This window comes from Gracilinanus agilis, chromosome 1 (assembly GCF_016433145.1).
Source record: "Gracilinanus agilis isolate LMUSP501 chromosome 1, AgileGrace, whole genome shotgun sequence".
Taxonomy (NCBI): domain Eukaryota; kingdom Metazoa; phylum Chordata; class Mammalia; order Didelphimorphia; family Didelphidae; genus Gracilinanus; species Gracilinanus agilis.
The window spans coordinates 270862456-270977974 of record NC_058130.1 but is presented as its reverse complement, the minus strand read 5'-3'; the positions used below and the strand labels follow the sequence as shown (position 1 = coordinate 270977974).

At 45.4% G+C, this 115519-nt stretch overlaps 3 protein-coding genes across 3 annotated transcripts; 2 read left to right on the top strand and 1 right to left on the bottom strand.

Moving 5' to 3' along the window:
• Window positions 1-32999: 32999 nt before the first annotated feature.
• Window positions 33000-42447, top strand: LOC123250696 (sterol regulatory element-binding protein 1-like; the record flags this gene model as incomplete). The annotated part of the gene is made up of 3 exons (XM_044679908.1): window positions 33000-33018; window positions 42018-42398; window positions 42440-42447. Coding segments are annotated over exons 1-3 (408 nt in total), but the record flags the coding sequence as incomplete, so codon positions are not given.
• Window positions 42448-42468: 21 nt separating this feature from the next.
• Window positions 42469-73474, top strand: SREBF1 (sterol regulatory element binding transcription factor 1). Its single transcript, XM_044661730.1, has 18 exons — window positions 42469-42632; window positions 43424-43584; window positions 49007-49144; window positions 49788-50006; window positions 50702-50816; window positions 51547-51755; window positions 56211-56406; window positions 59381-59562; window positions 62491-62752; window positions 63364-63530; window positions 63879-64047; window positions 65588-65696; window positions 66343-66452; window positions 66703-66835; window positions 67261-67429; window positions 67898-68083; window positions 69527-69644; window positions 70235-73474. The coding sequence occupies exons 1-18, from the start codon at window positions 42542-42544 to the stop codon at window positions 70456-70458; spliced, it is 2958 nt and encodes a 985-aa protein (XP_044517665.1). The 5' UTR covers window positions 42469-42541; the 3' UTR covers window positions 70459-73474.
• Window positions 73475-74680: 1206 nt separating this feature from the next.
• Window positions 74681-96957, bottom strand: RAI1 (retinoic acid induced 1). The gene is made up of 6 exons (XM_044657576.1): window positions 96415-96957; window positions 92375-96228; window positions 90976-92314; window positions 85635-85728; window positions 76396-76445; window positions 74681-75437 (listed from the first exon to the last, which is right to left on the bottom strand). Exons 1-6 carry the CDS (start codon window positions 96955-96957, stop codon window positions 75423-75425), a joined length of 5895 nt encoding a protein of 1964 aa, XP_044513511.1. The 3' UTR covers window positions 74681-75422.
• Between the last annotated feature and the right edge of the window lie 18562 nt (window positions 96958-115519).

Genomic DNA, 115519 nt, shown 5'->3' with positions numbered 1-115519 from the left:
CTCTCTCTCTCTCTCTCTCTCTCTCTCTCTCTCTCTCTCTCTCTCTCTCTCTCTCTCTTCCTTCACCCCTCCCCCCTTCCCAACTTCTGACTTGCAGGAAAGCTTGAAAACCAATTTTCTGTTGGCCCTTCCTTAGGTAGCCTGATGCCATTCACCATTTTTCTGGGGTTTTGCTAAACTTACTAATATGATCACCCCCATAACAGACTTTAGAACTAGAGCAGAATTCCCAAACTCATCAGTTTTGACAGGCCCCAGATTCTCCAGTAGTAGAGATTAGAGGCATGAGCCACCAAACCTAAGACCTGAAATGAAGTGATTAGCTTAATGCCACACAGGTAGTGAACAGTAAAATTATATTTCAAACCAAGGTCCTCTGACTCCAAATCCAGCACTACTATGGACAGAACCTAGTCCACCTCTTCTGCCCTTCTCTCAGTAATTAATTCTCTCCTTGGGCCTCCTTTTACTGAGGAAATTGATTTGAGCAGCTCTTCTCAAACTTTTTGGTCTCAGGATCTTTTTTGACATCCTTAGAAATGATTGAGGACCTGGAGGCAGTTAGGTGGCTCAGTGGATAGAGAATCAGGTCAGGAGATAGGAAGTCTTGTGTTCATATCTGACCTTGTTATGACCTTGGACAAGTCACATTGCCTAGCCCTTTACCACTCTTCCATCTTCGAACCAGTACACATTATTGATTCTAAGAAGGTAAGGTAAAGGTTTAAAAAAAAATTATTGAGGACCCCAAAGAGCTTTTATTTATGTGAACTATACCTGTTGGTATTTCACTGGTTTAAGAATTAAAGCTGAGATTTTTTAAATATACTTATTTATTCACTAAAATAAATAAACAAGCCCCCTTAATATAAATAATATTTGTTTTATGACAAATAACTGTATTTTCCAAAACAAAAAAATTCTGAGAAGACTGGCATTGTTTTACATATTTTTGCATATCTCTTTAACTTCTGGCTTAATAGAAGACAGCTGGATTCTCATCTGCTTTGACATAAATGAGGTATGTTGGCTTGTTAATATATGAAGAAAATATGTAGGAGCTGGGAGCGAGGTGGGGCAGGGATGTGGACAATGTCTCGATTTGCAACTCGGTTCCTTTCAGCCAGGTTCCAAGTGACCTGCCCTACCTGGACTGGCATAGGGAAAGCTGGACGTTCTGGTCCCTGAACCAAATGATAATCTTCACATCTGAGGAGTGGAGGGCAGGAGTGGGGGTCTCAAGTGTCCTGGAAGCTGTAAATACAGGGCAGTCGGCCCTGAGATCTCCACAAACTAGAGGGCTGGAGGACAACAGTGTTTGAAGTGGGGGGGGGGGCGGGGATAGGGGGGTTCGGAGAATGCCGGCTGGATAAGGCTGCTCTACTCCTCCAGGGCTCCCTCAAATCCTACAGCTCAATTCGGCCCTGAACCCTCCAGAAATGCAACGCACTTGGCAAAGCTCCGTGCGCCCTGAACTGGCCGCAGCTCAGAGAGCCCCTTACCCAAAGCAACAAATACTATCGCCGGGGTGTCCTATAGGGTCAGGCCTCCTAGCTCCACGTGGTCCTCACCGGAAAACTAGCCCGACCCGCACCTAGGGTAGCCCAGCTCCTCTACTCCTTCCACCGCTTCCCAACGTCCCCAGAGGCTCAGAGTTCGGGATGGGGCTGTCACTCAAGCTGGAGGGCGGGGGTGGGGGGGGCAGGATGGGGTGGGGTGGAGACACCCGGACCCAAGCCCCGCCCCGCGCCCTCTCTCTCCCTTCCCCCTTCTTGGGGCAGTTAATCGACCAACTTTTAGCGGGCATGGCGCTGGGGGCGGGTGGGTGGCGACCCTGGCACTAACTTTGTTTCAGGAACTGGGCGAAGCCACTGGACTCCAGCGGTCCCGGGGAGAGTTTGGGGCGTGCACCGTTTCTCCTCCGGGAAGAGCACGGTCCATGGAGCAGAGCTGAAGGAAGGCACAGGGAGAGGCGTGGTGTGGGAAGAAAAACGCCACCCAGCCCGGAGGAGGCGTCCCGGGTCCAGCGGACAGGCGGCTGGCGGCGGCGGCAGCAGGGAGAGACTGACTCCCTCCAGCCGCTAAGATGAATGGTCTGTCGTTCGATGAGACGGCCTTGGATCCCTCCCTGGCCCTGGGCGAGTCCAGTGACATCGACTCGGCCCTGCTCAGTGACATCGAAGGTGGGTCCCGTAGAGGGAGGAGTGCAGGGGATCGTCTCCTTGGCCCCGGGCGCACGAGAGCCGGGCCAGGAGAGGATGCATAGCTGGGGTTGCGGCGAGGAGGGGGACCGGGCTGGCCTGCGGCCCCTGGGGCTGGAAGCTGCCCTCTAGGATCCTCTGCTAGTCCCCGGCGTCGAAAGCGTGTGGGTATTCGTGCTTCTGCTCGTGTCTATGGCTCGGGACTCTGTATGGCTGTGGATTGTGTTTGCGTGTATTTGTGCATCTCTGCAGGCACCAAGGCCCCCTCCTCGGGATGCGCGCACAGCTGGGGACTCGCAGTCTGAGGGGGACCATTTGGAGACTGGTACCTCCCCCCCCCCCTTTCCGATCGGATGTCCAGACTGTGGGGAACTCATTTCTCCTCCGAGAAGCGGTCACGCCTCCCGGGGCGGCCGGGGAGCAGGAGGCTACTTAATTGTGCCTTACCCAAGCCCCGCCCCCTCGAGAGCCCTCGAGCTCGTGACGTCAGCGTCAGCTTGGGAGGTTACTCTCGGTCATTCCCTCCGGCCCGCCAGAGTTCACTGAGCCCCGCTGGCTGCCTGCTGCTGCGAGGGGCAGGCGGAAGGGGGGCGGGGGGGGGGAGAAGGAGACTGGGTAGGAAGTAGGCGTGGAGAGAAAGAAGAAGAGAAGAGACCAGACGGGACTGCCCTGGACTGGAGGGGTTGTAGGCTTGAAGCTTGAGACGTACATAGACGCCCTCCACCTCTTCTCTTAGGAGACTGCCCATCCTACGTCCCAGAGTCTAGATCGGGGGTTTTTGAGCGAAAGCTAACCCAGTGTTCCTAGTCCCAACCACGTGGAACTTAATGATAAGGAGAAGGAATTGGCCTTGAATTATACATTCTTGTAGCTCTTTACAACTTTGCGAAAAAGCACATTACCCTCTCTTTTGGTCCTGATTTCCACCCCGTAAGGTTGGTACCTTGGGTGTTGTGCTCCTAGGAGGAAACAGCTTCGGAGACAGATTTGCCCGTGGTCACAGGAGAGACTAGCAAAGAGGAGTCTCAAAGTCAGGTCTCCCTACACGGAGTGCAGCAATTGTCTCAGCTCTCTGCCAGCCCCTTCTGAAGAGAAACCTTCCTGCTCTAAAGGAGGGAGATTTTGCCCCTAGAACCTTTCCTGACAGAAAACTGGTCTTTTTCCCTCTCAGAGCCAGATTATTTTTCTTTCGTAAATTGGGGAGTTGAGGCCACTGTTTAGTGAAACAGAATGACATAGATTAGGGTGTGGTATTAGTGAGAGATAGCTTTCTGTTCTTTCAACAATAACTTTAACATTTAAAAAAAATTATTTTGAAACACTTGCTTTCTGCTTTAGAATCAATATTGTGTATTAGTTCCAAGGCTGAAGAGTGGTAAGGGCTAGGCAGTGGGGGTTAAGTGACTTACCCAGGGTTACCCACTTAGGAAGTGTCCAAGGTCACATTTGAACCCAGGACCTTCTGATTCTAGGGCCAATTCCCAATCCACTGAGTCACCTAGCTGCCTTCTTAAACTTTTTTCTTTTAACTTTTACTCTTTGTCTTAGTATAAATTCTAAGACAGAAGAGTGGCATTAGAGTTAAGTGACTTGCCCATGGTCATATAGCTAGGAAGTGTTTATTTTAAAATCCTTACCTTCTGTCTTAGAATTAATATTGTGTATTAGTTCCATTTGAACCTAGGACCTCCCAACTCCAGGCCTGGTGCTCAATCCCTTGTGCTACCTAATTGCCCCAACAATAAATTTTTTATGAAGGCTTACTGCCTATTGGATAATATTGGGTGCAGAGCATTCCAATGGGGGAGAGGGAAGAGATAGAAATTTTAAATGAACAGTAATAGCTAGCATTTATATAGCCTTTAAGGTTTGCAAAGCCTTTTGCAGATATTTCATTTTGTCCTCACAATCCAGGGAAGTAGGTACTGTCAGTATCATAATTTTATAAATGAGGAAACTGAGGCAGAGAGGTTAAGTGACTTGCCCATGGTTACCCAGCTGGTAAATGTTTAAGGCTGGATTTAAAGTCAAGTCTTCTTGCCTTAGGACCAGAAATCTATCCATTCTACCCCCTAGGTGCCTCTTAATTAATTAGATGAGAGGTCTCCATTCTCTTGGAGTTTATAGCCAGGTAAGGGAATATACATACACAGATAAGGACAATATTGACACTCTGCCCGCCAATCTGTTATAATAATAGCTAGGAATAATAATAGTTAGCATGATATAGCATTTATATAGATTTTACTATGTACTATATAATATAGAATTTACTATGTACTAGACAGTTTGCTAAATTTTTTTTTTTATTTTAAACCCTTAACTTCTGTGTTATAGGTGACTTATAGGTGGAAGATTGGTAAGGGTAGGCAATGGGGGTCAAGTGACTTGCCCAGGGTCACACAGCTGGGAAGTGTCTGAGGCTGGATTTGAATCTAGGATCTCCTGTCTCTAGGCCTGGCTCTCAATCCACTGAGCTACCCAGCTGCCCCCTAAATGTTTTTTATTAATATCTTATTGGATTCTCACAGCAAGCCTTCCAGAGAGGGTATTATTATCCTCATTTTACAGATGGGGAAACTGAGACAAATAGGTTAAGTGACTTGCCCAAAAGACAGCTACTAATTTCTGTGGCTAAAATTGAAGTCCAGGTCCATTCTTCCTGACTCCAGGATCCATTTCTTCCACTCTAGTTCTCTGTCCTCTTGTGAACTCCTTGGTGGGTCCTCCCAACATGCTGGAGACCTTCCTGACATTACATGGATACTGATGGAACAAGCAGATTGTAAAATGGTTATTAGGTTAATAATGACAAATTATTACAGTTAATAATTAATCCAGTTAATAATTTAGTTAATAATAGCCAATATTACAGTCTTTCCCCATTCTAGCTTATACACCACACAGCTTACCTAGGTCTGACCATGCCCCTACTCCTTACATTCCAGTGGCTCCCTATCACCTCTAGAATAAAATAAAAACTTTTCCATTTAAAACTCTTCTCAACCTTGTCCTTTCCTATATTTTTTACATATCATTCCTTTCCACGAACTATATTTTCCAGCTTCCTCACACATGCTCCATTTAGCATCATGATGCTTTTATACTGTCTGTCCTCCAGGCCTGAAATGCATTTCCTCCTTCCCTTCACTTCTTTGCATCCTTGGCTTCAAAATTAAGACTTGGCTCAAATGTTACCCTAGTACAGTGATGGTGAACCTGTGGCACAAGTGCCAAAGATGGCACGAAATCATCATCCCATCCCACTTCCCCACCCCCAGAGTTCATTAGTAGAAAGGCAGAGGGAATCTTGGGCAGAGCTGCTCCCCTCCCCCTCTTCACTACACCCAATGACATTTTTTCCCATCTCCCCACCCTCTGCCCAGCAGCCCCATGGGAGTGCACTGGGGGTAAGGTGGGTGGCTCACAGGTGGCAGAGCTAGAGGGGAGCAGAGTGCTTGGGCCACTCCCCTCCCCCTTTCTACACTTACTGAGGACATTCCTCACTTCTCCCAGCAGCCCAATGGGAGCACTTCCTCCCTCCCCTGTGTGGGGTGGGGAGGGGAGTGGGCACCGCACTTTTATCTGGGAGGTGGAGTGGAGGGCAGGGCCTGGCACTCTTGTTTCTAAAAGGTTCTGGTATGTAGGAAGCGCAGCCCCAATGCATTTCCCTCTAACCCTTCATCTACTCTGTATGTGTCTTGTTTCTCCCTATGTATAAACAAATTGTTTCAAATGTAACCTCCTTGAGAGCAAAGACTGCCTTTGCATTTTTTGTATCACTGGATTAATATGTGTAAAGTGCTTAGCAGGGTGACTGGTACATAGTAAAGGTTTAATAAAGAGTTGCTGATTGATGGATTGATTGATGAATACAAAAGAAAAGTCTAGACAAGTGCTTTGAGAACTAGAAGGACATTCACTTTCACTTGGAATTTTAGAAGATTGCATAGAAGAGCTGAGTTGAATTTTGAAAGTAAAGAGGAATTTAAGTAGAAAGTTTGGGGTAGAGAAAAATTCCATTTCATGCATGGGGTGTAGCTTGAGCAAAGGAGATCAAGGGCAGGCTAAGAAGGAAGGAAGCAAGCAAGCATTTATTAAGTGCCTACTATGTGCCAGGCACTGTGCAAAGAATTTTACAAATAGTAGTTCATTTGATTGTCACAAAAACCTATTCTGATTCCCATTTTACAGTTGAAGAAACTTGAGGCAGTTAAGTGACTTGCCCAAGATTATACAGCTAATTGTAAAGAGGACAGATTTGAACTTGAGTTTTCTTGACTCCAAGACCATTGCTCTGGGTCCACCATACCACAGAAAGTAGGCTTGGCAGGAACCTGGAGCAAGTTAATAGGAGTTAAGTGAATTAAAACTAGAAAAGAAAGGTTGGATAAAAACTGTTAAGGTCCTTGAATGCTGGTATAAAATGGATCTGACAGACTTCTTGAGGCAGTGAAGATTTTGGAGTAAAGGTATGATGTAATCATGGTGGTGTATTGTCAAGAATGTGGCAGCACTTGTGTGAAGGATAGTTTAAAGAGGGAATAGACTGAAAACATGGGTAATTTTGAAATTATTACAGTTAATCTAGGTGAGAGGGGGTGACAGCTTGGTTTGGGGTTGGCAGCTGTAGAAATGGAGAGGTGCAGACAGATATGAGAAGGGTTTCTGGGAAGTGGAATGGACCAACTGGATCTTCCGGAGTCTGAGAGATCATCTGGTCAAGTCCCATATCAAAGGAGGAAATCAAGGTTCAGAGGTGTTGGGACTTGTCCAGAGTAGTAAGTTATCAGAGTCATGATTTGAATAAGAATTTTCTTAAAAATTTTTTTCATTTAAAATTTTTTTTCCATGTTTCCATGATTCATTTTCTTTCCTTCCCCTCTTCCTTCCCCTCCTCCCCGAGCTGACAAGCAATTCCACTGGGTTGTACAAATGTTATCACTTGATACCTATTTCCATATTACTCATTTTTGGTAGAGTGATTTTTTAAAGCCTAAACCCCAAATCACATACCTATATATACATGTGATAAGTGATGTCATATGTTTTACTTTTGCATTTCTACTGCCATAGTTCTTTCTCTCAATGTGGATAGCATTCTTTCACTTAAGTCCTTTAGGAGTGTCCTGACTTGTTGCATTGCTGCTAGTAGCAAAGTCCATTACATTGAATTTTTCCACAATGTTTTTCTTTCTGAATGCAGGATTTTCAACTCCAAGTATGGTGCTTTTCCTGCTACCCCAAAATGTAGGAGAGTGAGGGAGAAGAGACCAATATGGCTCTGAGGTTATGAGGCCAGATGGCAGGAAAGCAATGTCATGGATAGAAACAGAACAGTTAGAGGAGGAGCAGGTTTGAAGAGAAGGATGAGTTCAGTTGGGGACATGTTCAGGCCTAAATACCAGTACTAGAAGGTCAGTGACATAGTTGGTGCTTAATAAATTGGTACTGTTTACTTCCTTGATTGATTGATTTGAGAGTCATCTGCACAGAGTTTAAAGTTGAAACCATGGCAACAAATAAATGCAAATAGGGAGAGAGATTAGAGAGGGAAGGGCTGAAGGCCAAAGGCTGCACTTTTAAAGGAAAAGGTGGAGAAAGAACTAGCAAAAGGTTAGAAGGTTAGTTTGGGAAGAACCATGAGAATCCAAGTGGGAGAAGGAGGAAGGAGTGATCCACAGAGGTCAATGCTATGATGTAAGATGCTAAGAGCGGAGAAATGCCTTTGGATTTATCTATAAGGAGAATGTTAAGATGACTTTGGAGGTTTTGGTCAAATGGTGGGAGTAAAGCTAGTTTGAAAAGGGATTGAAGAATGAGTGGGTGGAAGGGAAGGGAATGCAGGTGAATAGATAAATCCTTAAGAAGCTTGGCCTTGGAGGAGGCTGGAGATCTGAAGATAACTTGAGTAGGTGGCACCAGGGGTAGACCTAAGTCTAAGGCTCCGGGTAAACAGAATGGAGAAGAAATGAGTGTGACTTGGAAGTGATGGTGGCAGAACTCTTATTTCATTTGCTAGATAACATATGAATGGAATTTTTATAAATTAGTCTTCCTGGATGTATAGAGGACAGTTGAGCTTTGAAAGAATCCTAGGTTGAGATAATGTGATGGAAAAAAAGGGGAAAAAAAGAGAAAGGAGAAGAAAGGAGAAAGAAGAGAAAAGAAGGGAGGAGACAAGTTCTAGGGGTTCTCTACATACTTTTTCTGGGACCTCCTCTGCTCCCATGAGAGCCATAATTATCCCTATGTCAGTGATTCCCAATCTATATATTTGGGTCCAGTCTCTGCTGAGCTTCAGGACATTACCAACTGCCTATGGGATATTTCCATCTGGATATTGGGGAGATATGTCAAACTCAACCTGTTCAAAACAGATCTCACTATTTTTTCTCTGCAAACCTATGTCACTTCTAGACTTCTCTATTTCTTTGAAAGGATTTGCCCCTTATATCCATTCAATTGCCAGATTTTGACTTTTCTATATCTACACAATGTCTTGGATATATCCACTTTTACTTTCTGTCTTAGTATCAGTTCTAAGACAGAAGAGCAGCAAAGGCTAGGTAGGTCATTAGGATTAAGTGACTTGCCCAGGGTCACACAACTAAGAAGTGTCAGAATCCAGATTTGAACCCAGGTTCTCTTGACTCCAGGTCTGATGTTCCATCCACTGTGCTACCTAGCTGCTTTTCTACTTCTCTATGGTCACATGGACAATATCTTATTTCAGACCCCTAGCCAGTGATAATGAAAACCGATTGGAAAATTTTCACTGTGAGCATTTACAGTTTGTAATGCTATCAATTAATAAATAAATGCTATAAATATAATAAAGAATATACATATATATAACTAAATGCTGTAAATCAGGTCGTGATTATTCTGCCAGTTTTCTGGGCTGAAGAAAGTGGTGGAGAAAGCATTAAAAATGCTGCTTAAACTTTTTTTTTGTTGTTGTTGTTGTTTTGTTTTTAATTTTAAACCCTTAACTTCTGTGTATTGACTTATAGGTGGAAGATTGGCAAGGGTAGGCAATGGGGGTCAAGTGACTTGCCCAGGGTCACACAGCTGGGAAGTGTCTGAGGCCGGATTTGAACCTAGGACCTCCTGTCTCTAGGCCTGGCTCTCAATCCACTGAGCTTCCCAGCTGCCCCTATGCTGATTAAACTTTAAAATGTGTTCATTTGTAACATTTATCAGCACTCCTCTTATTTCTTGGGCTATTGAAATTATTTCCCTAATTGGTCTCTTTCACAAAGGACCTAGATTTGGAGTGAGGAAGACCTGAGTTCGGATCTGGACTCAAACATTTTATGTGATCTTGGGCAAATAACTTAAAACTCTCTTGACCCATGGGCAGCTGGGTAGCTCAGTGGAGTGAGAGTCAGGCCTAGAGACAGGAGGTCCTAGGTTCAAACCCGGCCTCAGCCACTTCCCAGCTGTGTGACCCTGGGCAAGTCACTTGACCCCCATTGCCCACCCTTACCAATCTTCCACCTATGAGACAATGCATCGAAGTACAAGGGTTAAAAAAAAAAAAAAACTCTCTTGACCCTTCTGTAAAATAGGAATAATAATAGCCCTTACTAATTAATAATAGCATTCCTAACTCCCAAAGTCGTGGTAAATATTAAATAAGTTAATATTTGTAAAGCATTTTGCAAACTTTAGTGCTGTGTAAATGCTAGCTTAAATGCTAGTATTAAATCTCTCCCCTTTCTGACTCATCTTCCACATAGCTGTCAAAGGGATTTTTCTTAAGCACAGGTCTGAATCATGTCATTTTTCTTCTCTGTTAAGTTCCAGGGACTTCCAATTGCCTTGAGGATATAATATTGACTCCTCCTTTTGACTTTTAAAGCCTTTTCCTACCTGGCTCCATTATTTTTTTTTCCTAAATTCTCTAGTCCTGCCAAATTGGCCTCTCCCTTTCTTCTTCCCACAGTACTCCTTTTCCTGAGCCTTTCCACTGGGCACCCTCTATTCCTGAAATTTCCTCTCTCCTCACCCTCCACTTGTTACAATCCCTTCCTTTAAGACACCACTCAAGCAATACTTTCTAAATTAATTGCCTTCCTTCAATAATTATCTTGTATTTTATTCTTTGTATTTTTCCATATGTACTTATTGTTACCCTTTCCCTCTGTCAAATGTCTAGTCCCTAGCATAGTACCTGGCACATAGTAAGATGCTTGTCAATCGATTGATAGTATGATTGGTTGCTTTAAAGGATGTCCTTAAGTAAGTCACTATCCTTCCCTGGCTCTGTTTCATCATCTTTTGCAGTAAGAGGGGATGGATTATCTTTCTAAATCTAACATCCTATGAGTCTCTGAATCCATTGATAACAAGAATAACTTGATGAGATTATTATCACTTTCTAATTTATGCCCTTATAAATATATCTGGATTTTCTTCCTTCTGTCCTTCTTTCCTTCTCTCTTTCTTTTTAAAACCCTTATCTTCCATCTCAGAATCCATACTGTGTATTGGTTCCGAGGCAGAAGAGCAGTAAGGACTAGACAATAGGAGTTAAGTGATTTGTTTGGAGTCACTAAGCTAGGAAGTATCTGTGGCCACATTTGGACCTAGGGCCTCTCATCTCTAGACCTGGCTCTCAATCCACTACATATCTGAATTTTCAACCCTGTTTGTAGAAAACAAGGGACAACTGTAGTTGAGGTTTTAAAAGTTGGGTGCAGAACTTGTGGGATTTGATTTAAAGAGAGGCAGTGTTGACCTTAAACTATTTCCAATATGAGTTTGAAACACAGCACCCAGGAACCATAAGAATAAGGAATTGTCCTATTCATACTTGAGTGGGTAGTGAGTGTGATTAGGTAGAAAGAAGGTATGGCAGTAACCTTTTGCCCACAAGTCACGTTTACCTATTGTGACAGATCACACATTGTTTTCAGCTGCTTAGCTTGGCTTGCCACTTTGGGCAAACAACCCAGTGGGTTGTTCTAAGGTGAGGGGGAAAAATCAGTAGCACTAAGAAAGGAAATTTAACCTCAGGGTGAATGACATGGGTGTCCCAACTTCAGAAGCCTTACCATCCTATCAGGCCAAAGGCCCATCTGACTATTGAGAGTTTTTTCTAGGTCAAAGGATCTTTATATAGTTCAGGGAGATATCTCTCGCTCCTCCCTTGGCTCTTTTTGGTGTTCAGAGGAAACTTTGAATTATTTCCCTTACCTTTGCTCCCAAGTTAACTGGATCTTGGAGGTCAGGATACTTCCACGTTGCAATCCTGAAATAACTGCATGGCCACATCAGGTGGCAACGAGGAGGAGCTTGAAACCCTCTCCACAGCTGTCCATTCCCAAACTAGGCTTCTACCCTTGCTCACCTGGCTGAGGCAATTTTATCATTTAATTCTATAGTACTATATTCTATTGTTATCAAGTCAGAAAATAATCCTATTAAAATCTAAGTTATGGACTCCATCTTTTAGATCAGGGGTCAGCAACATATGGCTCTCTAGCCATATCTGGCTCCACCTCCCGACCTGACCTGTCAGTCTGGGCTGAGCCCCAGGATGTGCCCCGGGGCCCATTCAGCCCCCGCCCCATATTCCAGCTCCTTCCTCTATCCTCCTCCTTCCCCAGGGGTTTATGGCTCTCAAGGCCAAAAAGGTTGCCAACCGTTTTTTTAGAGCCTCTGACTGAGTCCTTGAGCCTGGCTGACCACAGTCTGAAAAATATAGGCCATGTGTCACAAACTATCCAAAGTAGTAGTCCTCAAAGTTATTTGGTGTTATGACAGTTCCAAAGGACTCATGATGAAAAATGTTATTCAACTCTAAAGACAGAACTGATGAACTTTGAGTACAGATTGAAGCATATTTTTTCATGTTATTTTTATTACCTTTTTTTGGGCAGCATGGCTATTGTGGAAAAAATTTTGCTTGACTTCAGATACATAATGAATATTGTATTTATTCACATCCAAACAGATGAGATTTTTGAAAATCCAAAACAGATTTTGTACTGAGAATAAAAATAATAAGATTAAATTTGATTATTTAATGCTAAACCTGAAAAGTAGATCAATAGAAAAAACTAGAGAAGCATGAAAAAGAAATCATTGAAAATGGTAATATAATATTTGATAAATCCCAAAACATAAACTTTCTTTTTCATAAGAACTGCTGGGAAAAATTGGAAAGCAGTTTGCCAGAAACTAAGTTCAGATCAATGCCTATATCCTATATATATATCCTATATCCTATAATAATTTTAAAATGGATGCCTAACCTGAATAAACAAGATGAGAGGGGGCAACTGGCTGGCTGGCTCAGTGGATTGAGAGCCAGGCCTAGAGATGGGTAGTCCTCAGACACTTCCTATCTGTGTAATCCTGGGCAAGTCACTTCACCTCCATTGCCTAGTCCTTATCACTCTTCTGCCTTGAAACCAATACATAGTACTGATTCTTTTTTTCTGCTTTATCTTATTTATATTCTAAACTTAAATACAAAAAAGAGCATTTCCATATACATAGCAGAACACAAAAATTAGATTTTATATGGAACCATGAATCTTCATTTCATGCTACAATTCTTGTTTCTTCTGTTTTTTTTTTTAAGATTTAAAAATTTTATTTTTTTAGAAAAATTTTTCATGGTTACATGATTCATGTTTTTACTTTCCCCTTAACTCTCCCTTCACCCCCCCCCCATATCCAACGAACATTTCCCACAGTATTGATTCTAAGACAGAAGGTAAGGGTTTTAAAGAAGAAAGAAAAAAGATGAGAATAAAATCCAATATCTTTCATAATTGTAATATGGTGATTAAGAGAAAGTCTTAACAATAATCTCTTACCTGAACAAAGACTAGATGAGATCATAAAAGAGAAAATAAACAATTTTGGCTCTATATAGTTAATAAACTTTTGTATTAATAAAATAAATGAATATGTAACTAGAACAAAAACCAGTAGACAAGGGAAAATATTTGCATAATATATCACCAGTGAAAGTCTGATAGCCAGCATACACAAGGAATTGCCATTCCCCAGCAGAAAACGAATCAAAGGTTATGAACAATTTTCAGAAGGTTCATGAACTATAAATAACCACTCGAAAACATATTTTGAATCACTAAATAGTAAGATAAATAGTAATTTAAACAAATCTGAAGCTTTATTTAATTCCATGCATGTTGATAGAGATAAAATACAGGAAAAGGCAATGTTGGAAGGACCATAAGAAATAAGGACATTGCTGCCCTCTTGGAGCTATGAAGTAGTTCAATAATTCTGGATTTCAGTCTGGAATTTCCAAAGAATAGTAACTAAACTGACTAAATCAGTGATTCCCAAAGTGGGCGCTACCGCCCCCTGGTGGGTGCTGCAGCGATCCAGGGAGTGGTGATGGCCACAGGTGCATTTATTTTTCCTATTAATTGCTATTAAAATTAAAAAAAAAAATAATTTTCAGGGGGCTAAGTAATATTTTTTTCTGGAAAGGGGCCGGTAGGCCAAAAAAGTTTGGGAACCACTGGTCTAGATCTTTGGACTCATTGATCCCACTGTTAAGGATATATCCCAGGGATGTCAAAGATAGAAATAAAGACCTGATATATATCAAAATATCCACAGGGACATTCTTTGGTAGCAAAGGCATGGAGACAAAGTGAGTACCCATTGACTTGGAAATGTCAGGAAAATTTATGATACAAATGTAATGCAATATTATTGTGCAGCAAGAAATGTACAATTCAGAGAGATGTGGGAAGATTTGTATGAACTGATGCAGAAAGAAATACATAGACTCAAGAAATTAATAAATTCAATGGCTACCCAACATACATGAAAAGATTGTTAAAAGGAAATTGAAATCTGAATGATGGGAAAACCAGTGGAAGTCCCATAGCTGATAAAATAATAGAGCATACGTCTTTCCTTGTGGTAGAGAAATAGATGATATATTAAACGTTGTATATATGATCTCTATACTTGATGTTCTTATGTTATTGTTCTGTAACAAGGGGAAATTCAGACTGGGGTGAGGAAAGCTTGTGATAAAAAAGAAAAAGGGCGTCCATAAAACTTGAAAAAACTAGCACCAACATAAATGTAGGTTGTGTTTATAAGAGATAACAAAATATGTACAGCTAAGGGTTAACCCATCCTTGAAAATTAGAAACAGAAGTCAGAGCAGAAAAGGTAACCTTCAATTATTCCCTTCCCCCTTCCCGTTCCTCCCCCAGGTTTTGGGATCAATTAAGGAAAGGAGATTATAGCTTTAGACTCCTAAAAGCAATGGTTTCATATGGTAACTTCCTGATAACAAATCTGCTTCCGGACATATTGTTACTTTGTATTAAATTTAACTTATCAGGGTCTGTGTCCAATAACATGTTAAGTTCCTTGGGGGCTAGAACTTTAAAAAAACTTTGTCTTTGTGTCCTTAGCACTCAGAACAGTTCCTAATAAGCAGCAGACGCTAAATGCTGGTGGCATTAAAGACTTTTGAGATGGATTGGGCCTTCATCTGCTGACATAACAATTGGAATATTTTTAGTATTTTCTATAAACAGAGTATATGAAGGAGGCTGAGAAAGTTGCAGAAGAGGATGATGACCATATTCGGCAGTTCTTTTTTAGGCAGATTTGTGACAGTAGATCCCAGCTTATGGGCTTGGAATCTTCAATTCAATCTCACAAATTTTAAGTACTTGCTATGTATGAGGTATAGTGCCAAGTGCTAAGACTTGCTATATATAATTTATAATGTTAAAAACTAGTAGAACCAAATAATTCCTGTCCTCAAAGACCTCACATTCTGCTGGGAGGATAGAGCCTGTATACAAGTAGTTATAGAGACTGGATCTCTGATACCATTGCTCTAGAGGAAAGTCACTCTACTAATGCATGTCAGCTCATTCTTTGCAACTTAGTCATAGAGGTTAAGTAACTTGCCCAGGTCAGATAATCAGTGTTTATCAGAATTGAACATCTTTCTGGATTCACGGTCTCTTCTCTAGCCACTGGGGCATGTTACTTCTCATATATACATACATTTAAAAAAAAGTAATTTCAAGCTGACTTCTTGAAAAGTGTCTTCTCTGGGGATCTGGAGCCCAAGGAAGGATCAGAAAAAGAACAAAATCCAAGTGTTGGCTCCTCCGAGATGGAATTTCCTTTGTTTTTTAATTTTTTATCTCTCTTTTTTTCCCCCTTGCTACCTAGCTGTGTCTCATGAAACTCTTGGAACTGAATTTTGCCCTCATCATTGAGCTTTATTGGGACCCAGAGGCCCCAGGGCTCAGGCTTATGATAGTCAATTCTCTCAAAGGTCATAACCAGCGTCATTAGGCATTGCCAGGGACTTTCTACTGCTTCTTTGCCCCAGATTCTGCAGGGCAAAGGGCTTTTTAATCCTTGGTCAAGAGAGGATGGGCTCTTACCTAAAGCAGATTAATTTCTACCAGCTACACTTAGTGGTTTCTCACTCTGTGTTCATTTCTATAATAGCTGACCACCATCTGGATTGGGAGTTGAGGTGGGACTGGTCCCTTGGAGCCTAGGGATTCCGGATCTCCTGTTAGTTCCTTAATTTTCCTCTTTCAGGAAATGAGAGAACAGAGCAAAGCTGGTGATCCCTGTTTATGGTGCTGTTTTGAAAAACCATTTCTTTTGGTCATCTTTGATACCCACATTCTGTCTCAGTTCAACTCAGCAAGGACATATTGAGTGCCTACTTTGTGCACATTGTTTTTATCTCCCTATCTTTCTCACATGTAGAAGGTGTCATTCCCTTCTCCTGTTTCACTGTCCTCTCCTTCTCTCTTAGTCATATACATGTTCTTTCTGTCTTTCTAATGTACATGTGAATTTTCTATCACTTTATATCATCATCATTATCATCATCATCATCATCATCATCATCATCATGATAGCTAGAACTTACATAGTACTTCAAGATTTGCAAAGGCTTTAAATATTATCACATTTAATTCTCACAATAACCTGGGAGGTTTGGTGGCATTATTTTCCCCATTTTATAGATTAATAATATTAATAGTGATAGCTAACGCTACAAGTCAACACATTGGCCATTTCTGAGAATGCATATTCTATATTCCATAACTATAGTACATTATCTCTCTACCCCAAGGGAATGGGTGATATATTTTAGTCACTAGTTTTTTGTTTGTTTGTTTGTTTTTTTCACTAGTTTTTTTGAAGTTATGTTTGATTGCCTTTTTTTTGGTTAGAGTTCTGAGATCTTTCAGAAAAATTTCCCCTCATGTTGTTACAATGGTCAGATCTTCTATACATATAAGTCTTTCCCTATTTCTCTGAATTGATATTACTTATCATTTTTTATGGTGCAATCAAATTCCATCTCATTCATATATTATGTTTTGTTCAGCCATTTTGCCATTGCAAAAAGTGCTACTATAAATATTCTTATATATATGATTCTTTCCTGCTTTTTTTGAGTTCTTTCGCTTATGTGAGTCAGAGTTTATACAATTTAATTACCTTGGGGTATAGATCCAAATTGTTTCCAAAACAGTCAGCTGATTTATAGCTTCACTAACAGTACTAGTGTACCTGTCTTTCCTTAATTTGAACAACAATTGCTGTTTTTTTCTTTTGTCATGTTTTCAAATATGATGACTGTGAGGTGGAGTCTCAGGGTTGTTTTAATTTTTATTTCCTTTATTATTGGTGGATTAGGCCATTTTTTTACATAGTTGCTGTTGATAGGTTATAATTGTTTGACAATTTCCTGTTCATAGACTTTGATCAGTTACGCATTGGGAGATTGCTCTTATTCTTATGTTATTCTTATTATTGTTTCCATTTTTCTATTTTTTCTATCTCCCTTACTAGAGAAATTTGAACATTTTTTTTCCACAAATTAATTGTTTCCCTCCTGATTTTAACTGCTTTTATTTTTGGTTGGGCAGAAGCCTTTCAAATTTATATAATCAAAATTCTTTATTTCCTTTTTTATGATAAAATATTTATCATATCATATTATTTATGATAAAATAATAGTTATCTATCTTTGTTTCTGTAGCCTCTTTTCCTAATGTTTTATTCAGTATTTTTGAATCAATATTGGAGATTTGGGACCATAGTTTTCTTTCATTGCTTTATCTCTCTCATTTTGGGTTCCAAGATCATATTTGTTGTATTAAAAATTTGGGGGGGGATTCGATCAGAAGAACAGGAAAGGCTTCTTGTTGAAGATGGGATTTGCCTATTAGAGATTTATAACTATAATTATTAGTCCTGGAGCAGTTTGACTTTGAACCATGCTGGTTTCAAGCAGGGCTTTCAGGCATTTTGCAGTTGGTATACTGATCTCTGTTTCCTTATGCTATCACCTGCCCAGAAGTCGGAACTTCAGGCTTCAGCCCTGGGATGTCACTGCCTTTAGACTGGTCTCCTAAGATAGTCTCTTAAGATATCCCCACTTCCCTTGATATACTGGCTTTGTCCTGGTTCCCATGCTGTCACCTAGCAAGAGTCCTAAGCCCCTAGACTGGCTTTAGATCCTCTCTCCTAGTGCTGTTTTTGGGAGTAAGAGGACTTTGGTTCTTTCCTTTGGTTTCTTTTACATATGATCCTCTTCATTGCCAATTGGTGTTCAGAGAAGCTGAGTTTACCTAGAAGTTTTCATATAACTATCTTAACTGAAGTCTATCATTTCCTTTTCTGGTCATCCCTTCCTATCCACATAGTAATCCTTGCCCTTGAAATAGAACAGCTCTTAGGACAATAGGGAAGATATCTTGGCAAGAGCAGAGCTGGGAGATAGAGGGAAGAAGAAAGTTGAAGTAATGACCCAGCAAAAGCACAAGGAAGTGAATCAGATCTGATCTTTAGCATCCCAGTCTGAAGAAAAGCCTCAGCCACTTCTTTCCATATACTTAGAACGGTAATCATAGAATGACCCAGGCAGGGATGGGATCCAGAACTATCTAGTCCCATCCTTTCATTTTGCAGAGAACACTGAGAACCAGAGAGAAGAAAGAAGTCTCTTGCCCAGAATTAAACGAGTTAGTTGAAAAGCCAGAACTACAATCCAGGTCTGCCAGATCACCATCAGCATTTTGGACACTGGTCCATGCTACCTGTGAGCCATGCCATATTGCCTCATAAACTAAATTGTTAGAAAGAAAAGATACCAGGTAGAGGTGGCAAGGTGATACAGTGGATAGAGCATTGGTTTTACAGTCAGAAAGCCTCTCTTCCCGAGTTCAAATACCGCCTCAGACACTAGCTGTGTAACCCTGTTCACCTCAGTTTCCTCATCTGTAAAATGAGCTGGAGAAGGAAATAGCAAAATACTCTATTATCTTTGCCAAGAAACCCCCCAAAAGGACACGAAGAGTCAGACACAACTGAAACCACAAACAACAAAGAGGATCAAATAAAGAGAACAAGAAAAGATTGAAACAGAGCAAAGCTCAGGACACCAGGGCTCTAATAGTTACAGTCAAGTTAAAGGTTTCCCTTTGCAGGGTAGGGTCTTTAGAGAACATTTTTGTATTTACTGGCACAAGGCCTGAAATTCTGGTAACTACTGCTCTAGAAAAAGGGTGGATGGCTTAAGGTATAGTAGTAATTAATTAATTAAATGCTTTAAAAATTATTTTCCCTTTATAACAGCCCTGAACTATCTCCATTTTACAAGTGTAGAAACAGGCCCAGAGAGATTAAGAAACATGACCGCAGTCACATTGGGAAGTATCAGTCAGGATTTGAACTGAACCCTGTTTTTTCTCTTTAAAAAAAAAAAAAGTTTCAGTGTAGTTAGATGGTTCAGTTGATAGAGAGCCAGGCCTCAAATTGGAAGGTCCTGGGTTCAAATGTGACCTCAGACATTTTCTAGTTGTGTGATCCTGGGGGAGTTACTTAACTCCAGTTGGCTAGCCCTTGCCCTTCTGCCTTAAAAACAATACTAAGTATCAATTCTAAGACAGAAGTCATGTTTAAAAAAAAAAAGGTTTTGCAGCTATGCTTAAAAAAAACCCCAAAAACATTATTTCCTAGTTAATATTCTATGACCAAAAAGAATTTTCCATTATAATGAATGATTATTTTCACTCAAGGAAAACAAATCACGTCCATAGCTATTGTCTATAACTTCCCTGGATTCTTTCTACTGTCACCTGTGGGACAGCTAGCTTGGCTTTCTGGTTGGATAAATAGTAAAATCTAGGCAATTAGGGTTAAGCTACTTGCTTAGGGTCATACAACTAGAAGTGTCTGAGGACATATTTGAACCCAGGACCTCCTGCCTCTAGGCTTGACTCAATTCACTGAGCCACCTACCTGCATGAAGTAGGCTTAGAACCCACAGCTTTGATTTCCACTCTGATTATATATAATGATTTCCATTATGTTGAAGAAGAGACCTCAGAGGTCTCATTTTACAGATATGAAAACAGAGGTTGCCTTACTTGAGCTTCTTTTACACTGCTGCAAATAGATGGCAGCATACATGACTAGGTCTGCCAGTAGGAACTGGTGAAAGGGACAGAAAGGTCAAGACTGTAGCAGACTGGGTAGCAAAAAAGGAAGGCTAAAGACCATTCAAGCATAGCAAAAAAAGGAGGGATGATTACCTGGACTGCTTAGATAAGAGAATTGTTATTATTATTTTTTTTAAGGACAAGGTATGACTTTGTTAGACAGTAGAAGCTTATTGATTACTGTCCAAGTTCATTAGCTTAGAATCATAGCATTTGTGAGCTGGAAGGGAAAGGGAACAAACATTTTTAAGGGCCTACTTAAAAAAATTACTTTTAAGTGCCTTCTTTGTGACAGGCAACCCTAGGAGGTAGGTGCTTTTAGATTCCCCTTTTATATTTGGGGAAACTGAGGCAGATAGAGGTTATGTGACTTGCTCAGGGCCACTTAGCTAGCAAGTGTCTGAGATTAGATTTGAACTCAGATCTTTGACTCCTGACTTCTGCACTCAATCTAGCTTAGCTTCAAAGGAAACTTAGAAATCATTTATTTTGTCCTCCCTTCCTTACCATATGGGAAACTGTGTCTCAGAGCAGAGGTCAGGTAGTGGCAGAAGTAGGCTTAGAACTTAAGACTACTTGATTTATACTTTGCTAATGTTTCCATTATTTTGAAGAAACCTCAAAGGTCTCATTTTACAGACAGGAAAACTGAGACTCGAGAGGTTCTGTGACTTGTCCAAGGCCACAAAGATAGTAAATGACAGAAGCACTGTGCCACTCTTCACCCACAGCTGGAAGAATGTTTGATACCATGACCATGGCTTAAGTTTTGACTCTTTTCCTTATATACCCTCTTGGTGGATGGAGACTACTGAATTTTATCATGGTGGGAGATGGAGTTGCTCTCTCCATCCGTTGGCTGTTGGCCAAATATTACAAATGATACGTAGTGAGTCCCAATGTTGCCATCATAGGCACGTGCCATTAAAAATGACCTGTCTGCAATTTTATTGTGTGGTCAACTAAGCATGCCCTGTGTTGCCAACCCTCCACTTTACCAACAAAGTCAGAAATGCAGTGATCATTGGGAATGAGGTTAGCAAGTGCCTATGGTCAGAGTTTGATGCTGATCCTGAGGTCTTAGGTTCAAATTTCCTTAGTTCCACTATATTTTATCCTATCCACTATATTCCAATGAGTGTGTGCTGGACACTATTGACCATAGCTGGTGAGAGTGTAGAGCAGTGGTTCCCAAACTTTTTTTGCCTACCTCCCCCTTTCCAGAAAAAATATTACTTACCCCCTGGAAATTAATTTTTTTTTAAATTTTAATAGCAATTAATAGGAAAGATAAATGTACCTGTGGCCATCACTGCCTCTCTGGATCGCTGCAGCACCCACCAGGGGGCGGTAGCACCCACTTTGGGAATCATTGGTGTAGAGGAATCAATGTGAACATATCCACATTCCTGGAAGAATGACTTAAAATGAACAGTGAGGGGTCCATAAATAATGACCAGAGTGATGAACTTGTTCCATAGACTCCTAATGACCTGCCTCACCCCACGTTATCTGTATAGCGTAATAAAAGCATATAGTGGGAAGGGAAGAAATTACACATGGAAGCTCAGTTCTGGCTCCTTGGGTAATGTTATGGGACTGTTGACAGAAAGGTAGATGGATGGACCTTTGTCGGATATTTAGTAACAATTCATTCGCCTCAAAATCCAGGGGTAATAAAGTTCTTCCGTTACCTAAATGGGCCATTCTGTAAACCTAAAGTAAAGCCATCTTTCAGCAGTGAGAATTTGCCAGAATAAGTGGGGAAGGGAGGGAAGAAAGGAGCTTCATGGCTGTGGAGGGAGGGAGCTGAAGACAAAGGAGGGAGAGCAGGAGGAAGAACAGTTGGGGCCAGCTACTTGGGGGTGTGGCCAGAACCAAGAGAAAGAATTCAAGAGGAGCAAACGGTGGGTACAAACACAATCAAGATAGGATGGACACGGTACCAGTTGAAGAGGTAGGGAAGACAGACACATGGAGGATAGACATAGAGGGTAGGCAGAGTAGCACAAAGATATCCTCTGTGGCACCAGAGGTCTCAAGCCAAGCCTCTATCCAGTAGTGGCAGTGGTCTTATAGGTATTTCTTATTTTTTAATATAATTTTTATTTTATTTTTTAAAAATATTTTTCCATGGTTACATTATTTTTGTTATCTCCCTCCCCCTTTCCCTCCCCCTGTCTGCTAACAAGCAATTCCACTGGGTTATGCATGTATCATCACTCAAAACCTTATAGGCACTTCTGCTTTCATTTAAAGAATTTTCTTTTTAAGGTTTTTCTTTTTCCTTCTTTCTTTCTTTCTTTCTCTTTTTTTTTTTTTTTTTTTTTTTTTTTTTTTTTTGGTGTTGGAGGTAGAAGGCTGCAGAGTACCCAGCCAAGGGGCAGGAACAAAGAAAGAGAGCACAGTACTGTGCAGTAAGGTTAACATAGGGTTTTTTTGGAATGTGGAAAGTTGAATTTATGTAATATGAATTTATATAAAGCAAGAACTGTCTTTAAATACTGAGGGATCAGGATATAGAACAGAAGAAGCTAAAAGAAGAAGAGTATAATTATGTGAATTATAATCTTCCCTTCCCTCTCCACTGCTCAAAAAGGTTAATTATGTTTGGGGTAGGAGAATAATATAAACCAGGATTGGAAGAAAGTTGGATATGTCTAGATTTCCCTTGCTAGATCAGAAAACAGATTGGAAAAGTATTTAGAATAGGAGTTGGTGACTTGGATTCAAATCCTGATTCTGCTACTTATTAGCTATATGACTTTGAGTTAGTTAAACCTCAGTTTCTGCAACTATAAAATGGGAATGATCATAATAATAATATTGTGAAACCTATCATACTTTACCCAGAAGGTTGTCAACTTTTTGTTAATGGCAAGTAAATGTAAGCTATTACTTTAAATTTTATTTATTTTGTATTTTTTCCATATTGTTCATTTTTGTGAGTAATTTACAAAACAAAACCCCAAATAAACTAAAGTGAAAAATTGTATGCTTTCATTTGCATTCTGGCTCCAACAGTTCTTTCTCTGGAGGTGGAGAGCATTCTTTGTCCTAAGTCCCTCAGAATTATTCTGGATCATTGCATTGCTATTAGTGGTAAGCTATTACTTTAATAATTTTCTCACAGATATATCACATTTTGTTCTTTTCCAAGTGGTTTTGCACCTACCATCTATGTGGGTATGGGACTTTGAGTTGGGAAGCTTGGGATGGAGTCTAACTGCCCTAAAATGACTTGCTGTGATGTGACCTTGAGCCAAGTCCCTTAATTCAGTTTCCTTAGCAACAGTAATACTTGAATATCTTCCAGGTATATTGTGAAGATACAGGAGAAAATGTATTTAAAATGTTTTGTAACTTTAAAGGGCCACTTAAGTGTTAGTACTTAGAGATGGGTGAACATCATGATGTGGATAGGGAATTTATTCCTTCCTATTTCATTAAATGGTCACAACACTCCTGAACAGAAAGCAGGCCAGAAGTAACTGTGCCCTTTTGACAGATGAGGAAACTGAGACCTAGAGACTTACTCACAGTGCCTTTTTTTTTCTACTCTGGACTGTATGTGTCTGGAGACCTTTTTCATTGTCTCATAGAACTAAGACCAAGGGAAGTGTTTCTTAAATGAATTAAAAATAAAGAGTTTTACTTTCAGAGAGATATTTTTTAAGCCTTTTGTTTTACTAAGGAGGGGGAGGGATACTCTTTAGAAAAGGAGGAAGTAGTTTGCCAATAACAAAAGCCCAAGACCCAGAAGTTGGAAAGGAAGAGGATGGAGGAGGGTAAAAGATATCTCTTTATATTAAAATGGACATTAGGGCCAAAATGAGTTCAGCTAATCCAAATAAGTTTCTAAAACCCTTCCCTAGAGTACCTATGTGACTTCTAAGAATCCCTTCTGATCCTGAAACTTAATGATCTTATAGAAGTAAGACTTGGAAAGATATAAGAAAAACATTTTAGGAATAGAAAAATAAAACCCATGCCTTTTTGCAAGAGGTCCCCTTTCCTGCTCATCCAACAAAGCCCAGCTCAGGGCCACCTCCTACAGGATTTCCTACTTGTATGCATATTATAGCTACTCAGTAGAACACGTAGGCTCCTTAAAGACAGGACTTTTTAATTATTATTTTTATATCTGTAGTCCTCCTAAACATAGCAGGTGCTTAATGAAGCATGTATTAAAACTGTGCTAAGTACTTTAGAAATATTTAGAAAGAAGTTTAGAAAAAAGGCATTTGATCCTTATAACAACATTGGTAGGTAGGTGCTATTATGATCACTATTTTGCAATTGAGGAAACCGAGGTAGATAAAAGGTTAAGTGTCTTGTTCAGGACCACACAGTTAGGAAATATCTGAGGCTTGACTTGAACTTGGGTCTTTCTGATCCCAGGCCCAGCACTCTACTCACTGTGCCACTTAGCTGCCTAGCTTAATAATGTGTTGAACTGAATTGTTTATCTAGAAACCAAATCAGTAGAAGGCTTAAATTGTTCATGGTTCTGGGCAATGTTTAAGTGATGTTCAGCATGATGACCTTTAAGCCCCAAAGGAAATGCTTTCTGAGTCATCAAAAGATTAGTGCCCCTCCAAAAACTGTTTGATTTCTTAGTTTGTGAGGACCAAAGTGGAGACATTGGGAAAGAAGGTTTTGCAAGAAAGAATATTTTCGAAACATGGCATTTGGTACCCAGCAAGTCAGAAAGGACTAAATATTGAATTGAAATCATTCAGAAAAAAAGAGAAGTGAACTTTCAACCAGAGAAAATGGAAATTAAAACAAAAAAAAACAAAAACAAATAAGGAATTGAAGAAGTGAATTGAGGGCAGGAAAATTTGTCTTCACTGTTCTTAGATTAGGGTACCACTATAAGACTTCGTTCTTTTGAAAACACAAAACCAGCAGATAATCCTTTGAAACAGAATAGTGTTCCTGGGAGAAAAAGTAGTTTTAATGACTTTTCTAAATGTATTTATGGATGACAAAGTGCCCTGAGCTCCTTGGCAAGTAGGTGATGGATAAAATGCTGAGAGCATCCATTTAGTCCAGGTTGAAGAGCCCCTATTATACTTCATGAGTGGGTGGCTATGTGATTTCAGAGCTTCCCTTTTCTCAAAGCCCTTTCCCACAGGTTTGCTGATGCTAGATATTTCCCATGAGAAATCTATGTTAGACTCAAGATTGCTCCTGTATCAAGTGAGGTGGAAGACCACAGCCTTGGGGGTCTTTAGAGGGGCTTTACACACATAGTCTTATGACTAGTCAGGTCACTTTCACCTGCTTTTGGTTTCTCTGTTCTTGAAAGTGGCATCATGATGATAATGATGACAAAAATATAGAAGTTGCTGTCTTGTATTGTCCTGATTTTAATTCCAGTGTTCAAATTGTTTCTTTCTTGTTGCCTGTAGTATTTTCTCCTTAACTCAGGACTTACAAAACTTGGCTATACTGTATCTGTGTGTTTTCCTGCTGGGAAATTTTAATGTAACAAATAAACAATAATAATGATAATTTGTATACTCTATGTCAACAAAGTTGTGTATTTCAAATGAAATAATTGAGAAGGAAGCTTTTTAATTATAAAAAAGATGAGCTATTCTTAATTTTTTTGGTCCAGTCTTGTTATTTTATTGATATATACTGCTGTGGACTCCTTTGAAGATTAGTGGCTTTCTTCAAGTTAGCATTAAAGAAGGACCTGGGGGCATTGAGAAGTTAAGTGACTTCCTCAGAGTCATACATCTATCATGTGTCTGGTGGAGGCAGGTCTTGAACTCCAATATTCCACATTGCCTCTTTTATTTTTATTTCCTTTTATTTCTTTTCCTTTTTTTTCTTTCCACATTGCCTCTTATTATTATCAGCAGTTATTTATTTCTCAGTGAGTGGATCTGATTCTTTATCAAGGGAGTGTTTGGATTGGGAGAGGAGGTCCTGAGAGCACTTGTGGTGCCTGAGGTGATAGAAAGTGGCTTGTGTTAGAAAGTGACTTGGGAAAGGTAAAGACAAATTTCATACTTGATGCAGGAGAAATGGGGTGGGGGTGGGGTGTTAATGCAAGGGCTAACCACAGAAAGGGACCTTTCTCTATCTTCCAAATAGAGGGTGACAAGAGACAGCAAAACAGATTCTTAGGAGAAACAAGTTTTCTCTCCCTTGAACTTCCTGGTAATCCTCCCCACAGTTGAGAAAGGTGGTTTTTCTAGTTTTTCAGGACCAGTATAGGATTAAAGGGGAGCAGTTGGAATAGGGTTGATTAAAGGAATTATAGGATTATAGATTTAGAGCTGGAAGGGGCCCGAGGTCACCTAGTCCAATCCCTTCATTTTATAAATAAGGATACCCAGTGACTCACCGAAAATCCCACCAGTAGTAATGGGAGAGACGTTGAACCCAGGCCCCCTGACTCCAAATCTAGCACTTTTAACGTTCATTTTCTAGAAATAAAGCTTTTTACACTTCCCTGGTTATCAAGTTGAGATTCTCCATCTCCCCAGTCCAATTTCTCACCTCCAGGCCAACTAGGGAACTAAATTCCTTCTCTTGCTATCAGAATCAGAGGTTAGAATTGGAATGAAACTCAGAAATGGTCTACTCCAAGGATCCTTAAACCAGTTTTTGGTGGTGATGTAGTGAGTATCGTGGCATTTTGGTGAAGCCAATGAAACCTTTCTCAGAATAATGTCTTTAAATAACTGAAGGAAATGTTAGATGTTAGTGAAAATAATTTCTTCCCAATTCAAGTTCAAGGATCCAATAAAATCTATTAGTTTCATTAATTATTTGAAGATCTTTGTACCCCAAGGCCTCAGGGAAAGGAACCAGCATTTATCAAGCACCTACCAAGCACTATGCTAACTGCTTTACAAATATCTCATTTTATTTATATGATAAAAAATTTTATTATCTGCATATAATTAAAAAAAAAAATATATATATATATATAAATCTACACCTTCCATCTTAGAATCAATACTAGTTATCAATTCCAAGGCAGAAGAGCTGTAAGGGCTAGACCACTGGGATTAAGTGACTTGCCCAGAGTAACACAGCTAGGAAGTATTTGAGGCCAGACTCATTTGATATTAACTGTAACTCTTTAAGGTAGGTGCTGTTATGATCCTCATTTTATTTTATTTTGTTTATCTATTAATTCATTCATCCATTTATTTATTTATTTGCTTGTCCATTTATTTATTTGCTTGTTTTTTTGTGGGGGTCTTACCTTCCATCTTAGAATCAATACACGTACTGGTTCTAAGGCAGAAGAGTGGTAAGGGCTAGGCAATGGGGGTTAAGTGGCTTGCCCAGGGTCACACAGGTAGAAGTGTCTGAGGCTAGATTTGGACCCAGGACCTCCCATCTCTGGACCTGGATCAGTCCACTGAGCCACCCACCCCCTATGATCCTCATTTTATTTTTATTTTCATTTTTAAAAGCTAATTAATTAAGGGTCTTTTTCCATGGTTACATGAATCATGATCTTTCTCCCCTTCTTCCACCCCACTCCTGTAGCCAATAAGCAATTCCATTTGGTTTTACATGTGTTATTTATGATCCTCATTTTAAAGTTGAGGAAACCAATGCATTTAGAGGTGATTTGCCTAGGGTTATACCACTCATGTCTGAGGCTAGTTTATTTATTTATTTATTTTAAAGCCCTTCCATCTTAGAATCAATACTGGGTATAGGTTCGAAGACAGAAGAATGGTAAGGGTTAGTTAATGGAGGTTAAGTGACTTGTCCAAGGTCACACCTCTAGAAAGTATCTGAAGTTAGATTTGAACCCATGACCTCCCAACTCTGGATCTGGTTGTCTTTCCACTGAGCCACCTAGGGGCTAGTTTTGAATTCAGATCTTCCTGTCTCCGGGCCCAGTACTCTGTACCACCAGTGGTCTCTAGACCCCACTGAGTGAAAAATGCCTTATCTAGACCAATCCTCTCATTTTACAGAATAGGAAACTGAGTCCTACAGAAAGCTCTAACCATGTCATTCCTCTGCTGGAGGAGCTCCAGTGGCTTCCTTGTGATGCTAAGATAAATTAGGATCTTAGTTTGGGATCTTAATTCCACAAGGTGGCCCCAACCTATCTTTCCAGGTGGATTACACATTACTCCCACTGACATTCTCCATTCTAGCCAAACCAGCTTGTTTGTTTCTCAGCCACTCCACATGCCATCTCCTCACTTTCAGAATTAGTGCCTTCAAGCCTTTGCAAAGGCTGTCCTTCTCCCTTTGCCCCCCCCCTCCCCTGGCCTCCCCTATGCCGGGAACGCTATCATTTCTACCTCCTGAAACCTTTAGCTCTTCAAGGCTCTGATAAGGAGCCAGCCACCTCCCACAAAAGGCCTCTTCTAATTCCTCCAGTGGTTCATCTCCCCCTCCTCCCCTATCCTGGTGTTTTTACTTAACTGTGTACTTGTAGCTGTCCCCTCAGTAGAATGTAAAACCACTAGCATTTATGTAGTGATTTAAAAGTTTACAAAGGGTTTTACTTAGGTTATTGCAGTTGATTCTCATAACCACTCGGTCTGGTAAGTGCTTTAATTATCCCCATTTTATAGATAAGAAAAGGGAAGCTGGTGGTAGGCGTGAAGGTGGGGGAGGGAGGGACTTGCCTAGGGCCACTTACTAGCTGGTAAGTGTGTGAGGGCAGGAGTGGAAATGGTCTTCCCGATTCCCAAGTTCAGTGTTCTATATACCGTGCCACCAACCCATCCAAATCTATCATGGACTGTTTGTCTTTGTATCTCCGGAGCCCAGCGCTAGATCTTAATAAATAATGCTGCTTGGAGGGAAATGCATTGAGGACGAGGGGCTTGTCTCATGTCTCACACAACTAGGAAGAGGAAAGATTCCTGACTCCTAAACTCGCTATCTTCCCCCTGGACTAGACACTTTAGTAGACGATTTCTTTTTAGAATGAGATATGAGAGAGTGGGTGGGTGAAGTAAGGAACTGGAACTGAGGAATGAATGACCAGCTCCAAAAAATATTTTCTACTTCCCCTCCCAACTTGTCTTCTGATAACTGAAATTCCAGTACTTAAAGGCTTATTCCTTCTGTTTAAACATTTGCTTTCTTCTAAAATGTGGGCTACCCTAGGACAGGCTAATTCACTAGGACCCTCTAAACTTTAATTCTTCATTGGATCGTGGATATGGAAACCCCTTCCAACTGTACAATTCAATTCAGGTCAACAAACATTTATGATGGGGTTATACAACCCCATACAGTCCCAACCTAGAGGAGCTAAAGTCATCCTAGGGTGATGTGCATAGATATGCATATGGTTAGAAGGCAACTTCTGAAAGGAGAGAGAATAAACAACTAACTGGTGGGGGCAGGGAGGAATAGATGAGGTCTAGGAAGAAGAAATACCTGGAGCTGAAGGACTAGAAGGGTTCTGGAGGCATCTAGATATACTCTTTAGAGCACTGGGCCTAGAGACTGGAAGATCTGAGTTCAAATGTGGTCTCAGACACTGTGCCTGCTTCGGTTTTCTCAGCTGTAAAATGGGGACCACAAAAGCACCTATTTGTTGTAAAGACCTAACCGAGTATCTGGCACAGAGAAGGTGCTTAATAAGTGCTTGTTTCCTCTCTTTATGAAAAGCAGAGATAAGAAGATGTATCCCCAGGGGTGGAGAGGGCTTGCTTAGAGGCAGGAGAAAAGCTTAGGGAAAACTAAACATTTACTATTTTTAAATTCTGAATTTAAACCCCAAGAAGAGAACATCTCCATACAATAGCAGAACACAAAAAAGAGAATTCTATAAGAAACTGAGTCTCCATTTCATTCCACTTACTTTTTAAGGGTATACAATAAATCTTACTCATAACTTTCAAAACTGTTCTTATCATCTGTGGAATATTCTAGAGAATAGCTAGTATTCTTTTTTATTAGGGTGTGGGGAATAATGTCAACTAAGACCGGGAAAGGTCTTTTGAGGTCATTTAAATGCTAGGCTGTAGTTTGTAGATTATTTTAGAGATTAGGAAGTTGCAGAAAGTTTTGGTGGGAATGGGAGAGAGAGAGAGCAATTCATTCATTCCTTTGCATCCTGTTGTGCAGTTCTTGGTAGGACATGGATGTCCTCCAAAGATTATCAACCCAGCGTGCTAGAGTCCAGGAGATCTTTTGACATTAAATGGGTATCAATATAACCTTCAGTCTGTCCATCTGTTTTCCCTTATGGTAGCTTCGTGATTGGCCTCACTTCCGTTCCCATTTTAGTTTTCCTGCATAATGCCTTTCTTGAGCAATGCCATCAGGTAAAAGTTTGAATCCTTAAATTAAGATAGGCCTTTAAAGGAAGTCAACCCTAATTGGTTCTTTGCTTCTTTTCTGTGTTGTTTGGGGCAGACTCCCAGAAGCACTCTCCGGACTTGCTCTTACTTTTACAAAGTTAGCTCTCCAGAGGGCTCAAGGGTGTTTGTAGACCAGGCAGAAGTTGGGGGTAGAGAGGGAAGAAAAAACTTCCTGGAGTTTTCTAGGGTGGAGGAGAGGAGAACAATTACATTCTGAAGGCCAAAACACCCTACCGTGTAATTTTGCCTTGGAGGAATTTACTGAGGTACCCATGCCAAGTATTATTCCACCTCTTGCTGCCAGATTTGCTCTAGGGTCCTTAGGAAGGCAAGTAGTCTTTGATGGGTAAAGTCCTGATCCAGTCTGTCTTGAAAAGTCTTTTGTCTATAGTCTCTTTACCTTCTCTCCGTGTCTGGGTTTACGCAGTTGGAAAGTGGAAGCGACTATATGAGAATTTTTTTTCCATCCTACCTTGTAGTTAGAATAATACTTGCTGAAGTAGCCTCAAAAAGGTTTCTAAAGCACTTTTCATACAGTGTTTCATTTGCTCAAGGCAATTCTATAAAGTCAGCTTCTTGGTGATGTTTTACCTATGAGGAAAACAGACAGATTTTTATTATAAAAGAGTCCAAGGGATTTGGCAGGTTCTGAACTCAGATCAGCAGTATTTCAGCTACTCTTTGGTGCCCTCCAATTCAGATCAATTCAACAGTAATTTATTATGTGCTAGACAAGACAATGATTTAGATAATAGTATGTAAAGTTCAGGATGTAAAAACTCAGGATAAATGCCTACTTTATTATTTCTTCAGCTGCCTGGAATGTAATCAATCAGTCAACATTTATTAAACACCTACTATGTGCCAGGAAGTGTACTAAAATATAAGGCTACAAAAAGAAGGGAAAGACAGTCTCTGCTCCCCTGGAGCTTACATTCTAATGAGGGAGAGGACAATGCAAACAAAGCAAGTTACTTACAGACTAAATATCAATATTAAAAAATAAAATAAATCTCAGGAGTTAATTAACAGAGGGAAGTCACTGGAAGTAAAAGGGTTTGGAGAAGGCTTCCTATAGAAAGTGGGGTTTTAGTTGGCACTTAAGGGAAGCCAGATAGGTCTGAAGTCCAGAAGTAAGAGGAGGGAGCCCAATTCAAGCCTGAGGGATTGTCGACATGGAATCTAGAGTCCCCAAACTTGTGGCTTAGTGAGATCTGATGAACCCCAAGTTTTAGAAATAGTTTGTAGGTTGGAGACCCCAAAGCTTGTGATTGTTCCCTGTTCCCGTGAGAATCCACCCTGAAGGGAATTTCAGACTACCTGTTGCAGACTGAATGATGAACCCCAGGGTAAAAGCTAAGTGACTTTTTTGCCTTAGAAGCTTCTCCCATTGTACCATATCCCCCTTCCAGGGATCAAACTCAGGACCTTCAGCTTACAAGACTGACACTCTACCAACTGCGCCAAAGTGTCACTTAGTTTTTACCCTGGGGTCCATTATTCAGTCTGCAACTGCTCGTCTGTGATTCCCTTCAGGGTGGATTCTGACGGGAACAGGGAACAAGCACAAGCTTTGGGGTCTCCAACCTACAAGCTATTTCTAAAACTTGGGGTTCATCAGATCTCACTAAGCCACAAGTTTGGGGACTCTAGATTCCATGTCGACAGGATAGCCAGAGAAAGTGTTGCAATTTAGGCATCTGTGACTTCATCTCCCTTGGCCTCAGTTTCTTCACCCCAGGGATCAAGAGAGATAGTCAGACAAGATCCCTTCTATGGAAACTGCAGTTTATACCTGTATGATTTCAGCTCTCTTGGCCTGTTTCTTCATCTGTAAAATGAACCATAAACCCCCTTCCAAAATTAGATTAAATGAGCTAATATTGGAAAAGCACTGGGCATGTATTAGGCATCGTGGCAATGCCCCATCAAAACACTGCCCCGCCCCAATTATTCTTTGTTTTCTAATTACTCGAGTGTTCTCTGGGATCCAAGTTGGGCTTGAGGGCCTCTGCATGGCGCTCATAATTTGGAGTCATTACCGGCCAATCACAACCTCCCGGACCTGTTTTCTCAACTTTAAAATGAAGTAGGTTAGACTGTGGTTTAAAAACGGACCCCTTATCTAGGCAACGCGCTTAAGCTAGTAGAACCTCTGTTTCCTCTTCTGCAAAACGGGAACTTTCCCAGTCCCTAAAAATGTATGTAAAGCACTTTGCAAATTTAAAAGAAGGGCTTCTTTATGACAATAATAATAATGCTATTGTTATCTTTCGTTTGGGGCTCTGCGGCATGCTGGGTATACAGTAAGTGGCTACTAATGCGTGCAGCACGTGGAAGCTCGGAGCACCGTCACGTCGGTGACCGAGAGTAACCTGGCCCCGCCCCCTTCCGCCTGGGCGGAGGACGAAGACTGAATGCCCGCGAGTAACCCCACACCATTCACCTTTGCTGGGGAAGTAGGGGGGGAGGCGGGGAGTGCTTGGCGGCCTGGGGGCGGGGCGGGGCGGAGGCGGGGCCGGTAGCCTGGCGGGCGGGGCGTCCGCTGATTGGCGGAGGAGAATCACCTCATGTACTAGTCGCGATTCACAATTCCAGGACTCTTTTCCTCCCGGAGGGAGCTTGAGAGGGGAGGAGGGAGAGGAGGAGAGGCTAGAAGGAGGCGGGGCCACCGGTAGAGGCGGAGCGATCTAGGGGTGGAGCCACAGGAGAGGGGAGGGATGGAGGAGGAGAGAGGAAAAAAAATTGCCTTAAAAAAACCCGACCCAGATGACAGCTCCACTTTATGTCTTATCTTTTTAGGGGTGTTGTTGTATGTGTGCACGCGCTCAGTCGGAGCTGGGGACACCGCGGGCGCGCATCGGGGTACCTGGGCCAGGGACCCTGCGAGGGACCTGGGGGCACGCGGGCAGGCGGGAGGCACGCGCTCGCACGTGTGTGCGGGGGTGGGGGGGGACGCCGCGATGGACTGCACTTTTGAAGGTATCTCTTCTCTCCCTATCTCTCCTTCCTCCATCCGCTCTCTGCAGCTTGCTAGGGGACTGGGCTCTGCATCCCGGGAGCAAGGGATCCTGTGCCCCGTGAGATCCCCATTTTCTTTGCAAGCTGGGGCGGGGGGAGGGAGGAGTGACCGAGCATGCACCTTCTTACCTCCCACCCCCACCCCCTGCTCCAGTAAAATCAAACTGGAGATAGGGAGTAACTGCTCCTTTCTTCTCTCCTCTCCTTGGAGCAGTTATTTGGGAATGATTGTCGGTTTAGTGATTTGGTGATAGGGGTCTCATGGTAGGATTTCCTGGACAGTTGCTTTACAGACTGTTCCCATCCTACCCCTCCCCTCCTTACCCTTATCACTCTCCTCCTTCTACCCAATGCAGTGGGGTCGTTTTGGTTGTTCCCTCTCCTCCAAGTCGGGGTCATACAGGAGTACTGCTTTTACATCCCTTTGGCTAGGAATAAGCACCCACAGGGATCAGGGGTTGCCCCAAGGAACACTGGCTGCTTTATTCTGTTGTCAGGTTCCCTGGTGGGGAGAGGGGTCTGCTGGGCTTGGTTCTTCCCAGGGCGTATCTGCTTCGTGTGTTTTGGGAATAGGGAGATGTGCAGGTATTATTTCCCCTAGTTTTTTTGGGGGGGGGGCGCAAGTAGCTAGGTAGCACAGTGGATAAAGTGCCAGACCTGGAGTCCAGAGGTGGTGATAGTCTTAGTGAAACCTTAGGGTTTACTCCCTTAGAATTTCATCCAATACCAGAAGATGATGTCTATAAAGATCAGGGCCATCCAAAAGTGCCACTAAGCATTTCTAGGTTGTGGGACTTTTTGACCAACCATTTTCCAGACCCCCAGACTAGGGTAAAAAAAATTCTTTTACAAGCTTCAAATAAGTATTTTATTCGACAGCATTTATTAGATGTCTGTACAAGGCACTGGTGTTTCCTGTACCAGGTGAACTATGGGGACTCTGGATAGGTTGCTGGGAGGAACTAGGGAAGTGTTCTGGGGACTTGCAAGATACTTTTTGCCTAGTTAAGAGGATTCTCCACAGAGAATTATGGTAGAATCTTGGCCCAGCTGGCAAAAACTGGTCTTCAGACTCAGTAGGTAAGAGTTTTGCCAGAGGCTCCCTGTTGCACAAATAGAGAACTCTGAGCCAGCTGGGAGAGATGTCCTTTTCATCCTGGTCATACATAGTGAGGAAAAGAAAGCAAAGAGGCAAGTGAGCAATTGAGTCTTGGATTTATGAAGCAACTGTGGGGAGAGAGTACAATTAATATGTTAGGAAGAGGAATAAGGAGGATTTAGGTCTCTCAGTCCCTAAGCTAAAGAAAGCTAGATGACCTTCAGAAGAACACTTAAGACAGACTTCCATCTTGGAAATCTCTCCTTTGTGTTAACTTACATTCCTCCTTGGGCTGAGAGCCTGGAGACCTGGATTCTGATTCTGCCATTCATTTATTGGTTTTGTGATCTTAACCAAATCACTCATCATTATCTGTTTTCTTATTTGTAAAGTGGCAATATTGATTTCTGGCCCACATTTCTCATGGAACTATTGTGAGAATCAGATGAGATAATAAATGCAAAAATGCATCGGAAATACTAAGGTACAGTATAGTTGCAGTGTTGCTTTTCAGCTCAAGCTGAAAAGGCTTTCAGATCAGGCTACAACTAGAAAACCAGCCTAGCTAAATGGAGGCCCACACCTAATAGGTTGGACACTAATTGGGCCTTTAGACAATGGCAGCCCATTGGTCTTCATGAAAGCTATACTTGGTTTGGCTAGACCTTAAAAATGTCTTTCTCTCACTCTCCCTTTTTCTCTCTCCCCTCTCTCTTCCTGTGTTTTTGTCTCCCTCCCTCTCTGTCTCTCTCTCTGTCCCCCTTTCTCTCTTCTTCCTCTCTCTCTGTATGATCTTTTCTCCCTCCCTCCTTCTTTCTCTCTCCCCCCTCTATCTTTCTCTTTTCTTCTCCCTCTCTCTTTGTCTCTCCCTCTCTGTCTCTGTTCCCTGCCCCCCCTTCCTCCCTTTGTCCCTCTTAGTAAGGAATAGGGAGAAACTTACAGTGAATTCAACACTCATTTTGAAGTCAGGACTTTTGGATCTAACCCTTGGCCCTGACAAATGACTTTGGCCAAATTATTTTCTCTCCCACTTTTCCCATGAGTCAGGAGCGGCATAGTGGGGGAAAAAAACACCAGATAGAATCAGAAGAACCTAGATTCTAGTACAGACTTTGTTGCTAACCATCTGTATGATATTTGGGCAACTTACTTTTTAGAACTTCATTTTCCTTACCCATAAATTAAGAATGTCAGACCAAGTGATCCTTAAGTGTTCTTCTGGCTCTAACTTGTAACTTTTAGAACCTATTGGTGTTAGAGACTAATTATACATATACCAGCCATGGGTCTTTTTTAGACCCAATGTGTGTGTCTGTCCATGTACATGCATGCTTTCATAAGGGAGGGTTCCCCAATGGTCAACTCTTTGAAGGGACACCTGCTTAAGAGACTCTTCAGTCCAGAGCCCACTAATTCTTGCCCCCTCCTCCCCCTGAAAACTCCCTTTACTGTTTCCTGTTGGTGCTACTGATTTTTGTTTCTAGAAGAAACTGTTCTTGGCCTGGGCTAAAAGCTCCACCCACAAAGATAGGGTGCATAAATTAGCTGAGTAAGAAGGGATTGGAGAAGGCCTACACCTTCGCTTTTGGGTTAACATAGTTTTCTAAGTCTCTGAGACTTTTTCCTCCAGGCAAGGTATCTCCTTCCTCTTGGTTCCCTCCCAAGTCCTTTGAATAATAAAAACGCTATTTTACTTGTATGTATGCTTTGGAAACTAAACAAGCTTTTGCTGCATTTTATTCTTCTTGAGGCAGTTGGGAGCTAGACCAGAAAAGTACAACTTTTCCCATTTTACAGATGAAATAAATAAGGATCCTGGAGATTTAAGTATTGTGCCTAAGGTCACACAGCAAGAAAGTGGCAGAACTGGGATTGAAGACCATTTTGGTTTCACCACTTCACCTACACCAGAAATAGTATCCTGATGTATATTCCTTTTAGGTTAAACATAAAGTGCTTTGTTTCTGCCGAGTTTTGGATAAAGTTAAAATTAGCAGGGAAGTACACCTAAGTAAGAATCAGAAGATGTATCTTTTCTGCTTGAGGACACAGCATATCTGCATTAAAAGACTGGGGATGAGGAATAGCTAGGTGGCTCCGTGGATAGAGAGCCAGGCCTGGAGTTGGGAGGACCTGAGTTCAAATCTAGCCTCAGGCACTTTTTTGCTGTGTGACCTGGAGAAATCACTAAACCCCAGTGTCTAGTCATTACCCCTCTTCTGCCATAGAATTAATATGAAGACTGAGGGTAAGAGTTTAAAAAAAAATCTCAGTGACAGCTTCAGAGAGTTGTCCTAGGCAGCTCAGAGCCCTTAAGTGTTTAGGGGACTCCAAAGAACCACGAGAGCTCACAGTGACTTCCCTCTGCACCTAACTACTTGAGAGCCACCAGAGTTTTGCTCTGGGCCTTTTAGGGGACAAGAGTTACCCAGATTGCCAGGAAAAAGGAAGGGAATATCAGGAAGATGAAAATGTCACATTATGACAATAGTGGAAAATGTCCACTAGCCTAACCCAGTGATTTTTCTTCCTTGCAAATATGAAATTATACTTCTGGAACATGTTGTATGCTAAATAAGCAAATAATTTGGTGGCATTTAAAGCAAGGTCTAAGTTGCATCACCAAAGGGCATTCAGAGCAGCCTGGCTTGTTGCTGGGCTGACAACATTCAAATGATGAGATCATTACCTAATTCATTGGATATGATTTCTTCTCTGCCACTTAAGTAAAACTTGTCTTGGACAGGCTATCCAACTTCTCTCTGCCTCAATTTCTTCTTCTGTTAAATTAGGGATCTGAACTAACCTCTTACTTTGTGATTCTATGAGTAAACATATAAATGAATCTATACTAGGAGTATTTCTAGAATGGGGAAAACTGACCGTGCCTTGTAACCAAAAGGAAAGATAGTTGCAGAGATAGAATTTGAAGCCATATAGGAAGGTTTTTAAGTGGGGGGAGAGGAAGAGGGGTGTTTCAGGGAGAGCTGTCCTGATTCTTGAAGATTTTCTCACCTTATAAATTACAAAGGCACCCAACAAAGTTTAAAGGTTTATTTGGGGAATTGATGGCTAGTGGGAGTCTTCCTGTCTAAAGTGACAAAAAGTGGGATTTTTATTGGTTTTATGAGAGAGCTGAATACATGATAAACAGGGGGATAGGAGACATGTGACTTACAGGTGACTTGAGGGGGCTTGAGGTTGATATGTGCCCTCAAGGATGTAAGTTTGAAGAGGAGGCTGAGGCTGACATTGTGACTGATAAGGGCAAGTGACTGGAGGGAAGATTTGAGGTTGAATAAGTTGTTTATTAGGAGATACTCAATCTCTGAAGGGTGGAACACAACAACCTTCTTTATTCGTTTATTGGTGGTCATCAGGGATGGTCTTCTCTGGCCAGACCTGTTTAGGGGAATCCTTCATTCCTCCTTTGAAACTTCTTGATTTTCTGCGTCCGCCAATATTCCTTCCTCTCTTTATTTCTGGGTTCCAATACAGGGGAAGAGAACAAGCATTTATTGATCATTTGCTGTCTCTTAGATACCCTGCAAATATTATGTCATCAGAAATTTTTATAACATCCCTAGGAGCTAGGTTTTATTATGATTCTCCATTTTACAGAGGGGGAAACTGAGGTAGACAGCTGCTAAATGACTTGCTTAGCATCTTATAGCTAATAAGTGTCTGAGGCAGTATTTGATCTCAGGTCTACCTGTCTCCAGGCTCAGCACTCTATCCTTTGTGCCATTTAGCTGCCTGGGAGTGGGGAGGAGACCAAGACAAAGAGGGAGGGAGGGAGAGAGACAGAAAGTCATTTGGGCATGTGCTTTCATTGGTATATGGAAATCCTGATGAGGAAATGAAATGTAAATCTTTATTGTACTCTGCATTTTTTTTAACTTTTTCCTAATGTTTTAGTATCAGTTCTAAGACAGAATAGTGGCGTGGGCTTGGCAATTGGGGTTAAGTGACTTGTCCATGGTCACACAGCTAGTAGTAAGTATCTGAGGTCAAGTTTGAACCCAGGTCCTTCTATCTCCAGGCCTGGTGCTCTATCTGCTGTGCTACCTGACTGCTCCTTGTTTCTGCACTAGACCTTGAGGGTTGTCCTAGTCCTTGAGGGGTTAATTAGTTGATTTGTCATGGGATTACATAGCCACAAGTGAGACTTGAACTTAGGTCTGCCTGATTCTAAAATGTTTCTCAGGGGTATAAAAAGACCTACTTAAATTGTCTTAAAATGAATGCCCCTGGGATGCAGCAACATATTTGTGATTGAGGGAGATAAATGAGGCTTTCCATGAGATTAAGGGTTTGGCTTTTAAGGAGGTGATATTTCAATCCTGCTTTAAAGAAAGGAGGGCTGGAGATTGGTGATCAGTAGAAGTGATGGGTCAAGGAGGGAGATTTGTGGAAAGGGGTATCCAAATGGAGGTTGGTGAGGGCAAGACTAGTAGTTTTGACCAGAATCCCTGAGGCTTACCCTCTAGGCTCTTCCTCTCCAGTATGATGAAGAAGGAAGTATCAGAATTTTCCTAGGCTCTGCAATTAGTAGCTCCTACCCCTTTCTCTTTCCCTGAAGAAGGAAGCCTCCTAAGGGAGGCAATAGAAAAAAAGTTTGAAAGGAAAGTAAGAAATTAACATTTAGTCCCAATACAGTCTCTGAGATTTGTAATTTTATATAAGTCTCTATGGACTTGACTTCTCTTGTCTGTAAAATGGGTGGATGGGATTGGGTGATTTCTAAGGCCCCTTCCAGCCATTCTCAAATTGTGTTTAGGTCTAGAAGAACTACAGTTGACTCTTTTGTTGTTTAGTGCCTTCCCATATACTCTATCAACCTATTTATGTTTCTCTTCTCTCCTTTTTCTCCCTTCTCTTTCTTTCTTTCCTTCTCTTTCTCTTCTCTGTCTTTGCCTCTCTAACTCTCCCCTTCTCTGTCCCCTGTCCTTTCTCTAACTCCCCTCTTTCCCTCTCTGTGTCTATTATTTGTCTCCAGTTTTCTGTCTTCTCTGTTTCTTCCTCTCTCTAACTCTTGTCTTTCTCCCCCCCCAAATTAGTCCCTGTCTCTTCTCCCTGCACTGTCTCTTCCCTCCTTCCCTCTGTGTCTCTTTCTGTGTTTTTTGTTTGTTGCTATTTCTATATATGCCTCTTTGCTATTTTTCTCTTCCTCTCTGCATCTTTTATTATTTCTGTCTCCAATTTTCTTCCTCTCTTCTCTCTGTTTCTTTCTCCTGTTCTTCCCTTTCTTCCTATATCTTTCCTTTTTTTTCTGTCTCCCTCCCTTTTTCTCCTTCTCCCTTTCTCTCTTTATTTGTAATAAAAATTAAATAGACTTGAAGTCTGGCCCTGGTTCTGTCACTAAGCTCATCTGTGACCTTGGGCAAATCACTTAGCTTATTTCCTCCTCAGTCCAAAGGAGAGATTCTGCTAAACTGTATTGTTCCTTCCTGCTCTGTGAATTCCCATAAAGGATCACTTTTTCTGTCCCAACTTCCTCTTTCCTTTCTCTTTTCCTCTTCCCTCTCTTCATCTCTTTTCTCCTCTTTCCCCCATCCACCTTTCCTCCTTTTCTTTTTCTTCTTGGCTTTTCTCTCATTCTCTGTCTTTACTGCCAAAGCTAACCAGTTTGCATTCTCCTGTGGTGTTGCTCAGAGCTGTTGGCTCTGGGCCAGGTTAGAGCTCTTCCTTTCTCACTTAAGGTCAGTATTTGAAAGGTGGGCTTTTTGAAGCCTAAACATTCCTGAAATTTGGCTCATCCTTCCCATTTTTTCTTCCCTTTCCTTCTTGGGAGCATCACTCCATTGCAGACTCCTGCTGCAGGGACCCTCAGAGGGCAAGATGAGGGACACTTTGTGAAGCAAATGTAGCACTCATTGCTAGCTAGTTGCAGAATAGACTGTGTTGGCCATAGGCAGCAGTGGGAACTGGGGTCCTAGAAGACCAGAACAGAACTGGCCCACGTGTTTAATGGCCTAATAGATTCCAGTGTTCTGAGTTGGATGTGATTAATTCTTTGGCAAATATTTATTGATGTCTTATGAGTTAATATCTATTCATCTGGCAGCTAGGTAGCAGTGTGATTGAATCCTGTTTGCCTCAGTTTCCTCATCTCTAAAATGAGGAAATGGCAAAATAGTTGGGTAACTTTGCCAAGAAAACCTCAAATGGGGTCATGAAGATTTGGATCTGACCCAAACAACTGAACAACAAATTGAATGTTGGGTGTGCTAGGTAGGTATTGAGGGGGAAAGAACCAAGTAAAAGGATGTTATAAAAGTTTAAGCTTTAATATCTTAAAATGGCACTAAGTCCTTTGGGACACATCCTCTATAAGACACTTTTCCTGCTCATGAGTCTTTGCTGCTAGTTGGTAGAGAAGAAAATTTATTGCTCAACTTCTAACTTGAGGTGGATTGACAAAGAATAAAGTGGGTATAGAGGATGGAGCAATCCCTTCTAGCTGGAGGCCTCAAGGAAGTCTTCATTGATTTGAACTATATGATCTTTTGCTAGTTAGTTTCCCTTTTCAGGGCTTCAAGTTCCTTCATAGTAAAATGAAGGAGTTGGGTGGATGATTTCTAAAATTCCTTTCTGCTCTAGATCCAAATGATCTCTGGAGGGGACATTTGAGCTGGGCCTTGAAGGAAGGATCAGAATTAAATTAGAATAGCTTGAGGAAGAGAATGTTTTGGTGGGAAAGGAGCTTGATGGAAAAACAAAAGTATGAAAGTATGGAATGTGTCTAGGATATGGTCAATTGCCCTGTTGGATTGGAGTTCAGGATATGAACAAGGAATAATAATTCTTTTATCCCAGATATCCTTAATCCCAGAGAAATCTGGGACTGAATCATGAAAACCCTTTGAATGATGAAAGAGTTTAGACTTGCTTGATTCATTTAGGTAATAGGGAACTACTGAAGGCTCTGGGCAGATGATGGTAGATAACATGCTACTAGCATGCAGATAAAGTGACTTCACCAAGGCCACACTGCCAGCAAACATTAGAGGAAGGATTTGAACCCAGGTCTCTGCCAGTGTGTTAAAATGCTTCTGGATAAATGATTGTTGAAAGATAAAACTACTAGAATAATAATAACTAACATTCATGTAGCAATTTAAGGTTTGCAAAGCACTTTACATATATTATCTCATTTGATCCTCACAATAACCCTGGGAGATTGGTGATATTATGATCCCCTTTTTGCAAATGGGGAAACAGAGTCAGAGATGAAGTGACTTGCTAGTACCAATATGAGGCAGAATTTGAACTCGGGTCTTCCTAACTCTGGATTCCAGGGCTCTATCAACTTTACCACTTGGTTACCTACTTCAAGAAGTGAACCAAACCTAAGGGGAGACAGTAGAAGAGACAAAAAAGGAAAAATTTTAGTCTCAAAATAGCCCTGAAGGACTGGTTGGATGTACAGGGTATTGAAGAAGGAAGAGTCAAAGGGAAGGCTGAAGTTTTGGCCAGTCAGGGAGAGGAGAGAGCCATGTTGCATTCAAGGTACCTAAGGAATAGCCAGGTGGAGATGACCAGTGAATAAATACAAATGTGGGTCTCGAGCTCCAAAGAGATCCTGCAGCAAGAGATACATGGCGGTGTGTGTTTGTATGTTTGCATACTTATACTTTATGTGCCCACAATTGTGTGTGTGTCTGGGATCTAGGTTGATACTTCCTCATGGAAAGTAGGGGTGCTTGTTTGGGGGGGGCAGGAGATGGTTAGGTCCCATTAGTTGTTTTTTTTTTCTCCCTCTTTTATTTATTTTATTTTATTTATTCAGTGGAGGTAAGAAGGAGAGAAATCAGCACCATCCTTGACTCCTCTTTGTCCTTCTTCTCTTTGCTTCCAGATATGCTACAGCTAATCAACAACCAGGACAGTGACTTCCCCAGTCTCTTCGATTCCAATTATGGGGGGTCTGCCCCTACCTTCCAGGATGTTGGCTCTTCTGGGGGCCTATCCCCGCCCCCCAGCTCTCTTGGCTCCACCCTGGACAACTTCTTGGGGAGTAGCACCAAGGTGCCGACACAGGTCAAAATGTACCAGCCAACACCTCCCCCACCTCCTTCAATGACGGGCTTCCAGCCCCCACAGCTGATGGCAGGTCCTGACCTGAGTCAAGCCTCCTCTGGCATCAAGGAAGAGCCCATGCAACTCTCCATCCTCCAGCCTTCTCCCCCTCAGCTTCTCTCTCAGCCTGTGCTGGTCCCACCACCACCACCTCCCCAGCCCCAGCCCCAGCCCCAGCCCCAGCCCCAGCCCCAGCCCCAGCCTCAGCCCCAGTCCCAGCCCCAGCCTCAACCCCAAACTCAGCCTCAGCCACAGCCACAGCAGCCACAGCCACAGCCCCAGGAACTACAGCCACCGGGAGTCATGGTGCCCCAAAATTTTGTTCCTCCTTCCCAGCCTCAATTTACCCCTCCATCTCTACTGGACTACCAAAACCAGGGCAGTTTCACAGCAGGTAAGTAGCGGGCTAGAGGGGTTTGGGGAGAAGGTGAAACAAACAGTGGTGTGTACTATGTTTATACCCCATGGTGGAAGTGAAGAAGGACCTCAGGAGTGAGGGTTATGGGCATTCCAGATTTATTTACTTTATTTTCTATATGTATAATTTATAATTTTTATTATTATTATTTAAATAAATCCTTACCTTCCATCTTGGAATCAGTACTGTGTATGGGTTCCAAGGCAGAAGAGTGGTAAGGGTAGGCAATGGGGGTCAAGTGACTTGCTCAGGGTTACACAGCTGGGAAGTGTCTGAAGTCAGATTTGAACCTAGGACCTCCCGTCTTTAGGCCTGGTTTTCAATCCACTGAGCTACCCAGCTGCCCTCTATTATTTTTAAAAATATTATTATTCAGGGGTTTATTAGGATAGGGTACATTGATGGAGCAATGAGGAAAAAGGGAGGTAGATTAGAAAAGAGTAGATCCTTACACGTAAACAGAAGAGTAAGAAAGTGGTCCCCCTTAGCAATCCCTGAGAAGACTCCCTCGTCAGAAATATCTCCCTCATTGCTCTCAGATTCTGCCATTAGCTTTGGATTTCAGAAAGGAATTTTGCTGTTCTTCAAGATTGCAAATCATTCTCAGAGAGAATGAAGTCATTGGGTCCCCTGGGGAAGAATGAGATCTGGGGAGAGGGTTCTTGAAAAGAGGGGGGCTGGATACCGAAAAGAGGTGGGGTGGACAACAAGGTTAATTATAGTCCTAACGCCTGTGCTAATTTGTTTCCTCTGTCTCCCCTTTGCAGGGGTTCCTCCAGGTAATGTCCAGCAGCCCCTGTCCAACCAGCCCCTGTCTCCTCAAGGGGCAGTGCCGGTCACCATCCAAACCCAAGTTCAGAATATCTGCCCACAGCCGTTGCTGACGACACCTACCCAGGTTGTCTCCTCCCAGATCCAGCAGGTCCCAGTAAGTTTAGTCCTTCCTCTCCTCTTGTGCAAGTAGAGACAGGCATGAGAAAATGGCCTTGGGTCTAGATAAGACCTTTCCTTGATCTGCTCCTTCCCTCTGCTCTCCCCTCAACAAATGAAGGACTGAGAAAGGGTTTGAAGGATTATTCTCTTGTGGCTACTATTTAGAACTAGCCCAGAGACTCTAAAGGTCACATAGATAAGAGGCCAGTTGGCATAGCCAATAAGCATTGATTTATTAAGCTCCTACTGTGTGCTAAGCACATAGTAGATGGATAGCTAGATATAGAATTAGGAAGGCTGAGTGATTTAAATTATGCCTCAGCTGCTTATTAGCTTTATGACTCTTGGCAAGTCACTTCATTTCCCTGAATCTCAATTTACTCATCTGTAAAATAGGGATAATAATGGAATAAAAATGGAAAATGCAGGAATAATGGAATGGAATTAAGATTCTTAAATATATACCTATATATTTATTATTATTTTACTTATATATTTGAAAACTCTTACCTTCTGTCTTAGCATTAATTCCAAAACAGAAGAGTGGCAAGGACTAGGTAGTTGAAGTTAAGTGACTTGTCCAGAGTCACACAGGTATGAAGTGTTTGAGGCCAGATTTGAAACCAGGTTCTCCTGACTCCAGGCCTGGCACCGTATCCACTTTGCTATCTAGTTGCGCCACCTACTTGGATTAAGTGAGATTATTAGTTATTTTTTTAAAAAACCTACTTTCTGTCTTAGAATTGATACTAGATATTGGTTCTTTTTTTTTTCTTGTAAACATTGTTTTACCAATTATACATCATAACACTTTTCCACATAAGTTTTCTGAAATTATATGATTCATGTTGTCTTCTTCCCTTCCCCTTCCTGGAGATGGTAAGCAATTTGATCTGGTTTATACATGTATTACCATGCAAAACTTATTTCCATATTGTTCATTTTTGTAAGAGAATAATCATATAAAACCAAAGTGAAAAATCATGATTTCATCTACATTCCAACTCCAAACGTTCTTCCTCTAGAGGTGAATAACATTCTTTCTCCTTAGTCCTTCAGAATTGTCTAAGTATCGGTGCTAAGGCAGAAGAAGCTAGGCAATTGGACTTAAATGACTTGCCCAGGGTCACATAGTTAAGTGTCTGAAGCTATATTTGAACCCAGGACCTCCTGTTACCAAGGCTGGCTTTCTTCTCTGCGCCATTTAGCTGCCTCTCAAAGAAGATTATGTAAAGAACTTTCAAAGCTTAAAAGGAATCTAGAAATGTCAACTATTATTAATTCACAGGCAAAATTATGAATTGCTAAATAATGAGGGTAGCCCCATGTATGGTCTGTCCATCTGAGAATCCTCTCGCAGAAGCACCAGGCTCAGAGCTAGCCCCTCTGTTATAGCTTCCACATCTCTAGATTATTATTACTGGCTTCCAAAAATCCATAGTCTCTTAATGTCGGAATGGGCCAGCTCATTCAACCCCTTAATTTTACAAAGTAGGAAACCGAAATTTCATTTCATTTTCTTTATCTTAAAATTACTTCTTTTGAATTTCAAGGGGGAATCTCTCGTGTAGTACCTGGGACTTTGTCTTTGTATCCTCTTCCAGCATTTTGTAGCCTAAGCCAAGGAGTTACCTCATGGGGTGTTAGGAACCCCAACTTTGACATCATCTTTCTTTAGATGTTTAGGGAAATAGTGAGCAACCTCAGGATTTGGGAGCATCCTCTGTCATGGGGCTCTTTCCAAGCAGCGGCCTTCCTCTGTGGCTGCTTGTATCTTCAGATGTCTGCCTGGAACTTTTCTTTTTCTTGACTCAGAATCCACAGTCCTCCTCCAGAGTTCCTACATTCTCAGTAGGCTGCCTCAGCCATCCATCAGGATCAGGCCAGGCAGGAAAGGTGTAACAACCCATGATGTCACTTGTTGGGCTGATGGTGATGGACAAGGCGGAGCCAGCCAGCTGATGACATTGGTGGAAAGTGGGCAAGAGATGGAGGGCTCCCTCCTCTTCCACTCAGTCTCCTCCCTCCCTGATCCTTCTTTGAATGAGTCATCCCTGCCCTTCCCTTCCTCTGAGGGCTAATAATCTCTCTTCACTGCAGCTCAAGGACTGAAAATACCTCCTGGCCATCCTGCCACCAACGCTACCTCTCAGTCAACTGGTGCCTTCTCGTTATTTCCAGGACCTCCTTCATGCAAAATATCTATATAGAGTCCTGTTTCAAACTGAGGAGGCCCCGTCATTTTGGTCTGGCCCTCTCTATAGACCCGACTCTTCCATTTATTGTAGAGTTTTTCACTCCGTCACTTTTCTCTGGGCCCTTTCTAGCTCTTCCTCAGCGGCTAGCGACCCCACTCCCTCAGCAGATAGATATCCGTTCAGCCGGAGAAGAGCAGGTGCAAACCCCAGGAGCTAAGTTGAGCATTCTTGTTTTTGTAGGAGGAGACATTTTATTTTATTTTTTCTCAAACCTTCCCTTCCTAATCTCCATGCTAAATATCGGTTCTAAGGCAGAAGAGTGGAAGGGCTCTGCAATGGGGGTCACACCACTAGGAAGAATCTGAGATCAGATTTGAACCCAAGACCTCCTGAGCCACTAAACTGCCTTATTTTTTGTTTTTGTTTTTTAAAATAAAAACCCTTACCTTTTGCCTTAAAACCAGCATATTAGTTCTAAGATAGAAGAGTAGTGAGGACTAACTAAGGGAGAGTTAAATGACTTGCTCCAAATCACACAGCTAGGAAATGTCTGAGGTCAGATTTGAACCCAGGCCCTCCTGTCTCTAGGTCTGGCTCTCCATCCAAACTGACCCTGAGAGATATACTTATAAGACAAGGTCTTTGTCTTGTTATAATTATCTGTGAGGTCTCTTGTATCTATTTGAGATGGTAGAAATGATGTACAGAGAGAAATAAGATGACCCTTCTCCCTTATAACAGTTGCCCAGGCAGGATCCTTCAGGTCTAAGAGGTAGATCCCTTCAGGACCCACCTGGGGTTAATTGATATATTGATTTGGGCTCTTTAGCTAGGATAACAACTTGTATTCTGACTGCGTTTTCTCCCTTCCCAAACAAGCTTTGAAACTGCTTTAGGAAGGTACTTTAAACTTTATATCTTTAACAGGAAGGATAAGGGTAAAGGACTGTGGTATAGGAGACCCTATTCTAATTGTTACTAATGAAATCTCAACTGCTGGCAAATGAAGAATCAATGTAGCTTCCCTCTGGTTCAGCCTGGCCAGGACTAAACCTGAGTAGGTAAACTGCTGGGATATCTTCAGCTTCTTCTATAGATCTTCAGCCTTACAGTTGAGTTATGTCCACCCTTTTCACCCTCTTCTTCGTTTCCTGCCCACTTCCCAGATGCCTCCTGGGCCCTGGGAAACCTAGATATCTAGAAGATGAAACTCCTAATATCTAGGGGCAGTAGACACCGAGGTGGTGGTCAGGTACAGGTTGAAACGGTATATGAAGTACAGGAAGAGTTTGCAGAGAGATGTTTGCACCCTCTCACTCCAAGACCAGGATCCACCGATCTCCAGCCTCAGCACAGGTCAAAGACCCAGAATCTCTCCTCAGGATTCTCAACTGCCCCTCCTGCCCCTCGCATGCTTCCCTGGGAACATTCCATCCAACTGACTTAGTTGTCAATCAAAGGTGAACTTCAAGCTCCCAGAGATTCAATATAACAGTCTTCAGGGAGCACAGCCTAGGATAGAGGAGGGTGCATCTCTGAGAGATGAACAGCATAATTTCTCTGGTAAGTTAAGAAAGATGCCATGTGCAGATGGCCATCTCTTACCCTGCATCACCCCCAGGGAGTAGAGGAAAAGGAAAAAGGAGAAAAACTTTTCCTTTTTTTTCCTGAACTTATTAATTTTTTCTGAACTTAAATCAAAAACAAAAAACAACCCCAGTGAGCATTTCTGTGTACACAGCAGAACACAAAGGAGGATCATATTGGGTGAGACTCTTATTTAATACCTCCTGTTCTTATTAAAAAGTATAAAAGAGGGATATCCAGGTGGCTCAGAGAGATGGAGAGGCAGGCCTGGAGATGGGATAACTCCTACGAGCCTTTTGGGTAGTGGTTGGCAGTGAGGGGAAAGGAACAAGCATTTACTAAGTGCCTACTCTGTGCGAAATGCCAGAATTGTCATCTCTTTTAATCTTCACAACCACCCCAGAAGGTAGGGGCTCTTATGGTCCTCATTTCACAGCTGAGAAAACTGAGAGAAATAGAGATTTATTGCCTTGCCCAGGGTCACACAGCTAGGAAGTGACTCAGGGTCGTTGTTCCTGACTCTAGGCCTAACCATCTAGCCATTTCTAGGGGGGTAGATTAGAATAATTCTTTGAGTTTCTTTCAGTGCTAATCTTGTTTAAAATTTCACTATATGGGGCAGCTGGGTAGCTCAGTGGAGTGAGAGTCAGGCCTAGAGACAGGAGATCCTAGGTTCAAACCCGGCCTCAGCCACTTCCCAGCTGTGTGACCCTGGGCAAGTCACTTGACCCCCATTGCCCACCCTTACCAATCTTCCACCTATGAGACAATACACCAAAGTACAAGAGTTAAAAAAAAAAAAATTCACTATGGTAGAAAAACCAGATGTGCAAAGACTGAGCAGGAGGGGCTGTTGGGGCAGAAAACATCTTATAGGTCCCTAGCTGTGGCTTTCCCATGGGTGTGTCTTAACATCTTTGCCTAGCACTTAACCATGAAAAAAGGGAACTTTTCAGGACCCATGAAGCTTGTTTAAATCTTCTCGAAGCAGAAGAGTGCTCATTTCAATGAGATAACTTTGGTTCATGGGAATATTCTAGTTCCTTTGGGTTAGCTGGTCAATATCAACAAGCATTTTAAATTTATTATTAGATATGATAATGAGTGTCTATTAATTTTTATTATATAAATTTCATTAATTAATTATAATAATTAACAATTTTGATTAAAAATTAAATGAATTTTTTTTCAATGAAGAGAAATATCTTTTCTCCCTTCTCTTTCCCACCATTTAAAAATAGAAAAACAAAAACAAAATACCTTGTAACAAAAATGCATCATCCAACAATGCAAATCCCTGTATTGACCATATCCAAAAAATGCATCTCATTCTGTACCCTATGTCCATCGCCTCTCTGACAGGATGAGGGTAGCAGATTTTATTATTATGCCTCTGGAATTGTGATTGGTTCTTGCATTGATCTGTGTTCTTAAGTCTTTCAAAGTGGTTTGTTTTAATAGGGTTGAACAACAAGCATTTATTCAAGCCTTTACTGTGTGCCTGGCTGGTAGGGTGAAGGCTGGGGAAATAAAGACAAAATAGAGGATTTAGAAAATAAGTCTGAGAAGGAAGAGGAGAGGTTTCCAAATGACTTGGGGAGCACTGACATTTCTCCTGTCCCCTTTGCCTAGGTCCTACTCCAGCCTCACTTCATCAAGGCTGATTCACTGGTCCTGACAGCTGTGAAGACTGATGTGGGCACAGGAGCGAAGACGTCAGGGATCAACTCACTGGCCACCACCACAGCAGTGCAGTCTGCTCCCCTGCAGGTCCCGGTATGTTGGGCAGTAGAGGTGGGACTTGTGAGGGCAGCATGAGATAAGAGTTTTGATGGAGTGGTTTTTAGAGAAGGCCAAGATCAGACTGGGGTCATATCCTCCCAAATTGTGGAATTTCCCTTTCTCCCCCCCCTTTTTTTAAAAAACCCCTTTCGTTGGCTTAGAGTCAATACTGAGTTCCAAGTCAGAAGAACAATAAGGAATAAGCAATTGGAGTTAAGTGACTTGCCCAGGGTCACACAGCTAGGAATTGTCTGAGGACACCAAACCACCTTGATGCCCCTAAGATTTTTGATGAGGTATTTGAAGGGAAAGACCAAGGTTGGCCTGGGCTCATATATTCCTGAACTATGGAATTCTCACTTATTTTTAATACAGTGGGTACCTATCTATATGAATATGTGTCTCTCTAAATCCTGGGTGGGAACAATCCTTAAATCCTGGGTTTATCTCTCCCCACAAGCCAGCTGGTCTTCACAATTGCCCTCTTCCCACTCCATTTTGCCTTTCTTAGTCACTGTCCTTTGAATCTTCCCTTCTTTCTACTCTTCCACAATTTGAATGGAGCATCCCTTTCCTCCTAACATGCCCGGCCCTGGCTTTGAATTAATTCCACCCTTTTTCCTTTGAATAGACCCTGGTGAGTGGAGGCACCATTTTAGCCACTGTGCCCCTGGTGGTAGATGCTGACAAGTTGCCCATCAATCGTCTCGCTGCTGCGGGAAAGACCCCCAACTCCCAGAGCAAGGGGGAGAAGAGAACCGCTCACAATGCTATTGAGAAGCGTTATCGATCCTCTATCAATGACAAGATTGTGGAGCTCAAAGACCTGGTAGTGGGCACTGAGGCCAAGGTACGAAATAGAGAAAGAAAGGAGCTTCAGAGAGGAATAAAGGGGGACAGAAATCAGAGAGGAAGATTAAGTTAGATGGAAAGGAGGACACTCGGAGAAATCCAAGGGAAGATGGAAAGGAAGATAATCAGAGAAATCCAGGGGAAGATGAAAGAGAGCAGGCAAGAGCCAGGATAGAGGAAGTGTCTTAGACTTAGAGATAGAAATAAATTGGGAGTCCTCCTGGTCCAGTCTTCAAAGAGAAGACTCAGGAATGAGCAAGAGACAACAAGGGCCCAACTTCCCTCACTTGAGCATCCCAAAGGGTTCTCAACCTTTTTTTGTGTGTCCTAGACTTCACTGGATGTCTGGTGAAGTTGACAGATCCCTTCTTAGATTAATATTTTTAAGTGCATAAAATATGTAGGATTACAAAGAAAACCAGTTATACTGAAATAGAATTATCAGAGTATTTTTAAAAAATACACCAAGTTTTTGGGCCTCAGGTTAGCAGCCCCTGAGTTAAATATATTATGTTCCTCTATCAATGATTTTCCATGTCATCCTCACTTTGCCTGAGGGAAAGAAAACCTGAGATTTAACATTGAGAGCCAGCTCCAGGAATCCTTTAGCCCACACTGATGACGGATGCTAGGAATGTAAAGAGTGTTGAGGTCCTAGAATGACAAAGCCTTCCATCATTCACTCCCTTCTAGCTAAACAAATCAGCCATCCTGAGGAAGGCTATTGACTACATCCGGTTCCTGCAGCAGACTAATCAGAAGCTAAAGCAAGAGAATTTGACTCTCAGGATGGCCATGCAGAAGAACAGTGAGTCCTTCCTAAGGGTTTCCTCATGCCTAGCTCTCAGCCTCTGGGACTTGAGGGTCACATCAAGGGTAGAGAAGATGTCAAGTTGGCTTATTGTCTCTACTGGACGATCTGCGCCTTTCATATTGTAAGCCAGGGGAGGGGAGGATAGAGTCCAGGGTCCAAAAATCCAGTAGCCTTGCTATAGCTACCATTTCCAAAGGGCTCCTTCCCATCTCCTGCCTTTGGTGCCAGTCTTGCAGCAGCCTAAGGGTTGGAAGATTCACCAGATGGAGTCAAATCAAGAAGCATTTAAACGTTTCATATGTACCAGTCCCTGTGCTAAGTGTTGGTAATACAAATATAACACCCCCCCGCCCCCCGCAAAAAAAGATTCCCTGCCCTTATAGAATCTAACATTCTAATGGAGAAAGAAAAACAAATAAATAAATAAATAAAATAAAAAGATGTTTAAAAAAAGGGGGGGGTCAGGCTGTTGGGTGGGGAAAGGACGTGGTAGCAAAGTTTGGAGAGTCAGAATGAAAGCCAAGAAAGGAATGCCCTGAGACCTTCTTCAAAATGGAGCTTCTGGGAGGAGTAGAGAGTGATGTTCTGGGATAAGAAGGCAGCTGGGGCCTGACAGAGAATAAAGTGGGGTTAGTTTAGGTCCTTATTGTGCCCAGGTAAGAGCTGGGGACCCTTCCCTAATTCCAATCTATGTCTTCTCTCTCTTCTCCCTGCCAAATCCCAGAGTCCCTGAAAGACCTGGTGTCATCACGAAGTAGTGGGAGCATGGACGTACCGATGGAGATTATCAAGCCGGAGATGGTGGATGCCCTGACCCCACCGCCCTCTGATGCAGGCTCCCCCTCCCACAGCAGCCCCCTGTCCCTGGGGAGTGGTGGCAGTGGCAACAGCAGTGATTCAGAGCCCGATAGTCCTCTCTTCGAAGACTCCAAGGTGCCTGATCTGGGTGGGAGAACATGGTGTCTAGGGGTTATCTGGGGTACTTTCTCCTTGACTAATTCCATCACCGCCCCCATGGAGTCTCTCTTTCATTATCTTACCTATAGATATCAAAATAGCTACTCAGTCTCTGACAAGGGTAGCAACATGTGCTTTGTAGGAGTTTTATAGATCAGATTGTAGACAGATTAATTCCCTGACTGAGCTTGAGTGTAGAATGAGTGTGTGGAAATAGATGGTCCTTATGCCCCCTTCCTTGTCTAGTATTCTAACATGTTTGTGATTCCGTGATGTGCATCTCAAAGTTTCAAAGTGTCCCTCCAAATTTGTCTCACTATTTTAAGATATATCTTCTCATCATTTTCAACCCTATTTGAACCAATATTTCCAGTATAGGGTTTGGATCATTGATTTCATGATATGATCTAACATTTTAATAGCATTTTGTCTTGAAAAACACTTTATATAAGTCATTTCTTCTTAAAAAATGAGGAAACTGAGGCAGTAAGAAGTTAAATGCCTAGTCACCCTGAAGCAGGATTCAAATTCAGCTCTTTATTTTTTTTTTTCATTTTTTTATTTTAAAATCCTTACCTTCCAACTTGGAATCAGTACTGTGTATTGGTTCCAAGGCAGAAGAGTGGTATGTGTATGAGGTCAGATTTGAACCTAAGACCTCCCGTCTTTAGACCTGGCTCTCAATCCACTGAGCTACCCAGCTGCCCCCAAATTCAGCTCTTTCTGATTTCAAATCCCAGTACCAGCTGCCTGGAAAGGACCATGGAAACCCTCTAACTCAGCACTTTTATTTTTCTTGAAACATTTTTATATATTTTTTCCAATCACATGTAAAGGCAATTTTTAACTTTTGTTTAAAACATTTTTTAATTAAATTGAAAAAAATTTAAATTAATAGAATTTATTTCCAGGTATCTCAGCCTCTCCCTTTCCTCCCCCACACCACAGAAGGCACCATCTGGCAAATAGATATGTATATATAATGTCTTTCATGTTACCATTTTCCAGTTCATTTTCTGGAGATAAACACAAGTTATTCAAATATTATGTTTATAGCTATATATAATGTTCTCTTAGTTTTACTTGTTTCACTCTTCATTATCTCATGTAATTCTTTCCAACTTAAAAAAAATTAATCTGTTCATTGTTTCTTTTTTTTTATTTTTTTTTTATTTTAAACCCTTAACTTCTGTGTATTGGCTCATAGGTGAAAAAGTGGTAAGGGTGGGCAATGGGGGTCAAGTGACTTGCCCAGGGTCACACAGCTGGGAAGTGGCTGAGGCTGGATTTGAACCTAGGACCTCCTGTCTCTAGGCCTGACTCTCAATCCACTGAGCTACCCAGCTGCCTCTTGTTCATTGTTTCTTACAGTACAGTAGTATTCCATCACAATCATATACAATATGCAATGTAATTTGTTTAACCATTCCCCAACTGATGGACATGTCCTCAAATTCTAGTTCTTTGTCATCACAATGAAAGCTATTATAAATATTTTGGAACCTATAGGTTTTCTTCCTTTTTCCTTAAATCTCCTTGAGAAATTGACTCAGCAATATTATTGTTGAGTCTAAGAATATACATAGTTTTATAGCTCTCTGGGTGTAATTCCAGATTGCTCTCCAAAATGGTTGGATCAGTTCATGGTTCCACCATTAGTGTATTAGTGTCCGCACTTTTCCAAATTCCCTCCAACAACTATCATTTTAGCCAATCTGATGAGTGTGAGATGACATCTCAGAAGTGTTTTGGTTTGTATTTCCCTGTCAGTAGTGATTTATAACATTTTTTTCATGTACCTATATATGGCTTTTGGTTTCTTCATCTGAAAATTGTCTGTTCATTATCATTTGCTGATTTATCAATTGGAGGATGGATTTTGTTCCCATAAATCTGACAAGATTCACTATATATTTTAGAGGTAAGACCTCTATCCAAGAGACTATGAAAATTTTTTCCCAATTTTCTGCTTTCTTCTAATCTTGGCAATATTTGTTTTATTTATACAAAGCCATTTCAAAAATTATCTATTTTACATTTCACAAAGCTCTATCTCTAGTTTACTCATAAATTCCTTTCCTATCCATAAATCTGTTAAGTAGTATGCTCCTGGTTCTTCTAATTTGCATATGAAATCTCTTTATGTTTAGATCTTGTATCTGTTTTGATCTTATCTTAGTGAATGATGCAAGATACTGGTCTACACCTAGTTTCTACCAAACTACCTTCCAGTTGTCCCAGCAATTTTTACCAAATAGTGATTTCTTATCCCAGTATCTGGATCTATAAATTTGTCAAATATAAGATTACTATAACCTTTTACTACTATTTGTGTTGAATGTCTATTCTGTTCCACTGATTTGCCTTTCTGTTTCTTAGCCAGGACCAGAAAATTTGATAATTTTTGCTTTATAATACAGTTTAAAAACTGGTACTCCTCCTCCTTCCTTTACTTTTTTAATTAATTCTTTTGATATTCTTGATATTTTCTTCTTCCAAATGAATTTTTAAATTTTTTTCTAGCTCAAGATAATTTTTTGACAATTTGATTGGGAAGGCATTGAATAAATAGATTAGTTTAGGTAGGATTGACCTTTTAATTATATCGGCTCTGTCCATCCATGAGCAGTTATTTCTTGTTTTTTAATTTTTTGAGTTCTAAATTCTCTTCCTTTTTCTTCTCTCTCCTTGAGAAGGCAAACAATTTGATATAGATCATACATATGGAGTCATGTACAACATTTATTACATTAGCCATTTGTGAAATAAAACAGTATCCTCTACCTCTCCCCCCAAAAAAAAAGAATCAAGAAAAATAAGGTAAAAAAAGAAGAGCTTTGTTTTGCATTCAGATGCTGCTCTGGAAGTGGATAGCATTTCTTCATAATAAATCCTTCAGAACCATCTTGTATCATTTTATTGCTGAGACTAGTCAAGTTTTTCATAGTTGATTTTCCTTACATATATTCCTATAACTGTCTATAATGTTCTTTTGGTTCTGCTCACTTCACTTTGCATCAGTTCATATAAGTCTTCTCAAGTTTTTCTGAGTGCATCCTGCTTGTCATTTCTTATAGCACAATAATATGCTATTATAATCATATGTCAAAATTTATTCAGTTATTCCTCAAGTAATGGATATCTTCTTGATTTCTAATACTTTGTCACCACAAAAGAACTGCTATAAATATATTTGTGTGTGTGTATTCTTTTCTTTTTCCCACTTTTTTTTTAAACCTTGGAATATAGTCCTACTAGAGATATTGCTCAGTCATATTGCACAGTTTTATAGTCCTTTGGGCATAGTTTTGAATTGTTCTCCAGAAATGGTTGAATCAGTTCACAACTTCAGGGCCCTTAATTTATAGATGAGAATGAGTTTTGTAAAGCTAAATTCCATATAAAGTCACAGCTTTTTTATTTGCCCAAAAACTGCCCTCTTCCATCTCTGAGGTGTTTTCTGGTCCTAGTGACTGAAATTGAGTACCAGGTCCAAATTCTTCCTCCTTATCCAGTTTGTAAATTTATAGATTTCATCATAAAAATGCCTCTTCTTCACCTTATCTTTTAAACAATAGCTTCATCATGTTGGAAGGGGCCTTTGAGACTATTCAGTCAACCCTATTTTACAGATGAAGAGATTGAGGCTCCAAATTGGAAAGCTATTTCCCCCAGGTCATATGGAAAGTTATCAACTGAGCTAGTGCTAAAAATCTAGGGCTCTGATTTCCACCTCTACTGATTTGAGGGGTTCATTTGAACACCTGATTTCTCTGGGTAACTCCCACTCAAGCTAAGTAAATTTAAATCCTTGTCTAAGTGGTCATGACCTAACCAAGAGGTCATTAAGGACTGATTCCTTTCAGGCCATGTTCCTTACTTCTAACATTGTCCTTTGTCCCCTAGCCATCATTTTTGAACTGTTTAAAAAAAAAATGAAATGGTTAGAGGCCATGGAGATCAACACCTTCGTTTTACTTTAAAATTTTAATTAAGGTACCTGATAAGGCTTGTTTTTTCTTCTTCCTCCCACCTGGTGAACAGAAAAACAAAACCTTTGTTGCAAATGTTTGTGGTTAAGCACTTTGGCCATCTCCCAAAAATATGTGTTTCCTTCTACATACTTAGTTCATTACCTCTGTCAAGAGGTAGCTGACTTATTTCATCATAAGGCCCTCTGGAATCAAGATTGGTCATTAGAATTGACTCAGAATTCTTGAACTTTTCAAGCCAATTCCCTCATTTTATGGAGGAGGAACCTTGAAATCTAGAGATTGCAGAGAAGTGATTTGCTGGAGGTTATCTGCATGGTAAATGGTAGACTTGGAATTTCCTCAGCCTGCTCCCCAACATTCACCCTTGACCATTGGATAGCAGCTTTCTCAGGTAGTAAACAGCTGGGGCGTCATCAAGTCTTTCCTTGTGTTCTAGGTGAAGCAGGAACATCTCCCCTCTCCCAACAGTCTGGGTATGCTGGACCGATCACGGTTGGCCCTGTGTGCCTTTGTCTTCCTCTGCCTTTCCTTCAACCCTCTGGCCTCCTTTCTGGGCAGGAACAATGCCCAGAGCCAAGGTGACAGCACCCCTGCCTACCACATTCGAAGTGTGCTAGGCACAGAGAACAAAGGTAAGGAAGGATTGCTAAGCATGCAGATGGACTTAGAGATGGGGGGGACTGGGAGGGACCTGAAAACTGCCCCAGGCTGGTTTCCCAGGAGGCTGTGATTGCAGGTGCCAACAGAAGCTATATCAGCCTTCAGAAACTTAGACCTGTTTTTCAGGACAAGTGGGGAGCAGAATGGATTTAATTCAATTCAGCACGTTTTTACTAAGCTCCTCCTATGTGCAGACACTGGTGGATAGAGATGCTGTTCCTAATCCTCATGGAGCTAATATTCTGTTAGGGGCATGATAAGTGCAGAATTAATTGTAATCTATAAGTATATGAAAGAGATACAAACTCTTAAGAATGGTAGCAAGTGTTTATATAGTTCTCAAAAGTTTATAAAGCACATTACATGGGTTTTACATGGGTCATTTGTTTCTCAAAAGCACCCTGGGAAAAACTGATAAATAGAAACAGAAAAGACATAATTTATATGTACATTTTTTTTGTTAGGGGATACCTTCTATGGTTTAAGGAAAGGGGTGAGATCCTTGGAAATTTTAATGTAACCACCAAACTAATACATTAATAAGTTAAAAAACCTACAACCCTAGGAGGTGGGTGCCATTATCATCCCCACTATGCAGATGAAGAAACCAAGGTTGAAAGAGATTTAGTGACTTTCCCCAGGTCACACAGCTAGTAAATGTCTGAGACATGATTAGAATTCAGGTGTTCTCAACCTCCAGGTTGAGAACTCCACTTAACACCCACTGTCCCTCTCCCCAGTCACTTATCTAAACAGTGTCTAAAAGGAGAAAGTCCTTGTGGACTGAGGAGCAAGGAAGGCTTCGTGGAGGAGGGACGTTTTAGGATCACAGAGCTGGAGAAAAACATTAAGGATCACAATTCAGTCCCTTGGTTGAAGAAAATGAGGTCCTGGAGAGGTTTAAAATCTTGCCTAGGGTTACCTGGGTAGTAAAAAGCAGAGTTGAGACTTGAACCTGGGTTCTGTGGCTCTAAGTCTTTCTATCACAGCATCTTTGAATTGTGTTTTAAAGAATGGGGAAGAACTCAGCAGATTCTGGCTGGCATTCTAGGCTTGGGGAAGCCAAAGCATGATGGTGAGAAATGCAGAGTGTGTCAAGATCAGTGACTAGTTTTGTAAGGGGTAAAATTATGGTTGGACTGAATATTTAAGAGTTTGGTTGCCAGGAATTAAGTACTTAATTCCAAATGAAAGACTCAAGTCAGAATGACTTTTATGGTAGTTTATTTACAAATAGAAAGAGTAAAAGTAAGGAAAATGTGTGTGTGTGTGTGTGTGTGTGTGTGTGTGTGTGTGTGTGTGTGTGTGTGTGTGTGTGTGTGTGAGAGAGAGAGTGAGAGAGAGAGAATGAGAGAGAATATTACTCCAGCCTGGTCCAAACCAGGCAGGGCTTCAGAGGCAAAGGGGGGCACAGAAGTTAATTAAACAAGGCTTCTAACCAGGAGGCCTCCTCCAAGACAAGGGGCTTCTCTGGAGACTAGTGCCTCCAGAAAAGTCAAGGAAAGGGAGTCAGCCTTTTCAATCACCCATGTGGCAGTCCAAAGGGAAGCAGTTTGAGGTCTCAAGCCTGAGCTCATTCAAGGTCAAATTCAAAGAGGAAAAAACCTATTCACAGAAAGTTACCACCATATTTAAAGTCAGTTCTTTGTGTTACTTCCTGTGTCTTCCTTCCACTTTTACATGGACCAATGGCAGCTTTAATTTTGCTTTAGATCGCCCAGGGGGCAGTCAGTTGTTTTTGATTTGTCACTCTCTAGCACAACTGAATCATAGACATCTCCCACCTTAATCCTTAAGTGTGTGTGTGGGGGGGGTGGGGGGGTGGGGAATAGTCAATCTCAGGATCTAAGATTCAGAACTTGAAAGGGATTTAGACATTGCCTAGTCGAACCCCTTCATTTTGCAGATGAGGAAACCAGAGCCCCATAGGCTAACTAAGTTATCCAAGACCACACAGGTCATCTGGTTTCACAATTAGGTGGTGCCAGTGTAAGGACAGCCTTGAATGTCAAACAGGAATGGACTCAGTAGGTAATGGGAATCCACTGAAGGTTTTTGAACAGAGAGTAGGAGGGTGGGAGTGGAGTGGGGAGAAGGTAGGGGCAAAAAAATAGAAGCCCACTGCAATGTTCTGGACATAAGCATGGTAATAGAGATGAGGAGTTGATTGAAATAACTTTTTTGGACATAGCATTGACACAATTCAGTTAAGTCATTTGGTAAGGGGAGAAGAAAAGACCAAAAATATACCCTCAGGTCTCAAACCTGAGAGAGTAAGTAAAAGATAGTGTCATATGGATAGAAATCCTGAAGTCTGAAAGAGGAGCAAGTTTTTACAGAAAAGGAGACCAGTCTTGTATAGTCACCTGCTTTTGTATTCTCTTTGGCTTCAGAAGACTTGTTGAGAGAAGGGTCTTTCCTGTGTCACCATATCCCAAACAGGAAGGGAGTCCAGTCTATGGTCGGGACCCCAAGCGCAGGGCCAGTCTTAGGTAGAGTGGGGTGTGATTTCAGGGATCTGGAAAAAGGTTTTCCCACCCTCCGCCTCCACTTGACAGGGATAGAACTTTTCATTCCACACTCAGAGATAAAGATGAAGATGAAGGCAGCTAAGTAGCACAGTGGATAGAGCACCAGGCCTGGAATCTGGAGGTCCTGCTTTCCAGTGTGGCCTCAGACACTTCCCAGCTGTGTGATACAAAAACAGAAGATAAGGGATAAAAAAAATGTTTAAAAAGTCTGTCTCTGTGAGAGAGGGGGTTACGATGTGTGGAAACAACTAATAACATTCTTTGCAGAGAACACAGTTTTATTATGTAGGTGGGGAAGGGTGGAGGACAGGAGAATGTGGAGTTCTGGGCACCTGCAGAGCTGGTTGGAGCTGGAGCAGGAGTCAGACCCGTCTTATCTGCCCCCCAACCTTGCCCAATCTTCTCCCCTCACCAGGTAGTCCCAGCTGGTCTCAGTGGCTACTGCCCACTTTGTTTTTCTGGTTGCTTAATCTGTTGGTGGTCCTGGCGGCCTTCATCCGCCTCTTCATCTATGGCGAACCCATCACCAGGCCCCACTCGGGACCCTCGATCTTATTTTGGAGACACCGCAAGCAGGCTGATTTGGATCTGGCCCGGGTAAGAGTGTGGGCCTGCGTCAGGTGGGGAAGGAGGGCCGGAGCAGGGTGGGAAGCCTTAGCCTGGGAGGTTGGAGAGGGCTAGAGATTAAGGTTAACATTGGTCGACATTCTTCCAACACCCGATATCCCTCCTCCAGTTGGAGAACGGGGTAGTCAGCTGTGTGTGGGTGTCAGAAGAAAGATAATCCCACTCCATAAACTGCCTTTTCTCTTCTGAATCTTATTTCTTGGTCTGAGCATTTGTTCCTGGTGATTACTTTCTTCTGAGTATTCTTTCCTCCCTTTTTCTTTTTCCTTTTTTTTTTAAGCCCTTATTTTCTCTTTTAGTAACAATTCTAAGACAGAAGGGAAAGGGTTAGACAGTTGGGGTTTAAGTGACTTGCTCAGGGGTCATACAACTGGGAAGTATCTCAAGGCCACACTGGAACCCAGAACCTCCCGACTCCAGCCACCTAGCTGCCCCAAGGAGCTCATGTTCATATGGGGGAGACAGCATGCAAACAACTAGGTGCATATTAGATGGACACCCATTAGAAGGGATGTAATCTCAGAAGGGGAAGTATCAGGGCCAGACCAGGAGAGACCCCCTACAGAAGGTGAAAACATTGTAGAATGCATAGAGGGAAGTCATTTATAAGAAGCCTGGGAAAATGGATGAAGGGCTTTAAATGCCAAACAGTTTTATAGCTGATCATTGGGGTCCTGGGAGCCACTGTCATTTAGAGAGTAGGGGCTTGGGCTTTAGGAAAATTCCTTTGGACTCTAGTGGATTGAAATAGGAAGAGACAGGGGAGAGGTGCCTAGAGGGGTGGCTATGGGAGTGCAGAGAAGAGAGCTGTTATCAAGGTAGAAATAAGGCTCTGGAACAGATGGGCTGTGTGGGGTCAGTGGGAGGAGCTGCGGAGGACACAGGCGGCGACAGCAAGTCTCAGGGACTGGGCAGATGGTGGTGCCCTTGGCAATAATGGGAAAGTTAGGAAGATAGGAAGGTTTAGGGGGAAAGAGAATGGGGTCTGTCTTGGACATGTTGAGTTTGAGATGCCTAAAGTACCTAACATCCAGCTCAAGATGTCCAAAAGGAAGATGGTGATACTGGAACTCATGGGAGTGGATGAAACTGGCAAGTGAGAATACCCTAGACTCTATGCTTTTTTTAAAACCCTTACCTTTTGTCTTTAAGTGACTTGCCCAGGGACACATGGCTAGAAAGTATCTGGGGCCAGATTTGAAGCAAGGACCTCCCATCTCCAAGATTCCGAGCCATCTAGTGGCCCTGACTTTAATTTTTAAAAAATTATATTTAAAGATGTAAAAACCATTCTTAGTTTGGGGGCTGTATAAAAACAGGCAGAGGACTCGATTTGGCCATAGTTTGTGGATTTTTGATACAGATGAAGAAGAGATAGAGTCCAGGCCTGAGACTGAGGGAAACCCTAGTTAAATCCTCTGGGTTTCTTCCCTTGTGTATGAATGCCCCAGAACACTATCTCTCTGTCTGTCCCTAATCTCCCCTGGATTCATCTCTGTGCAGATAACTATCAAATCTACAGAACCAGTTCTTAAGGAGTCAGTAGGCTGCACAATGAGTAGTGTTGGGTTTGGAGTTAAGAAGGACCTGGATTCAAATCCTATGTGACCCTAGCCAAGTCTCTTCCAGCTCTAAAATTTGTGATCCTATTAACTTTCCCTTAAGCCCTAATCTTTTATTTTCCAGTGACCAGCTGGATATCCTCCTAATCTCAGTTTATTTATATCTTTCCCCTAAATCCACCCCACCTTTTAAATTATGCCCATTATTCTAATCCCCGAGTTCACAACCTCAATATATTTTCTTATATTCCCTTGTGTAATTGGTTGCCAAATCTTGTCAGTTCTCCCACCTGAATATCTTTCCCCTCTCTCCATTCTGCTTACATATTCCAGGTCCTCTTGCCTGGACTATTGTAATATCCCCCTGTATTGAATCAGTAATAATCAGTCTCTGCAGGGCTGTCAAACATTTCTCTCTCTCTTTTTAAAAAAATTTTATTTTTATTGTCCTGTAAAACACACTTCCATCTTGGTCATTGTTGTAATAGCACACTCAGATAAAACCCAAACCCTGAAATAAAACCGTAAATAAACTGATATGAAAGATGCCTCAAATAGTTCTCTTCTGGAGAAACAGTTCTGAAGCACAGATCAGACTATGTCTGGTGGTACATTGGCCCTGTAGCCCAGCCAAGATATGCTGCTTGTTATTTCCAACTTAAAACACTCCATCTTAGGCCTGCTTTTGTGCCTTTGCATATGCTGCCCCCCCAGGCCTAGAATTCCATCCAGATTTACTTCTGCCTCTGCCTCAGGACTCGGTTCCCCTGCCCTCCCTTCTAACATGAGCTCCCCAACCAAATCATTTTATCTTTGGCATGGAGCCTTTTTCTTACTTATTTTGAATATGTTGAATATGAGGTCCTAGAAGACAGTTTTTTCTTCTTATCCTTCATATATAGGCCAGGACTTGGCCTTCAATGAATAATAATAATAAACTAGCATTTTCATATTTCTTTACTTTTTTAACCTTTTGTCATTTCTCCTCTTTCCCCCTCCTCCATGTATTTTTCATTTAATCCTCACCACCCCCCTGAGATAGATGCTCTTATTATTCCCATTTTACAGACGAGGAGAGGTTCAGTGAGTCCAGGGCCACATAACTAGATGTCTGAAGCAGAATCTGAACTCGGATCTTCCCGACTCTGTAATCCCTCCTAGTGCCATTGATTGACTAACTGCTTTAGGTCGTACGGACATAGGGAAATGGAAGCAGCTTCTTTGTAGCTCTGTATCTGGTGTGCTTTGGGGAGCGTTTGTCCCGGGGAAGAAGCAAGCCTGGCTGTGGGGAAGGTCCCCTGTAACCTCTGAGCATGGATCCGCTTCTCTTTCTCAGGGGGACTTTGCCCAGGCCTCCCAGAACCTGTGGCTGGCCCTCCGAGCCCTAGGCCGACCTCTCCCCACCTCCCATTTGGACTTGGCCTGCAGTCTGCTCTGGAATCTCATCCGCCACTTTCTTCAGAGGCTCTGGGTGGGCCGCTGGCTGGCCGACCGGGCTGGGAGCCTCCTCCGGGACCGGGAGCTGCAGGCCGATGTCAGAGCAAGCTCCCGGGATGCTGCCCTTGTCTACCATAAGCTTCACCAGCTGCACATGACAGGTGGGTCCAGGGAAAGTCCAGGGGCTGGGCAGCGGCTGTTCCCTTCACCCTGCCCCAGTGTCCTGGGGTAATGGATATAACAGAGAGGCTGGTACCCTCTTTGGTTTTTTGTTTGTTTTAATTTTAATTTTAAATTTTAATTTTTTAAATTGTTAAAATTGTTATTTTGAATATTTTCCCATAGTTACATGTTTCATGTTCTTTCCCTCTCCCCCAACCCTCCTAACCCCCCTTAGCCGACGCACAATTCCAATAGGTTTTAAATATATCATTGATCAAGACCTAATTCCATGTTATTGATAGTTGGACTAGAGTTATCGTTTAGTGTCTACATCCCCAATACTATCCCCATTGGGCTGGTACCCTCCTCTTTGAAAGCGTGGACCTTCTAGCTCAGCACCACCCCAGCTCTGGTGGCCGAACCCTTCCTTCTCCCCTCGGCCCATCCCGTTTAACTTCGGGCACCAGGGTCCTCCTAAACGCAGGACTTAACCGTATGTCCCTGCAGGGGGTGGGGAGAGGGGTCTGACCGAGGCACGCTGCCCCAGGCCCACCGGCTACCCACACCTGGCTCCTGTCCTTCTGACTCCCACCGTCCTCTGGCCCCACAGGGAAATACACCAGCGGCCACCTTGCTGCCGTCAACCTGGCACTGAGTGCCCTCAACCTGGCCGAGTGCGCAGGCACTTCCATCTCCGTGGCCACCTTAGCCGAGATCTACGTGGCTGTTGCACTCCGGGTCAAGACGAGTTTTCCTCGGGCCTTCCATTTCCTGATGGTAAGGGGGCAGTGCCAGGGCACCCAGCCTGGCTCCCATTCCCCTTCTGCCTCCTTTCCTTTTCCCCTCCCTGATCCTGGCTCAGACTCCAGGGGGGATTTGGAGACTGGGAAGTGGGTTAGGGTTCCATCTGAGACCAGGGAGTAGCAGAGCCTTGCCTTTTAGCTGCATTATCAACTGAGCGACAGATGGATATACTGTGGGGCTGGGCTTTTACAGACCTCTTTTTCATCAGCTCCCTTGCCAGTCAGAGGGGACTTCCTTTGGGGCCAGAAGTGGGAGAGTCTCTGTCGCTATTGGGGCTCAGGCTAGTGATTCAACCAACTGCTGTCTCCTCCTGGCCCATAGCGCTTCTTCCTGAGTAGTGCCCGTCAGATGTGCCTAGCTCAGAGTGGCACCATGCCCCCTGCCATGCAGTGGCTCTGTCATCCTGTGGGACATCGCTTCTTTGTGGATGGAGATTGGGCAGTGAGGAGCACCCCTAGGGAGAGCCTCTACAGCTCCACCGGGAATCCAGGTAACTCCTCCCCTTTGTCCTCATCATCTTCCTCCATCTCCTCCCCTTCTTTTCCTTACTCATTCTTCCTCTCTTCCCTTCATCTCTCCCCTTTTCCCTCTTTTTTTTTTCTATTAACAAACACAGACATTTCAGCAATATGATAATAGCATTATAGAGTGCTTTAAAGTTTGCAGTATACAAAACACAAGAACTAGGGTGTAAAAGAAACTTTTTTTCTTATGTACACGTTTTAATTTAATAATCAATCAACATTTATTAAGCACCTACCATGTAGACAAATTCAACAAAAATTAAACCAAATTACCCTGTCTGTCTGGTTTCCCTCTGGAAATTTTTTTTAAGTATTTTTTGACCTATTTTGGTACTTTCTGTATTCCTGTCATTATCCATTTAGCCAAACGAGTCAACACACTGGCCACACTGAAAATGTAAGTTTCATTCTTGTTCTCATCCCCGCCCCCCCTGCCAGGGAGGTGGGCATGGATGGAAGAAGGGACAGATGTGGCCAAGGTGATCTCTTTCTTTTCTCCTCCACAAGCACAGAGACCCAGAACCTATCCATATCCACTGACCTGAGTACATAGAGTACAGACATCTTGTGAAGATCTTTTTCTTTACATTGTTGTCACTGTCCTGCAAAATCTTCTGGTTCTGCTCATTTCATAAAACTCTTTATCTTTTCATATAACTTTTACCCCCAAACCCCAACTTTCTCTGAATCTTCCATTTGTCTTTTCTTACAAAGCAATAACAATCAATTACATCCGTGAACCACACTTCCCAATAGATGGGCACCATTTTATTTTCAGTTCTTTGCTACAACAAAAAGGGCTACTATGGGGATTTTTGTAGATGAGAACTTTTCCTTGTGTCTGTGACCTTTTAGGGATATATGCCTACCAGGGGCACCCACAGTTTAGTGCCTTTTTGTGGTGTAGTTGTTTTCTAGAATGGTTAGACCAGTTCACAACTTCACCAACAAAGCATCAGGGTGCCTATCTTTCCAAAGCCCCTCCAGCAATTGTCATTTTTTATTTTCTTTTCTTTTTAATCTGGACCATATATGTGTGGCAAAACACCCTTCCATACTGGTCATTATTTTAAGAGAATACTCATACAAAACCAAAACCCCAAAATAAGACCACAAATACACTGATGTAAAAGATGCTTTAATTTGCATTTCTCTTATTAGTGGATTTTTCCCTCTCTTCTTACTCTTCCTTCCTCCTTGTTTTTCTTACCTTTCCCAAAATTCTAAACCCTTAACCCTCCCTCCCACTCAACTGCCATTCCCAAGTGCTGAAAGAATAATGGGGTGAAAGGAAGAACATGAAGAAGTGGCTAATTGGATCCTCACCCCACTAAGGTTCCTCTTCCTCTCCATACCTACTACTCTCTACCCCAGAGCAGCAGGGTTTTCTAAACAAGATCTCAGAGTCTCCCTTCCATATCCTTGCCCTGTGCCAGGGTTGGTTCCTCTAAGCTCTGACATTTGTTTGGGATGGGAGGTTGCTCACTCCTCTCTCTTCTGGGACAGTGGACCCCCTGGCCCAGGTGACCCAGCTGTTTCGGGAACATCTGTTGGAGAAAGCCCTGGGCTGTGTGGCCAAGCCTGAACAGACCCTGGCTTCAGCTGATGGGGACAGGTGAGAGTACAACCCAAAGAGGGCCTCCCTTATCTGACTCCCAAGGGTCATCTCACCATTTTAGCCCATCCCTGCCCTCCATTGCTTTAGCTCCTTTATCTCTTCAGGCTCTTTATTTTTCTCAAGCTTCACTAGCCACACCTCTGCCCCAACCCTCACTCCCCCTCCTCTGCCCCAACCAACTGCCCCCATCTTTCTATCCATCATCCCTCTCAAACTCCTGGCCCTTCATCCCCTGTCCCAGACTCAGTAATCCTGAGAACCCAACTTGGTCCCTTCTCATCACAGTCTAGCTTCATTGAGTCCTTTTTGTGTGGCCTGTACTGTGCAAAGTGCTTTGAGTATTAACAGGAGAAGCACAATGAAAATAATTACATTCCTACTTTTCAAAGCACTTTCATAGCTCCTTTGAATCACCTGTGAGGCAGATGGGGCCTGGGTGGTTGCTTCGTGACCTGATGGGCAAGGGAGCTAAAGGCAAGAGGAAAGAAGCATTTTGCCCCAAATTCCAAAGGAAGTTAGAAAGGAGCCAGCTCTGGGCTCCAGGGAGGTGTCTGGGTGCTTCCCAGGAGGGTATATTCCCCACACTGACATGGTCCTTCCTATAAGCTGCATTCTTTCACGTGCCTCCCTCCCTGGTGTGCAGAGAGTTCTCGGATGCCCTTGGGTACCTTCAGCTGCTGAATGGCTGCTCAGATGCTGCTGGGGCCCCTGCCCTCAACTTCTCCATCAGTTCAAGCGTGGCCACTACCCCTGGTGAGCCTTTTGCTTCCCTCTATATGGCTGGGTTGGAGAATGGGTGCCTGGGTTCTTGGGAGCCCAGCTTTTGTGTTTGGGTAGGGCAGACCGCCAGTTGCCCACACATGGAGAAAAATCCTGTCCTGTCTCTTCAGGAAAATGCAGGACATTTCATAGTCCATCCTCAGGGGGGGGGGGGGGGGGATATGGAGGGAGTCCCGGAGGACTGGGAAGTGGGGAATAGTCTCTCTCTTCTCCCCTCCTCTAGGTACTGACCTTGTGGCCAAGTGGTGGGCGTCCCTCATCACGGTGGTGATTCACTGGCTCCAGCGGGATGATGAGGGGGCAGAGTCTCTCTACCCCATGGTGGAATACATGCCCAAGGTCCTACAGGCTTCCGAGTGAGTAGCCCAGCCCCTGGCCCTTCTAGGTCTTCTGTGGGAGAGAGGGGAAGAGGGGGTGCCCCCAGGGCTACTGTGAGAGCACAGGGAAGATCTCACCTTCTGTAGGAAGCCAGACCTCTTGGGACAAAATGTCTGGGGCTCGGGGACAGGACGAGCTTCCCAAGGCAGACTATGAAGCAGGGTGCCCAGAGCCCAGAGAGGTGTAGCCTCTTCAGAGCAACTACTCAGGGGCCTGAGGCATGAAGTGGTGTCCAGGGTCCGACAAGAGGTTCAAGGCCAAGGGCTCAGGATGATGCTTCTGTTTCCGCTTTGGGAGTTTCACCCATCCCTAGCTTTGAAGTTGGGGGGAGCTCAGTGGAAGAGCTGAGCCCGGCAGGTGGGGGAGACTCGAGTGACCCTGGAAGCCCTTCATCTGTGCATAGGAAGCCCCTGCCTCGGGCCGCCCTGTACTCCTTCAAGGCAGCGAGGACGCTTCTGGGGAAGCAAAAGCAGGAGCTCGGCCAGGCCAGCCTGAGCCAGTGCGAGAAGGCTAGCAGCTACCTCCGGGACAGCCTGACAGCAGGGCCCTCTGCAGCCGCTTCTATTGACAAGGTAAAGGCAGCTGCTGCTCCCCCGAGGGGGATGGAGCCCTGGCCTGGGGGGACCAGGAGCCTCTGCTCCTGAATGGGGTCTTGGCGTAGATGCTGATTAAAGGTTTCTACCCGCTCTGGTGCCCTATAGTTCCTTGACTTGCCCAGAGGTTGGGAAACCCATAGCTACTCCCGCATCTGGGCTGGTGGCAGCAGTACCAGGTTGGTCAGTGGCTGGGCCCAGCTGGCCCCATCCAGAGCTCTCTCCCACAGGGTTACTGGGGCTAGTAGCCTGGAGACAAGTGGAGGCGTCCCCCTGTGGTGCATTGCAGTTGCATTGCATATATCTCTCCGGTGCAATGCTCCAGTAATGCAGCACAGAGCCTGGCCCCTGGCACTGTGGGCACCAGGTTATGGGAAGATGGAGAGAGAGACCCCAGAAATGAGGGCGGCCCTGGCCCACTCACCTGGACCCCCATCTGCTATGCAGGCCATCCAGCTCCTCCTGTGTGATCTGCTCCTGGTGACCCGCACCAGCCTGTGGCAGCAGCAGGTGGGGGCCACTCAGCCCCCCGGCTGTGGGCACCAGGCCTCGGCTCTGGAACTTCGAGGCTTCCAGCAGGACCTCAGCAGTCTTCGGCGTCTGGCACAGTCTTTCCGGCCTGCCATGAGAAGGGTGAGTTGCCCCAGCCCCCCAAACCTCCAGCTTGTTAACTCTAGGGCAGCTTCTAAGGACTTCCTATTTGGCTATTTGTCCACGAATGACAAGTGGGTGAACCAGGCTCTTTGTTCAATTCTGTCTAATGTCCATGGCATTGTTTACTGGTCCTGGGCCAAATGCTGTGTTAGACAGAGAAGAGAAAACATAGGCCCTGCCTTTAGGGATTCATAGTCTAGAATGGACTCTTGGGACTCACACACATGTAAAAGTTATATACGAACAGGCGTTAAGTGTGTGGAAGGTTAGACTCTAAGAGGGAGAGGCCACTATGGGCAGGAGTATTGGACAGGTGGGAGGGAGGAAAGAAGAAAAGAAAGAAAGGAGAGAAGGGAGGGAGAGAGGAAAGGAAGAAAGGAGGGAGAAAGGAAGGAAGGAAAGGAAGGAGGAAAGAAAGGAGGAAGGGAGGAGAGGAAGGAGGGAGAAAGGAAAGAAGGAAAGGAGGGAGGGAGGAAAGAAAGAAAGGAAGGAGGGATGGTTTATTAAGCACCTACAACATGCCAATCACCGTGCTGAGCACTTTACAAATATCTCATTTGATCCTCACAACAACCTGAGAGCTAGGTGCTATTAGGGTCCTTGTTTTGCAGTTGAGGACATTGAGGCAGACAGAGACTTGTTCAGGGTCACCCAGCCAGTAAAGTCCCCAAAGCTAGATTTGAATTTAGGTCTTCCTGACTCCAGGTCAGTGCTCTGTCCACCTAGCTGCCTCTAAAGGTCAGTGAGTACAGAAGTCTCCTCAGCAGGGCAGAGAAGGGCTTTGTGGAAGAGCCCAGACTTAGACTCGTTCTTTCAATGTTATTTTTAAATTTTTTCCCTTGGTTACATGATTCTTGTTGCTTCCCCCCACCCTCACCCCCAGCTGACCTATATCCATATTCTTCATTTTTGTAATAGAGTAATCTTAGGCTGATTCTTTGCAGGAGGTTCAGGGGGTCCAATGGTTATTTTCTCAGCTGAAGTTTCTCAGCCCTATTGTCCTAGCTATCACAAGAGATGGGAGAGAGGTTAGAGTTAAGGGATGAGGAGGGTCCCTGCCTTGGGGGCATTTGCAACCTCACTGGGGAGACAGAACGTGGGGAAGACTGCAGAGAGCTTTGGGTGAGTGCAGAACGAGGGAAGGCACCAGCACCAAGGCCCCAAGAAAGGCTGGGGAAGAAGGGGCCATGTTAAACCAAGTTTTGTTTTGTTTTTTAAACATTTATTAATATTAAACCAAGTTTTGAAGGTGGGAAGGATTAGGAAATAACTTGTTGGCCTGACACAAGACTTTAGGGGAGACTGTCCCTCCTTGACCAATGCCCCCCAGGCTACTTATGGGAATTTGTGAGGACTTTGGGGAGCTTTGTGGGTATGGGGAAGGGCACCCCCTTTCAAAAGCCCCGACTCCTTTTTTTTTAGGTGTTCTTGCATGAAGCTACTGCTCGGCTGATGGCTGGAGCCAGCCCCACTCGGACTCACCAACTCTTGGACCGAAGCCTGAGGAGAAGGGTGGCCCCAAGCAACAAAGGATGTGAGTGTAGGTCGGGGTAGTTGTGGGAGTCCTAAGGTCCCTGCTTCCTCCTAGCGAATAAGCTGTACTTTTCCTAAAAAAGGAGTGGTCAGATGGCCCTGTGGTTGGAGGCCTGGGCCTCAGGGTCAGAAGACCTAAATTCAAATCCAGCCTCAGATATTTAACTATCTTTTTGATGGAGAGCAAGTCACTTAACTGCTATCTGCCTCAGTTTCCTCATCTGTAAAATGAAGATCAAAAGAGCGCCTGTTTCCCAGTATTATTGTGAGGCTTTAATATTTGTAAAACCCTTGGCCCAATGCCTGACTCATAATAGGCATTTATTAAATGCTTATTCCCTTCCCAATACCCAGGCCCTAAATACCTGGGGAATCTCACCTGAACACCCATTGGCCCTCCTGAGGTAAAAATTGCTGTTATTCAGTGAAGCCGGGACGGGATGTGGAAATATTCCATCTTTGGGTCTTGTGCGTCAGGTACACTGGGAGGTTGAGACACGTCCTCTGCAGGTGCCTTCTGTGCCTCACCTCAGGTGCAAGCCTTTATCCCAGTTCCCAGCCCTGCCAACACCAGCATCCCTCCTCCTTTCCCTACAGCAGGTGAGCTGGACACTCGGCCCACTCAGAGGGAACATGCAGAGGCCCTGCTGCTCGCCTGCTGCTATCTGCCCCCGACCTTCCTGTCAGCGCCGGGCCAGCGAGTGGGAATGTTGGCCGAGGCCGCCCGGACCCTGGAGAAGCTGGGAGACAAGAGGATGCTCCACGACTGCCAACAGATGATTATCAGACTGGGCAGCGGCACCACTGTCACCTCGGGGTAGCCAGGCCCACCTTGGGCCTTTCCAGAACCCTGGCCACACGGCTCTGCCCCAGACCACCCAGTCAGTCCCCCTGAAACTTTAAAGCATCTGAGACCAGTCCGGGGCCTCTCTGCCTGCCCAGGCCCGAGGAAGGGCCCTGTTGTCATGGTGATGTCCCCTCTGGTCACAGAGATGCTACAGGATATGGAGAGAGGCAGGCAGGGCCATCTCTTCCCTTCTCTTTCTCCATCCCAGCCTGGGAACTTACCCACCTCCACTGGCCCAGGACCAAGAGGAGCCAGCATGACTCCAGACCTTTCCTCACCCCCAAACCCAGAGAAGCCACAGAGTGTAATGGGAAAAAAAATCCCTGCAATTAGCCAGTCCCAGCTCGAACCTGGAGCGCCTCTGACCCTCAGTTTTCTTATCTGTAAAATGAAGGAGCTGGACGGGTCCCCTTCTCCAACTCTAAATCTATGATCCTTTCAAAGGTCCCAGACACATCCCAATGGGGCTGGGGGGGGGGGGGAAACAGAGTGTATGAATTTTGTTTGAGTGATTTGCCCCTCCGTGGAAGCAGTCATAGCACTATCCTTCCCCTTCCCCACCTCCCTCCCATCTAATCACTGGGTAATTGAATCCCCGTGATTTATTGTGTTTAATGGGCCAAAGCTAATGAAAACTTTGCCTTCTCCTTGGTAATGGGCCCTCAGATGGCGGGTGAGGAGGGGGTGTGGGTGACGAGGGTCCCAGGGAGAGGCTGGGAAAAGCCAGGATGTGGCCATAGTTTTCCCCAATCTGCCTCCCTCGTGCCATCATGGTAGACAGCAAGAGTGCAGGATGAGATGCTACTGACCTCTGCTGGTCCCTTGGGAGATTGCAGGGGCCTCCCGGAGGGCCCGTCCTCAGTGCTCCATTCAAACTGGTCCCAAAGCCTGGAAGCCCCCAGTTCAAGTCCCCCCTTTGACACACAGTGGCTCTGCTCTGGGTCATTCTCCAAGAACTCTGGGGGGTTCCTATCTCAATGAAATCACGGATGCCACCCCAAATGGCTGCTTAGTCTTCGTGGCACCATCTAGTGTGTTCTGTACTACTCCCCTTTTGGAGTGGTCTGCTTTTGGGAGGAGGGGAAAGACCTTGTCCTGCAGTGGAAGCCCCTAACCTTGGGAGCCAAGGGAGGTTTGAGGGAAAGGCCTTTCATGCCAGAAGAAGAGCTCCTGTGGTCCAGAGGCCTATTTGCCCTCTCCAGTGCTCTCTGAGTGTCTTTTCACATGCCAAAATAATGTGGGCCTGGGGGGCCCCCTTTCTTCCCTGCCCCCTGCCTTTTGCAGTTTCCCACCTTCTCCCCATTCCTCAGGCTCTCTGCCACCAGAGTAGTTTCCTTCTATTTCCCCCTGCCCTGGGGCTAGACCACCAGAGGCCTTCCCATGCAAAGGTCTCTGGTCTCAGGCTACTGTGGCCTCCCCAGGGTCCTATGAGATGAGGAGGGAGCAGGTCTGGAGGGCCGTGTGGCTGACCCTGTACATATGTATATATTGTCACTACATCTCCTTGCCACTGCACTAGCCTCCCTAAAGTCTTGGGAGGCACCTGTACTACTTTTTTCCTTGGCAAACTTTTATTTTCATAGTGTGAGAAGAGTTTTGTACAGAAAATTAAAAGGAGAAATTATTTATAATTTGGGTTCGATTTTTGAAGAAATAAGGCTGTGCCCTATAGTGGACAGGCTCCGGGAGGCCAGGCAGAAGGTCCATCACTCACTGTCTTCACCAGTTTCAGACTGACCCTTGGCTCTTCACTCTTGGGGCAGGGGCTGGACTAGGCAGGACTCAGGAGTCCCTTCCAGCCCTATCCGTTTTGGACTGTATTCCTGACTTTTGTCTGTTGGGGATGAGTCAGGAGACTCCTGCATCCATCCACCCATCCATTCATGCACATACTTCAAAGAAACCTCCAGACTCCAAGCAAGGGGATGCAGCCCAGGCAACCACGCAGGGCTTCTGCTCCCTCTGTAGGGGGAGGGTCTTTAACCTACCTTCATAGGGCAGTCAGGAATCCAACGCCAGACAGCACGAGGAGAACTGGGCGGGTGTCGGTGAATGGGGAAACTGAGGCATCAGCAAGGGTCTGGCTCACCCGAGTGTCTGCACTTCAATGTCTCATTTCCTAATCCTGTGGAATGCATCCTCCTCCCAACCAGCTTGGAAAGCTAGCCCTTAGCTCCTAAATTTTCCCAGGATCCTCTTCTGGTGGGATAGCAGGAGAGCTTCCCGGGGTGAAGTAAACCCCCAGAACCTTGGCCCAGGCGGGTGGTGGTGGTGGTGGTGGTGTCAGAAGGGCGTCGTGAGGGCCCTCTGCTGGAGGCCAGGGGCAAGTTTGCGGGCCTTGATTGACCCAAGCTTGCTGGGCTTATAGAGGAAACTTGCCGTCTTAGCACTGGGTCCCACACTAGGGTACTGAGGCTCTTCCCTTGGGCTGGGATGGGTGGGCTTTAGGGGGACCTTCCAATCCTGCCAGCAATGCGGGGCCTCTCTGGGCCCTTTCCGAATCCTAGATCTCAGCTGGCTTCTACCCTCTTTGGGTGACGGGGTGGCCTCTGCCTCCGTGCCTCTGGTGATGGGGCCAAATGTAGCTACAATCTTGGCCGGAAGGGCCTTGGGATCTCGGGACAGTGATCCCCTGGGCTACCCCCAGGAGCCTTCTAGAAAAGGGGAGGAAGAGCTTGGCTCCACATTCCCAACTTAACCAGTATTCCCCGTCCGGGCCTCTGTGGACTAGAGATCGGCATCGCCTCCCTTGCCCCTGCCCCCCCCCCTTCCTGCTGCCATCTTGCTGCCAGGAAGAAGGGAGGAGAGAGGTTAGAGGCCACAACTCCATGCCCGAAGACTTCCAAAACAATTGTTGTATCTTTATTGACGGTTTTTTTTAATGCAATGACCTGTTTTTTTCTTTTTTTTACTCTTAAGGAAAATAAACATCTTTTAGAAACAGCTCGTTAACACACAATCTTCAGTGTGAAGCAATATACTAATAAGAACACTAGTCTTAACATTTACAGTCTTCATATATATTATATATATGTATATGTATACATATATATACACTATATAATGAGGCAATATATAATACACACGGTTTACCATTTTACAGTCATATGTACATGATGCCACTAAGACGGTGGGGAGCTCAGAGAGGCGCCCCGCGGCTGGCGGCCGCTCTCCAGTCCAGAGGGAGCTTGTGAGGCGGCGGCCGGAGCTAAGCGGAGGTGAGGACCGGCGGAGGACCACAGACACACACACACAGATGCGGGAGGCAGGGACGGCTCGCCTGGGCTTCCCGTCGGGGCTCTGGTCGCTGTGCTGGGGGGTCTCGTCCCGGGGGCCCCGAGGACTGAGGTGGCTGCTTGCAGTGGAACCAATGTGGTGAAACGGAAGCGAGCACGTTGCCAACATATATACATTATATATAACATATATATATAGAACAGTACATATATATTTTATACACATGATATATCTGCTTTCGGCTGCGTGGTCCCTAGCCGTGTGCCGTCCCGCTGGCCTCCTGAGAACGCATCCCCGTCACACAGACTCAGATATATGTTGTCTAGCCACACACACATGCCTATATAGCACGATGAAGGTGAACAGCTATATATAAATGTGTGCTGCATTATCACGTGTGTGTTACACATATATATATACACGCGTGTATATATACACAGAGGCCCACCCCACGGGCTCCCATCGGCCTCCTCTGCAGACTCGCCGCGGCCCGGGGCTGCCAGGCTGGGAGCTGGGCATGTCGAGGGGCGGTAGCGGGTGGCTAGGACGGCCCCGGGGCATAAGCGGCTCCAGGCTTGGATGCCATCAGACGGAGGCAGAGGAGGGACAGACTCGGGGGAGGGGGAGAAGCCGAGGAATCGCAGGGTTTGGGGCTGGAAGGGGCCTCAGAAATCACTTAGTCACACCCCGCCATTTTACAGACGAGGAAACCGAGTCAAGGAGGTGAGCTGGCCCGGGTCACAGCCAGCGAGGGAGCAGGGTCACCGAGCGGGCTTCCCGAGGGAAGGCCCACCTACACAACGGGTTCCCTTCCCTAACTGAAGAGCCAGGCCAGCGAGAGGCCCGCCAACCTGCCGACAGGGCCGCCCCTCCAGCCGTCCCCCCCCCCCCCCCCCGGGAGGCCGGGCTTTGCCCAGGGCTTTACGTTTCTTCAACTACACTAACAGAACCGGGGTTCTCACGGGACATGCAGAGTCGCCCTCCTCCAAAGGGTGGCAGATGCCTGGCTGGGCCAGACCCACCAGGCAGGAGGGGGAGAGTAGCACGTGGGCGGATGAGGGCACAGAGGCCGGGCCTTCCCCACAGCCCTCGGGCCGCCCCCTCGCTGGCTGGCGTGGCCTCGACTTCTCTAGGACTGAACACGGAGGCGGCTTACCGGGAAGGAGGAGTCCGGGGCCCCTCCGTCCGGCTGGGGCGCCAGGCAATGCGGGCAGAGTCGGAGTGAGGGCATCCAAGGATGGGGCGATGCCCATCCGACGCTGGCGGGCTCAGAGCGGGCGAGAGTCGGGAAAGGGCTCCCAGCGTGACAGCCTCCGAGCTCCTGCCCGCCTCCCTCTGCCATCGCTGTCCTGGGGAAGCCGGGGACCTGGGAAGAGAGCTGGGGCACACGTGGGGCGGGGGAGGTCTTGCCGGATGGATCCCAAATCCTCATCCGCCGGTCAGCAAGCCTGGGGCAGCTCTGAGGAGTGGTTCTTTGCAGGGGCAAAACCCAAACGGACGGGACGCTAGCCGTGAGCGGGTGAGAACATTCAGAAGGAAGGGGCCTCTGGTTAGGTGAGCGGATCAAGGGGGAGGAAGGGTCCTATTCCTCTTTTCCTTGCCGATTTGGGTGGTCCTGGTCACAGCTCCAGGTGAGAATTGGGCCCAAGGCTCGGCGCCATCTCCTGTCCAGACGGAGGAGGTAAGACCCAGGAGGGTAGATTACAACAGCTGCCTCTGGAAGAAAAGCCCCACGCAGGGTCACAACCAGCATCCGCGAGGGTGCCACCGTGGAGGAGCTCCCGAGGCGGGGACCCCCTGCCCACAGCCACCCCTCCCCAATCCAGTGGCTCCCTGGAGTCGTCCTGTCCCGCCGGGCTCTGGCAGCAGCTACCCAGCGATGCCCCCCGGCCTGGCATCCTCCCCTGCTCCCCACCCCCACGGCTGCTCTGCAGCCCTTTCCTTTCTGTCTCCCTCCCCTTAGAGGCGCCTGATTTAGAAGGAGATGCTCATGATCATCCCGTGTCAGTCTGCCCCGCTCCCTCTGATTAATTGCCCTGAACACTGTCGGTGGCTGTAGCGGGGAGATGAGAGCACCAGCAAAGGAACAGGCCCCAGGATCCGACTCCTCTCCTTCAGGCTTCCCCACCACCCAAGTACTGCTGGAAGATTCCAGGAGCAAAAAACAGCCTTGGGAGGGAACAGGAAATCCAAGCAGGATTTTTTCCCTTCCTTCCCTTCTTCTGAAGGGTAATGAGCCTATGGGATAAGTTGCCAGGGGTGAAGGCCACTGAGAGAGAGTACAAACTGGGAGGATGGGTTGCATTTCTGAGGCAGGAAGGTAAATTGGAGGTCATTTGGGACTGGTCTGGCTTCCTGGGAACCAGCTCTGGTTCTGGGGTTTGGTGGCCTAGGGGAGCAGCACACCCTCGACCCAACCCACCCCCTTGCCTGGGATCTGGCTGGGAATGGGCTTCTAGTAACCTCAATGAAGTGTGCCATGGCCTAGAGGAGACGCTCCAAAAGGGGCCCATCTGTTATCAGCAGGAGGGCCCCAGGAGAGCTGAAATAATTGAGAGGATGCACGAGAGGCACTGACAAAACTGGGGTGAGGGGAACGGCCCTGGCAGGTGGTGGGGTGTTCCCTGATCTCTGAAGGGTTAAGAATCAAAAGGGAGGAAGTCATTGCACATACCTTATGTTTAGGACATTTCAAAGAAAAGTTCTCTTCAACTAGAATGCAACCTAAGAGCAAAGAGAAGTGTCTGTGGTAAGAACAGGGACAGAGGGGGGTAGGGGTGGAGGGAGAGGGGAGGGCTTAGGGGGTCTGAGTCTTCCCAGCTGATTCGCCACGAACACACAAACTGGGCGTGATGGGGCAGGAGCAAAGCTTCAAAACAGGCAGGAGCCTTGGAGGTTCCTTCAACCCTCGCCCCTGGGAGATTTCCCCAGTGGTAGAAATGGAAGGTGAGCCCAGTAACTACAGAACCTCCTCACCTCATCTGAAAGTTAAACCAGGATTGCAAATGAAGGTAGTCAGGGCTTCCCAGAGCTAATATTTCCAGTTTTTATCCCTGGATTTTCTCCTATTTCCTATTCACTTGATGAGGGTGGGGTGGGAGAGGAGAGAAAGAGAGAGACAGAGAGACAGAGCAGAGAGAGAGAGTGAGGAGAGAGAGACAGAAAGAGAGAGAGCAGAAAGAAAAAAGAGAGAGAGAGAGAGAGAGAGAGAGAGAGAGAGAGAGAGACAGAGACAGAGACAGAGAGAGAGGGGAGAGAGACAGAGAGAGAAGAGAGACAGAGAGAGCAGAGAGAAAAAAGAGAGAGAGAGGCAGAGAGAGGACAGAGTGAGAAGAGAGGCAGAGAGAGAAAGAGACAGAGAGAGAAGAGAGAGAGAGGAGAGAGTGAGCAGAGAAAGGAGAGAGAAGAGAGAGGCAGAGAGAGAAGAGAGACAGAAAAAATCAGAGAGAGGAGAGACAGAGACAAAGAGAGGCAGAGAGACAGACAGAGACAGAGAGAGAGAGAGATCATAGTATTCCCATCTTGTGGTCCACTGGGCTGGGAAGGAGCTCATATCCCCTCTTTCCCCTCCAGATCTCAGCCTTTACTTCCAGGGGATGCTGGGAGAGGAAGTTATGGCTGTTTTCATTTTCTTTTTTCTTTTTCCCCCAGACAACAGAAGTGGGAGCTGGAGACTGGAAACATTAAGTCTCTCTTGCACCAGTGAAGAACACTAACCACTGGGAAGCCCAGTGGGCCATCTGTTTATGTCTGTACATGAATTCCAAGCTCACAAAAGACACCCAGCACTTCGAGTCATCCAAGCATGAATTGGGCAAGAATCTTGTTGTATGTACAGCAGTTGGACCTGCCGTGGGGCCCAACCGCTCATAGCTAGCCTCCCCTGGGCCGTGCTGGTCCAGCCTGCTTCAGGCCAGATGGGGCCTTTTGACTCGTGTGTAGATTTGGATCTGGGAAAGGCCCATGCTGAGACTGACTCACTGTCTGGGGGAGGGAGGGCCCCCGGTGGGAAATGGATTTTGGAAGAACCCCAGTGCCTTCTACGGCCTCCGCCTACCCTCTGCCTCCTCCCGATTCATACCTGCCTCAACTGACTTTTCCCCTGACTTGAACCAGGGGAGGTCTGCCTGCTGCAGGCTCTCCGGCTGCTTGAGTAAGAGCTCTGCAGCTATTCCAGGCCTCTCCTCTCAGAGGGGAAGTTACAAATAGCTTTCACTCAGGAGGTTCACCGTATGGGAACACGGACTAGAGGGGAAAGAGGAGGTTGCTGGGGTTGCCAGCTCCCTCTGGGATGAGACAAGGAGAAACACCAAAGAGAATGGAAGGCAGAGGAGAATGAAACATTGGATAATCTTCCTTCTTCTCTTCCTTGTATCCCTGATGTCCCCCTGTGCATGCACCAATCCCAGGTATTAAAGCTGTACCAGGGCAGGCATTTTTAACCAGCTTTGTCTGGGTCAAGGACCTCTTTGGCAGTCTGGCAAAGTCTTTGGACCAACTTCTAAGGAGAATCTTCTTTTAAAACCTTACCTTCTGTCTTAGTATTAATTCTAAAACAGAAGAGCAGCAAGGACTAGGCAATGGGGGTTAAGTGACTTGCCCAGGGTCACATAGGTAGGATGTGTCTGAGGCCAGATTTGAACCCAGGACTTCCCAGGCCTGGAGTCCTGGTTCTTTATCTACTGTGCTACCTACCTGCTCCAAGAAGAATGTTTGCAAATGAAGAAAAATAAAATCCATGAAATCATAGGGAGAAGCAATTATAGTGTTATAGTAATTTTCCATAGCTAGAAAATAATTTTAAAAGCAAGTTTATAAGGGGCAGCTAGGTATCTCAGAAGATAAAGAGCTAGGTCTAGAGATGGGATGTTCTGGGTTCAAATTTGGCCTCAGATGCTCAGAGCTCTGTGACCCTGGGCAAGTCATTTACCCCCCATTGCCTAGCCCTTACCACTCGTCTGCCTTGGATACACAGTATTGATTCTAAGACAGAAGGAAAAGATTTAAAAAATAAGTTTATGGACCATCTAAAATCTAAATCTAGGTTCAGAACCTTGGCACTGGAATTTTTAATTTTCTGTAAGGGAAAAATATGCCACTTTTTGTACCTCTTAGACTGAGGCAAGGCTTCAACTAGGGTGGTATTACCCTTTTCTTCCTAAGAAGCCTCCATCCTTGTTTTTTTTTTTTTTTAACCCTTAACTTCTGTCTAAGAATCAATACTATGCATTGGTTCCAAGGGAAAAGAATGGTAAAGGCTAGGTAATGGGGGTTAAGTGACTTGCCCAGGGTCACACAGCTAGGAAATAAGTGTTTGAGGCCATATTTGAACCTAGGACCTCCCATCTCTAGGCCTGGTTCTCAATACACTGAGCCACCTAGCTGCACCCCCTCCATCCTTGTTGAAGGTATCATGTGAACCCTGCTTATTCCTTTCCTATCAATAATTTCTATCTTCCTCTCCCAAGCTTAGCTGGTCATTGAAAGATGACTTTAAGAAATCTCTCCTCTGCCCTGAACATACATCCTCTAGGGCAAAGCCTGGTTCGGTATAAAGGCCAGAAAAGTCAAACACACACACACTCTCGCTCTCTTTCTCTCTCTCTCTCTCTCTTCCCCCTTCCTCTTTCTCTGTCTGTCCCCCCCCCCTTCCTCTCTATTTCTCTCCCCCTTCCTCTCTCTCTCTCCCCACCACCTCACAAATATATCCAGGGCAGGGAGAAACACTGAGGCTGAACTTCTCCCCATTCCCCCCCTCCACTGCCCCATCGAGCATCCTTCAGGTTTCCTATTTCACTTCTCAGCTGGTACCACAGCGAACCACTTTCAGAAGAGAGGAAATATTTGCCAGGATAAATCTGCAATTTGATTATGCTGTTCCTCAAAAGAACCTGCCTTTAATTTCCTGACTTTTTAAAAAGAAGGAAAAATCCCATTACCCCACTTCTGACACCAACCATTCCATGGTACTGTTTATGATGTTCTTGAGTCCCAAAGTGTCAAAGGCAGGGCAGCAAGTCAAAAACTGGCCTGCAATTGGCAGTAAGAATGTGTAGAGATGATGTTGAAGTCATTTGTGGTCTTATTATTATAATTATTTTTATTTTCACATCCTTCCCTGCAGACTTAAGTAGAGTACTCTTTGTACTGTATTGTGGTTGGTCTGAGTTCTGCAAAAAAAGAAAGAAACACAAAAAACCCCAAATCTTTCTTCCACCATGATGGTGGATAGCTAGGTGGCCCAGTGGATAGAGTGCTGGGCCTGAAATCAGGAAGACGTATATTCCTGAGTTCAAATTTGGCCTCAAACACTTATTGGCTGTGCAACCCTGGGCAAGTCACTTAGCCCTATTTGCCTCAGTTCCCTCATCTGTAAAAATAACTGGAGAAAAAAATGGCAAATCACTCCAGTATGTTTGCCAAAAAAAAAAAAAAAGCCCAAATGGGGTCATGAAGAGTCAGACGCAACTAAATAAACTGAACAACCACTACCATGATGGAAAGTAAGAACTTTCTCCAAAGTCTGTAGACCCAGTTCTCTGTGCCTGTCAGGCTCTCTTCTTTACACACACACACACACACACACACACACACACACACACACACATTCACAAACACAAGTGCTCCCACTTATACACATAGAGTATGATATGGTCAGATATCGGAGACTTCAGTCTTTAGTGGTATCTAACCAAAAGGGAAATGATTTGGCTAAAATAAGTCCTTATCACTTTAGTACTCTAAAGCATAGGGTTTTTAACCTTGGGATATGTAAACTTATTATTATTTTTAAAAATCATTACCTTCTGTCTTAGAATGAATTGTATTGTATTGTATTGGTTCCAAGGTAGAAGGAGTAGTAACGGCTAGGCAAATGGGGTTAAATGACTTGTCCAGGGTCATACAACTAGGAAGTGTCTGAGGCCAGATTTGTACATTTATTTTTTAAAAATTTTAATAACTGTATTTTAATATTATTAAATTTATTTCACTTGTTTAATTTCAATCTTCAGAGAAGGGGCCCATAAGTATCATCAGATAGCCAAAAAGTCCATGACATGACAAAGGTTGAAAACTCTTGCTCTGAAGTTCCCAGAAACTCCCAGGAAGTGAACAGGCCATTAGATAGAGAGAACAAGTATGACAGAATGGATCATAAGATCCAGATTTGAGTCTTAGTTACAGGGACCCAACCAGAGACCAAAAAGAACCCAACCATAACCAAAGAGAAGTAACTAGGAGTTGACTTCAAGATAGGGACATTAAAGGGCCAAAAGCACTACTCTGGGAGCACCTCTTCTGCTCCCTCCAGCCTGAGCTCCTGCCTCTGGAACAAGATGTCCTAGGTGTTTCCCTATCTCTCCTCAATTTCTCCAGAGATGAACTCAGGCAAGTCATTTGGCTTCTCAGACCCTCGGGTCTTCATCTCTAAAATATGTGTACTTCCTCCTTTACACAAGAATACTGTGAGGAAATAGGTTGCAAGCTATAAAACACCATAGAAATAGCCTATTTCTTCCCCAATGAATCAGAGGTAAATCCAATTGTTTTCTAGATTTGTGGTGAGGAAATCTGTGAGTCAGGTCATTTTTTTTTGCTCCTCTTCCCAATTTTTTCTGTTCCATGAATCCCTGGTTAATTGTATTCATTCAAGGCAAGGTGAGGAGTGAGGGATGGCAGGGGAAAAAGTTTTTTTAAGGGCTCAAATTTCTAAAAGGAATTAGAAATCCCAAATATCATCAGGATACCAGAATCTTTGCTAAACCCTTTGGAATTCCCCATCTTTATCAATTAAATGTAATAACAAATTTCCACACTAGTTTTTCTAAGTTTGTGATTGAACTGATCTCCTTCCCTTCCTTCCCTCCACATCCCCGTGCTGGCCATCTGGATTATACATGTATTATTATGCAAAACGTATTTCCATGTTGTTCATTTTTGTAAGTAAATAATCTCATAAATCCCAAACCCCAAAACATAAACCCAAATAAACAACTGAAAAATTGTCTGCATTGATCTGCATTCTGACTCCAACAGTTTTTTCTCTAGAGGTGGATATAGCATTCTTTGTCATAAGTCCCTCGGAATTGTCCTGGGTCACTGTATTGCTGAGAGTAGCTATCAAGTTGATCATCCCATCATATTGCTGTTACCAGTACAATGTTGTCCTGGTTCTGCTTATTTCTCTCTGCATCAGTTCATTTGGACTTTCCAGTTTTTTTCTGAAATCATCCTGTTCATCATTCCAGACAGCACAATAGTATGGAATTCCCATCTTTAAAACTTTTGAAACTCTTCATGAAAGGCTTGATTGGGAAGGCATCCACAGGGACAAAGCGCTTCTCATAGGAATTGGTTTTTTTTTTAATATAATATCTAAAAAACATCTTTGTTTCAGAGAAACCTGGGAAGACATATGAACTGATGCAGGGTGAAGCAAGAGAACCAGGAGAACAATTTCTACAAAGACAATAATATTATAAAGACAAACAACTTTGAAAGACTTAGGAACTGTGATCAACATAATGACCAAACACAATTCCAGAGAACTGGGTGGTCCAGGAGAATGAAGATATAGATGGAATTTGACAACTTGAGTGCAACTCTATCAAACATGCTATTCCTGAGAGAAAAGTGATAAGTTCAGAGCACAGATTGAGAGATTTTTCCCCCCAGACATAGACAAAGCAGGAATTTGTTTTGCTTGATAATACATGTTCATAACAAGCATTTTTTTTTCCTTTCTCAAGAGTGGTTGAGGAGGGCAGGGGGAGAGGGTGTAGAGTGGGAGGGAGAGAAGGTAAATTTTTGTTGATAAAATATATTTAATTTGAAAAAAAAGAAAGAGGGAAAAAAACACACCTTTGACTCTATTGGATCCTTGGTTATTTTGCCTTTTTAAAATGTGTTTTATAGGGGCTGCTAAGTAGCATAGAAGATAGAGCACCAGGACCGGAGCCAGGAGGGCCTGGGTTCAAATCTAGCTTCAGATACTTCCTAGCTGTATGACTCTGGGCAACACTTAATACCAATTGTCTAGCCTTTCCCAATCTTCTGACTTAGAATTGATGCTATGACAGAAGGTAAGGGTTTTAAAAAAAAAAAAAAAAGAGAGAGAGAGAGAGAGAATGTTTTCTAGATGATGGCTTTGGCCAAGGTTGCCCTGGGGGAAAGAGGGATGAAGTGTTTTAGGCTGTGATTCTTAGAAGCTCTCAGACTCAGTCTGAAGGAAGGACACTATCATATGTGGGGACAACCCTCACCCTGAATGAATCAATTAAAATTAACTGTGGATTGATAGAACCCTGCATTTGGAATGTCAGTCATAAAGTCAGTGTCCATGATTTTCTCTCATGTTACTTAGACTGAAGTAGGACCATCATTAAGGTGAAAGAGAGTGAGGATGGCTCTAGGCCTCCTGTTTTTGCAAGACCTGAGATGCTGCACAGCGGAGGAAAGTACCTGGTGAGGGAAGGAGAGGGAAGAGTACCCCATTTGTTAATAAAATGAATCCTGAGGCTTATATAGACATAACCCATTCCAATCTCCCACTACCAAGGAAATGCTTAAGGATTGCCCCCAACTCCTTCTACATACCAGCCCCCCTTCCTTTCTCAGGAAGCGCTTTTGTGACAAGCCTGTCTCTGGTGATCAATAGAAACTGATTTTACTTTGTTCGTGTCTTAAAATTTCCCAGGATGGGGTACAGTGTGCCTGTGACAGTTTTCTAGCTCACACCCCACCAAACTCCAAAGGATATCCTCTTGCACACAGCCCTAAAGACAAACCCAGGCTCAGCAACCCAATTCACTCAACAAGCCCTAACATCCAGGGAATGTGCCAGCAAAATGTCAACACTCAAAGCCAGGATCACCAAGGGGAGCCTGTGGGCTGGAAGCCAGGCCAGGACAAAGTAGGAAGAAAGAGAAGAGGCTCTTTCCTGAAGACGGCCAAAATATCCCCAATTGAGTGTATTGCTGACAGTACCCGGAGGCAAATGCCAGACAGAAGAGCCACCCATGAGCTGCCATCAGGGCTCCTAGAAGAAAGCCATGCGAGGTTGCCCTGACAGGTCATCAATGGGAAGGTTCCCTCACAGCCAGCGACCACATTGGAGCAAGGCAAGTCCATCCAGAGAGCATACTCGATACTTAATAAATGGTCTATTGAATTGACCTCCCTGGTTAATTCACACAGCCCCAAACCAAGAGTGCCCTTCCAGACGGGCGTGCGTGTAGGACAGGACCCTGAGGAAGCCAACAGCTGGCGGCTATCTGGGGGACCTGGACCTTCCACATCTGCAGTCACTTGCATCAACTCCCTCCCTTAAGCCCTTCATAAGCAGTCCCGGCTGACTAGAGGGCCCCAATCTTCTCTACTAAGGAGATTTCTCCCCACTCTCTGAAGATCCCCGCCTGAGAAGAAATGGAGTTGGAAGGGTGTCAACCCATTTCCTTATGGACAGATGAATTCCTCATCTGGCAGCCTTCACCAGAGAGGAGCCCGAGGATGGGAGCTGCTGACTGACCAATGTGTGCGGCTTCCTAGGCTACTGACTGCCAGGATTCAACAGCTTCTGGCTCAGGTAATCCCAGACAGGATGTTGTCCAGGATGTAGCAGTCGCTGACCCTCTGACACAGTCGTGACTCTCCAATTGTTCGGTGTATTCTTACACATACAGAAGAAGCCTTTCCCCAGAGACAAAACCCCCGGGCACATGGCAGAGCTGCCCGTGTAACCAGGCTATCCAGATCAGAGCTACTTCACTCTGTCACACAGTAACCCGCTTTCCTCCTGGCCTATCCTCTCTGACTGACTACCGACTGTTCTGTCTTTTCAGTATATGTGGTAATAAAGAAGACAGGTGCCCCATTGCTGGTTGGACTGTGGCAGCTTGTAACATCCATGATCTTAAGTGGGGTCAAGGCTGCCTCAGTGGAATTCTGTGAGGCAGCCTTGACCCCACTTAAGATCATGGATGTTACAAGCCTCGGTCTGGAATTCCTCATTTAATTTTTTGGTGGCTTGTTCTGTGGTTCATGTGGTGGATAGGGGCAACCTGATGTTGGGGGAAGTGGATAAAAAAATCTATGTGGTCATTGTCTAAATTCTATCATTAGTATTCCTTCGGGGAGAACCTCCTTCCCCCTATTAGTCCTTTTAAAATAACAATTCCTGGGGAAGGACTGATGAGTTTATCAGACTTATTCTTTTCCAGGCAACCAAGAGGGATCATTCAGGTTATAATGGGAACATGGATGGTTGCTAAAAGGAGGGGAGAGAGTGAAGGTTAACTTAATCTACTCCGCCATTTTGCTGAGACTTAACTGGAGGGCTGAGGAGGGGCTGTCCAATTCCATCAGACATCAGGAGAAGAGGTTTGGGGGCTGGGGTGGGAAGTGAGGCTAAAGAATGACAAGGATTAGGGTTTTGTCTGAGTTGAATTGGATGGTCTCTTGAGGTTCCTTCAAGTTGAGAGGTTCTCTAATTGGAGGTAAGAGGCTCCAGGCAAAGGAAAAAGGCTAAAAGTTGTTTGTGGGAAGGAATGTCTTGGATGCTAAAACAAATAAACAAATAAATAAATAAATAAGTTCAGGAAGGAAGGTGGGGAAAACCCAGAATGTCAGAATGGAAACTGGGTCTATTAATGGTTCTGAAGGTCTGAGAATCAGAACAAGAGAATGTCAGGAAAGAGAGGAAAGTCAATGCACAATTATGGGGTTAGAGGTCAGAATGACCCAATGAGCCACTTCGAAATGGTGCCCATTTCCCCTTCTCCCTTTCCCCTCACTACACACACACACACACACACACACACACACACACACACACACACACACACACACACACCTGTGCTTCTCAGAGCAGTGCGAAGTGGGGTACTGAGTTGCCCTGGCTCCGTGGTCTCTTACCTGTGTCACTGGCACATGCGTAGTGGTAGGTTTGAGGACATCCTTTGTGGCAGCAGCCAAGGGTGGCACCTACTTGCTGGCAGCTGGAACATCTCTTTATATCCATGAAAGAAGGGAAAGCAGTAGAGAGAGAAAAAGATAAGGCAATCAGTGGCATTCAGAAATCCAAATTTCCTACTAAGGACTCTATAAGCATGGGAACCCAAAAGCTAACCCCCTTTAGGGCTATCCAATTATGTGGGCACAAGTACCCCAACTTTGTCCAATAGACAATCCAGGTTACCTCATCCTAGACCACCATCCTATAAAAGATTGCCCCCTTCTCAACCTAGGTGGAGACGCTTGGCCATCTACTGGTTGTGGGCTCTCCTTTCTTCTTTCCTCCTCCCTTTCCCACAATAAAGCTTATCTGCGTTTCTCAACTCTCTGTCTCATTTGCCTCTGGTCGAGCCCCCTGTTAGCCAGGCCTGACATACAGTTGCCCAAAATGAACACCTGCGTTAAAATCCTTCCTCTGACACTCACCCACATATTTATGGCTATGGACAAATCTCCTAACTTCTCTGAGCCTCATTTTGCTCATTTCTGAAATGGGAATAATAATGTTTCTAAGCAGCCCCCTCACAGGGTGGTTGTGAGGTCCAAATGAGATAATGAATATAAAATATTTTGCGGTCTTTATAGCATTATGTAAATGCCCATTATCATTTTAATAAGCAACCCTGGATAACTCTGGGAGATAGCCTTTCCAAATTATTGAAAAGATCAGGAGACCAGGCCTCAGGATAAGGTTTCCTTTGTCCCCTCCAAAGTTCCATGAGTACAGGTCCCTCGAAGGCAGCCACCAGGCAGTTGTCCTAGTAGTTTTCTCCCTTAGGTCCAATATTTGGCACAAACCATCAGGGCCTGGTTTTTCATTTTTTTCTTCATGCCTCACTCCTGAGTAAGAGATTTTTTTTCTCTGGCCTCCATGGATTTTTTCACCATAGTCCTGGAAGGCACCAATTTATCTTCAAACTGACCTAAGGGCTCTATGGAGAAGCTAGGCTGGTCTCTTGTCCTGAAAATGAGCCATGGATCCAGAGCCTGTCAGAACAAACCACAGCAGGCTCAGATATTTACTGCTGGAATACAAGTGCTTCCCTGAAGGAGCCTTTGGTTATCAAGAGACCCAGAGCTATCAAGGGTGTCCAGAGGAAGGACAAAGGTCATTCCCTTGTCCAGCTCTGTCCCGGGAGAGAGACAGCTAACTGCCAGCAAAGCATCTCCCTATCCTGGGGCTGCTTACTCATATGTCTGGACGGCTGTTCACCTGACATGTGTCTCTGGGGGCATTCATCTCTCTCTCTGCCCTCTGTGGGCCTTCTCTCATCTCCTGACACTGTCTGGAACACAGCCTGCGTCATCGGGAAGGAACAGGCTATCTAATTGGGAATTAGCTAGAAAGTGGCCACAGTCCGTTTTGCTGCCTAGATGGAGCTCTTAGCTGGCGGTGTATGCGGTCTCCTCCTTCAAGATAATGGCCTCAGATCAGAGTGGGCTGACTTCCCCACGCTGCCCAGACCCATAGTCAAGAGGTCAAACCAGAAAGCATCATTCCCAAGAGTCTAGAGTCACTGTTCCTGGCTCCTGCAGCACAATGACCCCTCTCTAAAAAGGATTTTGAATGAAGGGCTGATCACGAGGATAAAATGTCTGTGTTGACATTGTAAATATGATATGGTAGGTATTTTAAATGGAAGGGAAGACAGTGAGGGCTGCCTGGGGGTAAACTGAAAGTTACCTTTATGCCTTTAATATTCAGATGTATGTTGTGGGGGTGGGGGGAGCCCTTGGATGGAGATGGGATGCTGGGGTAAGATGTATTGTATCCGAGGGAGGGTGTTTTTGGGGAGGGAAGCTACATAGATAGGAACAAACATAAAACAGACATCCACAATTTACTATTGCAAAGTACAGTGGACAAGACCTCACTGAGAAGCACAGATTGAGCAAAAGGGCTAGCAGGTGAGGGCAGATGGGAGAAAAGATGGGGTGGTGTTGGGAGTACCACCTGACCCCACTGAGGTGAGGGAACTCACTGCTGGGACAGCAGTTTGGACCAGAAATCAATGGGGGTTCAGTGAACCTGGGGCCCAACCATGAAAGGACCTTACTCCCCTAGAGACCAAAAGGGGCTGGAGGAGAGAAAGGTGGATCCACCAAGAACGTAACCTCATTTGTCAGAGCCCTTAGCGATCTTGGGACTGAATGGGGTTTTCTCAGGGCTGTATACTCCTACAGAGAGTACCAATGGAAGGTTGCATTTTGGATGAACTTTAACTCAAGATGGTGAAATGTGGAATGGGGGTGGGGAGGGAGTGCTAGATGGAGGATCAAAGGATGTGGGTTCTAAGCCTAGCTCAAACACTAATTCACTCGGTGATTCTGACTGTCACTTCAGATCTAGAATGAGGTAACTTCAGTTGGAATGCTGGCCATGCTACTGAACTACCTGTGTGAAGTCTCCTCATTTTTAAAATGGGACAGGAGAGTTGGACCAGATGATCTCTAGAGGGCTTTCTGCCTCAAAATCTATGAACTGGAAATATTCTTCAAGATATCTTCCAGGCCTAACATTCTGTGATTCTATTCCTATACACAGACTGAACCTTGAGCTCACCCCACTGGCAGGAAAGTTCTGCTGTGTGCTTGGACTGGTAGGTGCTGGACTGTAGGAAAAGAAGGTATCCCAGGGGCACCCCCCTAGGTGGCAAAGGCATACTATTCATCTAAGATCTACCAGCCACTGGGAAAGGATGACAACACTCCATTTTGTGATTTTTTCCTCCTCAGAAAAGTACATAAAAGGCAGAGCGAGCCCCAGGCTGTAAAGCAGATGCTCACCTGCCGGAGAGAGTCACTGAACTTTTCTGGGAACCAATCATCCAGGCATTTCTGAAAGGCAGATGGCACACCACCATCCTTGCATCTGTCCCAGGACGTGAAAAAGTGAGAGCAGAACTAGGCCTTCAGCATGGGACAGACTCGTTCCATTGTCTCCTTTCCATAGAAAGAGGAAAAGGGGACAAGGCAGTGGGTTCCTGACAGTCAACAGAAGTGGCTCCCCGATGCTGGGGTATATTCAGTCAACCAGCACCTGCCCTGGTCTCTGTCAGCTCCTCCTGCCCCCAGGGCATTAGCCAGGGAGCCCAGCTGAGGCTGAATGGGTCTTTGTGGAGCTGTAGGCACTTCAGATCCTGCCCGGGCCACCAGGGGTGAGGACTCTGGTTAAGTCGGGGGAGATCTGGTTTGCAGGTGAGTATCCTCTTAGCACCTTCACAAGTAACTATTCCTGCCAAGGTGCTGTTCTTGACTTACTAGCTCTCTCATCCCAGCTCAGAGGAGGCACTGAGTCTCTTCTGGAGGAGGAGGACATTTCCCAGAAAATGAGAAAGAGAAGTGCTCCTTTACACCTGTCTTTGACTCCCATCGGAGCTGAGGTGACAGAAAATGGGGCAGCATCTGGCATTGGGTAGGGAAGCAGCCCAGCTTCAGTACTATGGTGGGTTGGGGAAGTGCCTCCATCTTAATTTCCACGATAGGAAGAAACTAAAGAACAGACCAAATAGGAAAGAGATAGCGGGTAAGAAGGGCAGAGGTAGAAATGAGCAAACAGATCAAAGATGGGCGGAACGTGAGAGGCGGTATGTTGGGGGACCTCTCCCCTAAGCGTGCCTTTGACTTGCCCACCTCCATGCCTCTGCCCATGCCTTTTTCCCCTAAGGAGATCGCAAACTCCTGAAGGAGAGAGGCTGAGCCTCATTCAATTTCATATCTTTTACAGCTCCTGGAATAGAAAGGTACAGGCAGGCATCTGACAAATATTTTCTTTAGTAAATTAAATGACTGACAAGAGAAGGGAAGGCCCAGGTTGGCTACGTAAGAACCTAATCACCTCTTGCTCTCCTCATGAATAAGGTAGGGCATGTTTCTTAACTCTGTTTGGCCTGAAAGCCAAGTTCCTCCCTTGTGCTAACTCACAGCCATGCCCATGCCACCTACAGACCAAAATATAATGGAGCCAGTCACGTCAGCCTCTTCCACAAATACACCAGTGCCTGTCCTTTAGCTAAGCAGCTGGCCCAGCATTCTCATGGCGCCTTGGGAGGATGTGGGGGTGTAGGACGCCGATCTCAAGAGGGTCTTAGTTATACAGAGCTGTGCATGTTGCAACAAGACCAAGGTGACTCATCTTTTCCCTTCAGCCTCATCTTTGGTGTCATGACAGCATTAATTTTGACTGGCACTTTCAGGGTTATTTCAATTAAAGAGTACGACCTCATTTCCAGGACCACTTCCTGTTACAATGATGTCTTGGACTGCTGTGACAAGAAGGGTCTTTGGACACTACTGTGGTCTGCCCAGATTTTCTTGTAATCAGTGCTTTTATTTCTATAACTTCAGATATGTCGATTTTCTCAAAGCTCCCTCACACTGATTGGCTGATGGTATTAGGGAGTGTAATCTGGTTGTTTATATTTTAAAGGTGAGAGAAACCAAGGCAGGAGCAAGTATGGCCCAGCAGAAGCAAAACTGGGACAGCATCAGGCAATGTGGCTTTAATTAACTATTGGGCTAGTGGGCAAGCTATTCCTCATTCTGGGCCTCAGTGTTTTCCTCTGTGAAATGAGATTGGGCTGGATGGTCTCAAACCTCCCTTCCAGCTCTAACAATCTTCGGGGCTAAGGGAACTGGAACAAGCAAATGGCCAACACGGGTTAGAGCAAGAATCCTGGGTCTGTGAATGACAGTCCTGGGCTCCTGCAGCAAGCCTGGGATGGGAACGGGGAAGCCTGTGAAAGGTTCTCTCTTAGAGGGGTACAGGCTCCCCCCTGTGTAGGTAAGGAATCCCAAGCTTCTCTGGAGAGGCTCCCAGGGTCTGGACCTCCCCTCCCACCTCCTCTGCTCCTCTTCCTTTTCTCTTCCCTCTCTTGAACAGACTTGATGCCCCTATTGTCCAACCCATGTTAAGGAACCGGTTACCGTGGGGCATTAGGTTTGGTCAGGATAATATACTATCTGGTTTGCCCGGAGGATTTTCTGGTGGTGTATCAGGGCTCCCCCAGGCATCCTTCTGAGAAACTAGGGAGGTATCTTCCAATCTATCTTAAAGTGAGATAGCATCTACAAAGCCCTTGACAGGGCATCTGGCAAACAGTAGGTGCTTAATAAATGCTTATTCCCTTCCCTTCATCCATGGGCTCAACTGTACCAAGGGAAAGTGAGGCCCTGCACCAAGGGAAGTGCCTCGGTGCTAGGGCAGGCCCTCTAGCTCCAGCCCCCCGAGAGGGAGTCTTACCACATCTGCAGCTGTCTTCATGGCCTCCTGCAGGCCGAAGAGCTTCCCGGCCACCAGGTAAACGCCGGCAGTCCATATGGCACAGCCTTCGTGCACCCAGTGCTCCTGGGTGTCTCCATTCAGCTCGGGCGGCGGGGGTGGCGCCTCGCTCTTGTTGCACTCATGCTTCCTGGGCTTATCTGCGGCGGCAGAGGCGGCCTCTTCATCTTCCGTTGTCCTCTGCTCGTCACAGCAGTAGCAGCTCTGGAGCTTTCTGTACAGTCCTCGGGAACTGGACCTCAGAGTGCTCTGCTTGGTTGAGTCAGCCGTGACGTCCAGCCTGGGGGGCTTCCCGGCACCGGTGACGGCCAAGCAGGGACTCTCCAGACCTCTGAGTGTTCTCTCCAGGGTGGGTGCTGCCTCCTCCCCCAGCCCCTCTGCCCTAGCTTTCTCCTTGAGTCTGGACTTCTTTTTGGGCAGGCAGTCCTCGGGGTAGTAGGGCCCGCACAGGTCCCCGAGGTCTTTGTAGTTGGCGGGGTTTTGGCAGAGACAGCAGACCAGGCAGGCCGCGCTCAGGGTTTTGGAAACCACGGGCCCCAGGTGCATGGTGGACGAGAGGGGCAGCACGGCCCGGGCCTGCAGCGAGGCACCCCCTGGGAGGGTGGCTAGGGCAGAGGAGGAGGTGGTGGGAGAGGCGGCAGAGGAGGAGGAGGAGGAGGAGGACGAGGAGGAGGAGGAGGAGGAGGAGGAGGAAGAAGAGGAAGAGGAGGAGGAAGGCTTCTCCTTGCGGGGCTTGGGCTCTTCCCCAGGGGAGTTGACCACAATACAAGTGGTGGTGAACTCGTCCTTCTTCTCCACCCGGACATAGGGGGAGAAGGGTGGCGCTCGGCTATCAGTCCGAAGCCTTTTGCAGGAAATATACTTCAGTCGGATCTCGGGTTCAGCGGGGTCCAAGGGGGGAGCCTGCTGCTGTTGCCTTCGCCTTTTGGCCCGGCTCTTGCACTGGGAAGCCACATTCTTGGCCTTGCCTCGAGTGAGCCGTTTGCGCTGCCGCTTGGAGTAGCCACCATTGTAGCTGGCCTGGCCAGCGGGCTGCTTCTGGGCCCTGGTTTGGGGCTGGGAGGCTCTGCCCTCAGCGGGCTCTGGGGTCAGGCCTTTGTCCTCCAAGCCGGCTTTCTTCCCTTCTTCTCCTTCCCCATCCTCCCCGCTGTGGGCCAGGGCACCCCCCACGGCCGCCCTCTCCCTGGAGGCCAGGAGCAGGCTGGGAGCCAGATGGGCTCGCTTCTCCAGGGGGAGCTTGGCCAGGCCCAGGGCCGCTGCCTTCCCCTTCCGGCTCCTCTTCTTGGGCACCAGGCTGAGACTTTTTGCAGCATCCACGCTGCTGCCGCCGCTCCCAGCTCCGCTGCCGCTGCCTCCGTGCTGTTGCTGCTGGGGTGTCTCTGGAGATGAACAGGCCTCACCCTTGAAACAGTCAGAGGCCAGCTTCTTACTGTTCATTAGTTTTCCTTTTAAGGATCGGTTGTTGGAATTTCTGCATAATTGTTCTGCTCCGAGGTCCTCGGGAGGCTTTTCAGCCATGCCTGGGTTTAAAGGCCTTGCTTCTCCCCTGGCAGGGCTGGCCCCGGCCTTCTTTAGGGCCCTCTCCTTCTCGGGGAGAGAAGGGCTCAGAGGATTACCACTGTGGGTTGGAGCCACCACAGCTGCAGCCGCTGCTGCTGCTGCTGCAGCCGCTGCTGCAGCTGCTGCGGCTGTGGCAGTTTTGCATGCAAACTTCTTCAGGCTGGGAGAGGTGATCTTCTGCACGATGGCTTCTAACTTCAGGCCTCTGCCCTTGCGGGGAGGCAGGACCTTGGTCTTCATGGCTCCCTGGAAGGCAGCTCGAGAGGTGATCTTGATGCAGACATTAGGGGTCTCCGGAGGAGGGGCTTTCAGGGGGGGCTCACAGGTGCCCTTGGTGGATTTGGCTTTTTTTGGGCTGGAGATCCTCTTGAAGAGGCTGGGGGAGGCCTCGGCCTTCTCCTCCTTGATGCTCCCAGGGCTGCCTCCACTTCGGAGAATCAAATTCCTCTTCTTGGCTGGAATTGGGGACATGAAGGTGGACTTCCTCTTCAGGGAGTGCAGCTGATGCTCTGGCAGCTTGCCTCCCACGCTGGATGCAGGTTTGGGGAGTTTCACCCTCCTGTTTGCTTTCCCCTCTTTCTGGGCACTGCCAGGCATCTTGAAGCTGGGTGGTAGGTGGTTATTAGAAATGAGTTTCTTGGCAGTTTTGCAGTTTGGCAGCCTCCCTTCTGTAGGCCTCCTCCGCTTGGGGTGGAAGAGCTCCTGGGCTTTGGTCCGAGACCGGAGGATCATGGACCTCTGGTCCTTAGCTGGGGTGTCTGGAGACTCAGTTTCCTTCATCTTGGACCCCATGGAGCTGTTCTCTTGGGCCAGGCTGGGCACTGGCAAGGCCGCTGGGTCGCTGGGGCTAGAGGCCACCTTAGGGGACAGCTTTCCCGCTCTCTTCCCAGACTTGAAGCTGGCCCTCTGTTTTGTTCCCAGCTTTTCAGGTTGGGAGGATGCTCCAGTTAGGCTGGGTGGGTGTGAGCCAGGGGTTCGGGGCTCATTGAGGGCGGTGAAAGAGCGGGTACACATCCTAGGGAGTCCTTCAGCCACCACCCTCCCGGCAGAACCCAGCTGGCCAGGAGCCCCTGCGCCTTCGGTATGCCCCTGGGGCTGCCCTGTGCAGGCTTCGGGCAGTGAAAGGTCCTTGGGCAGATCTGGGGCCTTGCAGCCAGACTCCTCTCCCTCTGGCAGCCCTCTCTGTACTCGGCGGCTCCTCAGGCTCTTCCCTCGAGGCATAGGCCCTTTCTTGGCCAAAGTGTTTTCAGGCAATGCTGGCTTATTCAACTTCCCAGGCAGAGCAGCGCTGGGAGCTACATTCTCGGGAGGGGTGCTTTCATTCTCTGGAGCCCCCCCTTCCTCCGGCTTCATGTGAGACAGGGATGACTCAAACCAGCTCTTCACCTTGGACTCTGTACCCACTGCTGGACCCAGGAGGATGACGGACTCTCCTGAGAGGCGGCAGGGAGAAACCCAGTTAGCCTTTGGGCTGAGGGACTCTTCAGGCTCTTCCTTGGTGCAGATCAATGGGGTCTTTGGGGGAGAGGGATCCTGAAGGCCAGGTCTTTGCTCAGGGCTGGCCAGGAGTTCACAAAGGGAGGAGTACTCTTCTGCCTCCAAGTCTTTTCTTTCAGAGGAGGGGAGCAAGGAGATATCACTGAAGTCACCAGCTGGGCAACAGTGCCTACTATCCTCCAGCCATCGATCGGCTTTGCTGGGCTCCTGGCACCCCAGAATGTCTTCTTCTTCCTTCACTTCTCTGACCTCCTCCTGCTTGAAATCTCTTGCTTCTTCCTTCTCGCTCGAAGGCTCTCCCTCTGGGAAGCCCATACAAACGGTATCATCTGTTTTCTCTTTGCTGGACCCCTCAGGAGGCTTCCCTTGACCCAATCCCTTGGGAAGCTCTGTAGGGTGTAGACCCCACCTGGGACAGGCATCCCCCAGGTTCTCCTCTGGCCAAGCAAAAGGGTTCGCATTATCACCAGAACCCACTGAGTCAGTGGTCGTATCGGGAAAGCAGCCAAAAGCAGTCGTCCCAGTGTTAGACGGGGCATCTGGGAGATTCGGTTTGGGACCATATGGAAGAGAACAGGGTAATTTCTTGGCTTCAGGCATGGTGAACCCCACTGGGGGATCCTCAAACAGCTCTTCACCAAAGTCCTTGGTACTGTTGCCTTTGTTGATGTGAAGCGGATCAGGTAGGGTTTCTGTCTCCCCAGGGTGGGACCAGGTGTTCTTGGCCACAGGGTCTAGGCAGGTATTGTGGTTCTCTAGAGAGAATGAGGCCTTGCTGGGGTCCTTAGCCAAGACGGGAGACTCGCTCCAGCCTTTGTCAGCCTTTTCACTGATGGCCTCCTGGAGCACGATGATCTCCGAAGCCAACTCTTCCTGAGACAGGGCGCTGAGCAGCAGACGGGGACATTCCCGGTCGCTGGCAACAAACTTGGTAAAGGTGTCCAGGGGCAGACTGCTATGGAGGCTCTGGAAGGAGTCATCGGACTTGGTGGACATATCATCGGGGGAGGTGACTGAGCAGGTGGACACGGACTCCGGCTTGGCCTTGGAGTTGTTGGTGACTCTGGCAGGGCTGTTCCGGGTTTGGTTACAATAGAGGAAGGTCCTCTCCAGGTGATCTTCTGAGCCACTCAGGTAGTCTGCCTCTTGGGCTTCCGCATGAATGGACTGTGGGGTGCTGCTCAGAGGTTCCGACAGAGGGGTGCCCACAGGCTCGGCAGAGTAGCTGCCACTCTCTGGACTACAGTGTTGGCCTTTGAGCTGCTCCGGGGTCCTAGGAACGAGGTTCTTGATGCCCTTCTTCTGGGGAACGGTGGATTTGGACATCAGGAGTTGTTGCACAGTGTTCGAGATATTCTCTACCTGTGAGGTCAGAGCAGTCAAGCTCTGCAAGCTGAGGTCTGAGAGCAGATTCTCGGGGATTTTGTCTTTCTGTAAATTCTTACAATTCACGGCTTGAGCGTCCACTGAGCTTGTCCCATCTGTTGGGGAAGGGTTCAGGAGGGGCATGAAGTGGCTGTGATCTGTGATGCTGGCAGGGAAGGCTCCTGTGCTGAGGGTCTGCTGGCTGTACTGGAAGTTCTCCAGGTTGGGCATCAGTGGGGATGGAGTGGAGCTGTAAGAAGGAGAGCGACCCATAGACCGAGCAGGGGAATGACTGGAACTAGGACTGAAGGTCTGGTAGTACTGCTCAGGGGTCCTCACCGGAGTGTCGGGCTGGCAGTAGCTCTGGCCTTGCTGATTGTAATGTTGGTACTTGGCTATGTTTTGATAATGCAGTGTTTCTTGGGCATGGTGTCTTCCCTGGAGAGCTGCCTGCTGTTGCTGCTGCTGCTGCTGCTGCTGCTGCTGTTGTTGCTGTTGCTGCTGCTGGTCATAGCCGATTCTGCTGGACTGGTAGCTGTGCAGGCTTTGTACCCTCTGCCCTGCAGTCAGGTTAGCATTGCTAGCTAGGGACCTCTCGTGGGGCTGGCTGGCTGGGGCAGTGCAGCTCTTAAAGGAGTGGGCTCCCTGACTCCCCCCCTGCACAGACGAAGAATACGTGGAGGAAGTAGGGAAGGACTGGGAATGCTGGGGGAAATGAGAGCCCTGGGGAAAGGACATAGGGGGGATGTCATTCTGGATCTTCTGCCTTTGGAGCTTGGGGTATGTCAAGGGGTTCTGCTGCTGCTGCTGTTGCTGCTGCTGCTGCTGTTGTTGCTGCTGCTGCTGCTGCTGCTGCTGCTGCTGGAGCTGCTGCAGCTGTTGCTGCTGCTGCTGGAGCTGCTGCTGCTGCTGCTGCTGCTGGAGCTGCTGCTGCTGCTGTTGCTGCTGCTGCTGCTGCTGCTGCTGCTGTTGCTGTTGCTGCTGCTGTTGCTGCTGCTGCTGGAGGTGCAGGGAGTGAGTTCGGAAGGGCAGCTGCGTATTCTGCTCCTGGTACTGACGGCTACTGGAGGGCACTGCTGTCTTTTTCATCAAGTTCTCTTCATACTTGGCTACCCCTCCGGCTAGGGCCTGCTGCTGAGCTCCCCACGTCTGTAGGCTCTCCTCTCCCGAGTAGCGCCCGGGGTAGGGGCTGTTCTCCTGGACGTTGTAACTGGAAAAGGTCGGTCTCCCCTGGAGCGGCTGCTGGCCAGGAAGGGGCTTATTCCCGCGGTGGTATTTGTCGGCGGCTGCGGCTGCAGCTGCGGCTGCGGCGGCGGCAGCGGCGGCGGCTGAGGCGGTGCTGTCATAAGCTGGGTAGGGCTGCTGACTGTAGTACTCCTTGGCCAGCAGCCTCTGTCTCTCGCAGCTCAGCCCTGCCTGGCTCTGATGCCTGTAATTCTCCAGGCGTGAGGAATCTTGTGAAGTCTGCTGGTAGTTCTGCTGCTTGCCATGGAAACCACACCTTTCTCGAAAAGACTGCATGGCTCAGGCTGGTTATCTGTGGAAAGAAAAAGGGAGAGAAAGATGGTGGGGGGGAGAGGGGGCAGAGACAAGAAACAGAGAGGATTCAAATGGACCGTGTTCTTTCTTTTACCTTGGAAAGCCGTGCCCGCGCGGGCATGTCTACTCTGTAGCTGCTGCTCTTCTCATGAAAAAGCCCTTGAGAGCAGAAGCTGGCCAGCTCCCCGGGTCCCCGCCTATTTCCCCTCCCTTCGATCCCCCTCCTCCACCTGCTGAAACACTCTTTCCCCTTTGCCTTTGGTTCCTCACCAGTTGTGCACATAGTGGCATTTTCTGTCAGTACTGTCGAGCTTGTTAACTCCAGGCTGAACAGCCCTCCTAGCTCAGCTTTGCCAAGGACCAGGCGACCAATGCAGGTGTCTGAACTGGCTGACTCGTACCATTAGGTCGCTCAAAGGCTCACGCTCCAGCCTTCCCGCCCCCCCCATTTTACCCTCCACAAACACACACTCCCGGTGCCCCTCCCCCCTCCGTCGACCCTCCCCGTCTTCCCTCGGACGGATCAAAATCCGAGAGTAGAGAGTGATTCCCGCTCCCTCTTTCCCTCGGGATTTCCGGATCCTGGAATCTAGTAGCAGTATTTGAAATTTCCAGTTTGCCCAGCCGTGCTGGGCACCGAAACCAGCTCATTCAACTGGCAGGTGAAAAGTCATTTTGACTCCTGGTAATGCATCTCCCCCCTCCACTGAGCACGCGCGCTCGCACCCCCTTCCCCCCTCCCCCCCAATAACCTCCTCTGTCGATGCGATACCATCTGGAATCTGTCTGTTCCTTAAAGCAGACGTCTATTAGAGCATCAGTGAGCCACAGTAGGCATGAAATGTCCCTTTTCCCTATTCCCAATTGTGCTGGGGATGGGCCGGCAGCACCTGCCTCATGTTTTAGATATTATAGGTAGATAAACAGATTATGTGCCCAAGAGTGAGGGAGTGAATACTAATGAAGGATAAAAGAGCATTAGCACTGGACGCTGAAGAATTCTCTTTATCCAGTGGTGCAAATGCTGCAGGCATGTCCCCAGCATGTGTCTAAGGCAGTCAGGCAGAAAGCTCCCAAACGGCTGGGGGTGGGGTGGACAGAGATGTGACTTTACCTGGATCTTAAGCTGGCCTTCCCAATGCCTCTTCAGCCTATTGGACTTGCAAGCCAGTCCTGGGGGGCCTGACCAATGGCAAGTTCCTTTACCCTGGGAACAAGACCCTTAAAGAACAGAGTCCCAGGAGGGAAAATTAATTGGGGAAGAGGCCTTGAATGTCTTTACACTAAGGTGACCAGATAATGCCTTTTCTTGAAGTGTACTGCTACTCAACCCAGACGTTCTTAGATAGAAGCCAAAAGCATTGTTAAAAAAAAAAATAGCACAACCTACTAGGCATCTTGGTACAACATGGAAAGAATTCTGGGTCTGGGGTCAGAGAATCTCTGTTCAAATCCCAGCTCTACTGCTTTGTGACAGGTAGGGCAAGTTACTCAATTTGTTCCTGTAAAGCAAGGAGACTGGGGGCAGCTGGATAGCTGGGTGGATTGAGAGCCAGACCTAGAGACAGGAGGTCCTAGGTTCAAATCTGACCTCAGATGCTTCCTAGCTGTGTGACCCTGGGCAAGTCACTTGATCCCCATTGCCTAGCCCTTACTGCTCTTCTGCCTTAGAATCAATACATATCTATTCTAAGATGGAAGATAAATTAAATAAAAATAAAAATAAAAAAATAAAATGAGGAGACTGGACTAGATGGCCTCTAAAAGTCCCCTTTAGTTCTAAATCTATGATCCTCTGATGGGTACCAAAATGAAGAATCTAGTGACTCTAGGCAGGAGGTGGCTGGCTGGGATGGGAATGAGGGAGAGGAAAGAAGGGTTACAACTGGCTGTATACATGCTTAGAGCATATGTTTCCTCGTGGATCATAGGAATGCATTTTGGCTCTGGAGAAATTGAGTCAAGGTTTTGTCTCCTCCCTTTGGCTCTCTGCCCTGATTCTGTGAGACAACCTCTCCCACAAAGCTGTGTTCCTTGTCTGGACAGCTTCACCAGCCAGCGAGCAAGAAGAAAGGATTCTCTCAGCCTAGATTCATCTAAACCAATCCCAAGGAAAGTGCTTTCCCTTTTCTCATACTCAAACCTAGAAAAAAAGGGGAATATTTTGCTTGTTCCTCAAACTTTTCAAGGGAGCACTAGGGCAAACTATTAGGGGGGAAAAAAGAGAACCCCTGAGAAGGGAGTCATCTAGGAAAGGGTTTTTACTGCTCTCTAAATGGACACTCTTCTAAGGAATCACTGTCCTTTATAAACCCATTTTACAGTTCAATCATCCATACATTTCCAGAGCTTATTTCTCTGCAATGACGAGCACTGGGAAAGGAAAAGCAGAGGAGGTGGGAGATAGCTTAGGTTAGCCTGAATAGCAAACAGACAGAACGGATTGCTCTTCAGGCCACTCCAGGAACAAGCTTGAAAGAATCCATATGTTCTTTCTAGGTAAACTGAAATCATCTCCTGCTAATGCCCTGAAGCCAAGACTCTACTGGAGCTTGAGGGAGAGTTTGTTCCTTCTTCACTGATGAAAAGACATCATGGCTCTGTGGAGCTGAGGCATGGGTGGGAGGAAGGGGGGAGGGAGGAAGATAGACTGAGCCACCTGGAGCTCCCAGAGAATCTTTTGTGACTCTGATTGGCCTGGCTCTCCTATTTCGCCACAAACCCACACACTTTCAGATCATTTCTGATCTGGGCTCTGAGTGTTAATATTCAACCAGGAGAAGGGACTTCCCTCCCCCACACTGAATTTATAACAAACCATTACTCTAACAAGGAGAAGAGCCTTTTGCCCTAATTCCCCACTTTAATTCCATCCCATGGTGGCTCACATAAAATATTACACAAGGTGTCTATAGAGAAGTGTCAAACCAAAGTTACCCAAAATAGGATTCTGAGCTTTGTCTGATTGTCTCCTTACTACAACATGGAGCAGAGTTTGAGCTCCGTCTAACAGATCCCTCCACAAAAAGGTATTTTTCTTTTCTTTTCTTTTCTTTTCTTGAAACCCTTACCTTCTGTCTTAAAATCAGTTCCAAAGTGGAAGAGCAGTAAGGGCTAGGCAATTGGTGTTAAGTGACTTGCCCAAGGTCACAGAGCTAAGAAGTATCTGAGGCTAGATTTGAATCCTGGACTTCAAAGTCCAGATCTGGCTCTTTATCCAATGAACTCCCTAACTTGATTTTCCCTTAAGAAAAAGAAAAGAAAAGAAAAGAAAAGAAAAGAAAAAACACTCTAAAACAACTTAATATATTTTTTAAAAAATTCCTGAATTTCAGAAAAAAACACACATATTCTCATACATTGAAACTAATGCAGCCTAATTTAGCTTTTCAGCCCAGTCAGCTTGAAATGTCACCTAATCAGTCAGTCAATCAAGCATTTATTAAATACTTACTATGTGCCAGATGCTGTGCTAAGTGCTAGAGATACAAAGAAAAAGAAAAAGGGAGCTTGTATCCTAAACAGGGAGACACATGAACCTTAATAGGCACATATCATGAAACCTACAGATTGGTCTGATCATTCTAGAAAGCAATTTGGAATTACATAAAGAGAGGGACCAAAGGAGTGCTAGGTGGCTCAGTGGATAGAGCCAGGCCTAGAGACAGGAGGTACTATGTTCAAGTCTAGTCCCAGTCACTTCTTAGCTGTGTGACCTTGGGCAAGTCACTTAACCCAGCTGCATGGTCCTTACCACCTTTTCTACCTTAGATTCTAAGACAGAAGGTATGGGTTTAAAAAAAGAGAGAGAGAAAGATTGAGAGAGAGAGATCAAAATGTCATACCCTTAGACCCAAAGATCTCATTACTAGGTTTATTCCATACCAAGGAGGCTGATGACAAAAAGGAAGGCTCCTTATTATCAATATATTTATTTACTTATTTGAAAACCCTTACCTTCCATAGTATTGGTTCCAAGGCAGAAGGGTGGTAAGGGCTAGGCAACTGGAGTTTTGTGACTTGTCCAGGGTCAATCAACTAGGAAGTGTCTGGGGCCAGGTTTGAACTCAGGACCTCCTGTCTTTCTATCCCCTGATTGACCTAGCCACCCCGAATCAATGAATCAATATATTTATGCCAGTGTTTTGATTTTTTTTTTTTGTGGGGGAAAAGATCCAGAAATTAAGTATATCTATGTAGCCTGGGAAATGGCTAAACTAATTGTAGTACATCAATGTAATGGAATATTACTGTGCTGGTAGGAAATGATGCGTATGATAAATACAGAGAATATGAGAAGACTTACACATACTGATGTAAAGTGAAATAAGAAGAGCCAGGACAATCAATATATGCCATTATCACTAGGAAGAAAATACCAGTAAAACATCAGAAGCTGAATGCTTTGAAATCCTAATGCCTGAGCTTTATCCTCAAGTCATGAGAGCTAGCTAGTCCTCTTTGAGGAGATGGGGAACCTTAGGCACGGAACACTGACTATTAACTCAAACTTTTCTGTTGCAGGCTCACAGGACTCCAGTGGGAAGGAAGCTCAGAGACCAGGGAGTCTAGCTTCTTCCCTTTATAGATAAGGAGATCAAGGCCCTGGAAACCCAAGTGACTTGTCCAAGTAAACAGAGACCAAGAGCATTTCCACTAAGCCATTCTGCCTTTGGTTAGTTTTGCTTAACTTTTTTGGCTTCTTTTTTAAGTTCTTTATTATGACAAATGTCTCTCTAAAAGGGGAGAGGGGAGAGGAAGTGGCCCAGTGAGAAATGAAGGCAATGTAAAGCAAAATATATCAATGTAATGTAACAAAAAATATGTTAATGCAGGGCAGCTAGGTGGCTCAGTGGAGAGAGAGCCAGGCCTGAAGATGGAAAGTCCTGGGTTCAAATATGACCTCAGATACTTCCTCGATATGTGACCCTGGGCAAGTCACTTAATCCCAATTGCCTAGCCTTTACTGCTCTTCTGCCTTAGAACTAATACATAGTAATGATACTAAGATGGAGGATAAGGGTTTTTAAAAAGTATCAATGTAATACAACAAAAATTTATTATTATTATTATCTTTTAAAGCAACGTGCGGAGGAGATAGAAGGAAGCTTTAGAGGGGAAAGCACTGGGGGGAAGGGGGAGAGCAGGAACTGGCCCCAGGATGGCTCTCATCCTTGCTAGAAACAGAGGTACCAATTTTTCCACATATCTCGCTAGCATGGCCTCACATTAACATGTAACAATCTCAGGAACAAGACTTACTCCCTCCACTTAACTTCTGTCCCTTCCTGAAGGTCCTAAGGGGGCCTTTTTAGGTAGCTCTCTTGCTCTGGGGAGGCAGTGTCTGCTACTGAACACAACCACCCGAGCTCGACTTGGGAAGGTTGGACTGCCCTCATTCTGCTGTACCCAGCATATTTTATGAGCCCAGAATGTGTGAAACTCTGGGATGTTCCAAATGAAACTGCCTGCACCTTTTCCTTTGCCTCGTATATCTGCGCAAATTACATTTCGGTTTTTATTAGTCCCAGATTGCTCTCATTTCCTGCTGAGTGTCCTGTGGATATCATTAACATTTCCACAGCTTTTTTTTTTTTCTTCACATTCTCCAAAATACATTACCAGAAACATTTTTTTTAAGGGTGGGGAAGGGGTGATGATAGTGATCTCCTCCCCCAACCCCAAACTCTTACCCTCCCTCCTGGTCCATACTTTCCCCTCCCCCATTCAATCACCGTTGTTACTGCAATGCTGGCTTCTTTTAATTTAGCTCCTCTGTATTATAGTCAGATTTCCCAATACACACAAGCAGCTGGATGCGGTTAAAGCATATATCTCTGAGAAAAGACAGTTCAATTAAAATATGGTAAGCCCAGTGCTTGGTCCCCTGATAGAGAAAGCAGGCAAAACACTCCCCCAACCACCCTCCTGCCCCTAAAGAGAGAGAGAGAGAGAGAGAGAGAGAGAGAGAGAGAGAGAGAGAGAGAGAGAGAGAGAGAGAGAGAGAGAGAAAGGGGGAGGTAAGGAGATAGCGAGGAGAGGAGATGAGAGAGAGAGAGAGAGCACAAGACAGTGTAGCACCTGGAGGTGGTTGCACTGCACCACCTTATAACAAATATGCCTTCTTGGCATCCTCCTAAGACAGTAGTTAATGATAGGGATTTTTTTTTGTTTTTGTTGTTGTTGTTGTTGTTGTTGTTGTTTATCTGCCTTCCATTCTCTTGGCCCTCTCTGTGTTCAGTACATACTATGTGAAAAATGAACTGGATGCAGGAAAAGTCCTCCCACTTGGCAGTGGATTTCTGAAGGGGTTAACTTTTTGCTTCCCTCTGAAAGCTGCCAAGTGGACATTTCCTGATGAGTGAATCTAACTGGTTCANGAGAGAGAGAGAAAGGGGGAGGGATAGAAGTGGAGAGGAAGGGGGGGGGGGGAATCAAGGAACAAAGGAACAAAATCAAAGAACAGCTTCTGGAACAAGAAAGAGAAAAAAAGGTCCTTCAAAGCTTGCTGAGGAAGTGGGCTTGAGCCTGGGAAATGTTAGCCTGCCCCTTTAAGGGCTGTCTCTAGGCTGCTTATCGGCTCTGTTGTTATTACTTATTATTATTATGATTACTTTTCAAGAGAGCCTGGTTGCTGGGAAAGGACAATGAGAGAAAGAAAGAGAAAAATAGGGAGGAAGCTGAGAAGGGAAGAAAGGGGGGTGGTGGTGGTGGTGGTGGAGGGGAATTGATGAAAGGAGAACAAGGCCAGAAAGAGGACACCCTGAGGAAAAATCATGGTTCTTGGGCCGAGGAATGAGAGGGTAGAGCTTGAGGTGTTAGCGTCTTATTCCAGCCCTGTTGAATTTTCCCTTCTTTGACAGAGGAAGCCGTAGGGTGGGTTGGAGGCAGGGGAGGCAGCTTTCATCTGCCTCCTCAGAATGCCCCCCTTTTCTGCCCTCCTCCGATGCAGCTAATATAAAATTGAAGAGAAAAGATTACATATGAATGTGTGTACAAACCCAGATACACAGTGTGCCCCATAGGACAGGCCTGGCCAGAGCAGCTGGGAGCTGCTGACTTGTGAGCACTAAGTGAAGGGGGTGAGGGGGCAGCTCCCTTCTCATAGATGTCGACTTTTAGATGACTTGCTCCTGGCCCCCATCCCCAACCCACCTTGGAGTCTTCTTCCCTGCTGAGTCCTCTGGGCCCTTGTGCATGGCAAATGAGTCCTCAGTTTCAGAAGGCTGTTTCACCCACATGGTCTCTGCCTTCCTTCTCATATTGTGGATGCTGGTACTCAGCTCTAAAAAGGAGCCCGACTAAGTGGATGCCTCTTTTCTGAAGTAGATCTGGGTGGGACCAAAGTAAGGGGTTTACCCCCCCCCCCATACTTCCATATTTGGTAGAGACAGGAAACGTACACTTTTCCAGTTTGTTTTGGCTGCCCCGGGCAAAATCTCTATTGATGATTGTTGTCCGAAGGAAGGGACAGGGCTCTCAGGCTACTGCTAGTCATGCCATCAATATCTGAGGACTGGCAAATCTATAAATGGATTGTGGGGAGGCCAGAGCAACATTCTGCTTCGGGCACTTCTGGTTTGTGAAATAACCCAGGTAAGGAGACCAGAAAGAAACTGGCCTTTCTGAGGCAGCCTCCAACCCCTTGCCCTGCTTATCTGGGGGGGGGGGGGGAGGGAGGGGGAGAGTAAGGCCAGTTCTAGGGAAAGTCCCTGGCAAAGCGGAGAAAGGACAGAAAGGGAGGGACCAAGTACCTTTCAAAAGAATTACAAATGATGCTTACAGATTCTTCACTTTCACTTTAAATTTTGTGGAATCAGTTTCGTTGTTTCATTTGTAGGTGAAGGTCCCCAACTTCTCATCTCCTATTCCTGGGTGCTCTCGTTTGCCTTTCCCCTATCCCACCCCTCTGCCAATACTTCCATCTCTGGCCTAACTCTCAATCCCCTCTTTCCACCCTCCACTGTATCTTTCAGTCCCCACGATCTCTCTCACCTTCTCCACCCACCCATCGCAAGTCAAGATTGGATTCCTTTGGAGGGTAAGCACTTCAGCTCCTCAGGATGCCTCTGCTGCGCAAATGTCAGTTCTCTTGGGTTTCTTTGGAGCCTGGAGTTGGGAGTTACCCACTGTGGGAGCTTTCCTGCAGGCCCTGGGAGTGTCCTGTAGTACTCTTGAATCTGGGAGTGACTATACACATGCTCCAGCCCAGCCGAACAAAACCTCCTGCTTAGCCCCTCCTCCGTCTTTCAGCAGTCAGACATCTCTTTCCCTCTACTCCCTCTTCTCTTTATTTTCCTTAGGTAGGGGTAAGGGTAAAGTGGGGAAGTATGTCTAGAGAAGCCCTGAGGGCGTCCAAAGGCTTTCAAGAGAAGTAGTGCAAGACCGCAGAAGAAGGAAAAGAGAAAAAACAGAACGTCTCCACAAGCCCCAAGGGCCCTAGATCCTCTTCTCAGCCCATGCGGAACTTCTGCCCGTAACACTCCTCTTTTCTTCTCTCTCTTGCCCCGCTGCCCCCCAGCTTTCTTCTCCTCTCCCCGCCCCCTCTCCCCAAGCCTCTTGGGGAGAGATCAGCTGCTCCCTAGTGATGTGAGAGGCAAGGAGGGAAAAGGGAGGGAGGAGGGAGGTAAGGAGAGGAAGGCCTTGGCCTGGCTTTCCGTTACCACAGCAACGACCCCTTATCTGTCCAGCGCCAGGAATAAGGGAAGCCTAGCCAGGGACGTGGCTTGTCAAATGCGTAGGTTTCCTTCTAACTCGACCTTCTTCCCACAGTTTAGGGTTGAGGATAATGGCCTATGAGGGGCTGGGGCCTCCCCAAGTGGGCCAGAGGGGAAGGCAGCTGCCGGGTAGAAATGGGGAGGGGGCGGGAAACAAACAATACAGTGTGAAAGAGGGGTAGGAATGTGGAGAAGCTTTCTGTGTGCCACAGGAAGGGCCATGAAGGGGGTCTCCCCCTTCAAAAGTGGCCATTTCAGACGGGGGTGGGGTGGGGTTGTTGGGCTTGGGTTAGGGGGTGGAGAGGGGTTTTGAGAGTGGGAGAGCAGTGGAAGGGCTTTTTGCTGTCTTTCAGACTAATCTGGAGTGTAAAAGCATCCACTTACTGAGGGATTTTATAACCATTTCTTGCTTTGGTTAAAGAAAAACAAAAAAGAAAGAATAAAAAAGAAAAGACAAAATCAGCCCCCCCCCCCCTTAGAGAAGAGGCAGGAGTTCTGTCAGAATACCCAAGAAGGAGAAAGGATCTAGGCCCAGAGGCCGCTTCCTGCCACCTCAGGGCAAAGGGAAGTTTTCCCTCTGGGGGCAAGAAAAAGGAGAGGGCCTTGGGGCCTAGAGAACAGAGTGAGGAAAGGGATGAAGCTATTATGGGGGCTCCCTCTAATGTTACTGGCAATGAATAATAAATAAATGATTAAAGCCTCAATTAAAATGATAAACCATTAGTCACATTTAATTGTTGCCATGTGGGGTCTCATTTAAATTTGAATGGGCTAGGCCAATAAATGATAATGGCAGAGATTATGAGCTGGGGTTCCTATGTCCATTTGGGGCCCCAATAGAGTATCCTCCCCAAGTCAAGCTTCCCTTACATCTCTTCTTTTAAAAATTACAATTTTTAAAAAATAAACAAATACCTATTTTTTCATTTTCCTGGTCTCTCTTCCCCTGATTTAAAAAAAGGAAAGGAGGAAAAAAAAAACCACAAAAAACCCTGAAAACCTTTGTAACACATATGCAGAATTGAGCAAAACAAATTCCAGCACTGGCGAAGCCTCATTCCTTGCCTTACAAACTACCATTTCTCTGTCAGGGTCCTTTCTCCTCCCCTCTTTAAGCTGGGAGGTAATTGGTTTAGTGAGGCCTGGGGAGACCACATGGTACAGTGAGAAAAGATCACTGAGTTTCCAGTTAGAGCCCTGGATTTGCCTCCCACCTCTGCTGCTTACTGGGTGATCTTAGGCAAGTTAACCTCCTGGGCCACTGCTTCTTCATTTATAAAATGAAGGACCTTTACATGGCCCTTCTAGCTCTAAATCCCGGGAAGCCCAGGAGTGTGGGAAGAGAGTGTTGGCCATTCTTACTTCTACTCTGAGGGGTAGTTGAAGGCAATGGGGACAGAAGAAAAGACACAGATCCCCTCAGCCTGTGGTCAGGTACTAAGCTTGTACACACATACTTCAGTGAAGCCTTTTAGAGGCACAAATCCTAAAAGGGAGACCCTATCTAGGACTGTCCTTGCTGTAGCCGAGAGAAGCAAGAAAAATGAACCAACTACTTCCCATCCTCTTAAACAAAACAAAACAAAACAAATCCCAATTCAGAAACATATATTCCCTGAAACCTCATCTCTTTATCCCTCTCCCTCCTTGGAACAGCCACACAGGGGTCTCCAATGTGCTCCATTCTGTAGAGACCAGGCTGAAGCCTGCAGGATGGTACAGCTGTCAGTCTGGGCTGCAGGGAGGGCGGGTGGAGGCTTGGTACACATTAATATTAAGAGGCAAGACCAGCATGACAAGCAGGGAAGGATTCACACATCCTTTCTAACTGTCAGTGACCTAGCAAGGAGAGGGTATGTGAGCTGGGGGGAGAGTAGGAGGAGGGGACTGACACTTCATTCCATGGTATGGAGTATTTGGTCAGGCTACTCTGGCACTAAGTAGCTAGGATGTTTGGGTTTTTAGTTTTATTGGGGTGGGGTGGGGGAGAGGAGGCAGAATTCTGAGAAGTTGCCTAATAATAATAGTTAGCATTTAGTATAGTGCTATAAGATTTACAAAGCACTTTACAATCATTTTATCCTCATGACAACCCTGAGAATATTACATATTAGTTAATATTTAATCATTATATGCTAATATTTAATCAATCAGTAAACATTCATTAGTGGCAGCTAGGTGGGTTCAATGGGTAGAGAGCCAAGCCTGAGGTCCTGGGTTCAAATTTGGTTTCAGATACTTCCTAGCTATGAGACCCTGGGCAAATCACCTAACCTCCACTGCCCTTACTGCTCTTCTGTCTTGAAACCAACACTTAGTATCAATTCTAAGGCAGAAGATAAGGGCTTAAAAAACAGATAAAAAATAAAAATTTCATAAGTGTCTGCTATATTCCCGGCACTGTGCTAAGTGGTAGAGATACAAAAAGAGGCAAAAGTCAGTCCCTGCCCTCAGGGTGCTCACAATCTAACAGAATCCCTTATTTTACAGAGAGGAAACTGAGGCTGACAGAAGGGCTAACTTGCCAGGGTCACAGTTGGAAGTGTCTGGGACTGGATAGGACTCCGGGTCGGGTCCTTGGTCTGGGTATCACTTTAGCTGCCTAGAGAAGAAAATTGTTTCCCTCCAGTCCCCTAGAACCAGTTGCTTTCTATCTCCTTGGTGAAGGGAGGAAAGAAGCTCTGCTCTGACTGTGCTTTATAAATATTATCTCACTAAACCCTCACAATAACACTGGAAGGTAAGTGTAATGCCACCATCCCTTTCAACCAGAAAGATATAGAACAACCCCATCATGACATCCAAAGAAACTTTTTTCTATGTTTAGCTTCATTTCACAAGAAGGATTGATATCATACTGCTTGCTTCTTAATGAGTAGGGGAGGGAGTGAAGGGAGGGAGAGAATCCAGAACTCAAAAAGCTAAAACTAAACAAATTTATTAAAACAACAATTACAAAAAAGAAAGAAACTTTTATATCAGGGTTGGAGGCTTACCTGTCCCACTCAGCTACTACAGTCAATATGCCTAGATTGTTCAGGGGATTGAGAGCCAAGTCTAGAGGTCTTGGATTCAAATGTGGCCTCAGATACTTCCTAGCTTTGTGACCCTGGGCCAGTCACTTAATTCCCATTGCCCAGCCCTTACTGCTCTTCTGCCTTGGAACCAGCACACGGTATTGATTCTAAGATGGAAGGTTTTAAAAAAAAAAATCTAGTCTCTGCTCAAATGTAAGGAGCAAGGGGTTGCATCACCTGGCTGAAGGCTGATCCATAAACACCAACTCAACTGGAAATGTTGTGTGGGGTGGGAAAGAAATCATTTTCCAAGTTCTGTGAGGTCTTGGCAATAGCAAGGCTGGGGGAGGGAGGTGGGAGCAGAGGTAAGAAGCATGTTAGGATTAAAGCATATTCTGCAGTGTTAGTGAGACAGGGAAAGAAAACGTATATAGCACCTATTATCATCTTAGTGCTAATCTCTCATGAACAATAATTTAAAAAACATTTTGCTTTATTCACCACCCAGTCCAAAACATCCCCCCATGGGGGAGTGGGGAAGGAACTTGCTGAGATGCAGAGAGATAAACCACAGGGTGCTCAGGAGAAAAAGGCTCACTCTGATAGCCCTTGGTGTTCGTGCCTTATTTTCTATCTCCCCCAACAGTTCTGGGAGACATTTGTGCTGCTAGTAGGCTCACAGATTTCACTGTGTGTTTTTTTTCTAGTGCTGAGCCTGAATGGGTCAGCCTTCTCACAGCAGGTGCGTGCAGGCTTTGACATGGCCCCATTCCCCTTACCTCTTCCCCTCCTAGCTCTTGGCCTCTGCCTGTGGCCTTGCTGACTGACGTAACTTAACAGATGCTCCAGCCCAGGAACCCAATAGAAGGCTTGTTTCCCCAGGAATGCTGTAGCAGATTCAAGTGAAGCTGTCTACAGATGCAAGGTTAACATGAAAGGTTTTCAGAGGCAGGGAGTGGGGAGACTGGATCCTAGGGACAAGCCAAATCTAGGGGTTTGGGGATGCCTACTTGAATTCTCCTTGGGCTGCTGTGTTCTCTAGGATCAGAGCTTTCAGTTTAAAAAAAAAAAAAAAAGGCCTAGAGAAGTTTCTAGCCTTGGAGATAGCCGTCATAATGGAAATCGATATGCTGCTGCTGTCTTAGTGAGTATGCAGCCAGCCAGACTGAAACAATGGCAGAGAAAGAAAAAAAGGAGAGGAGAGGAGGAAGGAAGGAGAGAGGAAAGAAGAGAGAGGAAGAGAGGGAGGGAAGAAGAGATAGGGAAAGAAGAAGAGGAGAAGAGAGAGGGAGGGAGTAAGGGATGGAGAAAAAAGGGAAAAGGAAGAGAAAAAGGGAGGGAAGAAGAAAGAGGGAAAGAGAGGAAGAAGGAGAGAGAGGGAAGATGAAAGAGGGGAAGAGGGAGAGAGGAGGGAAGGAGAGAGAAAGAGAGAGAGAGAGAGAGAGAGAGAGAGAGAAATTTTTAACCTCCCTTTTCCCTTCCCACCCACATTCATTCTAACTTTGAAAATGCAGTGGTGACCATTAAATCACAAATATAAGTATGGCCATTTCTAGACACTCCATTTTCCCCTCTTCTTACACAAAAGTTAAAAAAAATTACCTTGGAAACATAGAGTTCTTTTCTAGTCCTGGCCTATTTTACCCAGCTGGAGTTCAGGCTGAAGTAAGGTTGTCCATCATCCAGTTTCCTTATACCCTCAGGGCTAGGGTTGGGGCAGGGGAAGGAGGAGATCACCAGGGATGATCTTGGTGAGGGATGTTGGTCGTGGGCCAGATCATAAGGAGGTCTGCTGATTGTAAGGAGGTCTGCTGATTGGATAATGTTAAGACAGTGACCACCCTGAATATTGTTTTCCCAGCCAGAAACAATGCAATCTGAAAGGATCCATCTTGGCCTCAATTAAGTAACAGCCTGGGTAAAGCCACATAAGGTTGAATTAAATCTTTTCCATTACATTCTGAGAAAAAGCCCATTCAGTGGGCTCCAAAGGTTCAGACAAGAACAGATGGGGGAGCACAGGAGGGAGTCCCTCAAACTGATGAACATCCAAAGAAGGAAGTCTAGAGATGAGCACCTCTGGAAAAAAACCATACTCAACCTTTCTGTCTTTCTGGTACTCAGAAGAGTGACTTTCCCTATTATATTCATCTCAATGAATTTGAAGTAAAATGCTTAGAGACAGTGTATGGGCTAATGACAATAATAGCTACCATTTGTATAGCACCTACTATGTACCAGGCACTGTACTTGACAATCACTACCTCATTTGACTTTTGAAATAATCCTGGGAAGTAGGTGCTAACCCATCTCAGGGGTTATAGGGTGAGGCAGCCCCCCTCATCTGGAACTCTGTATAACATTTTTTGGCACTCCCTTCCTACCAGAGAGGTCTGAATCTTTTTCCTTTTTCTTTTATGGGGTGTTTATAGTACCTTATTATAAATTTTGGGCTAAGTATGCATTTCTGAGCTTCTAAACTTTTCTAGTGTCATCTGCTGGCCTTCGAATGTCTGTGGCTTCTGCAACCTGACCCCAAATCCTCATTTAGTTTTTTATGCCAACCTGCAAAATATTGAAACCCCAGTTGGGAAAGTTGTGATATGGAAGGGATAACTGTATTATTATCCCCATTGTATAGCTGAGGAACCTGAGGTGAATTAAGGGTAGGGGCATCAATCAACCCAGGGGCATAACACTAGTTTAAGTGTCTGAGGCTGAATTTGGACTCAGGTGTTCCTGCTTCCAGGCCCAGCACTTTATCCAGCTGCCTAAATTAACAGTGAGGACCAGCCACAGTGTCATGGAACCCTTCCTTCCAAAAGTGCTTATAGGGTATTAAATGCTGAGGAGAAAAGGATGGTTCCTGCCCAAAGCACCTTATAGTAGGGTTGTGGAGATCAAAAAGGCATACAAAGCAGATCAGCCACTAAAGGGCAAAATGAGGAGTAGAGATCCAAAGAATGAGGAGCTGAGTGGGGCTGGAATGGTTGTGAAAGGCTGAGGTGAGATTTGAGCTGGGTAGTAAAGGATGGTTCAAGGGTGTGGGCTTCTGGCTGGGGAGATGCTACCTATTTGTAGAGGTCTTATCTTTTCAGTATCATACCAAATAGGTTCCTTCCAAGAAATCATGCTATCAACCAGCAATATGGGGGGGGGAGGGAATGGGGAAAGATAAGCCACTGAGGAGGGTGCTGCAATACTTTAGGGAATAATACAGTCACTTATAAGATAATATAGGCAAGGGGCAACTTTATGGCTCAGGAGATTGAGAACCAGGCTTAGAGATGGGAGGTTCTGGGTTCAAATCTAACCTCAGATACTTCCCAGCGGTATGACCCTGGGCATGTCACTTAACCCCCATTGTCTAGCCCTTACGGATCTTCTGCCTTGGAACCAATATACACTATTAATTCTAAGATGTAAGATAAGGGTTTTTTAAAAAAAGGATAATATTGGGTGTGTTGATTTTGTAATTTAAGGGAAGAAGGAGAAAAAAAAAGTCTTCCATGAAAATCAGAATAAATGTATCAGAGGCTATGGGGAGACAGTGAACATAATTCTTAAGCTAATAGGCATTTTGTGCTTCCTGAGACAGATATGACCTTTTCACTAATGGTTGCTTTGGGGTCACCTAGAAGTCACCCATGGGCAGATGGATGTTCCTTTGGCAGAGGCTTAAGTTTATATTTCAGGCTCTCAAACAATGCTTTGCAAAAGACCCCCGCAACTCACAATATCCAGAGACATATTTACTATGGACCCCATGATACATGGAGGGGACCTCTCCTCTCCTGGGGCCCCCAAACTGCAGACGATCTTTCAACAATAATCATGCCAATGTCCTGATGCTTCTTCTCTCAAGCTCTTCTTTCTCAGTTATCCTCTATTGCTCCCCTCCTTTCCCTCCAATCTCCATAATCTTCTCTCAGTCCTTTGCTACGGTTTTTATTACTTCATTCTTTCACCCAATCCCCTGATGACCACTCTTCTCACAGTATCAAATCCAGAAGTCACTGCAAACTCAACTCTAATATATGTATCACTAGTATATGAGACCTGACTGGGTCTGATCATTCATCTCCTTCCAGGCCAGACCTGCTTTAGGCCTCCCTTAATACTGCCTCCAGAAGACCATCAAATGGCTAGACTTTGAAGTCCAAGGAGTACTGCTCATCCTTCATTGGAGGGAAACGAAGGAATGGATAGTTTCTCTAGGTTGTTTGCAACCTCCTTGCTGGAGTAAAGGTTTCCACTTCAACAACTTGTGGGTTACCAGTCAGAGAAACCAAAAAAGATCAATTGCACAGGCAGGGACTCCTTGTTAGATTGACATCCTTTTTTGAAGAACCACATTCATAGTCTGTGCAGGGGGCACATCTTCCCCATCTATTCTTCGCTCCTATTTGGACACCCAGCCTCTTTACTGAGGCCCTGATTTCCCAGGGGAACCTGTCTCCTTTTGCATTGGGGAAAGCAAAAGGTTACTATTTATGCTGCCGAAAGCTTCTGTATCTAGGGTTTGGAGGAATTGGGAGGGAAGAGAGCTCTACAACTCTCCTTCCTACCTCCTTCTCCTCCTCCCCCACAACCCCAGGGGAAGGAAGCAGCCTGTCAGTCCCGCCAGTGTGTCAAACCCGCATGCTGCCTAATTGTGAGCCAGCAGAGTTTAAAGAAATGTTTTCTGGCCCAGAGCCACACCGCAAACTGCTTGGTATAATTTTATTATTAAGGGGGGTGAGAGAGAAAAAGAGAGAGAGGGGAAAAGAAGCAGAGAGTGAGAGTGAGAGAGAGAGAAAGAGAGAAATTGCTTAGCCCAAGTCAGCTGGTGGAATATTTTGCTAAATGTTAAAAATGGGAAGGTTTTTCAGTTGGCAGTATGACTCCGTTAATTGCAAATTCACCCTCTGCTTATGGTAATTAAAGCTGAACCCCAGTTCTGACAATTAGGGTTGCCACTAAGCGGTTAACCCTTTCCCTAACCTGTAGGCACACAGGGACACAGGTCTACTGCAGTTCTTGCTGGGGGCTGGGTCAATTAGGAGCCCTCAAAGAGCTCTAGTTGGAGATGGACTGATCGAGAGCTACCTAGAATGTTCGGCAATAGTAGCCTGGATGCTCTTTGACAGGAAGTGGAAGTGGGTAGGGGGTGGAGAAGAAATGGGCTGTGACAGGACTGCCATCCCAGCACTTAGAGGGTTAAAAACAGCACCACGAGTTTCCCAGTCCTGGTTCTTGCCAAACTGGCAGAGGGAGGGAGTCGGGGGACGACTGTTGTAGGGGGGAGAGAGAGGGGAGAATGGGGAATGTGGGAAGGAGATGCTGTTTGCAGAAACATTGCTCCCTTGCAACAGATGTTTTATCAGTGTTAGACAAAAGCAAAGAGAAGAGCCTCGAATTGCTGAGAGAAAAATCAGCAAGCTGGGTAGGATCGTACATTTAGAAGAGCTGGCAGGGAGCTCCGAGATCATCTAGTTCAATCCCTTCATTTTACAAATCAGGAAACTGAGGCGCAGTGAAGTTACCCCCAGGGGTAGATAAAATTTCACCTTTTTATTTATATTCCCCATGTCCTCCCTCCTCTTCCTCCTCCCCTGGCTTATTTTCTTTCCTATACACCAATCCTGGCTTGGGTGGTGTGGAGAAGGATGGAATGCAACAAAAGAGCCGTTTCTCCTCCCGCAGCCCAGCCTGATGACCCGAGCAAGGTCACCCCGACCTCACCGGTTCCGCAGCCAGCCAGCCCGCCCGCCCGGGGGGAAGAAGCCGCGGAGAGGGGGTGGTGACACGCTTCCCCACAGGCCCCCCCCCCACTCCTTTCTTCCTTTACTCGCGGGGCTGCGTCCCCTCAGATCGCTGCTAATTAGAGACTCCGGGAGAAAGGATTCCGGAGCTCTGATCACCCTGAAGCTGCAAAGGCAGCTCCGGGCGCTCCCCTCCCCACCTCGCCAGGGAGACCCCAGAGGGCTGGGTTTAAAACTCTTCCCCCTTTTTTCTCCCCCCTCTTCCTCCACCCCCCGCGTGGGGAAAGGAGGAGGAGGCAGAGAGACAGCCGCTCCCCCAGCCCTCATCATTCATCTCTCTGATTCCCTGCTGTACCCTCCCTCGGAAGTCAGCCGAGTGAGGCAGCTGTTCCTTGCACACTTCACTTGACCACAGATGATGATAAATGAGGCTGGGGCTGTGCCGCGGCTGGGCAGAGGAGGGGTGGGGACGGGGCGGGGACCTCCAAGCCGCTGGTTGCCACCCCTTCCCCTCAGCCGGATTCCCGGCCCCGAGTGTGCAGAGAGCCAAGGTACCACGGTTTCTACGCAGCCTGTGCCAGTCCCTAGGACAATGTCATTGATGAGGATGGAGATGATGACTGGAGATGAATAGTAATAATCAAATAGGCGAATCCACCACTCCCTTCTCCCCGCCAGCTTGGGGTACCATTTTTCCCATCCCCACCTCCGGCTTTCTCCCACTCCCCACGAAAAGGAGGTACCATATCCGAGAGCCTGTGAGATCCCTCCCGATTAAAGCCCCCGAGTCCGTATAAAGCGCGCACTTGGAAGGAGCGGGACCCCGCGCTCGGTGCCTCCAGCGCGTCGGTAGCTGTTGGCTGAGAACACCGCGGCGGCTTCTCCGCCTCCGCCTCCACTAAGGCTCCTTCCCCGCCTCCAGACGGGCTCCGCCTCCCGAGCCCTTCCCCCTCCCCCGGCCCTCCCCCCCGACTATAGCTATGGATCCCACCCCCCCAACCCCCACCCCCCGCATTGCCAATGCCTTGGTTCCCGCTGCGCCCTTCCTCCCTCTGCTGTGCTTGCC

What these genes read in the sequence shown, in the direction of transcription:
- SREBF1 (XM_044661730.1), top strand. Translation starts at nt 42,542, where the DNA reads ATGGTGCCCCAAAATTTTGTTCCTCCTTCCCAGCCTCAATTTACCCCT. An exon ending in AAGCGTGGCCACTACCCCTG is followed by an intron (nt 66,453 to 66,702) that starts GTGAGCCTTTTG and finishes CCCCTCCTCTAG; the next exon opens with GTACTGACCTTGTGGCCAAG. An exon ending in AAGGTCCTACAGGCTTCCGA is followed by an intron (nt 66,836 to 67,260) that starts GTGAGTAGCCCA and finishes ATCTGTGCATAG; the next exon opens with GAAGCCCCTGCCTCGGGCCG.
- RAI1 (XM_044657576.1), bottom strand. Translation starts at nt 96,957, where the DNA reads ATGCAGTCTTTTCGAGAAAGGTGTGGTTTCCATGGCAAGCAGCAGAAC. An exon ending in AGCAGCAGCAACAGCAGCAG is followed by an intron (nt 96,229 to 96,414) that starts CAACAGCAACAG and finishes CAGCAGCAGAAC; the next exon opens with CCCTTGACATACCCCAAGCT. An exon ending in TGAAGACAGCTGCAGATGTG is followed by an intron (nt 85,729 to 90,975) that starts GTAAGACTCCCT and finishes ATGGATATAAAG; the next exon opens with AGATGTTCCAGCTGCCAGCA.